The following is a 144179-nucleotide window of genomic DNA, read 5'->3' as shown; positions in this document are numbered from 1 at the left end:
GTGCGAGAATAACAACTTTAGTGTCAACGTGGACAAGACAAAGGAGATGATTGTGGTCTTCAGGAGGACCAGAGATGAACAGCCTCCATTACACATAATAGCTCGGTGGTGGAGAGAATGGAGTGCATCTGTTTTCTCACTTAACCGGTGACATATGTGAGGACCCTTACCACCCTGTACACAGTATCTTCCAGCTACCATCTTCCAGAAAGAAATACAGAAATATTAAAGTCAAATCCACCAGGCTGAGGATCAGCTTCTTTCCAAAGACTGTGAGATTGCTGAACTGCTAAAACAACACCCTGCGACTCTACTATTTATTAATAATATTTATTTTCAATATAAGTATGTAAGACATGTATATAGGTTCTGCATATACGTAACACTTTTCTGTTTTTATGTGTGTTTGTCCTGTTTTTGCACCGTGGACTGGAGAACGTTGTTTCGTTGTGTCGTGCTGTTATAATCAGGTGATAAGTAACCTTGAACCTGAATTCCTCATCTGTCCTCCAAGTCTGCTGCCAAAAATTTCTAACTTTTTCCCCCCAGTTGTTGCCCTTTCAGCTAATGGAAAATCTGTTCTCGATATCAAATGTATCTTAGCTTTCAATAATTCCAGATTCCTTAATTAAATCAACTCTCAGGCTCTCCTTTCAGAAGAAATTAATCTCAACTGAACTAATATTTTCTCATAACAGAAATTTTCTTGATCATGCCGTATCTTCTAAACTTCCTCAACAGCCCATTATGATTTCAGACCCCAATTATGCACCAAACACTTGATATGGCTGGCCAGTGTTTTGCACAATTCTACAATATTTCCTCAGTACTTTTTCTGTATGTCTTGGCCTTAACCATTTCATCCATGTTTCTCATTGTCTTCAGGGAACTCTGGACATTTGCTAAGATCTCTCTGCACCTTTCTACCAATTAATATCTTACAGTTATTTTTTTTCCCTCTCGCCTTCTTAACCATCATCCAGTGTGCTGCTTCACACATCTGTGGACTGAATTCCATTTCTGACAACCCGACATGTCCATTGACAACTTCCTTCAGCTCCAGTGTCCTCACCATCAAATTACTTTCATTTCCTGCATTATCCACATACTTCTCAAACATGCTCTTGACATTTTAGTACAAATCACTAGGATATGATCACACACACACAAAAAAAAATCCCACACTGTATCTGGTCTGAGCTTTGTAGAACTCCTGGGCAAACGGCATTCCAGTAACAAAACTCCGGTTGACAATTCTCTTGTGTTCCCCACCATCGAACCATATCCAACTTGCCATTTTCCCTCAGACCTCACAAGGGTTTAATTTATTGATTACCTTGACAAAACCTTTAATAAGATCCACGTGAGTGAGATTCTATCATCAATTGAATGAATTGATACAATGCAGCAAAATCAGGCTGGATATTTGTCTTCTTCAATGTTGATTACTGTTGTTTCCCTAAATCTTTTCCATTAAATCTTTATACTGCTGCACTGAGTCTGTCTGATCTGTCATCACTCAGTCTAGCCCTTCTATTCTTTTGAATTGAGCATCATATCAAGATTTTACATTGTGAATCAAAACACATCTCTTCCTCCATCAGCAGCTTAGCAAGGCATGGAGTGGACATTTGTTTCATTCTCTCTCGGAAAACCTGTGGCAAATGCCCTAACTGATGCTCATAACTATTATATTTTAATGTAGTTGCTCCTCCTCTTGACAAGTGAACTCTGTCAGTTACAATGTGACATGATGGAGGAAAAATATGTTGGGAAGGGGAACAAAGTATATGTTAAATGTTCTTTGGAGTTCAGAAGGTGATCTTCAGATTCAGATTTCAGATTTATTTGCAGAGTATATACGTGACATTACATACATCCCTGAGGTTCTTTTTTTCCTTTTGGCAAGACAGAATTGCCACTTATTGGCAGTGCAAAAAAAAACTGTACACATGTAAATAAATAAAGAACTGTAAACAGATAACAAACATAAACAAACTGTAATACAGAGAGAATTTAAAAAGTAATAATAATGTGCACGTGTCCTTAAATTATTCCCTGATTGAGTTTGTTGTTGAGGTGTCAGATGGTGGAGGGGTAGCAGCTGTTCCTGAACCTGGTGGTCTTGTTACACCTATACCTCTTCCCTCATGGCAGCAGGGAGTACACAGCGTGTGCTGGGTGATGTGGATCCTTTATGATTGCTGCTGCTCTCCGATGATGGTCCAATTGGCCTACTCCAGCACCTACAGTTTATTGTCTATTGTCATTCCCTGTAGATGTTCTCGATAGTGGGGAGGGTTTTACCTGTGATATCCTGGGCTGTGTCCACTACCTTTTGAAGGGCTTTATGCTTAGGGGTATTGGTGTCCCCATACCAGACTGTGATGCAGCCGGTCAGCACACCTTCCACCACACATCTATAGAAATTTGCTAGGGTTTCTGGTGTCATATCAAATCTCCACAAACACCTGAGGAAGAAAAGGCGGTGACGTGCTTTCTTCACAATGCCATTAGTGTGTTGGGCCCAGGAAAGATCCTCCATGATAGTGACAAGAACTTAAATTTGCTCACCCTCTCCACATCTGATCCACTTCTGACATTACTAAGATGCTGGAAGGATAAAACAAGGAGAGGTTGGATAATTTCACCGGTGGGAGAGTCTCAAATGATGGAACAGGAGCAAAATAAAGGGCTGGTACTTTAAAATGGAGATTTATATAAATGTATTTTCACAAAGGGTAACTCTACCTCAAATGGTTGTGAAGGCTAGGACATTGGAAATATTGAAAGTGCAGGTTAATATATATTTTTAAAAAATCAGGGAAATGGGGGTTATGGGAAACTGGCACAGAAGAGGGGCTGAGGCCAGCATAGATCAGCTATAATCATAATTAATAGTGGGGTAGGCTTGAAGTACCTGGAGACCAAAGAAACCCCCATCCCAACCTGAGGAACAGGCACCCTGCAAAACTGCAGCAGAGGTGAGGAGGATTGCATGCAAGGTGAACTCACACAAAGCAGCAGGACGAGATTATGTACCTGGTCGGGTGATGAGGAACTGTGCAGACCAGATGACTGAGGTCTTAACAGAAATCTTCAATGTCTCACTCCAGCACTCCACTGTCCCCATAGGAATCAAGGCAGCTACCATCAACTCAGTGCCCAAGAGAGCAATGGTAGCTGGACTCAGTGACACTGACCTCCACCATCATTAACTGTTTTGAGCGACTGATAATGGAGTGCATCAAAGCACGTGCAGCAATGGCAATGGACTCATTCCAGTTTTCCCATCAGCCAAATAAATCCAGGGACAGTGCAATAGTCCTGATGCTCCACTCCAGCCTCACCAAGAATGATGCCAGGCTGTTGTGCATTGATGTCAGCTCAGCATTCAAAACAATCGTACCTCAGAAGGTGGTGAATAAATGGTCCTCAGTGGGACTCAGTGCCCTTCTTTTGACTTCTTGGTTGAAAGACCACAGTCTGTTCTGTTTGGCAGCAAAACCTCAAGCCCCATCACACTAGGCACTGGAACACCTCAGGGCTGTGTATTCAGCCCACTACTGTTCATGCTGCTTTCTCACGACTGTACTGCTACATTCAGATCTAACAGAATCATTAAGTTTGCAATTAACACAAGTTCACGTCATTGGCAATAATGATGAGTCAGCTCACAGAGAGGAGGTTTAAAGGTTTGCACAGTGGTACAAGGGCAACAACCTGCCTCAATGTGGACAAGACAAAGGAGATGATTGTGGACTTCAGGAGAATGAAGGACCAATTCCCAGTACATATCAATGGCTCTGTTGTAGAGAAAATGGGGAGCATGAAGTTCCTTAATGTCCATTTAATGGATAACCTATCCTGGACCTACAACACCTCCTCATTATTCAGCAAGGTGCAGCAGCACCTACATGTGATAGAGATTGAGGAGGCCAAGGGTACTGGCCACCATCCTAAGAATGTTCCACAGGAATACAATAGAGAGTGTCCTGGCTAGCTGCATCAAAGTGTGGCATGGTAGCTGTAAGACATCTGACCAGAGATCAGGATGGAAAGTGATTAAAACTGCTGAGAAGATCACTAGGATCTCCCTCCCCCCTATCAAAGATATCTACAGGGAGCAGTTCTCTAAGAGGGCTCAGAGAATAATCGAGGAGCCTTACCATCCAGTCCACAGTATCTTTGATACACTATGTTCAAGGAAGAGTACAGGAACATAAAAACCAGGATTTCCAAACTTGGAAACAGATCTTCCTGCAGATGGTGAGATTGTTGAACAATCCGAGAAACCTGTGAATTATTTATATATATATATTTTTATTTTAGATCGCTATGTGTATATGTTGTTTGTGTGTAAGGTGTACTGTGTGACTGCGTAAGTACACTATGATGTGGAGATATGCTATTTGGTCACAGCTTGGCGGGCAGCAACCTCCTTTGAAGAAGACCGCAGAGCCCACCTCACTGACAAAAGGCAAAGGAGGAAAAACCCAACACCCAACCCCAACCAACCAATTTTCCCCTGCAGCCGCTGCAACCGTGTCTACCTGTCCCGCATCGGACTTGTCAGCCACAAACGAGCCTGCAGCTGACGTGGACTTTTACCCCCTCCATAAATCTTCGTCCGCGAAGCCAAGCTAAAGAAAACATGTATATGTACAATCAGATGACAGTAAATTGACCTACTCCTGCTCATATTTTCTTGTATTCTTGTTTTAAGAAGGGTCAACTTTAATGTTCTGCGGTGGTGAACAATTCATGATAGCAGTTGAACTGCATTAGTGCCTCTGGTTTGGACCACCTTCTGGCTGAAGTCAGTGAAAAGTTGAATTGGATGGAGTTTATTCCAAATGACCAGTTTTCTACTGCAGTTTCCCACAACTGCAGGAGCTCAAGTGATTTCCAATGCATGTTCTTGTTTCAAAATGCTCTTACCACATATTGCAGTTTGTTACCTGACCACAGTTTTTAAATCAGTTTATGCTTAATTTGGCCCCATTTCTAGTGCATCAAAGCTCCATGTTCTAACACTAACCTGTTTCTCTGGCTCTAGTTACTTCAGAATTAAGCAACCATGTCATATTCCTGGGGTATTGCTGTGGTGATATGACCACCAGCCTACTGCAGGGGGCGATCTCTGTACCTGCAGGAAGACCACCTAAGGGCTGACTCCACCTGGCCGGCCCCTCCTGAGCCAGTCACACGAGAGCCACCCAAGCATGAACTGGTGTTCAGACTTTTACCTGAATAAAGCCTGTTGTACAGTCTTCAGAGTTTTGTGCTTGCTTTCTGTTACCTCAGCGCACAACAATTGCATTTTCTCTCCAGTATCCTTCCATAATTCATACATATTTTTACAATAAAAAAAAAACCATGCAAATGCTGGAGAAACTCAGCAGGTCAAACAGTGCCTTTATGTAGCAATGGTAAACATACATCAGCAACGTTTCAGGCTTGAGGCCTTCATCAAGGTTGAATTGGATGGTGTTTATTCCAAATTATAATTTTGATGAAGGGGTCAAGCCTGAAATGTTGGTGATGTATCTTTACCTTTGCTACATAAAGGCTCTGTTTGACCTGCTGAGTTTCTCCAGCATTTGTGTGTTTTTTTTCTCACTTAACTACAGTGTCAACAGAATCCTGTGTTTTACCCACATTTTTATGATTTGTTTGAGTATTGAGTGGGACAGGATATTTTCAGGTAAGGATGTTAATGAAAAATGGAGGATATTCAAAAAAGAAATTTTGAGGGTACAGAGTAGTTATGTCCCAGTCTGGATCAAAGGAAAGGCTGGAAGTCATAGGGAGGCTTGGTTTTCGAGGAATATTGGAAATTTGGTTAGGAGAAAAAGGGAGGTATACAAGAGGTATAAAGAGCAGGGAGCTGAGAAGTTGAAGGAGGACTACAAGGAGTGTAGAAGGAATCTTAAGAAAGAAATTAGAAAGGCCAAAAAAAGGCATGAAGAGGCTTTGGCTGACAGAGTAGAAATAAATCCAAAGGGTTTCTATAAGTACATTAAAAGTAAAAGATTAGTGAGAGATAAAATTGGACCCCTTGTAGATAGCGAGGGTAGGCTGAGTGAGAAGTCTGAGGAAATGGGGGAAATTTTGAATGATTTCTTTGCCTCGGTATTCACTAGGGAAAAAATGTTGAACCAGTTGAAGTAAAGAAAAATAGTGGGGAGGTCATGAAGCATATAAGGATAACCGAGGAGGTAGTGATGGCTGTGTTAAAAAAGATAAAGGTGGATAAATCTCCCGGACCGGACAAAATATTCCCTAGGACACTCAGGGAGGCTAGTGGGGCCATTAACAGAGATATTTAGGATGTCACTGGCCACGGAGGTGGTACCAAAGGATTGGAGGGTGGCGCATGTGGTTCCTCTGTTTAAGAAAGGGTCCAAATGGAAACCTGGGAATTATAGGCCTGTAAGTCTGACATCTGTGGTGGGCAAGTTGATGGAAAGTGTTCTGAGGGATGCTATTTACAAATTTTTGGAGGTACAAGGATTGATAGGGAGTAATCAGCATGGTTTTGTCAGGGGTAGATCATGCTTGACAAACCTGATTGAGTTCCTCGAGGGGGTTACAAAAAAGGTTGATGAAGGGAAAGCTGTGGATGTTGTCTATTTGGACTTTAGTAAAGCTTTTGACAAAGTTCCCCACAGGAGGTTAGGAAAAAAGGTGGAGGCATTAGGTATAAATAAGGAGGTAGTGAAATGGATTCAGCAGTGGTTGGATGGAAGGTGTCAGAGAGTAGTGGTAGAAAATTGTTTGTCCAATTGGAGGCCGGTGACTAGTGGAGTTCCTCAGGGTTCGGTCCTGGGTCCACTATTATTTGTTATATATATTAACGATCTGGATGTAGGGGTAGAAAATTGGATAAGCAAGTTTGCGGATGACACAAAGATTGGTGGTGTTGTGGACAGTGAGGTAGATTACCGTAGATTAAAAGGTGATTTAGGAAGGCTGGAGGTGTGGGCTGAGAAATGGCTGATGGAATTTAATACAGATAAATGTGAGGTGCTGCATTTTGGAAAGGCAAATTTAAATAGGTCATATACATTGAATGGTAGACAATTGAGGAGTGCAGAGCAACAAAGGGATTTAGGAGTTATGGTAAATAGTACCCTCAAGGCTGATACTCAGGTAGATGGTGTGGTGAAGAAGGCATTTAGAATGTTGGCCTTCATAAATCGGAGTACTGAATTCAAGAGTAGGGAGGTTATGATGAAATTGTACAAGGCATTGGTGAGGCCAAATTTGGAGTACTGTGTACAGTTTTGGTCACCAAATTATAGGAAAGATATAAACAAAATAGAGAGAGTGCAGAGAAGGTTCACGAGAATGTTGACAGGATTTCAGGGTCTGAGTTACAGGGAAAGGTTGTGCAGACTGGGGCTTTTTTCACTGGAGCGTAGAAGATTGAGAGGGGACTTGATAGAGGTGTTTAAGATTTTAAAAGGGACAGACAGAGTAAATGTGGATAGGCTTTTTCAATTAAGAAAGGGGGAGATTCAAACTAGAGGACATGGTTTAAGATTGAAGGGGGAAAATTATAAGGGGAACATGAGGGGGAATTTCTTTACGCAGAGGGTGGTGGGGATGTGGAATGAGCTTCCGGCAGACGTGGTCGAGGCGGGATCTTTGGTTACATTTAAGGAAAGACTGGATTGTTACATGGATAGGAGGGGACTAGAGGGGTATGGACCGGGTGCTGGTCAGTTGGACTAGGAGGGTGGGGATTTGCTACGGCATGCACTAGTAGGGCCGAACTGGCCTGTTCTGTGCTGTAAGTAGTTATGTGGTTATATGGTTTTGCAGTCCATTCTTTCTTGATCTCATTGGTCTTTCTCTCTCTACTCTGCATTTTATCAATTTCTTGTAAGATTTCCTGACCAATCAAAATCTGAGTCAATCACCACTGCTCCCTGAATTCATTCAGTCTTATTACAGTGTATCCTCTCTATTGTATCCAACAAAAAAAACAGATAATTTTAGCAATTGTACAGTAACACTGTTTCCAGGATAGACCACTTGCCTGAAGCTAATCTATCCTTTCATGGCGAGAAAACAATTCATTCACCCCATGGGATGTTGTTGCTCGTGATCAGTTATTAAATCATTTTTAGCAAAAATTAGTTTCCAGTAATGTAATTGTATAAATATAAATCTGGACAATTGTATCCTTTTTTATGAAGAAATCTGGTCATTATCTCAATGGTTACACTAAATGTTAATAACAGTGCAATATTTAATTTTTTCCTCATTAAAACCTAAATGCCTTATGCAGACTGCTGATTTCTTGGATTTCCTCAGCATAACAGAGGAATCTCTATTGATACAGAGTACTTGGAAGAGTTTAGTTAAAGAGAGGAAGGCTCTGTGGCTGCCACTGACTGAGAACAAATGATTCAACCAATAAAAACTGTCATCTTCTTTGTTTAAGATATAGTATCCAATAATTTTGGTTTGTAACATTTATGAGATTCCGTATTTGACGTTAATGATTCTGCATGCTCCAGTTTATTGATTTTATTGAAGAAATAGGTAACATCACACCAAAATTGAAATAATGCTGACATTTAAATTTAGACATACGGAATGGTTACAGGCCTTTTGACCCACAAGCCCATTCCACCCAGTTACACCCAATTAACCTACAACCCCTGGAACGTTTTGAAGGGTGGTGGGAAATTGGAGAACCCAGAGGAAACCCATGCAGATGTGGGAAAAATGTACAAGTTACTAACAGAGAGCACTGGATTAGAGCCCGAGTCGCTGGCATTGTAATAGTATTATGTTAACTGCTACACTGACTATGTCCTCCCATATGAATTACTCAGAGAATGCTGGAAATAGCATGTCAAAGAGTACGTATGGAGGGAACAGTAGAGTTACTGTTTCAGACCTGATCAAAGGTTATCAAATAATAAACTCTGAAAAGTTGGAGAGATACAGCAGGTCAGGCAGCATCTATGGAGAGAACTGTTCTCTTTTGGGTCAGGACCCTTTTTTGAGTTTGAACTATCAGAGGTAGTGTGCCTTTCATCGACATCTGCAAGACAGAAGTCCTCTCTAATAACCTGCACCACATGCTCCACATTGCCCTCGACCAACAAAGGATCATGATGAGGTGCTGGATAATGTGAACCATTCCCCATAGCTTATGGACACCTCTCAGCAAAGATAACATTCACCAAAAGAACAGCCTTTGGTCAATTGAGGGAGGTGATCAACTGAACAAATAAGACAGGGCAGCAGTGCTTGACAGAGCCTTTGTTCTGTTAATTTACTCCTATTCATTGTATGGGAAGAGAAATGGCAAATGAAATATAATGTCAGAAAGTGTTAGCATGCACTCATTTAGAAAAAAAATGACCAGACTATTTTTTTAAATGGGGAGAAATTGAAAATACCCAGATGCAAAGGGACTTGGGGAGTCCTTGTGCAGGATAGCCTGAAGGTAAACTTACATGTTGCGATGGTGGTGAGGAAGGCAAATGCAATGCTAGCATTCATTTCAAGAGAAATGGAATATAAGAGCGGGAATGTGATGTTGAGAATTTATAAGGCACTGCTGAGATCTCACCTGGAGTATTGTGAGCAGTTTTGGGCTCCTCATTTAAGAAAAGATGTGCTGACATTGGAAAGGGTTCAAAGGAGGTTCACCGGGACGATTCTGGTAATGAAAGTGTGATGATATGAGGAGTGTTTGACAGCTCTTGGCCTGTATTTATTAGAATTTAGGAGAATGGTGGTGGGGTGGGGGGGAGGGGGGGGGGGTCCTAAATGAAACATCTTAAATGCTGAAAGGCATGAACAGAGTAGATGTAGAAAGGTTCTTTCCCATGGTGGATAGTCTAGGGCAGAGGTGTCAAACTCAAATTCACGGAGGGCCAAAATTAAAAACTTGGACTAAGTCGAGGGCCGAACTAAATATTTATTGAAAATTTTCAACAACATCTTCATGTTTTCTCTTCTTTCAACATATGTAATGTTAAACTTTAGGATATAACTTTAGGAGGATAATGTTACAGGTCAGGACTAGGTAGCTCAAGTTCACCCTTTGCTTGACCTGAGGGAAACATATTTGGTCCCTGTGGAGATGTAGTCAGCATTCACAGGCTGTGTCCATTTTGGCCTGCATCAGGACTCAGCATTTCCTGCTCACTCCTCAGGCTCTAGGCCTCTATTCACCCTTGACCCACCATCCCTCTACCTGACCAGTCCTTTACCCAACCTCTACTCACCCCTCACTCCACTCGCTCTGCCTCTACCCACCCCATCCTATACACACCCCTCTACTGCCTCTCCCCTCAACCTGTTCCTCCCTCTACCCATCTCTCACCCTCTAATCACCCCTCCCCTACTCGCCCTGCCCCTCCCCTTTTACCTCTTCCCTATCCACCCCTCCTTCTACCCATCCCTCCCTCTAACTGCCCCTTGCACCACCATAACTTCCCCTGCCCATTACTCCTCACCTACACCCTCTGCCCACCCCTGCTTACCCACCCACTCAGGCCCAGCGCGCTGCCAATCAGCCTTTGCGGACAGCCACCATCTCTCTCTTCACGTGCAGGGCCGAACCAGCCGTCCCTGGGGTCCGCGCGGGTGCAAGCGCTGAAGGCCGTGGCGACCGGGAGAAGTGCGCTCGCGCTGTGGAAGGGCTGTCCGGTGCCAGTCGCGCGGGGCTCGCACTGCCCAGGAGCCGTGCGTAGCCTGCCATGTCCGTCACGCTGACAGGAAATCACAGGCGCTCGCCCATCCGCCGCACCACTCGACAGGTGGGAGAAGTGACTGGTTGTGCGGGGAGCCTTCCAACTGGCTTGCCAGCTGATGACATCGACAAACTTCTCGTGTTACAATTTCTCGTGTTACAATGGGGAAGGATGTGCAATGAAGGGGGAGGATGGTGAGGGTGACATTACCAAAAAACAGCATCGGCTCTCGCTGCAGGGCGGGCCACCTCTAATACATTTTTGAAATGATCTTGCGGGCCAAATATAATTATATCGCAGGCCAAATTTGGCCTGCGGGCCAGAGTTTGATATGTGTGGTCTAGGGCAAGAGGGCACAACTTCAGGATTGAAGGGGATCTGCTTAGAACAGGGATGCAAAGGAATTTCTTTTGCTAGAGGGTGGTAAATACTTGGAATTTGTTGCCGCAGGCCATTGTGGAGACCAGGCTATTGGGTGTGTTTCAGACAGAGATTGATAGGTTCTTGATCAGTCAGGGCATCCAAAGTTATGGTGAAGAAGGCTTGGCAGTGGGGCTGAGTCGGAAAATGGATCAGCTGATGATTAAATGGTGGGACAGACTTGATGGGCTGAATAGCCTATTTCGCTTCCTACATTTTATGGTTTTAAGGTTTTATTTGAAGATCAAATCCTTTGGCATTGAACAAAATTTGTATGGGGTAATGGAGATCTTTGGTCTCCTGTACATTTCTGAGATTTTTAGCTCCCAGGAGTAAATGCCTCCGGTGATTTGTCCTGCACCAATTGTGTTGACATGTCACCAATGCCTCTGCTTTTCAGAAGCCTGAGAAGTTTTGGGACGTTCTGGGTATCTGTCAACAACTTGAGAGGCATCAACTTCACAGCAAGAGCTGCTCCTTCCAAGACCACGTGAAACTGCAGAAAATTGTGACCACAGTACAGACCATCACAGAAACCTCCCTTCACTCCATCCACTCCATCAATATCTTCCAATGCCTTGGAAAAGAACCAACCTACTGAAGGAGGTATCCTACCTGAGGGAGGTATCCTTCCCGAGGTATACTCTCTTTGCCCTTCTCCAATCAGGGACAGCATATAATGCACCACCAAATTAATGCACCACAAATTCAAGGACCACCTCTTTCCCACTACTATCAGATTATTGATTAAACCTCACATTAGTAAAATAATGTTATTCTTACTTCATTAAAACTGATACTACTGTGTTTTATTCTGCTGTGTTAATAATTGGATAGACTTGCTGGATAGCAAGCAGAATAACCTTTTCATTGTACTTTGAGACATGTGACAATAAACCTGTCCTTGAATTTGAATGGACCATCTACAGTACTTCAAGAAATTGAAAAGCTACTCCCAATATTGTCACTGCAAAATCCTCCAAATTCAATTTAAGGAAAATCAAACAAAAACCCTCTGTATGAACACCTATGTTACATTCAGTCATTTACATGATCACAATGTTCACAGGCCTGATGCCAGCTCCCTAAACTAGCTCTTACACGGTGGCCAGAGGAAAAGGGTTGAAGACTCCTTGGTGAAATGCAACGTCTCCACTGACTCCTGCAAAGCTTTGGCCCAAGTCCATTCAAAATGGAGAAAGAGCATTTGAGAATGTCAAGTTCGTATACCAGGAGCATTCAGAGGCCGAGCATAAGTGACAGAAGGATTGAACTGTTTCACTCATTTGCTGTGTCAGACATGCCTGCCCCATCTGTGAAGAGCCTGAATTTCCCACATCATGCTCATCATTCACCTCAAAATTCCACAAAACCTGTGGAAACAAGTTCCTTCCGACCCCAAAGGAGTACCCAAGAAGGTTATATTGTGCTCACTTTGATATTAGTTATTTTGTAATTGCTGCTTCTGTTGACTGTACTCCAGTTAATGATGTCCTCTGTATAACATCATGCTCTTTGTTATATTGTACTCTGTAACACTGATAACTTGTTCTGTATTGTTTCTGTTCTTTGATATATTGTATTCTTTGTTATACTGTCTTCTATGTTCTGTTGCCATCTTGGTTATGTGGTTATTTTGTGCACTGCTTTACATTGTGTTCATTTTATACTGTTCTCTGTGTTTTATTGAGCTGTCTGTCATATTGTGCTGCCTGTTACATTGTGCTTTGTGTTTTCCTCTTGTGTTGGTACAAGGTGCTCAGCGTTCTAATGTGTTGTATTATATTGTACTGCATTTTAAACTGTTCTCTGTATTACTTTGTGATCTTTGAAATTTGTTCATTGGAATATATTGTTCTCCAAGTTATTGGGCCTGGTAATTACATAATGTCAATGCTGTGTCGTCTGATAGCCTACGGGTCACCCTTGGGCAAGGTGTAGTACCTGTTTAGCCTTCTAATCAGGGTCACGTGAAGCCATAGATTGCAGATGGTGGATGGTTTTTACAAGCAGATTCTAAAAATTGGAATTTACGGTTGTTAAACTAAAAATGCTGGGCAGATGAATCTGCTGATCAATGGCCAGGGTTACCCGTCCAGTATGGACACTGCAACTGAAGGAGGCAACGGGAAACCACTTCAACAGTTTTTCCCTTGTATAATCATGAACTCGACATTGACTACGGTCTCAAGTCAAAGATGAAGGAGAACAGGGGAGGCAACAACTATAATTCGGAGGGTCAGAGATCGTGATAGATGGAGGGACATGATCACCCATGGCGAATGGCAAGGCACTTGAATGAATGATGAATTACATTATGAAACTTTTTTGTTAAGCCGCTTCATTAAATATGTTGTAGCTCTGCTCCTCGACAAATTACGGTAATCTATCTTATTTCTTTTCTACTCTAAATGTACAAGTGGCAATTGGATGGGGGCCTGTTGATCTAATTATTTCAGATCATGCAAGGTCACTTGATGTTACCCTCTGAAATATCAAATTGATCGTGGGGGAAATTAACGAATAAGCTTGGGCAATGGGACAGACACGTGGAAGCAGCTGCAAAAGACCAAGGTTGTGGAGGAGGAGATTATTGACTGCAGATTTATGAGATCTTGTCTCTCAACTAAAGAGGACGGCAATCCAGCCTCTCGGGAAATGGATGTAATAAAGAAGTGTTGCCAGACTGTGGATCTAGTCAGCAGCAGATTGCAAAGGGAGAGTTTTGTAGCACTGAATTCAGAGGGATTAGGAGTTAGGAAAATTCTTAGTGGTTTCTTCAAAGATTACCAGTAATTAAAAAGCCTGAAATCCAAAATAGAAATTAAAAATGTTTATTTAACAGATCAGGCAGAAGCTTTGGGCAGTACAGGTAGCATAACGGATAGCACAACGCAGTTATAGAGCCAGTGACCAGGGTTCGAATCCGGCAGCTGTCTGAAAGGAGTTTGTGCATTCTCCCTGCATCTGCGTGGGCTTCCTCCGGGTGCTCCACCCTTCAAAAATCATGCCGGGGTTGTAATTCAATTGGGTGTACTTGGGTGATGCGAGCTTGTGGGTTGGAAAGGCCTGTTACCATGCTGTGTGTCTTAAAAATCAATAAATAAATAGGAGCAGGCTTAATTTTTCAGATTGACAGCCTTTATCAGAAGTGGCATCCTCGTGACTCAACATTTTTTTGGAAACTGGCCATTACAGTTCAAAATGATATGATGCAAGATTGTCTATCTGCAACAGTGGATCCGTTTTCCTCTCTCTACCTGATCATCTAGGTATTTCCAGCATCCGCTTCCATTTCAGAGTTCCAGCTATTGCTGTGAGTTCAGTCTCACAGACCAGCATATTCTTTCATCATTTCATTGCCTTTCTGATTTAAATTCATTCTGACATATCAGGAATGATTAATTGGCATTCATTCCCCTCTCTTAGTCAGCATCCACAAAGCAACCGTGCCATCTGGGCAAGCTTGGTCTCTGTCACATTCAGACATTCTCTTTGTTCTTTTCCCCCCTTCTCCATCTCTGCAACTGCCAATAAGAAGTCTATACTTCCAAACCTGGCTGTTCACCAGCTTTGGTTGAGGAAAGAAGTGCTAGATTGAAGAAGGTTATTTTTGGCACTCGGGCATGAGGCCTAAGGAAGCACAGGACAATAAGAGTGGCAGAAAGAATTGCTGGACTATCTCCCCATGGACTATCTCCCCATGCCCCACCTCCATTTCATTGTGATCTATCAGGATTAGTTGTCTGAAGAGGGTACACAAAATCATTGAGCACCCCTTCCATCCTTAATGGGTGTGTAAACTGATATTTAGTTTTGTATGACTTGCATGCTTGCTGTTATTGTTTATTGTATTGATAAAAGTATTTGTTAGATTCAAATACATTCTCTGTGTGCTAAACCAATCACTGTTTTTGAGGTAGAAAAGCAACAATAAATTGACCTCACTGGGTGGGCTTGATAAATCTTTCTGTTGAGTTAGTGGGAGACTTCATCTGAATCAGTTTGGAGAAGTACAGAGAGATCTGGGACTGGGTAGATGGGTGTTACAGACGCAGGGTGAAGTACATGGTGAAGTGGCCACTATATGTAGAATTTTCAAGTCAGGTTGGCATTGAAGGGAATACTACTGTGGAAGCGATTGGGAAGCCGCAAGCAATTGTCAAACAGGAAATTTAAAGGAGTACAGAAGCCAAGTTGCATTTTGAATTCAATTCCCCACCAAATCATTTAGGGGTTTCCCCAACCAAAATCTGGCTTAACAATGAAATCTGGAATGTGTCAAGAACCAGATCACAGGAATTTAAGTCAGGTGATTCACAACACAACACAAGGAGCAGGTACAACTTATGAAAAGCCATCTCCTGGGCAAAGTGCAGATTCCAGATAAGAATGGATACCCGAGAGCTGTGGCAGGTCTGAATGACATAACCAAATCTAGTGTAACTTGAGACAGCAAAGCTTCATTCCAGATGAATTAATTGCCTTTTATGCCCAAAGAAGACCCACTGAAAATGATGATGCAGTCAGAGCTGCTGTAAAGGCAGCATTCCTGCTGATGAAGACTAGGGGAGAGCGGGGAGTGAAGACACAGTGCTCCCCGTGGTGTCCAACTGCCCAGTCTGACTGCCATCACCTCTAGACAGGCTTTAAAAGGCCTGTTAAAGGAGCTGACGGTTTATTATAAAATCCTGCTGGGTCTGGGCCCAAGATGACAGTGCCTATGTTTGGCAGCAGCCTTGAGGGGATGCAGACTCTGTGAAAGCAGAGAATTGGCACAGGGCCCCAGAAATCTCAGAGGTCACCCTCCCCCCCCCCCCCCCCCCTGGTTTTGATAAGAAATAGCAGAGGAGACAACCCTTGGCACAGTGACCATGTTGGCAGACCATTGAGGAGCTGTAAAGCTGAAAAACACACAAGTGGCGGGCTATTAACAACTTGAGATGAGGAACCCGTGCAGGCTGTGGGCTGCTGGCAAAGGCATTCAAGGGACTCACACCAGGTTGCAGAATGTTGAAGACCGGCTCGAGACTAGCTGAAGGGCTATCAGGTATCGGAATTGAGATGCAAGAGGGTGTCGAGGGCACTGATGGCTTCCTGAATGTGTCAGAAGTTTGGATCTGGAGCTGGGGCTGCCGATGGTTTGGACTGAAGGCTACGTGGCCAATCCAATGACACTCAGTGATTCTAGGGGACTCTCTTTTGCTTCTCTTTCTCTGACTGTAAGGGCGCTGGGCAAGTTATGCTTTGTGGTGAAACTTTGCTTTACAGTAGATTAAAGGAAATTTCATTAAATATTACATTTTCTCTTTTATTACATGACTATAAAAGAATTTTGAATGTCTTCTGATGATCTGCTATTGTCAAATTCTGAGGATGACGTGTGAGCTGCCTTCAGTAAAGCGAATCTAAGGAAATTATCTAGTCTGGATGGAGTACCCAGCCAAGTTCTGAAATCCTGTGTGATCTTCAAAATATCACTCTGGCAGGGCATAGTGTCCACCTGCTTCAAGTAGCCCTCAATTGTACCTGTGCCCAAGAAGACTGTAATCTGCCAAAATGACTATCGACCATTTGCACTCACATCAACAGTGATGAAGTGTTTTGAGAGGCTGGTGTTGAAGGATATCAACTCCTGCCTGAGCAAAATTCCAATTTGCCTACTCCACCAACAGATTGACGGCAGATGCCTCCTCACTTCCTCTAAACAAAGCCCTGGAACAATTGGACAGCAAAGATGCATACAGTACATCAGGATGCTCTTTATCGACTACAATTCGGCATTCAACACCATCATCCTCTCAAAACTGGTCAGTAAACTACCAGTCCTGGGCCTCAATACTGCACTGTGTAAATGGATCCTGGTTTTCCTCACCTCTAGACCACAATCATTGAGGATTAGTAAGAAAGTCTCTATCAGTACTGGAGCACCAGAGGGCTGCATTCTTAGCCCCCTCCTCCTCTTACTTTACATCTCTAACTGTGTAGCTCAGTTCAACAATAACAACATCTACAAATTTGCTGACAAAACCATGGTAGTGGGTTGTATAGAATGGGGAAATTAGTCAACAGACAGGAGGACCATTGAAAACCTGGCTGAATGACATACTAACAACAACCTCACACTCAATGTCACCAAAACCAGAGGAGCTGATTGTGGACTTTAGGAGGGATGTACAATCCAGAGATCATTGGGGGATGAGAGATGGAGATGATGAGCATATTTAAATTCCTGGCAGTCTATGCTGGACCCAACACATGAATACATCATTGTGAAGAAAGCATGTCAGTGCATTGACTTCCTCAAGAGAAGGCGGAGGTTCGGTATAACATCAAAAACCTTGGCAAACTTCTGACCAGCTGCATCATGGTCTAGTAAGGAGACGCCAATACCTGAGTGTAAAACCCTGCAAAAGGTAGTGGACACAGCCAAGGATATCCAAGGTAAAATCCCTCCCCACTATCAAGAACATCTACAGGGAACATTGCTACTGGAGAGCAGCAGAAATCATCAAGGATCCACATCACCTAACACACGGTCTGTTCTCGCTGCTACCATCAGGAAAGAGATATAGCTGCTACAAGACTCGCACCACCATGTTCAGGAACAGCTGCTACCTCTGCACCACATTCTGAACTCCTGATTGAAAATACAAGGGTTAAACACACAATGCCCATCCACCCACGGGCACAGCAAACCATTGAACAGTAAATTGATTACAACTAACAATTATATCAAATGAACCTGCTTTCCAGCATCAACCATCCTCAGCAACAAACTCAATCAGGGACTCATTGAGGACTCTTACTTTTGCAATTTATTGATGTTTTTTAAAAATTCACTGAATAGTCAGTTTGTTTACATTTTTTATCTGTTTATATTTGTACATTGAATACAGTTTTTTTTTGCACTACCAATAAGTGGTAATTGTGCCTCACCTGCAGGAAAATGAATCTTAGGGTTATATGATGTATATACTCTGACAATATATCTGGAATCTGGCCTGTAAAACTGCGGCTTGCATTCCGCACAGATCGCTGAACACGCACTTCTTTTGGTTATATGTTAGGTTGAGGGCCTTCACAGTGACAAAAAAAACATTCAACACACAGTATATAAAGATCACATAAATAATCAAGAAGTCGAAATGAACTGACCCAGTGTGTAAAAGTAGAAGACACAAATTTCTTGTTTATTTTCATTGTGTGATGACATCGTTTAATGGGTTTAATGTATCATAAATGTTGAATGTTGAGTAGGTGTGGAGGGGGGGTGAAGGAGGGAGGGAAGGGGGAAAGGGGGAGAAAATGACACTGTGTATATTGAAGAGGGAAATGTTTGTGTGTATTTTGGTCAGTATGGTTCATAGTGTGAAAAATTTAAAAAAAATAATCAAAATAAATGTACAAATATTTAAGATGATTATTTGGAATCTGTTTATTAGTCTCACACTCTGTGAGAAGAAGTTATTCCCTAGCCTGGAATTCCAAATGTTGTGGCTTCTGTACCTTCTTGATGGTAGTGAGTTGAAGATACTGTGCACTGAATGGAAAGGGTCTTCTATCATTCCTTGAGTCCTATTTAGTCCTAGTGTCATCTATATAGTAAAAAGAGACCCCAGTGATCCTCTCAGCTGTTTTAATGATTGTATAGACTTCCAGTCTGATACCTTGCACCCAGGCAGGGACTTTTGAAATATTTGAAGCAATGCTTCAAAATTCAAAGTTCAGATGTATTGTTGGAATACATGTGACATCAGACTCAACCCTGAGATGCTTTTTCCTGTGGGCCAGGCACCTTGTGAGTCTTGTGGCACCTTGTGTTCAAGAATAGGATCGATGTGTTCAAAGAGAATCAAAGCTGGACATGTGTTATGAACAAACAGTGTGCTTTATTTATGCAGAGGGCAATTCACAAAAGGACACACACTCACACAGACTAAACTGGAATAATACTCATATAACTACATATCAGGTGCGAATAAATCGTTGCTAAACATTCTGAACTCCTGATTGAAAATACAAGGGTTAAACACACAATGCCCATCCACCCACAGGCACAGCACACCATTGAACAGTAAATTAATTACAACTAACAAGTATATCAAATGAACCTGCTTTCCAGCATCGACCATGGCACAGGATCTGAGATGGGATATTGCATTCAGCCCTCTGCTGCTCGCCTGTGGCCAGCAGCCTGGACTTCAGTGATGGTCTTGAGGCAACAACAAAAAAAGGGATGGAACGGGCTCCACACATGACTTTTTAGTGCAGGGCTTATTAACGTTATCTGTGGGCAATCAATCCTTGATTGACACCCAGAGGACCAATCACATGTCAGCTGCAAGAACCAGTCATACTTCAGCTTCACTGGTGGGCAGATCGAGCCCTTGATTGGTAGATGAGGACATTTCCAATTTTCAGGCTCGCTGGAGAGGTCACATGACCATCTACAATCCACACTACACACCTATACCTATTTCCTGACAGCAGCAATGGTGTGGATTCTTGATGATTGCTGCTGCTCTCTGACAGGAGCAGTTCACATAGATTTTCTCAATGGTGGGGAAAGTTTTGCCGGTGATTTCTGGGCTGTGTCCACTCCTTTTAGTGGGGGAATCACTCAGAGGTATTGATTCCCCCATGCCAGGTTGTGATGCAGCCAGTTAGCACACTTCCCATTACACATCTGTAGAGGTTTGCCAAGGTTTTTGATGTCATATCAAACCTCCGCACACTCCTGAGAAAGTAGTTGTTGCAGTTTTATTAACAATCCTCTCTGGATGATAGGTAAGAGGTATAACAATTACTAAGTCTTTTTGCTAAGTCTTCAGTTCTGTGTGGAAAATCTGCAGCCATTAACATTTTAACACTTCCTCTCATCAGTCTCAAAGTTAAAGCTCCATCTGCAGACACTCATCTCTTGCCTATTTCAGTCAGGTGGCATGTCTGTGGTCCATAATTTCATGATCAATGAGAAGAGAATGCTACATTTTAAATCTCACTCTTTGAATGACAAGCATAAATTGGTATTTTGGTCGCAACATTTTAACTAAATGGTTTAACTTTGTTCGAAGGAGACTTGTCAAAAAAATTTGAGAATGCTTGTAATCACTGACAGCTTAAGTGACAAAAACAACAATGGTAAGGCAAAACAGCCTGTATGAAATTGAAATGAAATGATGTGAAGCTAAAAGCAGCAATGTGAATCGTGACAAATATTATTTCCAAAGTAGTGAAGTACATTTTTTAATATTACAATGAAAACTAATTGTAAAGGAGGCAGTCTAGAGTGTTACAAAGTTGCAGCCCCCCCCCCACCCCCCCCTCCAATGCAGCAGCCTCCTCATTCCTGGGAAAGATTGGAATTTTAAGAAAAGGAGGGTTTGATTTCCTGTGCCCCTACTCCTATGCGGATATAAATCTGATTAATTTATCCCCTAATATTGTTGCAACACTTTAGGTCAAAACCAACACAACTCTACAAACATGGGATATCACACCACTTGAAAAATAATTATCACTGAGATCAGAGCTGCACTTTTTTCCGCTACATTACAGTGCACAAGATGTGATCATCCATGAGCAGTGAAACACCTAAGTCTGCAGATGCTGCAATTATAGAAAAAACTCAAAAATGCTGGAAGATCCCAAGCAGGTCTCAGTGCCCATGAGAGGTAAAGATATGTAACCAGCATTTTGGGCCTGAGCCCTTCTTCAAGGTACCTGAATTGGCATACGCTTGACGTAATTTCTCCCCTTCCCAATGAGAGGGTGCTGGTTAACGTGCAGCTTAGAAATGTGAAGAAGGCTGCCAAGCAAAGCACGGCTATAATCATTAGTTATTTTAATTATCCAGCAAACAAACAAACAGAGCACAGGAAAATGAAGAATTGCAGCTAATAATTTAATAAATAATGTCTTTTACAACAAACTAGCAATCTAAAGTACAGTAACCTGATAGGCCTGGGTGAAACTTACATATTGAAAATGATAACGATATTCAACTTCAAACAAATATAAACAAATTAAAATTATAATAAATGATTAATAATGAATAATAGTATTTCAAGGAAAAGTTTTTCAAGTGCTCATATCTCTTCCATGGTTATTCCAAGAATGAGAATGAGCTCCTCGTCTGGTCGGATATTACGACATATGACATCATAGTAACGGTGGTAACACGACAAAACACCCATCTTTCTTAAAGGGAAAGTCATAAAACAACCACAGATCATTAACACATTAAGGTTTTAACCTCTACGTCAATCTCTGCCTGAAATGCACCCAATGACCTGGCCTCCACAGCCATCTATGGCAGCAAATTCCAGAGGTTTACCATTCTCTGGCTAAAGAAATTCCTCTGCATCTCTGATTTAAATGGATGTTTTTCATGTCTGAAATTGTGTCCTCGTCTCCTACTATGGAAATCAACTTTGCCACACCTACTCTGTCCAGGCCTTCCAACATTCAAAATTCTTCCACGAGGCTTCTTCTATTAAAACTAAAAGTCCAAGCAATTTTTTTAAAATCCTGCATACTAATTAAATTAAAATGGAGTAGAATTTGAATCATACAGCTTTTAACCTCATTTACAGGAATGTAGTTATCAACGTGGAATTACATTAAACCAGCACTCATAACAAAAGCTCGCAGCATGTTCCTTAACACTGGTAAGTGGGTATCATTCATACATGAAATAGTGAGAATTTAGGGACAATGTGTTCTGGGAAAGACGAAAAGTAAAGACCCAAGTCGATGGAATCCTTGCTGTCAAGGGATATCAAGGGTTGCACAAAGGTAAAAAGCCAACAGATGTCAGATATTGAACAAAGGGGAGTGTGATAGGGTATATAAATATGTTTTGGGGACATAAATTGGGAAAGGTTTGTTACTGCAGATCACTTACAAATGCATTAAAATAGATCTTATTTAAAATACTGGAGCTCTGCTAATGCTAGACATGTTGGAGCCTCAGAGACTTTGCAAGAGCTTTGGATTGTGCCCAAGAGACTTCACCAAGGGATTGTTGTTTACAAAAAGGCAATAGTTGAAAGAGCTTGTCAGAGCTGCAGACAGTCTGCAGTGGAACTTGCTGTTTTAAGAGGGTCATGTGGTTTTGCAAGGAGGGAGAGTCAAACAGGCTTTCTCTCAGAGAGAGAGAGAGAGAGATCACTTCTACAGTGTTACAGTCAGCAACAACACTGGGACTGGAGCAGGACAAGCTGGCAAGCTTGTGGAAAACCCCATTTGGAAGGCAGGTTGTGAGTTCTTAATTCAGCCTGGTCAAAGCCCTTGTGGTTCATGCAAGAGGAGAAGACTGGCTGTCTAATGTTTCACTTGGAATAAGAGAAACAAAAAGGAACTCTGTAGTGACCTGAAAGAAAGAGGTTATCATCTGTAGAACCCTGAAGGTGCAAGTTTTGTCATCAAGACACTGAAGTGGCTGATGGAAGTAAATCAGTTGTGAATTTCTAGAACAACAAATCTCTCTGAAAACTGACAAGAATCTTCCTGAGCAGTCACCATTTATCTTTTAAGCACCAAAGCCTGGTGAACTTTAAAAATGTTAAATTCTGTGCACAGTATAAGAATTGCCTGCAACCAGTGAACTTGGTGGAATGAGAAGTGAGATTGGTCTGTGAATCAAAGAACTTTTCTGAACTTACACACACATTACATACACGTGCGCTGAGAATTAGAAGGGGGTTAAGTTAAGTTAGTTAATTCAATGGTGATAAGTTAAAGTGTGATTCTGTTTCCATGTTTAAAGATAATTGAAAGTAACTTTTGTTTAAGTAACCATTTGTCTTGGTGAATATTTATTGCAGCTGGGTTTTGGGGTTTTCTGGGCTTGTAACAAGAGGTCTAACAGAAGTACAACAAGGGGGTCTTTAAAGAAGAAATCTGGATTACAAAGGGGCACAAAATATCAATGTCAGACAAGATTCAGGAAAATACTAAAGAATTTTATTAGAATATTAAGGGCAAGAGGATGATCGACGAAAGAGTAATTAATTCTACTTTTTCTTTATTAGCTTTTTTATTTACTGTATAAGAAATAATTTTCCCCTGAAGATAAGATTTCTGGGTGTCCCATACAACTAAACTATAAGTTTCTAATGTAGTATTAGTTTCAAAGAAAGAAGTTATCTGTTCCTCCATAAATTTCAAAAAATAATGATCTGAGAGCAATGTCAAGTTAAACTGCCAACACCTACTAACTTGAGGGAAGTCAGGATACTCACAAGAACACGTCTGTGAAATCAGTTGGTTATCAATAAGAAAACAATCGATACTTGAAAAAGTATGGTGAACATGTGAACAAAAAGAATACTCTCTCCTATTAGGATGGAAAAAATTCCAAATATCAGAAATACCATAATTTGATTATAAAAAAGAATGACTTGCTAAGGTGAACTTACTCATTATAGCTGGGTTAAGAGAGGAATGATCCAAAACAGGATCTAATCAACAATTAAAATTTCACCAGAGAATATGAGCTCAGGTCCGGTAGGAAGGAAAAAAAATGTTCAAAAAACTCTGTGTCATCTACATTAGGGGCTTAGATATTAACAGGTACTACCATGTTATTATATAATTTCCCAGAGACAATAGCATAATGACCATTTGTATCTTATACAATACTAAGCTGAACAAAGGGAATATTTTGGTTAATAAGTATTGAAACCACCCCCCCCCCCCTGCTTTTAGCTTGAAAAGTAGAATGAAGGTGTTGTCCCCTCCACCGGGACATAAGATGAGAGTTAACACATCCACGAATGTGTGCTTCTTGTTAAAAAAAAACAACTGCAGTTTTAAGCTGCTTGACATGTGAGAACGCTTTCTCTTGATTGAATGGTTCAATCCATTCACATTTGCACTAAAAATTTGATTCAGTTAGCCATTATTAAAAACTAATAGTGTGGATTGATTAAGACATATGTTATTCAAGTTCCATTTGCCAGCCTTGCAGCAGGAACATGAAACCAAAACAATTGTAAATAAGCTGTAGAAAACCAGTGTTTATAAAAGTTCCCAGTGCCATGGCAGCATTAGAAAATCATTCCCCTACCTCCCCCAACCTAGGTCTCATTTCCCACATCCAGAAAGCTGCTGAATAAGTTTGCAACAAGTTCCCCATAAATGAAATGTACCCAAATACCTTCCTGAGAGGCATTTTATCTAATACTCCTAGGCTTCAAATGTAAATATTCTCTGCACTTCTATTTAGAACAAGATTATTTTTAGCCTTCAACCAAGCATACCAAAAAAATTTACAAAGTTTCTCATGCAATGTTTTAAAATGTTCAATAATTAGCATCATTAATTGTTTTGCATCTTTACTAATTATTACTAAATTAAAAAAATATATATATAAAGGAAAGTATACTTCTCAATATTCTTGTCATAAAAATTAAATGAATCAATGAATTGAATACCAAGAGAAACCCTTACATATCTGCATTCCAAATGGATTAATCACTCCATATATTATTAAAGCAAATTAGGAACAGCCAATGGACCTTGTATATTAAGTGATAGAAACCTTAGAAGTAATTAATCAGCTTCAGTCATGAAATAACAGTTCACACAGGGTGTGATGCAGAAGGAAGATCATCAATATACTTCTGAGTTTCATCCACTGAACTCAACCACTGCTTACAACCATTAGAAAGTGTAATGTGAAGTCAAGCAGGGCATATCAATGAAGGTTGAAAATCCCAATGATACAGTTCCAAAATAACTTCTCTGTACTGGGCACATTGAATCAGGGCAATAATCCTCAACAGTTGGCCATGATATTCATGCTTCCCTCTTCGTTAGGCTTCACGGATCCAAAAATCCTTGGTTTAGTAATGATGTAATTTGAGAATGACAGATCGTGGTTTCTAACCCATGGTAGGCTTGGGTACTAAGGAACAGTGAGCTCTATCAATCTCAAGTGGTGATGCAAGAAGATTTCTCAGAAATACCTCGCAGACCAGATCTGAAAAAAAATTTTGTAAGCTTCCCCCTTTCAGTAGACTCAGACAAGCCTTGAATACATATATTTTGCCTTCTGCTCCTGCTTTCCAGATCAATGGGCCTTGTCATAAACTTTGAATTGGTTAGTTAGACTGGAGTGTACATCTTCTAATACATAACACAGTCACTCAATTTGTTTAAGCTGAGCTCAGTAGATGACAACTGCTCTCCGTGTTCTTGACCTGCTGAACATATATGTTAAAGTTTAACTTCAATCGGGCCCAAGCCGTTTTTATATTTTCCATCAACAATTGCTTAAGTTGCTTCATTAGCTTCATGATGGTCTCCATAGTAAAGCTTGTCAGCATTTCTATTTTTTTTCCCTGCTTTAGCACTTCTTGTAGACATTGTAAAACAATTCTTGGTGAGGAAGGCTGATAATGAAATGTACGGAACATTTTGGTTGTCAAAAAAAAAGTTAAAAGTGGAGGAAAATGAAAAGTAAGCAGGAGCAAGAAACACGCACTGTAACTTCATCCCACAGCCAAATGGACGGACCTCCTCACAAAGCTGCAACTAGCTAGTTGTCCTTCAAATGGCCAGGTTCAGGTTACATTGTCCTTTCAAAGGCTGCATGTATCCTCTGCAGGGTTTTAAAAATGCATCAACTGTATACAGTTTCGGCCGCCTCTCAATGAATATAGCAAAGGACATCGGTCGAGCATCTGCTCGGAAGTTGCCAGATGAATTTTGCATGAGTTAAATAAATGCTTCTGACCAACAGCTCAATAGAAGAATTTCTAGTCAATGATATCATAATAAAATTTTATTTTGTGCAAAGGAAAGATTTCTGAATGGAATTACTTTTGTGCTCTAGATTTTTCTTTTTTCACGTCTGGGTGCTGAAGGATTAAGGTATCAAAGAAATCTTCAATGATTACCTGGCAGAAGCATACTGATGTAAAAATCATGGGAAGGCTTGGATATTTTTGAGGAATTTGGACATGATAGACCATAGAAGGGATTAACAGAAAGAAGATACTTACTATTTGCAAAGACACCAGATTCTTCACGGATTGCTGATGCTTTCAGGGATGAATTTGGTGACTGTGCTAGACTAACAAGGCAAATCTCACCAGAGTATTCTTTAACAATTAATCAATTATCAAACATGAAAAGACATTCTCAGGCAGTAAACATTGCTTCAAAAGTACAAGTTCATATTTGAAATGCTCATGCTCATTTGACTTTTCTGAGAAAGGACTCAGTTGTATAATAGTATTTTTTCCAATCTCCATATTGTATTGTAGCCCAAGGAAATGTTCTTCGTGTAAATGTGTATTGAGACTCGAAATAAAGGTTAATTTTGAAAATGGACAGAGTTCTTATTAGAGAACAATGTAATAAATAGATATCAGCAATAAGTGATAGATTTTTCTCACAATCCTTTTCTTATAATTATCCCTAACACTTTATAAGGCACTCAATACCCTGGTAGCATTTAAAAGGATTTAACTCTGTTTAACTTTTGGGCTAAATGCTTCACATTTCATTTGGTGAAATTCAAGATAAATTCAATTGCTGAGAAAAATATCATTATGGATATTGATATGTTCCTGAAAATGGAGAAATAATGAGATATTAATCAACGCAGAACAGTAAAATCCCTGGTATCCACCACCTATGGTGACCAGTAGATGCCGGATAAGTGAATGTTATGGTTGCTTGAAACTGTGTGATCCGTGATTGGCGAACTAACAGTGAGGCGTGTCAATTTTAAACCTGTATTTTTTACCTCTTTGTTTTCCATGATATTTTTGCCAGTTGCTTGAGGCTGCTTGAATTCCAGATAATAGGGGATTTACTGTATTTTACTGCATTAGTCACATCACCCCACGTAATCACATCACTTCACATAATCACATCACTCCATGTAATCACATCTCTCTATCTGTTCACATTATTCCACAAGGTCACATAGTCACAGGAATCCCGCAGACCTCGGGTAACCTGCTTTAAAACAGAACTATCTTATTTTTAATCTTTTTCAAGCAAGCGGATTCAAGAATGATGAAAGTGAAACACATCCTTTATCATTGACACAGAGGGTCCTGGCAGAAAGGCTGTTAACTAATTTCCAGCTTCCCCTCCTAGAGTTGACACTCACTCCCATGTAGCTGAGAGAAAAATAACAAAAGACTGACTTCATAAGATTGCACCTGCCGCTTTAATCTTCTGGGAGATATATTTTTCCTTCATGTGCTGTATGCATGATCTGGCTGATGGCGATGTTCAGTGAACTATTCTGAGCTATACTTATAATTGCCTTTGATTGGTTGAAAAGCTCCCAGGCATTTGCAATGAAAGAGTAAATTTAGAAGAAACTATTTCCAGCGTGTCAAAGTCACACTATAGGCAGTGGAAACTATGATGTAATATTGCTTTCCTGATCAATATTCCAAGTAATCAATAAAAGACGGCACAATTTTCAGTGATTTTTGAAGGGGTGTCAATTATAAAGATACATATTTGCCCCTACAGAAAGCTGCATTCATGAAAACCATTAAATAGAATGACTTAAACTGTTCAATTAGCTGAAAAAGAACCCACAGTTACTATTGAATGAGACTGAAAAGAGAGGGCTGAGAATAATTCTTCTCATCTCCTAGTGCGAATGTCCAAAGTACAAAAGGGTCTGTGAGGCAGATTAATTATCATGTTATCCAGCCTTTGTCTTTTTCACCCACACAATGGTTACTTTAATAAATTACATAGTTAATTTCTTCTAAAATAAGTTCACCTTCATCTGTAAATTCTGATTCTTATGAGAAAAGAAGCTCCAACGAAAGCACAGAATAGGAAAGGAGAAGGCGTTCAGACAGAAACCAACCATTCCCCTCTAGATCAGCATTCCGTGGTCCTTTTATGCTTTCCTTTTGGACTAATGAGGTCAGTGAATGGCTGTACTACCTCCTTGAGGAGAGGGGGAAGAGCTGTTAATTGTTGTTCCATATCATCATTGAGGAGAGAGAGTGATGGGCATCATGAAGGCTGAGGCCCTGCAGAGATATTATGGGAGATAGGGTTAGCATTGGGATTAATGCATGTGCTTTGAGTTAGTGAATGCTGAGACAGAAGGACGGCACAGATTAATGCCTGATCGTGGAAAAAGCATGATCTTCAATAATTGGGGTCCTGGATTTGGACCTATTGGGAGGTGGGGCCTGTGCAAGTTAGAAGAGATGGATCTCCTAGGGTCCTAGGGCTGGGATTAGTATTCTTGTGGAGAAGGTTTGTTAGTGCCATATCTAGACACCAAACCCAGCCACTCTAAAATCTGGCTCTGGTTATACACTAGTGCTCTGTTCTGGATGCACATTTACCCAAGTGCCTAACTCCTGACTCGAGGTTCACACCCACCACCACCCCCCCACCCCACAGTGTCGAACCACTGTCCCTTGTGACCAATTCTAACTATTAACCTAGTCTTGTCTAAAGATCCTGGCTCCAGCTATACAATAAGCTATGCCACCCTGCTGATCTCTGGTATCAATCAGACACCTAACTGCATTTGAAACATGAACCTGCGGATGGTACATGAATAGAAATGTGGGCAAGAAGGAAGTTGGAAGCTGAAGAGAGGCAGTGGCGAGGACTATTTTGCCTTGCCCCATTTGTGAGTAAGTATGGAGATGCTGGGCAGCCTCTGTATGTGTGCTCACTACCATGGGAGCATTAATACCCATTGCTTCATTGAACACAGCATAAAGACAATATGCTAACAGTATGTGTGAAGTTGAGGAAGTTTGATCTTGGAAGAGATAATGTGTTGGATCAGATCTTACAATGTGGTGATATTAGAAAAATATTAACAGAGATATAACAATAGTACTGTAGTAATTTGTACTTATGCAGGAGTCTTAACATAGTTTGATGCCTGAAAGCATTTATCAAACAAAATTTGATGTAAAGTATATAAGCTAATAAAATTTAAGAGAGAAGGCATGTGACCAAAATATTTTACAAAGCTTCTTCAAGGAGGTACACATCATTCTACATATATGCATTTATCTATGTATATGTATATGTCTATGTTTTGTTGTGAAAGTGTTAGGTTTGGTGGGTTCAAAGAGAAATGAGTCTGGATACAAGGGTTTGCAATTAAACATGATTTTATTAACACAACAATTTATAATAGAGTGTGGGAATATATGTGCACTATATATAAGGTAGTGTGGGAACATAAGCACAAAATTTATAAGGGAAGATGGGAAAAATCATAATGGGAATAAAACACGTACACAATTAATAAAGAATGTGGGAAAATTTGTGATGTTAAAGAGTACACAATTATTAATTCACACAGGTGATACAGACATTCACACACTATAAGCGGGGTTCCACACACCCTCCCGGACCCCTGAATAAGAGAAGGTGGATCTGGTACCAATGTACCTGCAGGGGTACATTGTTATGAGCCCAAAGGACCCCAAAACCCAGCAGCAATAGATATTCACCACAACAAATGGTTACTTAAACAAAGGTTGTTTTTAATTTCTTTAAACATGAAAACTGAGTCAAACTTTAACTTAACTCTATTAACTTAACTAACCCAACTTAACCCCCTTCTAATTCTAAGTGCATGTGCATGTAATGCGTGTGTAAATTTAAGAAAAGTTATTTGGTTCACAGTCCAATCTCACTTCTCCTTTTTTCAAGTTCACTGGTGGCAGGCAATTCTTATACTGTTCACGGAATTTAACATATATAAAGTTCACCAGGCTTTGAAAGGTAAATGTTTACTACTCAGGAAGGTTCTTTGTAGGTTTGCAGAGAGAGATTTGTTGTTCCAGGATTTCCACAGCTGAGGTATTGCCATTAGTCACCTTAGTGTCTTGCTAATGAAACTTGCCCCTTCAGGGTTCTCCAGATGATAACCTCTTTCTTTCATGCTACTACAAAATTACTTTCTGTCCTACTTATTCCAAGAGAAACATCAGACGGATAGCACTTCCACCCATCTGCCACTCTGGTATTTCTGTTTCAGTTCCAACAAGCTTCTCCTGCTTGTTTCAGCTGTAACTGTCCTCTCTCTCTCTCTCTCTCTCTCTCTCTCTCTCTCTCTCTCTCTCCATCTGAAATTTCACACTGCCAGCCACATGTTCTTCTCTCTCTCACGTGTCTAAAAAAAACCTCCTTTTCCAGAAAACAATAGGAGTCAGTCATTTTGGTCAATCTGTTGTTTTTAGGTAAACAAGAACCCAGGAGTGACCTTTGAGTGGGTACTTTGCAGGTCAGAAATCTTGTAAAAATGTTCAACACAGACAACCTGTCTCTAGTCCATTCATTTCATGACATCATTTAAATTAGCACCTACTTGTGAAATGTGCATAGCATTCTCCATAGTTTCTGTAAAGTCACTGAATATGAATTCTTCAGTATTTCAAATAATATCTCTTTAAAATGTGTGTTTGTATGTATGTAACCTTCTCTAATTTTACCAATTTATTTCCCAAATATTCCATCACAATATGCATATTCTCAGACCTCTGAACAGTTGAGAGTGGTGGCTCTATTGCCGGTATTGATCTATAGCAATTTGAGCTATAGCAATACCACAGCTCAGCTTCGTGCAGTGTTCACCTTACCTGTGATCCTTCCAAGTGAAGTCTGCAGTGGTGACCTGGCATGCAGCGGTGTCTGGGGCTATCACCACAAGACCACAAGAATGAGGGAATGTTCTCTGTGCTGGTGCTAAATACAGGTCTCTAGCCAATAAGGATGCTAGGTGATTTGAACCATCCATTGGCAAGGTGTGCACTGACCGGTGGTTGGAGCTCAATCTTAACTGCAAACTATAATTTTGTCTACTATTTTGTAACTTTGAGTGAAGTAAAAAGTACACCACGTACTGACAGGTGATGTGACTTCCAAATGAGCTTCAGACCACCAGCAATAGGCAGGGAGGCAACGCCTCCTCCACACACAACAGTAGATGCTTTTATTTCCATAATCAAGTTCACAGATGACACCATGGTGGTTGGCCTGATCAGAGGGAATGATGAGACAGCCTATAGGGATGAGGTCCAGCACCTGGCCATGTGGGGTGCTGACAACAACTTGGCACTTAACACTCAGAAAACCAAAGAGATCATTGTGGACTTCAGGTGTGCTGCAAGCCACACTCATGCCCCTATCTACATCAATAGATTTGTGGTGGAATGTGTATCAAGCTTTAAATTCCTTGGTGTCCATATTTCCGTTGATCTCACTTGATCCCTGAACTCCTCCATCCTGATCAAAGAAGCACAGCAGCATCTTTATTTTCTGTGGTGCACGAAGTGCAACTTTGTCCCAGAATATTGATGAATTTTTCCTACTGTACCATTGAGGGCAAGATCTCAGTGTGGTTTGGCAATTGTCCCGTATTGGACCGAAAAGCATTTCAGCGGGTGGTGAAAACTGCCCAGCAGATTATCGACATTCAATTGCCCACCATTGAGAACATCTATCAGGCATGGTGTCTGGGCAGGGTGAAGAGCATTATCAAGATGCATCGCACCTTCTTTACTCTTCTTCTATCCAGTAGGTGCTACAGGAGCCTTCACTCTCGAACCAGCAGGCTCAAGAAGTCCTTTTTCCCAGGGCTGTGACCCTGCTGCCCCTTAAATCACAGCACTGAGTGGTTCTGCACTCACATTGTACTGTCGGTACTTTTATAATTGTTTGCTTCTTCAATGTGCTTGTTTTTATTTGCACGTAGCTATTTGTATATTTTTTTACTTCTGGTTGGATGCTAATTGGCTTTGTATTTTACTTGGCACAATGACAAAAAAGTTGAATCTAATCTAATCTAATCTAATCTTTAGAGCTAGGTACATGATGGTACACTTGGAGAAGTGAAGGAAATTATCAATTTGGTTGATGCATCCTCCATACAAACCTCTTCCAACCTTTCATCATATCCCCTGTCAATACTTGCACTTGTTCCTTCAGTTATGTGATCATCAAACCCCTAATGCACAACATCGAATGGTGAATGTCACCTGGGTAAAGATGTTTTTCTTGAATTGACTTCTGAATTTATTAACGCCCAACTATTTATGGACCTAATCCAGGATTCATCTAGAAGTGAAAGGCTTTCCACAGCTACTTAATAAAATCTGTTCATAATCTTAAAGATAATTATCAGGTCAGCCCTAAGAAGTAAAAGAATTAATTCCTTGAAACTAATTCCAGTCTTTCCAATAGTTCCTGATCCCTGTGACCTCTCAGTTCTGGTGACATTCTCATCAGTTTATTTTTGCATCCTCTCAGTTGCCCCTTCTTTTTGTGACCTTTTAAATCCATGCCACTGGTTTTTTTTGGAATATGTTGTAATGGAGGATTAAAACCATGTACCCAGATGCTTTTTGCTTATGTGGAACTGACGACACTGAGTCCACACGCAGGTCACCTTACTTTCAGAACTAGCAGATGTAATTAAACTCAGCCATGGGGACTTATCTGAAGATACACTTTGAAATGGAATTCCACTGTGAGGCCCAGGGAAAGCAGTTGTCAAATGCAACACTCTGAAATTGACGAATTGGTCACAACCTGTCTTGCTCGAGAAGTTTTAATAAGTCTTTGTATCTATGAGATAAACCAGGAAATCATAACATCCTGGTTCCTTAATAATTAATCTTCTAAATTGTAGAATATAATGTTCAGTTTTGATTTTGACTGACAAATATTAGAAGGAGTAGGTGCATGATTAATTGTTTTTGGGGTATATAAGCCTGTGGTCCTGCTGCTGAAGTTCAGACTCTCCAAGGGGTGGGAACACCCCTTGTCAAGAAGGAAGAACAGCCAGAGTCCGAGCAACGTCCCGGTCGGGGGAGGTGGAGAAGCTGCTACCAACGCCCTGACAGCCTACTACAAGTGTGCAGTCGTTGCCTCGCTTCGGCAGTTGGGACCAGTCCAAGCATTGATAAGTATAGTTGGGAAGGGCTTGCATATTGTAGTGTGAAATCAGCTTTTGAATTAGTAATAAACATTTGTATAAACTGAACTGCTCTCGGTGTGTGTGTCTATTTTCTTTCGGTAGCTCAAACACTGTGACCAATCTAAAATGAACAAAATGAGAGGTATAAGTTTACCCAAGACATATGTCTGCCTCATCTCTATATTCTTCAACTCTATCTAGATCACTTATATTTCAAGGCAAATATGAGCTTTGTTACATCACCAAAATATATATATCATGCACTTGTCTGTAGTGAAGTTTACTTCTGGCTTAACATGTCCAATTTGCGAGTTTATTTATGTTTTTATGGATTGGTGTGGAGGTGACAGAATGGCAGATAATAGAAACTAGTAAATTCATATGAAAGGCATTCGCTTGAATTATTGCTTTCCAATATTCATAATAGCACAGAAAATGACAGTTATCAATTGATGTTTAAGGTAATTATATAGAATATAACACAATAAATCTTCAAATGGAGATAATGTGTTTGTCATCTAAATGTTATAAACTCTATCTCCTTTCTACAATGGGCACTTTCCCAGCAGGATTGATTTAATATATTCAGTAATGATTTAGGTTGATAACTCATTCATTCTCTTTCCTTTTATTGTTTTTTTTTCATTTCTCAGAGATCCTTGAAAGTTTCCATTTTTCATGAGTGCAAATCTGTGCAGAAACTGGCAATAAAACAGTTCGAAGTAGGCAAAAAAGGAAGTTTGACAGGGATATTCAGAAGGAATTAAAGCTTTCTCATCTGAAATAGTCAACCCCCTTGCACCTGCAGTCAGAATGACTTCCTTTGACAGAGAATCAATGGGTGGAATCTGGAACTTGCTACTATATGGAATATTTGAAAAAATAGCAAACATTTGCTTAAGGGGGTGTTTGATTGCTAGACAAGGCAAAGGGAACAGATGAAAGTATCAGAACAAGCATCAGGCCTTGTTGGCATATTCCTTCTCTTCAACAATAAGGACCAGAGCCTCAGATCCCTTAACCCTTTGAGATAATGAGAATGAAATATATTCCTTGTTTCCAATGGCCTTAACTTTAAGCCATATTTCAAACTACATGTAATGGCTGCAAATGAAAATTTGAAACTCTCTCCCCACCCCCTTCCACCCAACAAAGGCTGCTGATTCAGAGCAAAGTGGTTGTGTCACAGGATATTGTGGAAGGGGTAGCTAAGTTGTATTTAGTAACAGATCTGCCAAGGTTTATTTAAATGCTGATTCAGTCTTGAAGGCTGAACAGCATTTTTCTGTTCCAAGGAAACCTTGTTATTTATCAAACATCTATTAGTACTTTCTCTTTTTGTTCTTCTTTCATCTTCCCTCATGTCCCTTTGTGTACTTTTCTTCCTGCTGAAGACATTTTATGATTTGCAGTTGAAATCTCAGCCAATTAATCAATTCAGCCATGTGAAAGACATAACAGGTAAGTTTAAATCTGTTGGGGCACTGCTTTATAACAGCTTTTTAAAAAAATAAAGAATACATTTACTTGTTTTTTTCCCAGCACACCATGAAGTCAACTTTATTTTATTCCACTAGACATAACAATAAATTCTTCAACTGCCCAACATCACCAAGCCACACCCCCTCTGACCTACTCATTGGATCATTGCCACACAAGTGATCCTGATGTAATCACTCTCCTACTCCTACAACTGCCCCTCCCCTCAGTCTCTGAGCCATGCCACAACTGATTGGAACTGTCCAGCTCCATAACAGTCCGGAGAGCTGACAGTTTGACCCAACCTCATACAATAGTGCAAGATAGGCAGCGCATGGTCTGACTGGCAAGGGTGCAATTGGTCCTCTGTCTTTGGCTCCGTCGATATACGCCGGCTTTAACCTCTCAATTACATAAGCCTTCAGGTGACATCGTAATTCCTGAAAAGGACCGTCATAAATGGACTGAAGAGGTTTGTGAACTGCATCATGTCAAAGGAACATTCAGGTGATGCCTGTTGCGTAGGAGTAGATTAAAGTAATCTCATGTTTTCCCGAAGATGTTCACTATAACTAGCCAGATCATAGAGCACTGTGCTTGGACTTGGCTTCACAAATTCACCTGGCAAGTAGTGCCAAATACTAGCTCTGCTGCCGAACATCCAACATGTGCCTTAACAGCAGTATGCATGACAAGGAGAACCATGGGCAAAAGTTCATTGCACTTAGGTGCATCACCACCCATTGACAATGGTTTATAACAGCTTTCAAACCAAGAAAGAATACACTCTCTCATTTTTTTATAGCTCACCACGAAAGTGATTTTCTTTTATTCCACTTGACACAATGAATTCTTCAACTTTGTAAACACCACCCAACCACACCCCTCTGACCTTCTCATTGGATCACCACCATGAGTGATCCTGACGTAATCACTCTCCTACTCCTGTAAGTCTTTCTCCCTCAACTGACATGTACGTTCACTTCAATAAGCAGCATCAAACAGCTGAATGTCTTTTTCACCTCAATGGCACTGATAGATTTGAGATTTATTGTCAGAGTATGTACATGACATCACATACAACCCTGAGAATTTTTTCTTGCAGGCGAGGCACTTATTGATAGTGCAAAAAAATGTACTCAATTTATACATGTAGACAAATAAAGAAATCTAAATAAACTGACTGTGCAATTCAGAGAGAAAAAAATCAATAATTTGCAAAAGAGTCCTTAAAAATCTCTGATTGAATTTCTTGTTGAGGAGTCTGATTGTGAAGGGGTAGCAGACCTGAACCTGGTGATGTGAGTCTTGTGGCACCTATTGAACTTTCCTGATGGTAGCAGCAAAAACAAAGTATTTGGTGGGTAATGTGGGTCCTTGATGAATCACATCCTTGATGCAAGATCAAATACTTCGCAACCAGGGCTAACTAGAATCCATAGTTGGATGCAGAGGTCCGAGCCTTTCTCAGAGCTCGTGATACTGCAGTCAGGACAGGGGATAGTTTGGCACTAAGATCAGCCAAGGATGAATTCTCCCACACAATCTGGATGGTAAAGTGGAGATACACACTCAAGATCCACAGATAACTGGGTGACACCAGCGACACAAGGCATATGTGGCAAGGGATCAAGACTATAATGGGTCATAAAGTCAACCTTGCAAGTTAAGGACAATGACGCCTCCCTTCTGGACAGATTAAACATCTTGTATGCATGACTTTAATGAGAAGAACAGGATGATGCCAAAGAAAGCTCCATGTCCCCCTGATGAACGAGCTCCTTGCCTACCCATGGTCGAGGTGATGAGAACCCTATGAAAGATGAACTGATGCAAGGCGGCGGGACCAGACAACATACCTGGTTGTGTATTGAATGACTGTGTAGACCAAATGATGGAGGTCTTCATCTTAAACACTTCACTGCAGCTGTCCATTCTACAGGATTCTTCATGAAAGCCACCATCATCCTGGTATGCAAGAGGGCGAAAATAAAAAGCCGCAATGACTACCACCCTATAGCACTGACCTCCACCATTATGAAATGATTCGAGCATCTGGTGATGGATTGTATCAAAGCACAGAGACGCTGGACCCATTTCAATTCATCTCTAGAAGAAACCATTTCACAGACAATGCTATAGCTTTGTCACTTCACTCCATCCTGGCCTACCTGGAGAACAACGCCTCATGCGTCAGGCTGCTGTTCCTTGACTTCAGCTCACATTTAATACGATCATTCCCCAGTGGTTAGTAGACAAGCTGTCCTCGTTGAGACCAAAGATCCCACTCTGTAACTGGATTCTGGATTTCCTAATAGAAAGACCACAGTCTGTCCGGTTCAGTAGCAGAACATAGTGCACAATCAAATTGAGTACTGGCTCTTTCAGGGCTGTGCATTCATCCCACTCCTGTTTACGCTACTGATGCATGAATTGCCAGATACAGCTGCAATAGTGACATCAAGTTTGCAAATGGCACAACAGTAGTTGGCCTCATCAGCAACCATGATGAGTTGCACTACAGAGAAGTGGAAAATCTTATGATATGGTGTGAGAATAACAACCTGAGTCTCAACGTGGACAAGAAAAAGGAAACTATCGTCGACTTCAGGAGGACCAGGAATGACCATTCTCACTACATATCAACAACTCCATGTTGGAAAGAATTGAGACGACCAAGTTCCTTGGAGTTCACTTAACTTCACTTATCGTGAACATTCAACATCAGCATCAGCGACTGCACTTCCTGAGAAGACTGAAGCAGGCAAGGCTAGCGGCCATCATTATGTCATCCATCAGGAGTTTGATCATGTAAATTGCCTTAAAATTTCTTATTACATACATTTTTTTTAGTTATAACTTATTTTTGTGATTTCCTATCATATTTTAAGTTTGCTAATATATTACCCACAAAGCAAGCTGTTTTCATCAGTCCAATCATGCCTGGGCAGGCACACAGTTAAGGTGCTATGCATATGTTGTCTTTGGCATGGCATGCTTAGTCAGGCTATAAAAGCAGCTCACCTATGCAGATGCTGTGCATTACATTGATTATAGACTGAATGCATGCCAATGCACATGCTCTTCCAGCAATAACAATACTTAACAATAGCATTTATTGTCTTCAGAAAGATTCATTGCAGCAGAAATATGTTGTCAAAGTCACAAAAGCCGGGACGTATTCTTTTACATTTGTGGCTATATATGCTTAAGGCTCAAAGATGCCTTATTAAGAAAGCCGATGAGCTCCATTTCAGTTGTAAAAGTGGTGACCAAAACAAACCCTGGCTCCATACAATTGTTGTGCCACATGTGCAGTCAACCTGAGAGCTTGGCTCAGCAACATTAAACATGTTAAAATTAATAAAAGTTTATTTCATGTTCCTCCAACTTCCTACGTGATTCAGCAAATATGAAATTATCTTTGTGTTCAGCTTGACGTTGTCTATCATAATCCCCAATTTTTTTTCAGGAACTAAACTTTTTGACAACATTTGTTTTTTAGTGCAATGATTAATTCATTGACATACACATTGTGCATTGTATATTTGCACATAAATTCTTGCTGCAGCTGCTTGTTCTTGAAATACTTGCAAAGATATACTGGAATGGTAAACTAATAAAGTAAAATAAAATTAAAGTACACAATAAATACATAAGATAGCTAGAAAATAAATATTCGCAGCAATCCCAGTGCAAAAAAAAAGTCTTACAATCGTCAGTCAGTCCTTTTAAAATAAAGGTTAAAAAGGTTCCATTATTGTCACGTAATGCTACATTTAGAATGTAACAATCATGAAATTCTTTAACTTTGTCTACCATAAGGCAGACAGAGAGTTTCCACTTTGTCCTGAATACCTCATAGAAATAAGGCCCCAGCAAGGAATGAACTCACAACCCCTGGCTGACAAGACCTTTTGTGTTGTCAGAGCATATAAATACAATTTCCGATTTTGCATCTTTCACAATCTCTGGAAATTCCAAAGAAACTGCGGTTAGTGAGAGTTTAGATGTGCTTAGATGTGTGAAGAATGCACCGACCAATGGGTACACAGCAGGATTCCTCGAATTTAGTTCTGAGATAAGGACCTGACCTGCTATCAGCTGGTCAGTGGATAAAGTCAGGCAGGATGCTTTAAAGGAGTTGAGACAGAGATTAAAAAGCAAGATCTCAGTGTTAGAAATATTTGAATTACTAACATGCACAATCTGTAAGTTCCCTCCAGGTAGCATGCCATTTAGCATGCCATTCTCAGTGTTGTATTAACATAGTAGCAAAAGTAGCTTATGCTATGGGCTCCGCATTTTCAAGGGCCCCTTGCTAATAAATGCTTGGTCGATTACTATAGTACTGCAACTTCATAACTTATTTCAGTCTCCAATATACAAACTAATGGTGTTCTCATGGATAGTACAAGCATCTCGATGTTCTACTTGTCATGTATCTTGATTATTGGCACACATAAAATTTATTGCCATCGACATTCCATTGCAGGCTTGTCTCAGAAACATGTCTGTTTTTTTTTAATCAATAAAAAGCAGGCAAACCATTTCCTTTAAATATATATCAAAATGGCATTTTGAAAACTGAATTCAATTTGAGATGGGGAGAAACTAAAATGAGGTAACACACTGCCTTTGCCTCTATGGGGCGGATAATATAATGTTTCGGAGAAAAATATCATTGCTGTTCAAATCAGTTAGATACTCATAGAAACTGGTTGTTTCAGAAATATCCATAAAGAGGGTTAGAGGCTTAGAGTGGCATTGAAATGTTATTGGCGTGGTATTGAATTATGGTATGTAACATCTCTGTGCATTGAAGTAGCAAAAATGCATGTTAAAAAGATAAACTTACAAGGTGTGTTTCTGATATCATGTAGTCACCCCACCGCCCTATTTATTTCTCACATCACAATCTACGTGTGTCGTAGATTAAAATTTGTTACCTACAAAATCTCACCCAAAATGTTCTGGGTTTGGTCTGTTATTGAATGGATGGAATGAACCCTTCTTAATCATAAAGGGGTCAGATTGTTTATTTGTGGCCAGTTTAATTCACTGGTCTTTCCCAGTCCTGTAAACTGAACAGAACTTCCTTATTTTGCTCTTGCGGTGTGAAATTCCTCAGGGAAAACATACATTCTATGAGTCACCGATAGGATTGTGTTTAAAAATAAGACAAATTTGATTCAGGCTCTACAATGTAAAATCTCAAGCAACCAGCCGCGTTCTCGTGAAAGTGCTGCGGCAGTGGTTGATAAAGGTGAGAATCATCTGAAAACATTACGTTGCTGATTGAATTGTAAAATGAAAGATCATCCGGGTGAGGATAAGATATTTCAACGAGCCAGTTTCAACATTATCAATCGAAGCGTCAATTTTCAAGGTAGCCATACCACACCAGCTGCATATACAACACATTGGTATATTTTACTTTCATTAAAAACAACCCAAACCTTGTTGTTCGACTGAGTCCAGATGTAGTGCAATTTTTATGTTTAATTTCCTTAAATAAAGCAATAACTTTATTTTTATTAACAGCGAGAAAGGAAGTATTGATTCCTTGCAAAGGTCACGGTTCTGCTGGGTTCCTCTGAATGATAGTATCTTCAGGTAATTTGGGTGAAAATCTAAAGAGACAAAGCAAAGCTTCATATTCGGATTTCAGATTTATTGTCAGAGTACATACAGGACATTTTTTAGGACTTTGTTCCTAAATATTAAAAATAAGGTGTTATATATTCTAAGACTAAGAGAATCCTTAGACTATATTAAATATTATTTCAATATTTTATAATATAACAGAGGCTCATCCAATCAAATAATTACAGTGATTGAAAATTATTATTTTTAAAGAACAATTTATTGGCATCAACTGTAGATTCACTGAGTTTCTCAACTGTACATGTGTACTTTAGGGTTAACAACTCAGCATGCTTCTTAAAAATAACTTCAAACAACCCACTAGTGTTGCTTTAAATTAAGCGACAGACACAATAAAATTAACCCCTGACTTTCGAAGAAACAAACAAACACTGATGCACATGAAGCAGATCAAGTGAGCCTGGTGATATACACAGTGGGTAAAATTAGCTGGCACGTAAAGGTTAATATTTATGTGTATTTTTTAAATGTAGGTCCCCTTTATAACATTTGCTACAGGCCTTGTAGAGGCTTAATCCAACCCTGGCCATTCTAACTTGGAAACCTATCTCCATTTCTTCTAGTTTGCTAGATCTAATCCCTCGAACATCCTGCACATCAATTTTTGTCAAAGTATCTCCAAAAGAACGACCATAAGAGCTCAAAAGAATGGCTTAGTGCTGCCTTCTGCAGAGCAATTAGGATTGGGCAATAAATTCTCACCTTGCCAGCAATAGCTGTACCTCATTAATGAATAGTGCAATTCCTAGTTGCAGATGTTTACTGTTATGGAAGATAAATGGTTTTCTATAGATCCTAGGTCTTTCCTCAAGATCTAAAATATAGGTGCCTTTTACCTTTATCTGATATTCTGTGCAACTCCACACCATGATGAATGTACAGTGGATGCAAGAATGGACCATGTATTTGGCATGGTATTATTGACAATAAGTTGGAGGGTTTACTGTCTTTATTATTATGGGATGTTTATGGTATTTGGGCATAACTCTTGTTTTACAGTAACTGTAAGAAGTCAAAGCCATTCATTACTAAATGGGTTACTTTAATATTTACTGCTGTTTTGGAGATTGTATTCCATGACATATAACATATAACAATTTACAGTACGGACACTACTCCTTATTCTCTGAAAATGCATTGCTTTTGTTCTGTGGTTTTTGCTTTGCCTATCCTTTGAATGTTAACCATTTATTATTTTTACATGAAAAATGTTGGAGGTGCATATCTAGAATCTGTGATAAAATACACATCCAAAGGTAATTGGGGAATTCTACCAAAAGAGTAAACAGATTCTATTTAGAAATGAGCAAAATTCTCAATAAGCTACTTATGTGACCTCAGGAACCATCACTTTCAGGTGGCCAGAATACCCCAACGTAAAGCCGCCTAAAATACCTGAATGCAGCTGTTGGGAGGCCACCTGAAAGCGGAGAACTATGACCGGAGGAGTACTTACCCAACCTTCCTTGGGTAGGTGTACACTCCACTTCTGAGCGCTCCCCCTAGGCATCTGAAAGCGGGCAGGACTACGGCCACAGTTGACTGGAGCCGGTGTTTGCTCCGCAGCACCTCTCCCCGCTGCAGACCTTTTAGGTGCCAGAACAGCGTCTTCAGTGCTGCCACCCAAATGTCGCTTCGCACACACCCGCAGCCGGCTCTGGAGCCGCATTCTCCCAGCTATTCCACCTGAAAGCGGCTATAGATGACTCATTTTTCAACTTCAACAGACTAGAGTTAGTATGCAATGACCAAAAAGACATGGTTTATATCATACTGTGGTATCTGATGATTTAAGAAGGCTTGAGTACTGTTAGCAATTTGATGCCTTGCTGTCCTGGGTAAACTTGTACCTCTCACTTTGTTCGTTTTAGATTGGTCACAGTGTTTGAGCTACCGAAAGAAAACAGAGACACACACCAAGAGCACTTCAATTTATACAAATCTTTATTACTAAATCTAAAGCTGATTTCAAACTACAATATGCAAGCCCTTCCCAATTATACTTATCAACGCCTGGACTGGTCCCAACTGCCGAAGCGAGGCAACGACTGCACACTTGTAGTAGGTTGTCTGGGCGCCGGTAGCAGCTTCTCCACCTCCCCTGACCGGGACATTGGTTGGAGTCTAGAAGTTCTTCTTCTTGCTGAGAGATGTTTCCACCCCTCAGTGAGTCTCAAACTTCAGCAGTGGGACCATGGCTTATATTACCCAAAAATTGTTTACTCATAGCTTATCTCTTTGAATAAATTATTTACTTATCTTCAAGGTTTCCTGACAGTCTGCGACCAACAAAAGACAACTGCATCTCTGGGCCTCATGATGTAAATTAGATTATGTCTTCTGATTCACATGTATATACATTCTTGCATAAGCTGGTCCAAATCCTCCATTACATTATAAGCTGGACTAAATCCTCCATTACACTTGCCATAAGAATAGATTGCCTTCTGAGGAAATGCAGCTTGGATTTACTGCAACAATGCCTGGATATCAAGGGTCAAATGACAAAGTGAATAGCCCACAATGTTTTTTTTTGAGTTGAGAAATAAGTTGTGACTTGTTCAGTGTGTGGTAAACCACTGTAATGTATATTTATCTGGTCAAGCATACCTATTGGCCAGTTGTTCCTGCAGCCCCTCCTCACAGACTCCTGTATAAAGGTCACTGTTCTACAGTCCCGTGCAGCTGAGTGCAGGACAACCGAACAGTAAGGATATGCTATGTTCTCAAGTGAATTAAAGCCTATTGGCTTCTCCACAATAGTTTCCTGAATGATTGATGGTGCATCACAATGTTTCCCAAATATTACATGGAATAGTAAGCAAATTAGAGAAAAATTATTTCCACTCATTGAGGACTCTAGGGCCAAAGTTTATAATATTTTACTGTGAATAACATTTGGAAACATTTCTGCAGGCCAAATGTTACAGAATCTTATACTTTTTTCTGTTGAAAAGATGCTGTACCAATTATTAAGTATAAACCTGAGAGCTTTGAAGTAAAAAGCACCAAGTTCCTTGGAGTCCACTTAACTAATGATCTATCCTGGACACACAACATCTTCTCACGTCAGGAAGGCAAAGTGATTGCACTTCCTGAGAAGACAAAGCAGACACCATAATGTCAACTTTCTACAGGATCTATAGAGAGAGCATCCTGGCTGGATGCATCTCTCCCCTCCCCCTACCCCCAATCGATGTGATCTACCAGGATCATAGTCTGAAGAGGCTGCACAAAATAAATGAGGACCCTTTCCATCCTGAATACAGCAGCTTTCAGAGATACACGAGTATCAGAGCCAACACCACCAAGCATCTTCCCACAGGCAGTGAGGAAGCTGAACGACCAAAGGAATTGTTCACGCTAGCCATCCTGGATTCTCATTTGTACAAACAATATCTATTAATTTATCTGTACATGTGAATACTTGTCCTGCATAAGAATGTTTGTCTCTATGGGTGTTATGTCTAGTTATGTGCCTCTCTGTTTTTGCACCAAGATCTGGAGAACGCTGTTTCGGTGGGCTGTACTTGATCAATCAGATGGCAATAAACTTGACGACTTGAGAATTAACTGCTGCCAAAATTATTTCAAAGCCGGTAAGATTAATTAATTAATGTTTAAGGTCAAGTTTATAGATTATTAATTGAAAGAATTCAATTTCACCTTGATCTTACAAGTATTTAATATTTCATATTAAAACAGACGGCAACATCCACCTGTGAAAACTTTTAAGTTTTCAGAAATGTTCTTTGAGATTTTTATTTTATTCCAACATGTACTTTGAATAGTATTATAGGTTGGTACGTGTTGTATGATAAACCTTTTATAATTTCTACAATAGATGTTCAGCATAAAGCAATGCAACCTGTGCGTTTACGTCACAGAACAGCCACAATTATGACACAGTACCACCTTGACACAGTACTGCCTTAATTTCACTCTTATTCTTATCATGAAATCTTCAATTGCTTGGCTTCCATAAAATTTATTGATTTTTTAATGATTTATCTCACTATGTAGAAAGCTGGCAGAATTTTTCTCATGGCAATGATTAAACATTAAAAGTACAATATCTGAAGTTTGCTGAAGAAACATTGAATTCACACTCACACTAGGTAAGAGTTTTATGACGGGACCACTATTATTATTGCTGGTGCTGCTTGTTGTAAGAAATTGAACATAATTCGTTGGGGAAATTTGAAAAAATGCATATTCTTCATATTAGGTTAATATGCATTGATTTTTTTGAACGAATCTCTTCTCACAGGTAAACTACCAGGTTTCACATGCAGTGCCTGCATTCATTCTATTTTGCGACTTAATATGGGAGACGAGGAGCGTGATGTATTTACCCTCTGCAAGGCATTTCGGAATACTTTCCAAATCAAGTTCAGAATGTAACTAGCTAGAAAACATGGGAGATATTTTACACACCATTTCTTTTCATTATCATATCTCCAAGATTAACTCTTGCTGACGATAGTTTAATGAAATACATTGGCTTTAGATGGAAGGTAAGTTCAGTGAATTCATGTTACTCTGGCAACTTGTTCATCAATAAACAAGCTGTTCAAATGAAACATTGAATGGAACTCAAGTCACTTCACAGAACATGTAATTCTTACAGGGCAAGAAAGAGACCAGTAATTGTGCTGCAGAAGTCTGTAAGGCCTATTAAATTTTGGATTGATCAGTGACTTATTATGATGCTGGACATGAAGGTCAACCATAGTACAGGAAAAAGAATGTACTGAAGTGTGACACAATAATGCAATCCTTTCCTTAGAAAACAAAATCTTTAACAAGTTGCCAAGGTCCCATAACACGGCCAGGCAGAAGGTGTAATTTACATTCTTGTTTTACATTCATTGAATTAGTGACAAGTACAATTTTATAGTTCCTTCATAAATTATAAGTAGACACAAATGGCATCAATGGATATGGGAAGATCATGGGAATATGGTACTAAGGTGGAGGATTGTACTGAATGGCTGGATAGGATTCATCTGACTGGCCTATTTTTCTGTTCAATGTTTCATTACTCTTTTTAATTTTTTTAATTGAATTTAACATATAAGCATACATAATAAATGACAATTACATAATGAATCAATTGTATACAAGTAAATACAAACAGAAGGGAGAAAAAAATAATGGGTAAACAAGAAAATATGCATAACTAGATTAATAGTTACTTATTAACTCAATCTAGTAATAAACATAATGCAAGCAATCATGTCACACCCATTTATTAGACTTTAACATAATAAAGAAAAGAAAGAGAGAAATAAGAACTAAAAACTAATGGACTAAACTAATCTAATTTATCCCCTCCCTCTAATCAAGGTTACCTTTTTTATATATAATGAAAAGGAAATAAAAATCAATAACGATGTGGAATATCTGGCGACACCCAGAGAACAAGCAAAGAATTCTCGGAAAATATAATAATTATTGATTCTTCCAATTATAAAAAAAATCTAAAAATGGGTTCCATCATTTCATAAATTGAAACTTTCTATCTTTAATATTCTATCTGATTTTATCTAAACTTAAATAGGACATTATATCATATAACCACTGCATATGATTAGGGGATAAATCTTCATTCCATTTCAATAAGATAGCACATCTGGCTATCAATGCTAAGACTTTTTCCTGAGATGCAAATAGAGGTTCATCTGATTTGCGAGAAAAACCAAACAGAGCAATTAATGGACAAGGTTCCAAGTTAATCTTGAAAATCATTGATAGAGTTTGAAAACTCTCTTTCCAAAATCTCTAAATTTTGACATTCCCAGAATCTATGAATCAGAGAGGTTTTAAAAATTTAACATTTCTCACAAAAAGAATCAATATCTGCATAGAAATGGGATAATTTAAGGTTAGACAAGGAGTATGTCTTCATAATGTGGTCACTTTTCAGAATACCTTATTGTGGATGAGTAAATGACACAGATACTGATATAGAGATTTTCATCTACTAATTTTGAAAAAGAATGTGCAGACGTAAGCTAATGTAGGGGCTCAGTCATTGGAGATGGAGACCAAAGTGTTTTAATATACAAGGGGTTTGTGGCTGCAATCAAAATGAAGTTCAGAGTTGTAGCTCTTGATTTGATTTGATTTTCTACATTTTGGCAGTGGAAATAAACAGGCAGAGAACTATTTGGATGGGGAGAAAATTCAAGCCTCAGAGGTGTAAAGAGACCTGGGCGTCCTGTGCAGAGAAATCTAAAAGTTAATGCTCAGGTGGGATTACTAGTGAAGAAGGCGAATGCTATGCTAGGATTCATTTCAAGAAGTATAGTGTATAAGAGTAGAGAGGTGTTAATGCAACTCTATAGGGCACTGGTGAGTCCCCATCTAGGGAAATGTGTATAGTTTTGGACCCCCTATCTTAGAAAAGATGTGATGTTGTTGGAGAGGATGCAGAGGAGATTTACTAGGATCATTCCTGGAATGCAAGGCTGGTGTCTGGGGAGCATTTGACAGCTCTTGAGTTGCATTCATTGAAGTATAGGAGAATGAGGGGGGATCTCATAGAGACATTTCAAATACTGAAAGGTTTTGACAGAGTGAATATGGATAAGATGCTTCCCTTGATGGGTGAATTGGGGTCACAGTCTTAAAATTAGAAGTTATCCAATTAAAACAGAGAGGAGGAAGAACTTCTTTAGTCAGAGGGTCGTGGATCTGTGGAAGTCACTGCAGCACAAAGCAGTAGAGGCCAGATCACTGGGATAAACAAGAAATGGATAAGTATCTCATTAACAAGGGTATCAAGGGATATGGGGAAAAGGCTGAAAATTGGAACTAGGTGTGAGCATAGTTCAGCATAGTGTAGAGTCATGGAACAGACTCAATGGGCCTAGTGACTTGCTTCTGGTCCTTTATCATGTGATCTTGTGAAAAGATCAATCTGGCAAAAGGTCTAATGAAAGCATTTTAAGAAATAAAAGACAATCTAATCAGTCCATATTATGTGCAAGAGTTAATAGTTTAGTGTTGCATTTTAGAAAATAAATTATTGTTTGTTTTAAAAGAAACCATAGATTATCAGAGTAATTTATGGTATCATAAAATCATAGAAAATGCATAACACAAAAGAAGGTCAATCAACACATTATTTGGGCTCTGAATGAGAATGAACTGTTCATCATAATTCATGTTAGAGGACTGATCCCATATCTCTGCAGGTTACTGCTCAACACATATACAGATATATAAGTTCTATTACAATGTGATAGCAAATCCAACCTCTTCCTCTATTCAAATGTAAGTGCTGGCTCCGACCATCTTCTGAGTGAAAGAATTTTGGACATCTTGTGTATAAATAGTATACGTATAGAAGCTAGTCCAATTGTTGAAGTTATTGCAGTATTGTACTCTCTCTTGATCACTATGTTACTAAAGCAAAGGGAGTGGATGCAAAACAGATGAAAAAAAAAGCAAAACCAAGGACACACTAACAAATCTAGAGTTCATTTTTCTGGTAAGGAAAATGATGGGTAATTGACAGAAAACTTCAAGCCTAATAAAGAATTTGACAACTTAGATATAGTTAAAAACACACCAAAAAGCTGGAGGAACTCAGCCGGTCTTTTCAGTGTCACTAAAAAACAAAGGTATATGGCTGATATTTCAGGCCTGAGCCCTTCTTCAAGGAATAATCAGAATGATCCAGAAGCAGGAAATCTCAGAAACTCTCAAAATTCAGACAATGTTGGATGGGGGAGGAATTCAGACTAACAAAAAGCGTGAATGATAAGAGGAGAGGGAGGAATTTATCATGTCTGTGCGAAAGGAGACAGGGAGACAAAGCTGGGGAAAGGCGACAGGGGATGAAGTGAAGGGCGGGGGATATTTAACAAAAGCCAGAGAAATCTATATTAATGTCATCCGGTTGGAGGGTGCCCAGATGGAAGATGAGGTGTTGTTCCTCCAATTTTTGGGTGGTCTCAGTCTGGCAAGGAGAGACATGTCAGCAAGGGATTGAGATGGGGAATTGAAATGAGTGGCCACTGGGAGATTCACACTATTGCAGTCGACAGGGCCAAGGTTCTCAATTAAGTGATCTCCCAGTCTGCGTCCAGTCTCTCTGATGTAGAGGAGACCACAATGGGACCACTGGATACAGTAGATGACCGCTGCAGATTCACAAGTGAAATGTTGCTACACTTGGAAGAACTGTTTGGGGCCCCAAATGGTGGTGAGGGAGGAAGTGTGGACACAAGTGGAGCATCTCTTGCAGTCTCAGAGGTAGGTACCAAGAATACACTTGGTGGAGTGGGACGTGGACAAGGAAGTCGCGAAGGGAGCAGTCCCTGCAGAGGTGGAAAGGGGAAGAAAGGGGAATATGTATCTAGTGGTGAGATCTCAGAGGAGGATGCGTTGGATGCTGGTGGGGTGGTAGATGAGGACAAGAGGAACCCTGTCCTTGTTGTATGTGGGGATGGAGGGGGATAGGGCAGATATATGGTTATTGGAGAATTTGCAGGTGAGTGCCAAGTTGAGTGTGGTAGAGGGAAAGTTTGAAGAAGGAGGACATAACTGATGATCTGACATGGAAATCCTATCCTGGGTACAGATGGGATGGAGACATTGAGAGAATGGAATGGAATCCTTACAGGAACAGGGTGGGAAGAGGTGTAGTTGAGGTAGCTGTTGGAGTTGGTGGGTTTGTCTCCAGAGATGGAGAGAGAGAGATTGAGGAAAGGGAGAGTATTGTTCAAGATTTTTCCACAGTTGAGGGTTCAAAACTCTATGACATATTTATTTAATAACTGTTGGGCACTATCAGTTTCCCCAATAATTGCAATGACAAAAACTTAAGGGGAACTATAGGCTTTATTGCACAAAAGACTTGAGCTGGCCTGGATCCAAACTAGGGAAGTGCAGGGAAGGGAAAGGTGGCCTGACCTTTATGGCCTGGTTCCCAAGGGAAGAGTCCAGGTAAGAGTGTCATCAGGGGGTGGGCCAGCCTGAGCCAATTATCATAGACAATCCATGCCATAATAATGACTATTAAAAGTTTAATCCTTTTCTGTGTTTCTTTATAATCTAAAATCCTGGATCTCTGGATTGCCATTGTTTGTGGCTTAGTTTCCCATTACCCTTTGGCTATCAAAGGCACCTGGTATTCTTGCAATTGCCACAGTCCTTCTCAATCTATCCTCTCCCCTGAACATATCCCACAAGCTACTTGAGGATTTATTAGCCCAGAAATGCTTTCATTTTTTGAAGTTGTAGGTAGAAGGTGGAGATGATACAGCACTATTTGTGTCAGTAATACATTTAAATAGAATGAGAAACAGAGAGAGAGAGAGAGAGAGAGAGAGAGAGAGAGAGAGAGAGAGAGAGAGAGAAACAGAGTCAGAGACAGTGACAGAGAGACAGTGACAGAGAGACAGAGACAGAGAGAGAGAGACAGAGAGACAAGAACTGTGTTGGAGAGGAAAGTACTCAAAGGATACAGGAGTGAAAAGGTAGAGATGTAAGGACAGGGAGCAATCCTTTTGGAGTGTTGAAATGAGATGGGAGGAGAAGATATATGTGGTAGTGATAGCTTGTTAAAGTGGTGAAAATTATGGTGGCTGATTCAATCAATATCAAGGCTTGAAGAAGATGAGGGCAAGGTGAATCCTTTCCTTGTTCTGGTGGGAGCAGAATGTAAGAGAGGAGAAATGCTAGAAATGGATCAGACACAGATAAAGGTCCAGCAATTATAGTGGACAGAAACCCACATTTGGGAGAAAGGAATAAATCTAAGGAAAAGGCATGAAAGCAGCGAACATAAAGCCCCCCAAAAGGTAATGGACACAGCCCAGGTCATCACAGGCAAAATCCTCCCCACCATTGAGTACATCTACAGGGAACACTGCCGTCAGAGGGTAGGAGCAATCATCAAAAATCCACACCACCCAGCAGTCGCTCTGTACTTGCTGCTGCCATCAGGAAAGAGGCATAGCTGCCACAAGACTTTGCACCACCAGGTTCAGGAACAGCTGCTACCCCTCAGAATCCTCAATGACAAAGTCAATCAGAGACTCATTTAAGGACTCTTCCTTATGCATTTTATTTATTTTCTTTGTTCTCTCTGTATTGCAGTCAGTTTGTTTACATTTGTTATCTGTTTACGGTTCACGCTGCGTACAGTTTAGTTTTTGCACTACCAATTAGTGCTAATTTTGCCGCTCTCACAGGTAAAAAGAAATCTCAGTGTTGTATGTGATGCCATATTTTTGAAATTTAAATTTAGACCTCCAGCATGGTTACAGGCCATTTTGGCCCACAAGTCCAGGTCACCCAATTTACACCCAATTAATCTACATCCCAATATGTTTCAAATGGTTGGAGGAAACTTAAGCCCCAAGGGAAAACCCATGTAAACATGTGGAGAATGTACAAACACCTTACAGCGCGAGATTTGAACCCAAGTCCTGATCACTGGTGCTGTAAAGGCGTTGTGCTAACTGCTATGCCAACTGTGCTCTTTTTAAAATATTTTTAATAATTTGATAGAGAGAAATATTACAATTATATGTTGTTTAGATATTAATAATTATATCATTTTTATATAATGCAATACAGAATATTAATCACATATAAATTATACATCGTCTTATATAATTTTCCAAAAAGTGAAAAATCCTTATGTAAATTTAACCACATATTCTAATACTGAGATATACATTGTGATTATCTAAATAGATCAATCTCTAGTTGTAGAAAAAAAATAAGAAAAAAGTAAGAAAACTACCCCGCACCCCCTCCCCCAACATTAATATAACCCCTCCCACTAAACATGGTCACCAGCAAATAAATCGTAAAGAATCGGGATTCGGCTATGTATGTACTCTGACAATAAATCTGAAATCTAAATCTAAAAGAAGGTGCCTTTGACAGAACAGATAGAGAGAACTAAAGAAACTGGGGCAATGTCAGGAAGCGAGCTAAGGTAGACGTCAGTGGGCTTGAAATTAATATTGGTGACTAACCTATGTCTGAAGAAAGGTTTCAATGTAAAACATTGATTGTCCATTTCCCTCTTGGATGCTGCTTGACCTGAAAAACTCCTCCAGCTGTTTGCTTGTATTTTGCTCTAGATTCCAGAATCTGATGTCTCTTGTGCCTCCAAATTGAGAAATGCAATTGAATTTATTTGTTACTATAGGAACATATACATTGCCTTCCCTCATTTCCAGCAGGCCAGCATTGCTGTCCTTTCTTAAATGCCCATTATTTGCATGGAAACTAATCATCAGCTCAGTCTCATTTATGCCAAATCAGTCAAGGATTCTCGAAATGACGTTAGTTAGCTCGATATGCTTTCGCAACAATTAAAATGTTTCACAGGCACCATGCATTTAATTAATTTGGGTACAACCTCTATAGTGCGACTGAGAGCACTCAAGACCAGAGAGAGTACAACACGCTTTTATTCAGTAAGAATAACACACAATAGTCTTTGGACTGAACTGGGGTTTTGGCGGGGATCCAGGGTTTAGATTGGGATCTGCAGGGGCGGAATTGGGGGATGAGCCAGTTCTTAGGACATCACATCAGTAGTGAATTCCCAGATGACTACATTCACCCCTTCCTTTAGAATGAAGCCTGCAGGTGAAATAGACAACATAGTATATTCATAGAAAAAAAATTACAATATTTACAAATTCAACCAGTCAGGAGGTCTGGAAATGTGAGCAGAGTGCCATAGTGCAGGCAGGGTCTGGGCTTCCTGATCCTCCTGTGGTTCTGGGACCTTGGGGTGTGGGTGATCCGGCTCTGGTTGAGGGATGGCTAGAATCACTTCCTGAGTCATCTCACCTGAGTCCCTTGGTGTTCCTGAGGGAACCCTGGGTAAGTCCTGGCTCCCTTGATGTGATGCACCCTCAGTTCTGGTGGATGCCAGGTTCTTGATAGTGACAGTGTCCTCTCTGCCATCCGGGTATTGCACGTAGGCGTAAGTGTGGTTTGCATGGAGTAGGTGCACTCTCTTGACCAGGGGGTCACTTTTGCTCCTCCTCACATGCTTTCAAAGCAGCACTACATCTGGTGCTGTAAGTCAAGCCAGGAAAGAAAACATCAGCTCACATTGATCACAGTGCAATGTAGCGACCTAATGGAGTGGAGCGCCATTGGTAGGACATCCTGCCAGCGTGAGTCTGGAAGCCCTTTGGCACAGAGAACCAATTTTATGGCCATAGTGTTTTCCTTCTCAACCTGTCCATTCTCCTGGGGGTTGTAGCTGGTTGTCCTGCTGGAACTGATGTAGCTCCTCGCTCTTAAATGATGAGCCCCGGTCGCTATGGATATAGCCGAGATACCCAAACAGGGCAAAAATAGAGTCTAGGGCCTGAATGATGGATGGCTTGGATGTGTCCAGGCAGGGAATGGCGAACGGGAAGTGTGAGTACTCATCGATGATTGTGAGGAAGTACACGTTCACGTTAGTGGAGGGGAGGGGTCCCTTGAAATCAACACTGAGTCATTCGAAGGGCCAGGAAGCCTTTATCAGGTGCGCTTTGCTAGGGCGGTAGAAGTCTGGCTTGCACTCGGCGCAGACCTGGCAGGACCTGATCATTTCCATGACATCCTCAATTGAGAAGGGTAAATTGCATGCCTTGACTAAGTGAGCCATTCACATGATGCCTGGGTGGCAGAGCTCTGTGCAGTGACCACAACTGGCTGATATGTGCAGAGGAACAGCTTCCTCTGGTCAGGGCATCTGAAGGTTTATTGAGGGATCAAGGTCAGTAGACTCTATCATAGTTGAAGGTGGAGAGTTCGATCCTCCACTGAATGATTTTTATCATTTTTAATTTTTCCCTGTTTTGTATTATTGAACATGAAAGCCACCGATTGCTGGTCTGTGAGGATTGTGAATTTTCTGCCCACTAGGTAGTGCCTCCAGTGCCTGATGGCCTCCACAATGGTTTGAGGATCTTTCTCCACTGATGGATTCCGAAGCTCGTGACCTTGTAGGGTCCTGGAAAAAAAACTGCAACCAGCCTACCTGCCTGATTAAGAGTCGCAGCCAGGGAAAGGTACATTCTCGTCCACCGCATGCATAGTGGCCTTCATAATGTGGCTTCTGATGTAGTTGAAAGCATTTTGAGCTTTAGCTGTCAATGGGAAGGAAGTGGTTTTTAAGAGGGTACAAATTTATTGGGGGACCCATTGGGAAAAATATGAGAAGATGCCTAGGCATTTCCTCTGAGCTTTCATGGTCTTAAGGATTGGGAGTTCCAACAGGGGGTGCAACCTGTCGGAGTCGGGACCAATGATGCCATTCTCCACCACGTAGCCCAGGATGGCTAGGTGTTTAACTCTGAACATGCACTTACTGGTGCTGTATGTAAAGTTCTGGGCCTCAGCTGTGCGGAGAAAATTCTGGAGATTGGCAACATTGTCCTCCAGAGAATGGCCACAAATGGAAATATTATCGAGGTAGGAGAAGTTGGCCTTCAACTTAAATTCATCCACCATTCGATCCAATTGTCTCTGGAAGATTGAGACCCCATTTGTGATACCAAATGGGACCCTCTGGAACTGATAGAGTCTTCCGTTAGCCTCAAAAATGGTGTAGGGACGTTCCTCAGAATGGATTGGCAACTGGTGGTAAGCAACTTTAAGGTTGATGGTCGAATAAACCTCATTCTGTGCAATTTCATTCACCATGTCAGAAATACGAGAGAGGGGGTTTGCTTCCAGGTGTGTAAAATGATTAATGGTTTGGCTATAGTCAATTACAAGCCTGGACCTTTCTTCCCCCTTTATGACAACTAACTGAGCGCTCCATGGGCTGGTACTGTGCTTGATAATGTTCTCATCAATCAGTTGCTGTGTCTCAGCCTTGATGAATGCCCGATCCTCTGCACTGAAGCACTGGCTTTCTGTAGCAATTGGCACTCAGATTGGGGAACAGATGGGGTAGATCTATATTCAGTGTGGAGATACAACAATAGGCATCAGAGTTTTTGGACCTTCTGTTCGGAACCATAATGGGAGGAAGAGGACCAGAATACACCAGGTTCACATTTTAAAAGTGACTCAAGAAGTCAAGACCCCACAAAATTGGAGCACATAAATTCTTAAGTACATATAGTTTGAATTTATTGAATTATCCCTCCTGCAGAGATAACTGAACCATACAATGTTCTAGAATAGTTTACAGTGCGTAAATATAATAATTTGAAGGATACGCTTTAAAATTGTGTTTTTGGACTGTCTCTGTGTCTATGAAGCTCTCAGTCGAGCCAAAGTCAATTAAACATTTCAGTTTATGTCCATTAATTCCCACCTTGATCGTGAAATTGTTCAGTTGGTGTGGTATCTCCTGGTCCAACACAATCGCTGCCAAGACTTCAGAGATGCAGTCTTTCCCCTCGCTGGGGTCACTCCCCCCTTGCAGAGTGTCAGGCAAGCAAGATGGCGGGGGCCACAAGGTGCAGCAAGATGGCCACCCTCCTTCTTCTTCTGTTGGCGCCAATTTTGAAAACCGGCAAGATAGTGGAGACCATACAGTGCAGCAATATGGCCACTCCCCTTCCTCGTCTGATGAAGATTCAAAATATGGAAGATGGCCACTGGGGTTTCCCATGTCACTGCTCTCGCTGTGGAGCCTACAGAAAGGCCATAGTGCATAACACTGGCATTGGGAGGTTGTGGGATTGGGCTTTGGCCTCACCTCAGGCAGCCCAGCGGGGGGGTCATGCATGCGTGGCACCCCTCAGCACACCCCCTCGCCCTACAGGCCTTCACCCAATGACCCTTCTTACCGCAACCGGAGCAGATGGAGTCTTTAGCAGGTCATCAAGTTCTTGAGTGTTGCAGCCAACCACAGAAAAAGCATCCCTTGGTGCCAGAGGCCACTGTCGTCAGGGCCGATGTCGCATGTGGTGTCACTCCAGTAACCAGATCATCCTGGAGGGTGGCTTCCAGGTTATCAGCTCCCAGTTGGGCCATCTCCTGCGACTTAGCCAGCCGCACGTTGTCAGACAGCACTGCGCTGCCTTGGTCCAGCAATCGCTGCCTGATGTACTTGGACATCATGCCACCAACAAGAGCATCCAAGATTGCTCGTCTTCCCATTCTCAGGCTGTGTCATCTTCATACCTGCAGGTCCTCGTGAGTGCTCATAGGATGAAGACAAAATCTTCAATAGACTCACCAAGCTGCTGCTTCCATCGCAAGAGCTGGGGCCTCGCTAGGATTGGGGAACAGAGGAGGTGGATCTATATTCAGTGTGGAGATACAACAATAGGGATCAGAATTTTTGGACCTTCTGTTCGGAACCATAATGGGAAGAAGAGGACCAGAATACACCAGGGTCACGTTTTAAAAGTGACTCAAGAAGTTAAGACCCTACAAAACTGGAGCACATGTTTGTGCTAGGATGACATTTTGGAAACTTCAGCCTTTTGATGGCTGACTCATAAGTAGTGCAATCCCTGATGATCGTGAATTCTGATGAGAGGACCGCTGACCTCTTGAGTTCATCCGTGAAGTAGACCATTTATGTGGCCACCAGGTACATTTGGAAGCACCCCAGCTAGTATCTGAATTCCTCCAGGGCCTCTGGGGACAGAGGATCAATTAGCTTCAACAAACCTTGCATCTTCTTCTTACTGAATTAAATTGTAGCGCGACTGAGAGCACTCAAGACCAGAGAGAGTACAGCACGCTTTTATTCAGTAAGAATAACACACAATAGTCTTTGGACTGAACTGGGGTTTTGGTGCGGATCCAGGGTTTATATCAGGATCTGCGGGGAAGGAATCAGGGGAGGAGCCAACCCTTAGGACATCACATCAGTATGAATTCCCAGTTCACTACAACCCCATATCTTTGAACCATTATAGCTCACCTCTCCTTCCCAGCTACTATCTTTAAGCTTGATATAAGAACAAAGACACGTATCACCTTATTATTCAATGCCCAACTCATGCTTTGTAAGGGAATAGTTCCTTGAGAATTACAGCTACTCCTTTGGGATAATTTCTTCATTGCTCCACAATTAGGAGACAATTCATTCAATATGAGCTATTGATTTCCTTTTTCAAATGTTGCTGGTCTTTTCAGGTACATCTTTGTAAGGTTATGTTCAGATAAGATTGTGGAAGGGGCAACATTCATTGATTTGGAATATATAATGTGTTTTTTGTGGAATAATTTTTATATGCAGTCCAACAAGTAATTGGGATGGAGAGTATAACAAATTTCAATGCACATTCAATAACAACTGAAAGGAAAAACTGAGCAGCCAAGTGTGTCCTACCAACTGGAAATTCCACAGGAATTTCACAGGAACACAACTGGAAATTCCACAGGAATTCCATCCTCTCAATGTCTCTGCCTTCCTGAAGTCATGTGCTCCCAGAGAAATCCCAGTATCAGGGGAAAATATTAATCTCCTGAATATGTGACATGCTTCATTGATGTCAACACTGTTGAATGGAAATAGCTTTATGTAACCACAAATGAGGTTTGCAGACTCCAGTCATCCTGAGGCAGGACTTCCACACCTTGCCCTTAAGCCAAAGACCTTTAAATGTTATTCTTGTTCAGGTGCATTCAAAAAGCTGAGTCATATCAGGCATCATGGTGATGAAGGAAATGGCGCTGTTGCTTCACCGCTCCAATGACCTGCTTTTGATCCTGACCTTGGATTCTAGGTGAAGGGTGGCTGCACTTTTTGGGCTTCATTCCCCTGAAAGTCATAAGCAGCTTTTGTAATCCAGCCTGGTGTTTGAAGGAGGTACTGGAGACAGTGGATATCCTTGGCCTGCAACTTTTCCACTGGGTCCTTCATGGTGAAGAGATCCAAAAGGGTTGTTGTAAATACCTGGTTCTCTTCACAGTGGCCCCTCTCATGGAGTTGGTCAGAGCAGGTTTGATGCTGGTATGAGGTGTTAGAATACTCCCCAATCAGTATGGGCCCACTCTGAATCAGCAGATGAGCTCAGTAACTTAATTGCAAAGAGTCTTTATTACTTTAAATATTCTGTGTTCCCTTCTTTTAGAAGTGTGTCCACAGAGAATCACTGCAAGTCATTTCAAGTATGCACACTCGATCTTAGCCAAAAGGCTTAGAGAATGCATGTATTACCACAGGAAAATGGAAAGATGTCTATCATCATTATCATAGATGAGATATGATATGAAGGGATAAAGCCCTAGGGGGTGGAAATCAGCTTCATCTTGTTCTGTTTCTTGAATGGCAAAAGGCTGCGCGTGTGTAAAAAAAGACTGCAAAGATATCTCTCTGCTCCGCATAAGAATGGGTTCAGTGACGTGCAAATTCTTGCTTCATCTGCAGTTTGAGCCTAACTGGCCCAAGGCCAGTTCTCCCACCAGAAGGGTGAACACAACAAAAATCATTATTTTAGCCTCAATAATATGTGGGGAGTCAGCATTTAATTTAAAATACTCTCCCCCAGATTATCTGATTGTCGTCTCCTTTGCTATTTGCAGGAACTTACATTACAGCAGGATCTCATTAGCTCAAAAGCTCTTTGGCCAGAAAATAAGTTACATAAAAGCAAATTATTTTATTCTTAACGTTTATGAAAATGAAATTAAAGAGCGGACAGCGGCAGACTTCTGAGTATTGAAAATGTTACCTGAAAACATTTACTGCTAAATATGTGCTATTCTTACTAACATTGAAATAATCAGGAAGTTTCAGTGAGCTTGTGTTTTTGCGCAGTCAGGTCTAGTGTGTTTGAGTGGGGCAAAAAAAAGTGCAAGGCCTGAAATTATAACGCTGTTCTTTATCCTCTATTGAATGTTGTACTCTTCCAATAGTAATTAGCAGTGTGAATAAAGCATAAATAAGGGAACAAATATTTCCCTGGTGTTCTAATTATCGAGATAGATTATTGAATTGAAGGTTACAACACAACTCATGGATTGTTTCCTGTAAAATAGAACATTAATTGCATTCTTGGCAACAGACAGAACATTGGCAAAGGTTTATTCACATCAACATTTTTAATTTTATCACCCTCTCACATTTGTCTTTTATTTTGACTGTACCACCCAAAAATACACAAAACATGAGGACATAACATTTGGTAGAAATCTGTTTGATTCTGTTCAATTATATGATAAATCATACAGCAAGTGGCAAATGAAAATTACAAAAATTATGAAAAGATGCAAATTCTCAGCTCATGATTGATAACAAATTAGTAATAGCATAATTGTAAGTGTCTTGGAAAGCTGGCTGTACTGAATTATAGACTAGAGCATACAGTGGTCTTTGAATATATAAATTACTCTGCCAATAAATTCTATGTTCCTACAACCACATGAACCTAAAACACAGTTCAGAAGCACAGAATTATTACAGCCCATGAAGAGGCCCCTATGGTTCATTGAATCAATGCTGACTTTGAGTAGAGCAATTCCTTCACTTCCTTCCCCCAATCTCTCCCCTTAGCTCCATAAATAATTCTCTCTCAAGTGCCTAACCAATTCCACAAATTTAGATTTAAAATATATATCAAAAATTATGACTTGCTTTTATATATCTCTCTTATGGTTTATGATTTTTACTTTATACTATTCATTCACAAAAATTGTAACATTACTAATAAATTATATTTAGAATCCTGAAAAGCATTAACAAATTGAAATTGTAATATCTTTTTTCCTTCTTTGGCTTGGCTTCGCGGACGAAGATTTATGGAGGGGGTAAAAAGTCCACGTCAGCTGCAGGCTCGTTTGTGGCTGACAAGTCCGATGCGGGACAGGCAGACACGATTGCAGCGGTTGCAAGGGAAAATTGGTTGGTTGGGGTTGGGTGTTGGGTTTTTCCTCCTTTGCCTTTTGTCAGTGAGGTGGGCTCTGCGGTCTTCTTCAAAGGAGGTTGCTGCCCGCCAAACTGTGAGGCGCCAAGATGCACGGTTTGAGGCGTTATCAGCCCACTGGCGGTGGTCAATGTGGCAGACACCAAGAGATTTCTTTAGGCAGTCCTTGTACCTTTTCTTTGGTGCACCTCTGTCACGGTGGCCAGTGGAGAGCTCGCCATATAATACGATCTTGGGAAGGCGATGGTCCTCCATTCTGGAGACGTGACCCATCCAGCGCAGCTGGATCTTCAGCAGCGTGGACTCGATGCTGTCGACCTCTGCCATCTCGAGTACCTCGACGATAGGGGTGTAAGCGCTCCAATGGATGTTGAGGATGGAGCGGAGACAACGCTGGTGGAAGCGTTCTAGGAGCCGTAGGTGGTGCCGGTAGAGGACCCATGATTCGGAGCCGAACAGGAGTGTGGGTATGACAACGGCTCTGTATACGCTTATCTTTGTGAGGTTTTTCAGTTGGTTGTTTTTCCAGACTCTTTTGTGTAGTCTTCCAAAGGCGCTATTTGCCTTGGCGAGTCTGTTGTCTATCTCATTGTCGATCCTTGCATCTGATGAAATGGTGCAGCCGAGATAGGTAAACTGGTTGACCGTTTTGAGTTTTGTGTGCCCGATGGAGATGTGGGGGGGCTGGTAGTCATGGTGGGGAGCTGGCTGATGGAGGACCTCAGTTTTCTTCAGGCTGACTTCCAGGCCAAACATTTTGGCAGTTTCCGCAAAGCAGGACGTCAAGCGCTGAAGAGCTGGCTCTGAATGGGCAACTAAAGCGGCATCATCTGCAAAGAGTAGTTCACGGACAAGTTTCTCTTGTGTCTTGGTGTGAGCTTGCAGGCGCCTCAGATTGAAGAGACTGCCATCCGTGCGGTACCGGATGTAAACAGCGTCTTCATTGTTGGGGTCTTTCATGGCTTGGTTCAGCATCATGCTGAAGAAGATTGAAAAGAGGGTTGGTAAATTGTAATATATAGAAATAATAACTGGTAAAAATAAAAACTAGAATCTAAGAGAGAAAAGTAATGGATGTCTCCTCAAGCAGTGTACAAAAAAAAACCAAACTCATAAGCAACATACCATCACATTCCAATAGAATATAATTTAGCCATTACATTAAAATAAATGTTCCCCAAACACTAAAATAAATTACTGGTTTGTCAGAGAAGCTGATAAGCATTAAATAATAGGGAATAATATTAAACATATTCACTGATGGAATGTGCACTGGTTGACAGTGTGGTCTGGTGTTGGGCAGACAAGACCAGATGGAGCCACCACACTTTTGAGATATGGGGTTTTTGAGAGATGGGGTTTTTGAGATACAGGGATTTCTGGGATAAGCAACGCCTGCTCTGCGAGCTTTATAAAGGCTTGGATCATACTATTGCTTTTGTCATCTTCTGTTGAATTCATTGGAATCCTCTGTACGTCTTCCCTTTGGTTGTACAGTCTCCCCAGCTCAGAGATTTCATAAGGATATAAGAGCAGAAATATCCTATTTAGCCCATTGAATCTGCCCCGCCATTTAATCATGAACTGATCCATTTTCCCACACAGTCCCACAGCCCAGCTTTCTCTCCATAACCTTTGATGCCCTGGCCTCCACAACTTACTGTGGCAAAAAAATTCCACAGATTTACCACCCATCTGGCTGTTCTTGACCAGGGTGGGCAACCTTTTTTTTAAATGCACATTCCACTTTAAGTATTCCCTATGCCATAAGTGCTCTGTGATTAGTAAGGGATTGCTTAAGGTGGTATGTGGGTAGAAAGAAAAAGCTTGAAAACCATTATTTTAATTGTACCTACTTGATTCGTTATGTACACGGTTTCTTAACTCCAAAGGAAATGGGCCAATGACAATTTTTCTCAAGCAAAATATTTCATTAACAATTGGGTCTAGAGCTGTGGCTCTCAACCTTCCCTTCCCACTCACATTCTTAAAGTGGAATGTGAGTTTTAAAGAAAAGGTTGCCCACCCCTGTCCTAGACTCTCCTATCATGGGGAAATAAAACCTATTTTAGTGGTACTAACTGCAGAGCTCAGGGAACACAGCTTACCAGAGAAGAGTCAACTGCCAACTGTTTTTTTTATTTTAAACAATCGTGCGCTTCATAAAGGGGAGTGACGTCAGCATGCTGCAGAGTCATTGTCTCTCTGGCAACATGCCAACAGGAGGCAATGAGCTCCGTCAACCCATGCAGGTCTGAAAACGTGGGCTCCTCCTGGGCAAAGAAGAGGAGCCCGCACCATTCTGTGCCAGCCACTCGGTGTGGTGATTCTGCCTGTCCAGCTGTGCGGTCACTCGGTCTGCCGCATCTTCTATATTTACTGTGAACTGGAATTCATTGTCTGTGTGTTGTTCAGATGGCTGGCTCCTCCCTTGGCTCCACCCTTACCTACCCCAATATAAAACTTAGTTTTCCCGCCATACCTCAGATTCACCTGAGGACTATTGATTGTAAGCTACTGGCTGGAGTGCTTCCAGTCCTACCTGATGGCCACACAAGACATCTTCAACTCCGACAGTCTCTGGAGATCTGCACTTCTCTCTTGAGTCAGCCCTAAGGGGTTTGCTGTCATCAGAGACTGTGCTACTTATGAGTCTACCATAGAAGGCTTGAGGGTCCATTACATGAGGCCTCAGAACAACGTGCTGGCGAGGCCAAAGGAGAGCAGGGGGAAGGATGAGAGGGTCCAAGAGGTGGTGGCATAGAGATCCTGGGCTATGTGATGGAGAATGGGATCATTGGTCCTGACCCTGATTGAATGCGCCCCCTGTTAGACCTCCCGATCCTGGACCATGAAGGCCTTAAGGAGGTGTTTGAGCTTCTTCTCTTACTGATCTCAGTGGGTCCCTCACTACGTGCATAAAGTCTGCCCCCTCTTAAAATCCACTTTTTTTCCCATTACAGGCCGAAGCCCAGGTGGCTTCAATTACGTTTGGAGCTATATCGCGAAGGCCACCATGCGTGTGGTGGACAAGAAAGCACCCTTCCAGGTGGAAAGCAATACCTCTAACATAGTTCTGGTTGCTACTCTTAACCAGGTGGACAGGCTGCTTGCCTTTTTCTCCCACAGCCTACAACGCCATGAGCTTTGGAACCCATCTGTGGAGAAAGAGGGTCAAGCCATTGTAGAGGCCATCAGGCACTGGTGGCATTACCTGGCCAGCAGAAAATTTATACTGCTCACAGACCAGCAATCGGTGGCATTTTTGTTTAATAATGCAAAAAGGGGAAAAATAAAGAATGATAAGATCACTAGGTGGAGGATGAAACTCTCCAACTATAATTATGACATAGTATGCAGGCAAGGTTCTCTCCATGAACATCCAGATGCCCTGTCAAGAGGAAGCTGTGCCTCTGCACTCACCAGCCAGTTGAGGTCACTGCGTGATGAGCTTTGGCACCCAGGCATCAATCAAATGGGTCATTTTGTCAAGCCACGCAACCTGTCCTACTCCGTTGAGGACATCATGGAAATTATCACGTCCTGTCAGGTCTATGCAGAGTGCAAACTTTCCTTCTACTGTCCCAACAAATCACACCTGATAAAGGCATCCTGCCTCTTTCAACAACTCTGTGTCGATTTCAAGGGTCTTCACCCTTCCATCAACGGAAATGTTTACTTTCTCAACGTCATTGACGAGTACTCACATTTTCCGTTCGCCATTCCCTGTCCAGACCACCACCACAGCCATCAGGGCCTTGCACTCTTTTTCACTCTGTTAGGGTATCTCATCTATATTCATCGTGACTGGGGCTCATCATTTATGAGCGAAGAGCTATGCCAGTACCTGCTCATACGAGGCATTTCCTCAAAGCAGGACGACTAGCAAAGATCCCCGGGAGAACGGAAAGTTGAAAAAGAGAATGCCACTGTATGGAAGGCCGTGAAACTGGCTCTCCAGTCCAAAGACCTTCCAGACTCATGCTGGCAAGAAGTCCTAACCACAGTGTTCCACTCCATAAGGTCACTCCTTTGCACTGCAACGCAACTCCTCATGAGCTTATGTTCATGTTCCAGAGGAAATCCATGTCCGGGACTACTCTCCTGGCTTGGCAAATGGCATTGGGGCCAGTCCTGCTAAGAAAGTATGTGAGAAGGAGCAAGACAGACCTCTGATCGATAAGGTGCACGTGCTGCACGCCAGCCCAATGTATGCCTACATGGCATACTCTGTTGCAGAGAGGACACCGTCTCGATCAGAGACCTGGCACCTGCCAGAACTGAGGATCCAATGCCTCAAACGAGCCAGGAACTACCGAGTACACCACTCAGGGTCCTGCTCGGGAAGTGGTCCAATCCACCCCGCGACCAGAGCCCGAGCCCTTGAGACCCACTGACCCTGTACCACAAGGGGTCCAGGAAGTTCAGGAAGCCCAAAGTCTTCCAATACTGAGGCACTTAACCAGAATAACTAGACCCCCTGACAGACTTAACTTGTAAATATTTGTAAACTATTAGTTTTTATCTAATGTATAGTCTCTGTTTTTCACTTACAGGCTCTATTCTGAAGGAAGGGGTGAATGCAGTGAACTGGAATTCACTGTCTATGTATTGTTCTGATGGCTGGCTCCTCCCTTGGCTCCATTCTCACCTACCCCAATATAAATGCTGGTTTTCCCGCCTTACCTCAGATTCACCTGAGGACTATTGTATCTACTGGTCATTGATCGTAAGCTATTAAAAGCATGTTTGAACTCTTCACCTGTCTCTGAGTGCAGTCATGTTACACACACCATTCAACATTTGAAATGTTTCAGTGAGATCTCGATTCATTCTCCTAAAATCCAAAAGCTGTCAAACTCTTCATAAGATAATCCCTTAATTGCCAGAATCATCCTTGTGAACCTCCTTTGAACCCTCTCTGCTGTTAACACATCCTTTCTTAAATGAGCCCAAAACTGCCCACAATATTCCAAGTATCAGCAGTGCCTTTTAAACCCTCAGCATCACATTCCTGCTCTTATATTCTATTCCACTTGAAATGAATGAGAGTATTCCATTTGCCTTCTTCACCACCATAAGTTTACATTCTGGCCGTCTTGGATGATGACTCCAAGGTCTATTTGCATCTGAACATTTTAAATTTTCTCCCCAATTTAAAATAGTTTGCTTTTTTTATTTTTTCTAAAGTGCATGTGTACATTTGCTGACATTATATTTCATTTGCCACTACTCTCCCCATTCTCTTAATCTGTGTAAGTCTTTCTGCAACCTCCCTGTTTCCTCACACAACCTGCTCCTCCACCAACCTACAAATCATCTGAAAGCTTCGAATCACCTGGAAACAGGGGCAGCACAGTTAGCATAGTGGTTGCACAACGTCGTTCCAGCGCCCAACATCGGGACCCGGGTTCGAATCCCGTGCTATCTGTAAGGAGTTTGTACGTTCTCTGTGTGTCTGCATGGGTTTTCTATGGGAGTTCTGGTTTCCTCCCACCATTTGAAATGTACCGGGGGTTATAGGTTAGTTGGGTGTAATTGGACAGCATGGGCTCATTGGCCAAAATCTCGTACTGTATGTCTAAACTTAAAAATTTTAAATTAAAAAAAAAATTACATTTAAAACTTGGCCACAAAGTCATTCATTCAATAATCCAAATTATTAATATACAATGTAAAAGAAGTGACCCCAACACCAACCACTGTGGAACATCACTAACAACTGACAGCCAATCAGAATATGATCCTTCTATTCCAACTCTCTGCTTCTTACCAATCAACCAATGCTCTTCCCACTCTCCACACTCATATGTTTCCTGTTATACCATGGGCTCTTATCTTTTAAATAGCCTCACCTGTGGTACCTTGTCAAAGGCCTTCTGAAAATCCAAATACACATCTACTGGATCTCCCTTATCCAACCCCTTGTCATTTCTTCAAAGCAAGATTTGTCAAGCAAGATTTTCCCTTAAGGAAACCATGCTGGCTTTGGTCTATCTTGTCATGTGCCCCCAATTATTCCATAACCTCATCCTTGATGATCCAACATCTTCCCAACCACTGACATCAGGCTAATTTCCTTTCTGATGCTTCTCTTCCTACTTGAATAGTGGGTGGCATTTGCAATTTTCAATCCTCTAGGACTATACCCAAATTTATTGATTTCTGAAAGATTATTACCAGTGGCTCCACAATCTTAACCACTACTTCTTTCAGAAACCGAGAGTGCAATCCATCTGGTCCTGGAGACTTATCCACCTTTAGACCATTCAGCTTTCTGGGCATCTTCATCCTTGAAATAGTAACTGCACTCACTTTCTTCCCAATATTATTGACATCTGGCACACTGCTAATAACTTCCACTAATGGTTCAAAATACTCATTTATTTCCTTTGTTATTTCCTTGTCTCCCATTATTATTTCTCCAGCATCATTTTCTTATGGTCCTACATCTAATCTCACCTCTCTTTTAATCTTTCTATCCTTGTAGAAGCTTTTTGCAAATATCCTCTTTGATATTATTTGCTCACCTACTTTCATATTTCATCTTTTCCCTCCTCACATTTGTTTTAGTTGCCTTCTGCATTTAAAAAAAAATCCCAATCCTCTCTCTTCCTACTAATTTTTGCTTCCTTTATGCCCTCCCTTTTGATTTTACATTGGCTTTGACTTCCCTTGTCAGACATAGTTGTGACAATTTTCTATTTGAATATTTCCTCTTTATTGGCGTGTCTTTATCCTGCACCTTCCCCTCACTTCTTGCAGAAACTCCATCCACTGTTGCACTGCTTCCAATTCTACTTTGGCTAGTTCCTTTCTCATTGGTGTGTAATTCCTTTAATTCCACTGAAATGCCGACACATCTGACTTTAGTTTCTCATTGTTAAATCTCAAATTGAACTCAATCATACCGTGATCACTGCCCTGAATGGTTCATTTACTCTCAGCTCTCTAATCACTTCTGGTGCATTAAACAACACTTAATCCAGTACAGCCAAAGTTCCTCAACATGATTATCCAACTGCACGAAAACCAACAAGGTCGGGTCAGATACAGCAATGAGCTCTCTGAACCCTTCTCCATTAACAATGGCGTGAAGCAAGGCTGTGTTCTCGCACCAACCCTCTTTTCAATCTTCTTCAGCATGATGCTGAACCAAGTCATGAAAGACCCCAACAATGAAGATGCTGTTTACATCCGGTACCGCACGGATGGCAGTCTCTTCAATCTGAGGCGCCTGCAAGCTCACACCAAGACACAAGAGAAACTTGTCCATGAACTACTCTTTGCAGATGATGCCGCTTTAGTTGCCCATTCAGAGCCAGCTCTTCAGCGCTTGACGTCCTGCTTTGCGGAAACTGCCAAAATGTTTGGCCTGGAAGTCAGCCTGAAGAAAACTGAGGTCCTCCATCAGCCAGCTCCCCACCATGACTACCAGCCCCCCCACATCTCCATCGGGCACACAAAACTCAAAACGGTCAACCAGTTTACCTATCTCGGCTGCACCATTTCATCAGATGCAAGGATCGACAATGAGATAGACAACAGACTCGCCAAGGCAAATAGCGCCTTTGGAAGACTACACAAAAGAGTCTGGAAAAACAACCAACTGAAAAACCTCACAAAGATAAGCGTATACAGAGCCGTTGTCATACCCACACTCCTGTTCGGCTCCGAATCATGGGTCCTCTACCGGCACCACCTACGGCTCCTAGAACGCTTCCACCAGCGTTGTCTCCGCTCCATCCTCAACATCCATTGGAGCGCTTACACCCCTATCGTCGAGGTACTCGAGATGGCAGAGGTCGACAGCATCGAGTCCACGCTGCTGAAGATCCAGCTGCGCTGGATGGGTCACGTCTCCAGAATGGAGGACCATCGCCTTCCCAAGATCGTATTATATGGCGAGCTCTCCACTGGCCACCGTGACAGAGGTGCACCAAAGAAAAGGTACAAGGACTGCCTAAAGAAATCTCTTGGTGCCTGCCACATTGACCACCGCCAGTGGGCTGATAACGCCTCAAACCGTGCATCTTGGCGCCTCACAGTTTGGCGGGCAGCAGCCTCCTTTGAAGAAGACCGCAGAGCCCACCTCACTGACAAAAGGCAAAGGAGGAAAAACCCAACACCCAACCCCAACCAACCAATTTTCCCTTGCAACCGCTGCAATCGTGTCTGCCTGTCCCGCATCGGACTTGTCAGCCACAAACGAGCCTGCAGCTGACGTGGACTTTTTACCCCCTCCATAAATCTTCGTCCGCGAAGCCAAGCCAAAGAAAGAAAGAAAAGAAATCCAGTACAGCCAATCCTAAGTGGGCTCATCAACAAGCTGCTCTAAAAAGCCATCTTGTCGGCTTTCTACAACTTCTTTCTCTTGAGATCCAGTCACAATCTGGTTTTCCCAATTTTGTTTTGCTTCCGTCGGTCATGGTTGACCATGGGTGCTGTGCCTCTGGTAGTCACTGTGGAGCGGCCTCTCCAGGGCACCAGCCAGGGCAGAGATCCATCTGTTAAACCTACGTGCATGGAAACAAGCCTAATAGTACTACTTAAGGCTAGCAACACTCTCTATAATGCTTAGAATATTCTGGTACAGCAAGAAGGCAGTTTTGCAGATAAGTGAGGCAGTGAGTGATTAATTGGGGAGTACTGAGTGAACTAATATGGAAACAGTACATGGAGTTTGAGAATGTATCTTTAATTGATCAAGAATATCCATTTCTCATTGAGTACAATTAAAGTAGGTGTTTCTCTTGGGAAATTATTGTATTGTGTCACAACACCATATGTACACTGAGTGCAATATCTCTTCCAGTAGTTCAACATGTGATTCTGTGTGCAAAGCCAATTTTTTTAATGATGTTATCTGAATCCTGGATAGATTTGATAAAAATAATTGAATTTCTTTACAAAGCTTTGTTTCTTCAACGAGGATTAGCCATTGAATGCAAATGAAATGCAATCTCTACAGCAGAGTATAACTAACATCCGTATTGATAGATTCAATCCATCTGGTAGTTGTTTTGCACCCACTCTGCACTTGAAAGCCACCTGTACTTCGTATCATCTCTTGCCAAGAAATACCCATCGGTTTCAGGAGTTGGTGAGGAAATGCCTGATTCCAGAAACCCCCTAACTGGTTAATTTCATGATTGCAATTACAATGTCCTCTGTGGCCTAAATGAAACTGGTCCAGTGCAGTCAATAATGCAACTCAATAACCAGCCTTTTTTGGTGAATTGTGCAAATGCAACACCATTCATTTCAAAATTGTAATCATCTTTACACTTATGCTTTATTGGTTTGGAACTCTTGGCTTCAACAAATCAAAAATTCCACCATGCCTTCCCATTCCATTAAACCATAATGCTGAGTAGAAAGGGTCTTGCTCGCCCGCTTATCTCCATTCTTACCAACCAGTGGATTGCTTTCATTCTCTGCACGAGTAACTGAAGAACCCCATTTGCAAAGAAGAGATATAATTGAACTGGATTCCAGAGCATTTTTTTCGGAAGATTGTACATTTGTCAACAAGGTGTGGATCACTTTAAGACAAAAATTTAATATACACCCTTCGTTCCCTATGCACTCATGAGACAGCTAACAAAAATTTTGGTTTGAAAGCACAGTTCAGTTCAAATTTATTTCATCTGACTAAACATTTACAACCTAATGAAACAGTGTTTCTCCGGACCATAGTGCACTCAAATACACAGCACATCTCCTTTGGCTTGGCTTCGCGGACGAAGATTTATGGAGGGGGTAAAAGTCCACGTCAGCTGCAGGCTCGATTGTGGCTGACAAGTCGGATGCGGGACAGGCAGACACGGTTGCAGCGGTTGCAGGGGAAAATTGGTCGGTTGGGGTTGGGTGTTGGGTTTTTCCTCCTTTGTCTTTTGTCAGTGAGGTGGGCTCTGCGGTCTTCTTCAAAGGAGGTTGCTGCCCGCCGAATTGTGAGGCGCCAAGATGCACGGTTTGAGGCGATATCAGCCCACTGGCGGTGGTCAATGTGACAGGCACCAAGAGATTTCCTTAGGCAGTCCTTGTACCTCTTCTTTGGTGCACCTCTGTCACGGTGACCAGTGGAGAGCTCGCCATATAACACGATCTTGGGAAGGCGATGGTCCTCCATTCTGGAGACGTGACCCACCCAGAGCAGCTGGATCTTCAGCAGCGTGGACTCGATGCTGTTGGCTTCTGCCATCTCAAGTACTTCGATGTTAGGGATGAAAATAATCACCTATATACATATTCCAGGATACTGTTCAGCAATCTCACAGCCTGCAGCAAGAAGCTATTTCCCAGTCTGGCAGTCCTGATTTTGATGCCCTTGACCTCTTTCTTCATGGTAGTGGGCCAAAGATACTGGGTTGGATGGAAAGAGTCCTCTGTAATTCTCTGAGCACCATTTAAGCGGTTATTGTCATTAATAGAGGAAAGGGAGAGGCACAGTGATCCTCTTGGCCTTTTTGATGATCCTCAGTATTGACTTCTGATCCAATGCTTTGCAGTACCATATCACACAATGACACAGCCTGACAGGACACTCTCAACTGTGCTCCTGTAAAATATTGTCAAGATGGGGGCCGGCAACCTTTCTCGCCTCAACCTCCTAAGGAAGTGTAGACTTTGCTGTGCCTTGATGACTATAATGAGGAGGTGTTGTGGGTCCAGGATTGGTCATCCTTCATAAGCATACCAAAGAACTTTGTGCTATCCATTCTCTCCAGTGTGAGAAAGGAAGGATAGGGTCAGGGTAAGTAATAAAGCATATGTCTGAAGGACGTCCATGAACAGGATGGTTTTCTAAATTACTATCCCATAAGCTTCATGAATACCATTACTGATGGCAGCCCTTTAAATTCTGGATTTAATTAATTTAATTACCCATTGTCATGGTTGAAGTGAACACATGTTGAACGGCCTTAGTCTTCAGGCTACTAATACAGCAACTCAGCACCGTTATACCCTATTCTCAGGGCAGTTGTTGTGAGAACACATTTAAAATCCTTTACTATGTTAGTGTTTTGTGTTAAAACTAGGTTAACTTGACTTCGCTTCTCCTGACCCCATTCTGGTCACCTTGGAGACTCTTTAGTGCTTGAACTACTGCATGGAAAATAATCCCTCTCACATTCTGAAAATAAGAGGCAAAAAGTTGCAGAGGAACTTAACAGTGTGATAAATTGTTCAGTTCTTGATTATAAGTCACCTTGCAGTTTACAATTGAATTATGCATATTGGAAGAGATAAATATAATTATATTTCATTTGTGGATTTCCCATTGTTCTTAAACCCATGAAAAACCATCAGACATCACTCACATCAGTGAACTTATGATTTGTAGAAATTTGCACACTGGGGCAAATAATGGTAATTCATTGCCTGGGTAGATAACTTGTCTGTGTTTCTTCTTATTTTAATTCCCTAGCTGTGGGGAGTTCAGAATTCAATACTGAAAAAGCTCATGTTTCTGTACGTACACAGTATGTCCCTCTGGTACTGAACACTGTTGTTTACCACACTTCACTACTTATTGCTTGCTGCCATGATGAGCTCTGTGTTCTCAGCCATCTGCAGTCAAACAGCAGTGGAAATAAGTTACTATTTCTCTTTTTCCCCCCTCCCACATGAACAGATGAAGAGGGTGATGCAATGCCAGGTGTTGAATCCTGAGGTTAAAAAAAGTCAACACTCTTAGGTTGAGTTCAAATATGCTCAGTTTTTATTCCACCAATTCTGTTTTTTACTCCCTCGTGGTCCTGTGCAACAAGCCAGCCATTACAGTCGATAACCCATCTATATTATCCTGCAAGGCATTATAGTCGATAACCAAAATATATTATTTATCACTATGACATCCCTCCCTTATCAAATAAAAGGATCATCAAATAAATGAATAATGCTTAAACTACTTTTAAAACAGTCAACTTTTGATACTGATATTTTTCAATACCAATATCAACTTCAATTTCCAAATCACATATTTTCCTGGATGATTTACAAAACACAGATTTCCAAACCATAAAATACAAAGTTCTCTCGGGTATTACATCATGAAGTCTTGAAATCTCCTAGGTGGTTGTCACAGACATTCTTTCCTCACCAGTACCTCATCCCCTGGTATTACATCTGAAGGTCTGGCATTCCTTTTCATGTCTGTATACAATTTGGTAGCCCCTTTTCTTTCAGCATTGTGGTCTTCCACTTCCTGGTCATTCACTATGTCAACAATCATTGGTATTTTGGTTCTGATCTTTGTTCCGAACAAGAATTCTGATGGCCATTATGTGGTGTCGCTCTGAATGCTGCTATGTAGGTGAAAAGAGCTTCTTTCCAGTCCTTGCCTTCTGCTTGAGAGATTCTCATTCGTTTCTCCGGTGAGTGATTCTGACGTTCAACTTCTCCATTAGCCTGTAGCCATTTTGGTGTAACCTTGTGGTGGTGTACACCAATGGTTCTCATGAATTCTCAGAATATCTCTGATATGAATTGAGGTCCATTGTCTGAATGCACAGTCACTGGTAAGCCACATCTGGCAAAGATCTCTATTAGTTCTGCGATAGTTTTTTCTGCTATTATTGATTTCATTACGACATACTCATAATTTATATCTGCTGTAATAGTCGACAACAACCATAATCGACTCTCCAGTTGGGAACGGGCCCAAGAAGTCGATTGCAATATCCTCCCATGGTCCTGCTGGTAGCAGTGTGCTTCAGGTGGGTTAGGTCTGCTTGTCACCTGACACCAATGACATGATCTCACATATTTTTCCACATTTTTTTCCATTCCTAGCCACCAAACTTTCGTATGGACGTTTTGTTTTGTCCCAACAACTCCCAAATGTCCCCCGTGAGCCAGTGCTACCATCCTCCCTCTCAATTTCTGTGGAATAACAAATCTATTTCCCTTGAGTACACATCTTCCAATTGTGCGCAGTCATCTCTGATGGCCACATAGGTTTTGTTTTGACAGCTGTTCCAGTCATCGCTGTTGATCTGATCCTTAATGCCCCATCCTCCCTCTCAATTTCTGTGGAATAACAAATCGATTTCCCTTGAGTACACATCTTCCAATTGTGCGCAGGCATCTCTGATGGCCACATAGGTTTTGTTTTGACAGCTGTTCCAGTCACCGCTGTTGATCCGATCCTTAATGCCCATCAGTTCTGGATCCATGCACGATTCCTCCTCAATCTCCTTGATTTGTACTGCCCATAATGTAGCATTCACCACAACGAATCTCACGAACAATTCAGCCTTCACACCTCCAATCACTACTGGCACCTTTGCATTTGCATATTTATTGTTAATGGCAAAAGCATATCTTGTCTCAGATTGTTTTTTCTGATCACATCACATGTACATTCACATTCACATGAGCCCTTTTCAACATGACGTACATTTTGTTTGCCCCTCAGCCTACGTCTGCCTCTCATCCTCCTTCTTCCTCCACAATTATTTGTACGTCTGGGTTTACCTCTTGCCTGGGGTGGGCTTCTGCATGTCTTTCTACCACAGCTTCTGCACACTTGAACCCTGGCTGGACAGCACAAATCCTTGCCAAAATGTCTGATATTGCCACATCGATAACATTCACGACCACATTCCGAATAACTATTGTGCTTACCATGTTCTTGTCCTTTGCTTGCGGCAATAAATATCTTATGAACTTGACCAGAAACTGCGCCATCACATCCAGCTGAGGGTCCATCCAATTTCATAGTCTGAAACTGTGTTTTTACTGTTTCAAATGATGCTGCTATCATCAATGTTTCTGCCAGTGTGAGTGTTGCACCTTTCTCCAACAACTTACGTCTAAAGTGGTTTGATGTACAACCTGATATCGAATCTAGTTTTCCAAATCTGCTCCATAATTGTAATCTACAGCCACCTTCCTGAGTCCATGTCTCTCTGTTTGATCTGTCGAAAGATATGACGTTGGAATGTGGCATTTGATTCCACAACAAAATGCCTTTTCAAGGTGTCAACAGCCCTGTTATAATCAGCTTTGTTCCCATGTCGGCCAGCATCTTGAAAATCTCCCACACTGCAGCCCCAGTCGTATACAAGAGTAGAGCCCTCCTCCATATGAGCTCCGCCGGCATCGCCCCATCGACAAATAGTCCCAAGCTATCAGCATGTGAATCAAACTCCTCGAGTGAACAGTATCTATGCTTGCTTCTCTAGTTGGGTCAAATGGAGACAACCCTTTAATTCTTGTGGCTTCAATTCCTGCAAATGCCATATTTTCTCCTGTGTAGTTAAGAATCTCAGTTCATCTTCATCGCCAATGTTGAATCCTGAGGTCAAATAAAGTCAACACTCTTAAGTTGAGTTCAAATATGCTCAGTTTTTATTCCACCATTACTGTTTTTTACTTCCTCATGGTCCTGTGCAGCATGCCAGCAATTACAGACGATAACCAATCTATATTATCCTGCAAGGCATTATAGTCGATAACCAAACTATATTATTTATCGCTACGACACCAGGGACTAATTTTAAAGTGGCACTTGGTCATTTCAGGTTTTATTGAAGAGGGCAGCTGGCTTGTTGTGCAAATCTAATCAGACTTCTCGTGGCACTTCAGTGACGGGTAGAATCATACAGAACAGAAGGAAAAGTCACTTGACCCATCATGCCTCTGGAGGTTTCCAGTCATAGGGCTGTACGGCACAGAACTGGTCCCTTTGGCCCACCACATCTATGTTATTCCCTTTCCCTATCAATGCTAATGTAATGTGGACTGTATGCAATGTATACGTATCTCAGCTTTCGCATAATCTTGCAAATCAGTCCTCTTGACCTATATGGTTAAGTGCCTTCAAATCTTCCAAAGAAATCTGATATCAGTCATCTCCAGAATTTAACAACTCAAACTGCGAGAATGGCAGATTTCTTTTCCTCACATGGATGAGTAAAAAAAGATGTATTTTGAAACAATTCTGCAATTTGGTGAACTCCAGTACTGGATTTTTATCCTACATTTATTTAACACACTAACCTTATATTCTACAGCTGCTCAAAGTTCAAAGTTTAAATTTATTGAATGTGTACATACATGACATCATATACAACCCTGAGTGAATCACAAAAGTCTGCAGATGCTGTGAAGGTGACTTGAAGAAGAACTCAGACCCAAAACATTGGTCATGTATCTTTACCTCCGATATGGCCTACTGAGTTCCTCCAGCATTTTGTATTTTTAACATACAAACCTGAGATTCATTTTTCCGACTTTGCAAATCTATACCAGTAATTGTAAACTGTAAAGATCAGGAACTGTAAATGAACTATTAATATAAATATACAGTAATAAATAACAAACATATGAGTCCTTAAATGAGTCTTTAAAGAAGTATAGTTATCTCTTCTTGTTCAAGAGTCTGATACTGATAGTTGTGAGGTAGTAACTATTCTTCAACCTGGTATTCTTGTACCAAGTCCCGAGGCACCTGTACCTCCATTCTGAAGGCAGCAGCGAGAACAGAGCATGTCCTGGGTGGTGAGAATCCTTGATAATTAATGCTGCTCTTCAATGACAATGTTCCATACAGATATGCTTAAAGGTTGGGAGAGTTTGGCCTTTTTGGTTGAGTCCACTACCTTTTGCAAGATGTTTTGCTCACAAGTATTGGTCCCCCCCATACCAGGCCAGGATGCAACTGGTAAGCACACTTTCCATCACACATCTGGAGAAGGTTGCCAAGGTTTTTGATGACCACGGGGACATTGCTGGGCAACTTTCATGCATCATTGCTGCTGGTGTGGACCCAGGAGAGTGGGGAATAAAGTCTGAATGCTGCTGGTCCTACTGCCTGGTCCTGGAGCTGGCAGCTCACTTAAGGTAATCTTTACAACAATGTCAACTCATCAACACTGACTCAAACAATAAGGTTTCAATAGATACGGTGTGGGAGGATTATATCAAAAGCACTCTGCCTAACATGGAGTGGACAAGGCACTAAATGGATCTTAATGGATATATCTTTGCTTCAAAATTATGAGATGACATGTACTGTTTCATTAGAAACCATTACATTGCCAAATTATTAATTTCTAACAGAAACCAAAAAAATTAGGATGGAGCTTTTGTTGTAAGATTTTCAAATTTCATCCTGGAATTGCTATTAATTGTTCACAAATACCAGTAAGATTTCCAGAGACTGCAGTGGCAACATGCATTCTCCACAGGGAAGGCAAGGTGGTACATTCAGATTCCTCAGTCCCATCCCACACACCCAACCAGGCCAGTAATGCTTCAGACTGCGCTCATGCCACACACAGGCATAGATTAGGGTTTCCGGTAGCCATGCCAAGTTCAAGTTGATGAGGTTGGGCACACACCCAGATAATTTGGCACAAATTTGGAAATAATGGGAAGGAAATTTGGCCATTTCCTATTTCCCTCTCCCAATTCAACCCTTAAACAGACTTCTAACCCCACAAAATATGGAACTAAGTGATGAAAATAACTGCTCAAAGCCTGCTCATTTTGATTATGTTTTTCCCCTCAAAATCATAAGATGTAAAATACATCTAAAACAAAATCTGAAATTAGTGACTCCTCTTCCCACTTTTACCATCCAATAATTGTCAATTGGATAAGCCTTTGGTGCCTGAATGTTAAGTAACTACTGCAATCAGTAGCTGACTTGTTCAATGTCAAAGTCTGAGGCAATTGCTGAGGAACATTGGGGGAAAGATCAGAGACAATGAGGTAAAGAACAAGTAATAACTGGGTGATCTTGCACTTAAGTTGAAACCTGTGGATTTAAAGAGGAGAGGAGTAATGAGAAGGAACAAGCTCTGCAGTGTTTGATACCTGTGGAGAATGTAGTTATATATGGACATCAGTATCAAGACAATAATTCTTGTCTTTGGTGGGCGTGAAACTGAAAGCAAAGTGTTTTTTTTTTATCCTTGTCAGAAAAGCTGAGTCATCTGCTGTGGTGTAATCTTGAACTTTCCACTAGTTGTGTTTTTAAACAAATAGCGTGACATTCAGTGTTGGACTTCTTTGGAATTATACATGAAGATACTATTGCACAAATTAAGAGGAGCTGGAGAGACAACAGGTCAAGCACAGCCCTCAAGAAAAATGGACAGTCAATGTGTTGGGTCAGGTCTTTTTTGCATATCCTAGAATGAGGCTATTGAAAGGGGTGATGACTCCCCACATCTAGTGACTGAAGAAGTTACCCATGGTACATACTACCTATACCTTCAAATATATGTGGATAGAAGTTCAAAAAGAGAGTCCTGACTTGAAGCGTTGACTGTCCATTTCTCACCATGGATGGTACCCGACCTACTGAGTCCTTCCAGCTCCTATATGTTTGCTCAAGATTCCAGCATCTGCAGTTCTTGTGTTTCTCCAAGATGTTGTTTTGGATCAAAATAGAACCATGCCTTTGTGCATAGCTTCAACAATCCTTTGATAACAATCCCAGGAGATTCCCAATTGAACATGTTTCAATCATTATATAATGGGTATTAAGTTCCAACAGGATCCAGTGTTATTATTACTGAGTGATGGTAAGGATGATTAACCTAAGTTGAAATTGAATATGCATCAAAAGAAGTTTGTTCAAATTGCTTTAGCAAGAGCAAGAAAATGTATTGCCATAACTTGGAAGTCTTAAACAGATGTAGCAATGGCATGCTGAAGTTTGGAGTTGTATACCACTTGAGAAAATTACATAATTTAAGAGCCAAATACTATATATTTTGAAAGAAATGGAGCCCATATTTACAAAATATGGGTGTAAATATTTAAATGAAGCTCTGATGTTCCCTTTCTCCTTCAAGTCTCAGCATACTGAGAAAATTTAAAATAATAGGTACCTTTTACTCTCATCTCTTGTCACCCTTCTTTTACTTTTTCTTTCTTTTTTTAATAGGGGATAGAGGGGGCAGGGGTGGTAGATATAGTTTTTTTTTCTTTTTACTTTTTATATTGCCACATATTTGTATTGATTTGTATGATTTTTTTAATTAGGTGTATTGTTTATGTGGTTCTAAATTTATAAATAAAATATTTTTTTTAATGTACAAAGATAATGGTTGATATCTGCTACACAGATATTATCTTTTGGGGGAGTTTAGACAGACATTTAAATAGGCAAGGCATAGAATAGCATGGTCCTAACTGGGCAAATGAGTTGAGTATGGATGGGGAAAAAAAGGACCTATTTCTGTGTTGCACAACTTTTTGGGTCATTGTAAATTTTCCTTCTCACAGCATTCAGTTTTCTTTCTTTCTTTGCGAGAGGTTTTCACCTTCCAGTGACATTAGGGCCATTCCAGTTTGCCTGTCATCCAAATTGGTCCACTGATAATGCTATAGTCTTGACCCTCCACTCTGTCCTGGTCCACCGAGAGAATGATGCCATATATACCAGGCTGTTGCTCATTTATTTCACCTCGGGATCATATCTCAGAGACGGGAGGATAAACAGTCCTTTCTGGGACTCAACTGGATACTGGACTTTTATCAGAATATTTTATTTTAATTTTCGTAGACTCATAAAATTCAAACAAACCATATAATTATTTTTAACATTCATATATTATACCAAATCTGTATTTATCCCACTCCCCACCCTCGTACAACTGAAAGTACAGTCAATTAAATTACATGATTCTGGACTTCTTGACTGAAGGACCACAGTCAGTTCGGGTTGATAGCAAAACCTCGAGTCCCAGCACGGTGAACACTGGTGCACCTCAGGAATTTGTGCTTAGCCAGATTCAGCTCAAATAGAATCATTAAGTTTGCAGATGATACAACAGTAGTTGGCCTCATCAGTAACAATAATGGGTCAGCTTAAAGAGAACAAATACCTCAGACTCAATTTGGTGCTATGAGCCCAGAGGACCCCAAAACCCAGCAGCAACAGAAATTCACCAAGACAAATGGTTACTTATACAAAAGTTACTTTTAATTATCTTTAAACATGAAAACAGGAACAAACTTTAACTTATTACTCTTAACGTAACCTAGCTTAACCCTCTTCTAATTTTAAGCACACGTGTATGTAATGTGTATGTAAGTTCAGCAAAGTTCTTTGATTCACAATCCAATCTCACTTCTCATTCCTCCAAGTTCACTGGTCGTAGGCAATTCTTATACTATGCACAAAATTTATGAAGTTCACCAAGCTTTGATGCTTGAAAGGTAAATGGTTATGCTCAGGAAGGTTCTTGTCAGTTTTCAGAGATAGAGAGATAGATTTGTTGCTCATTGGACACCCACAACTGATTCCTTCTGGACAGCCACTTAAGTGTCTTGCCGAAGAAACTTGCCCCATCAGGGTTTTCCAGATGATAACCTCTTTCTTTCAGGTCACCACAGTGTTCCTTTTTTCATTTCCATTATTTCAAGTAAAACATTATGCAACCAGTCATCTCCTCTTGTATGGGCTACAAAGGCTTTGACCAGGCTGAATTAAGAACTCGCAACCCATCTTCACCCAGAGCCTAGACAGTTTGGGTTGAGCAGAGCTCTCGCATTTTAAATGAGATCTTTTTTTAACTGTTTGTGACCGACACTAAAAAACCTGCCACAATTTATCTCCTTTAAAACATATCTATATACAATATAAAACATAACATAATCTGTCACGGTGGACAAGACAAAGGAGATGATTGTGGAATTCAGGAGGATGAAATTCCATTCTCCATTACACATTAATGCATTCTCTAATACATACCAAAGGCTCCATCATGGAGAGAATGGAGAGTACAAAATTCTTTGGAAAGCATATAAAGGACAAACTATCCTGGACCCACAATACCTCATTAGTCAGGAAGGCACAGCAGTGCCTACACTTCCTAAAGAGGTTGGAGAAGGCAATGTTACTGGCCTTTACCTTGATAATTGGCCTTTACCTTGATAATATTTTACAGGAGTACAATTGAGAGTATCCTATCTGGCTGCATCAATGCTTGGTATGGTAGCGGGACAGAAGTTTAATCAAAGGACCATCAAAACAGCTGAGAAGTTCACTAGGATATTCCTTTCCTCTTCTGGACACATTCACTGGGAACATTGCTTCAATAGAACCCTTTCCATCCAGCATGCAGAAAGAGGCCTATTTACTACTATAAAGAAGGAGGTACAAGAGTATCAAAATCAGGACTCTCAGACTGGGGAATAACTTCCTCCTGTAGGCTGTGAGATTGATGAACAGTATCCTGCAACTGAGTAAACCATCCCAATCATCTGGAATTCAAGCAACCAGCAACCTCAAGCAAAAAATAGATAGATAAAATTACTAAAGTTTAAAATTGGTGTCACCAGCAATTAATTCGCCAATCATACAATATTTAATCTCAAGAAACCGGCAAATTCATTTATCTGGGATCTACCAATCCCCATAGAAGCCAGATACTGGGGTGGGGAGTGGGGAGAGGGTTCACTGTATCTATTTTAAATTATGCCTTTATGTATGTCACACCTCACTGACAAAAGGCAAAGGAGGAAAAACCCAACACCCAACCCCAACCAACCAATTTTCCCTTGCAACCGCTGCAATCGTGTCTGCCTGTCCCGCATCGGACTGGTCAGCCACAAACGAGCCTGCAGCTGACGTGGACTTTTTACCCCCTCCATAAATCTTCGTCCGCGAAGCCAAGCCAAAGAAGAAGAAGAAAAGAAGAAAGATTATGTACTGTGTATCGTGCATGCATGTGTGTGCACCATGGACCAGGCAAAAGCTGTTTCGTCAAGTTGTGTATGTACAGGTAGATCATTAACTTGAACTTGAGGTTGGTCACTTGATGCCAATGTTTTATTCATTTTGAGTCACACCTGTTTGAAATACACTGAAACTGATTCTACATGGAGCTACTGTGCTTGCACTTCAGCAGACAGCGGCAACATTAAATCTGCTTCCATACACAAAAGAAGCAGTGTTTTTAACCAATTATCACTAGGAATTCTGTGCAGATTATTGACATCAAGTGGATTTTCCTTCTCCTTCCAGTCTGTATTTTGAATTGAATTGAATCAAATTAAGTTATTCATTTTCGCATGATACAGAGAAAAACTTTGTTTTACATGTTATCCAGGAAAGTCATAGTCATATGTACATTGCCCAGAATAAAACCAAAAGTCCAGGTATAGTGTTACAATGAAACAAAAGTGCAAGGGATAGCGTACCCTGATAGTTTTGGAGTGGAGATATACTGTGAGAGAGTAGAGTGATTATAATGAATGTCAGGAGGGTTTCTGCTTGGAGCAGCTCTCCAAAAGTCACCATGCTCCAGCAGCTTTTTGTTCTGTAACTTACTGGGGTACTAAAAAGAATGGAATAAACCAGTGGATTCCTCCTCAAATCTATGCAGAAGAAATTTTGGAAATTAAATGAGTAACACCAGATATATTTCCTTTTAATATCTGAGATAGTGACATTCATGAAATAATATCCATTTATTTATTTGTGTGTGTGTGTGTGTGTGTGTGTGTGTGTGTGTGTGTGTGTGTGTGTGTGTGTGTGCGTGCGCGTGTGTGTGTGTGTGTGTGTGTGTGTGTGTGTGTGTGTTTGTGAATATGAATACTTGTCCTGCATATGTATTGTTTGTCTGTATCTGTGTTATGTCTGGAGGTGAGTCTGTATGTTTTGCACAGAGGACCGGAGAATGTTGTTTTTTCTGGTTGTACTTGTCCAATCAGGATGACAATAAGCTTGTCCTGACTCGATAACTTTAAAAATTGTGATTCGATAGTAACCTGCTGGACTGAGAATGAGTTTTGCTTGATGTTTGCATGCTGGAAACTGTGGCATGATAATAATTGACAGTGAAGGATGCAATAAGACGAATGCCTGTGATTAAGGAGCATCATTACTTGCTGCTGGTGAGATTTTGTATCTTATTCCCCTGGAACTGGGGAAGAACTGGTTTACTGCAGCTGTACTGAATTTCATTGAGAGCCTTTTGTGCTTGCACCAGCTGAATCATGGAACTGCATTAGTTTTTGATCCAGCTGAAGAAAATTATGATTCAGACCAAAAAACTTTCTGGTTCACTGGAGTGCGATGTATAACAGTGATAGTCTTGATGAGGCTTCGTCTCATGAGCATCACCCAGACAAACCTGAGATAAAACTGATCCAATCATAATTAGATCTGATGCTACTTCCTGGCGCAATGTCTTATGCAGGTACAGAGTCCTGCATCAAAACAGCGATTATAAATTTTGGCCTTGCTAGTTTGCAGTAAGCTCTGGCTCCACCATATTCAAGACCGTTCTGATAGATCTTCTCATTGGTAATTCATCAAACATTTGGTTGGACATGATGTCTTCCAATAGTCAAACTCTGTCTCACCTCCACCAAATTCCACCCTTATCATTTCTTCTTTCACAGTCTGAACGACCTTTGCTCCCTCATTATTTGAGATCACATGATAATAACTTGTGCGCATGTATGCAGCTTTGTGGTAATTTCAACATGATTAAATTTGCTTTTTTTTTAACCATCTCCATTAATGAGTCTGACTTGCTGGACAGATCTCATTATGATTTACAACATTTTGCACTCCTTTATCTGGACCATCACCCTTTGACTGATCCCATTAACTCATGACCATTACTTATGCCCACAGCACCCTGGCCTCGCACTATCACAGATAGTACAATGGCTGTTGTACCCATCTCTCCCTTATGCTTTCTGCAATTTTCAGCTTCTTTGACCTCCATTTCCTTTCATTGTCTCCCATGCATAAATCTGGAAAATTATCAGCTGTGAAGATCATTCTCAAGTGTGACATTGTCATTTGAAATGTACTTTGATACTGCTCTTTCCACTCATCCATGTCAACTACTGTAATCATGATAAATTTTCCAATGAATGGGCTCGCAAAATCCACGCATAACTTGCACCAAAGATTGTTCAACTAGGATCAGAGGTTAGGAGGATGTACTAGTGGATTCCTTTGATGGTCTGTGATACTCAGGAAGCTCAACCTGTTCATGGCTCTCATTTCCATGCTCCATTAAGTTTAATATTTTAGGACAGAGAGATACAGTACCAATGGAAATAGGCACGAGCAAAGATTTACTAGTTGAAATGTTGAAGCAGACAGTTATATATCAAAATTCAATGAACATAAAGGTCACAGAGGCAATGCATACCATAACCTCTTTTATGCGCATCATCCACTAACTCATTAAATTCTGGTCAATGCTGAAACCTACCTTGTGAAAGAGCCAGAGCTTTTATGCAATTTAATATCCTTGCTCCCTCTTTATTTGGAAAAGACATTTCCATCAGATTATAAGATAATGAGGAAGCATTGCATCACTCTCCTGAGGGATCGAATCTGACCTGCCTCCCTTTCTTCAGAAATACAATTGGCTTATCAGATGCTAAATATTACTTTCAGAAGCACTGGTGCCTAAACCAGAAGGCTGAAAGCCAAAGATGAATTGTAATAAGAAATCTTCAGCCTGTCTTTATTCTGGCAAAATTTGAAAATGGAGGTTGCATTCTTTCTTAAAAAAGGAGAAAAGTTTTTTAAAACTTCAGACCAAAGGCTCAACTCCAAACCTAACCACAAGTACACTGTGAAGGCTTAATTCCAGTAAATACCCAAAATTTCTGGAGAAACCCAGAAGGTCCCACAGCGTCCATAGGAGGCAAAGATATTATAGTAAACCACTGTTATCCCGTGATTGGCTGCTGCCGACTGGACACGCCTCCTGAGACTGATCCTACCCATAGCCCCTTATGTGCCACCCTTTTATTTTTGCTCTGATCAGTCAAGAAAATGGATGATTGTTTGATAGTGTTGCAGTCTTTAGCTATTAAAAACCTGATTGTTTCACTACTCAGCCTTTTGTGAATTATTGATGATGTATCAGATATATAACCAACAATTCAGGTCTGAGCCATTTATCAAGGTGTAAGCAAAAAGCCGACAGATACCTGAATAAAAAGATAGGGGGAGGGGCAAAGAAGGGGCAGGGAAAGAGCAGAGGCCAACAGGCAGGAGGCCAACAGCCAGGAGGCAATAGCTAGACATAGATAGGACATCAGGAGAGAAAAGCTGAGAATTGATCAGGGGAGGGGCTAGCACAGTGAATGTAAAACTGGAAGAAAGGAAACAGAGGGATAGGAAAAGAGAGAGATGGGGATGGGGGGTGGCAGCTAATGAAAACCAGAGAAGTGAATGTTAATGCCATTTGGTTGGAGGGTGCCCAGATGGAAAAGAAGGTGTTGTTTTCCATTTAGCGGGTGGACTCTGTTGGACAGTGCATGAGACCATGAACATACATGTCAGCATGGGAATGGAGCAGAGAACAGGTTGCCACTGGAAGATCCCTATCAAATCAGCTTACTTCCAACAATTTTCTGTTATCCCTTTTATAAAAGTTGAATCAAAATCTTTAATCTCTTGTCATATGTTTACATATTTTCTATGAGTGATTTCCTGTACTAAGCTTTAGCCCCTCAATGGATACAATACTAAAAATTAAGCATTTTTAAAAAGGGGGAAAAAAATCAACAATTGCAAATTAAATCCGAAACTTCTTTAAATTTCAAAATAAGTTTTTAATTTTAAAATATCCCTTTCTTCATGACCAGAGTGGATCTGTTTAAGACGAGTAGAGGAATATTTAGGGGAGAGTTCAGAGGTACGTTTTTTACCCAGAGACTGGTGGTTGCTTGGAATGCATTGCTGTGGTTGTGGTGGAGGCTGGTCCAATGGGGACATGCAAAAGACTCTTAGATCAGCAAATGGATGCAAGAAAAATAGAGGACAATGGGTTTGTGGTTGGGAATGGTAAGATTGTTGTGGAGTTGTTTTACGTAGGTCGGCACAACATGATGGGCCAAAGGTCCTGTTCTGAGTTGTAATGTTCTGAGTTGTATGTTCCGTGAATAGCTTCCAGTTCAGTACCATTCCCAAAAATCTGATAAGTCATTTCGAAAAGAAATTGGCATCAATTAGAGGGAATGCAAATATAAACTAGAAAATGTACAAATGTCCGATTGAGCTAAATTCATCGTTAAATTTAAATTGATAATTAGGGTCGATACGAAAAGTTAGGCACAATCCTCTGAGGGATTTTAAAAAAAACAATTCTGCAGTGGGATCACTCTGAACACATTAAACCAATAGTAGTCCCTTATAGCAAGAAGAGATTTATAGTATTACTGTTACAAGAACATGTAGTTTGTGGCTAACCCAGCATCAAATGTCTTTGGAAAGAACAAGCTGTGACAAGAAAAAACTTTACATGCAACAGCATTCTGCACTCTACCTTTTGCTTGCACATGGCATACATTCCTCCAGCTCTAATTCTATTAATATGTCAATAAATACTTCTTTCAAAATATTTGCAGATTCAGAGGGTGTGAGGAAGGTAAAATGTTAAAGGGAGGATCGATAGGGTCGGGGTTTGTTAAAAGGGTTGGGGATTGGAAAGAAATTATTGGGGAAATTGGCATGGTTAGACAAAGTTGACCACGCTAAGGGAGGTTGGTAGGACTGACTAAAGTTTGGCAACATTGGGGAACATTGAAAGAGTAAGAGGAAGATAATTGTTCAGAAAAATTGGCAGAATTGAGACTAGATTGGAATATTACAGGAATATTGGCATGATTGAAGAAGCGAGGGGAAGGTTGGTGTTATTGGAGGATGGTAGAAAGATTTGGAAGAAAGTTGGAAGGTTAGCAGAAGAAAGGAAGAAGAATATAATGGTTGTGGGTTGATAGAAATTTGTTGGGAAGGTTGGAAGAGTTTGCCAAAAGTTGAAATTGTAACCAGAAGTTCACATAAGTTTAGCTGGGTAACAAGAAGGTTGGGAGAGTTCTAGAATATTCACTTGTGCAGGCATGCCCTGCGGATGAAGCTAGATCATGTCCATGCTGCAGGAAGATACCCTTCAAGTTCAGATTGCCTTTATGTGCAACTTTCCTTTGGAAACAACCCTGCTGCTTTGATTGTAACAAACCTATTCCTCATCCCTTGAACACAATAGATATTCAACTTTACTGCCTCCATAATTTCCTCCTCAAGCAGCTGATTAGAAGTATAGCAGCTTTCCCATCAGCTCTAACCAATTACCAATGTGTCCAGGGGTGATAGTGTGCTCCCTTTACTCCTTTGGTTTCTCTCTCTCTCCCTCTCTCTCTCTCTCTCTCCTGCAACCCACCCACTATATCCACAATGTATGTGTTCTCCTCTGCTCACTCAACACTGGCTTCCAGGACATTACTAGTGTAAGGGTTTGGCAACAGAATTTTGCAGTGTCGGGCTATTATAACGGACTAATGTTGTTGGTCCACCAACCGTAGCTCACTTAGTTAACACACCTTTTCAGGCATTTGGATTGTTAGGTCTAGATCAGAGCACGTGATTTGTCCAATTAGAAATTTTGAACTGTTATCCCAAAGGGTTGGTTCATGTTATTTACTACCTGGCATTCTGAAAATCAAATGAAACAATTTATCAATAACAACTCATGTATGGCATGACAAAATGTCGATTGGTTAAAACCTTTAGGAGCCATGTCAGAAAAGTCTTCTGTCCTTTGTGGACATGCTACTTATTGTAGGTCCAAATTTTCTTGGATTACAGCTGATTGTTTAAATCTCATGGGTATGAATGTTAACTTCATCTTCTTTTCCCTCAGTATTGTCACAGCATTTTCTATAATATTCAGACTTTATCCATTTATCAGTTATATCATCAGGCTGGCACGGTCAGCCTCGTTATTAGCACAATACTGCTGCAGCGCCAGTGACTGAGGTTCGAATCCGATGCTATCTGTAAAGGGTTTGGACATTCTCCTCATACCTGTGTGGGTTTCCTCTGCGTGCTCCAGTTTACTTCCACCATTCAAAATGCACTGGGGGTTATATTAATTGGGTGCAATTGGGTGGCATGGGCTCGTGGGGTGAAAGGGCCTGTTACAGGGCTGTGTCTAAATTTAACATTTAAATGTAACAAAAGCCTCTGTTAAAAGTTTGAAGGTCAGATTTATTGTCAGAGTACATACAGTACATGACACCAGATACAATCCTGAGATTCTTTTCCCTGCAGCCCAAGCTGAATTTCTAATAATCAATAGTGCAAAAAAACTGTACTCAAGAAAAGATAGGTATACAAAGAGAGAAGTGTAAACAAACTGTCTGCAATTCAGAAAATAAATGTTCAATTATAAATAATGTGCAAAGCAAGAGTTCTTAAATGAGTCTCTGATGGAGTTTATTGTTTAGAAATCTGATGGTGTTGGGATAGCAACTGTTCCTGAACCTGGTGGGGTGAGTCTTGTGGCACCTACACCTGATGGCAGCAGCGAGAACAGAACATGTTCTTGGTGGTATGGATCCTTGATGACTGCTGCTGCTCTCTGTTGGCGATCTTCCATGTGGATTTTCTCAAAGTTGGGAGAGTTTTGATTGTAATGTACTGGACTATGTCCACTATCTTTTGCAGGGCTTTCCACTTCGAGGTATTGGTACCCCCATGTCAGACCATGATGCAACTAGTCAGCACACTTTACATTACGCAGCTGGAGGAAGATTACCAAGGTTTCCAATATCATCCCGAATTTCCAAACTCCTGAGGAAATAGAGATGCTGACAGGCCTTCTTCCTGATGATTTTTGTGTGTTAGTCCTGGAAAGTGGACTCCCAGGAATTTAAACTTACTCACTCTTTCCACCTCTGATTCCCCAATGATCACTGGATTGTACCAGTTTTCAGGTTTTCCCCTCTAAAGTCCACGGTCAGCTCCTTGGTTTTGGTGACATTGAGTGCGAGGTTGCTATTGATGCACCATTCAGCCAGGTTTTCCATCTCTCTTCTGTGTGCTGACTCATCGTTCTTTTTTATAGAACCCCACTATTATGGAATCGTCAGCAAATTTGTAAATGGTGTTGTTTTTGTATTGAGCCACATAGTTGTAGGTGTAAAGTGAGTAGAGTACAGAACACTTTGTTAGCTTAAAGTTTTTCATGGTCCGTATAAATGTGGTTGCTTTTGGGCTGGAGAAGGAAGGAGGAAAAGTTTTCTCAAGAAAGAAATGTTCAGGTTAACTGAATTGAAATCTCTATTCATATTTTCTTTGGTATAGAACAATGGTTCTCAACCTTTTTCTTTCCACTCACATACCACTTTAAGTATTCCCTATCCCATAGGTGCTCTGTGATTAGTAAGGGATTGCTTAAGGTGGTATGTGGGTGGAAAGAAAAAGTTTGAAAACCACTGTTTTAATCATACCTAATTGACTAGTTAAATGCAGGGTTTCAGTAACCATTTTGGGTCTAGAGCAGTGGTTCTCAACTTTCCCTTCCCACTCACATACCACCTTAAGCTATCCCTTACTAATCGCAGAGAACTGATGGCATAGAGATTACTTAAAGTGGGATGTGAGTGGAAAGAAAAAGGTTGAGAACTACTGGTATAGAAGGTGGCCAGTTTAACTTATCAACACTTTGCCAGCTCTCAAAACATTTCCATCAATCCCATTTCCCTCACTTATGAACTTGTAACCTCTGCCCCACAGTCACCAAATCCCCAACCACCCTTCTACATTTGGAGTGATCTACACTTGCAATTGAAACTGAGGGCATGAGCTTGGATGTGGGAAGAAAATGGAACACTCAGAGGAAACCCACAAAGTCATAGAAAGAAGATGCAAGCTTCAAACAGACAACACAGGAGGACAGGAAAGAACTGGGTCACTGGATCTTTGACACAACAGCACTTTCTGTTGTGGTCCTGCATGAACCTATCTAAGGCTGGATAAAACGGTGAGTTTATGGCTTTCATAAATCATAAATATCAGCACTCTTATTTTTTCATCATGCCTTTAGGGGTGGCATGGTTGGCATAGAGATAAGTGCAACACATTTACAGTACCATCATTCAGGACCGGGGTTTGAATCTCACAGTCTGTAAGGAGTTTGTATGTTCTCCCCGTGTCTGTGGGGCTCCGGTTTCCTCCCACCATTTGAAGCATACCAGGGGTGTGGGTTAATTGAGTGTAAACTGGGTGGCATTGACTAGTGGGTCAAAATGACCTGTTACCATGCTGTATGTCTAAATTTAATATCTAGAGAAACATGATGGCTCAGACTATTACACCACTGAGAATAGAGTTACATATTTTGCCATGTTTTCAGAATAATTGCAGTGCTATTGGATAATGGTTTTGTAACAATTTAAGTTGCTGGACCCACTCAGCACAAAGCAACCTAATTGTGAAGCTGACAATGGAATTGCACGCTCTGAGATATACTTTTGACAATACCAGGAGAATTTTAAAAATCTGTACTTTACTCATACTTTTTCATAAATTATTTATCATGGGGCCGTAACTCAATTCCTGTCAGTCAATATGTGAACACAGATGAGAGTTCAACTCCACTTTGGACCAAATTTGCAATCTTGAGAAAATTATATCCAAACTTGTGCTACTTCCCAGTGTGAAGTTAAGGATCAAGTTTTGACTCAGTCTGAACTTCATAATTGTAAGTTTCAAGTTTTCTCCAGACCTACACAATATGGCAGTTTCATGATGAGGCAATTGTTCACCTTCTTCTTCTGAAGAAATAATTTTTGATTTAGTTAAGCAAGGAACTGGTAGTTTTATCACGGAGCTGAAAATTGCGACATGACAAGAAAATAACCATTTTTAACCAGGGTGCTCAGTTCATCATCTGTGAGTAAATAACTGAAACACATTTATAAATAATTTGGAGTTACTTACACTTAGGATTTTTAAATATTATTTAAAATGTGCTTATTAATAGGTTTGCAGCTTAAAAGCAGTTTATTTTAAAAGTCATCCTTGAGGGCACTGAACAGATGCGATAGATGGTAACTTATCATTTCAATTAAGACAGCCAAGTGGTGTGACCAAATTCTTTCTCCAAGTTCGTATGCAAGCACTGAGAAGTTCAAGGAACTCAGCAGGTGAGGCAGCATCCAGAAATTAAATTGGATGGTCAACATTTTGAGCCAAAGTTCAAAGTTCACATTTATTGTCAGAGTACAAACATGAGATCACAAACAACCCTGAGATTCTTTCTCCTGCAGCCCAGGCGGAATTACCACTTTCTGGTAATGCTGAAAAACTGTACTCAAGAAGATAGATACAGATGTAAACAAATAAAGAAATGTAAACAAACTGACTGTGCAATATAGAGAGAAATAAAATTAATAACGTGTGAGAGAGTCCTTAACTGAGTATCTGAGGGGTAGCAGCTGTTCCTGAACACGGTAGTTTGAGAATCCTGGAACCTACACCTCTTTCCTAATGGTAGCAGTGAGAACAGAGTGCATGGTGGGTGGTGTGAATCCTTGCTGCTCTCCGACATTACCATTTTCTGTAGATATTCTCAATAATGGGGAGGGTTTTGCTTGAGATGTCCTGGGCCATCCACTACCTTTACGCTCATGGGTATTGGTGTGGCCCTAGCAGACAGTAATGCAACCAGCAAACATCCTTTTTCAAATTAACTGAAATTGCATTTTTATAGGACACTGTCAGAAGAATGAAAGATGCCCATTTGAACATGGCTCCTGACACGAAATGTTGACAACCATTTCTCTCTAATCTGTTGAGTCCCTCCTGCTTCTCTTTGTTGTCTCAAGATTTCAGCTTCTGCACTATCTGTGCTTCTCTGAAAAAATAATATACTCTGGAACTGTGCTTGAAATTTTGTGACTGTTTCTTTTGATATTGTTGACCTGGGGCAAATTGTACTGAGGAATGCAAGGTGTCCAAAATGCAATTATTCTGTCTCCTTCCTCCTCAGCTGTAGTGGTCACAGCAAAAAGATCCTCTTTGTAGGAACAACTCCCAATCACCCACCAATATTTTGAAGAGTATATCAAAAGCCAAATATGCGTCTCATTACCAGCAAAGCCATAAGAAAGATTATACAGCTTGAGACTGAGCAGGTTAGGGATATTCAGTTGAAAGTGAAAATGAACAATTTTTGATTTGCTCTATTGAACCTTGTCCTTAAACTCAGCAATCATTTAACATTGATACAATATAATTGCTTGACTCATTTAAAGCAGATATGTAGCAATGATCATCGAACATAATTCACATGGACAATAAAAGTGAGGTTGGCAAGGCTTTTATTTTAGCATTTTGAGCACCAATCAATAGGACTGGACAATGAAGATTTTGGTTTCTGAACATTTTTAAGTGTATTTTATTGATTTTTGGCTGCAAATTACAAAATTCCTCTTAACATTTTCCTATTACATACCTTTTTTTGTTATAACATATTTTGTGATTTCCCATCACATTTTAAATCTAGTAGTATATTGCCCACAAAGCAAGCTGTTTTGGTCAGACCAAACGCCTGGGCATGCACAGTGCAGGTGCTACGCAAATGTTGACTTAGGCCTCAGCATGCTTGGTTAAGATAGATGCAGACAGGCTATAAAAGCAGTTCACATATACAGATGCATTCTCCCTGTGTCTGCATGGGTTTCCTCTGGCTGTTCCAGTTACCCACCAATTTCAAAAAATGTACAGGATTGTATACAAATTGAGGGTAATTTGGTGGCACAAGCCCATGGGACAGAATTTTTTAAATTAAATATGCAAGAAAAAATCTGTGTTGTGATAATATACTCCACAAATCTGATTGAATACTCTTGAGGCAAAAGAACTGTATGATAGCACCCAGTCATCACCATAAACATTTAGATAACAAACATAAGATAGAGATGAATTTCTATGAGAACTAAAATTGAGGTTATTCCACAGACCTTTCTGATTGATAGAGTCAAAGACTTTAGGTGGGATTTTAAAAAAGGGCTAAATAATGATGGGTTGGAAAATGGCCAGAATAATGACAGATGGAATTTAATCCAGATAAATGTGAGTAAATTTTTCGGCAACTATGAAAACAGAAGTAATATTCAGTGTATTGCACTGAAATTACAGTGTCTGTAGACTTGCCCTGTTCAACTATATAGACTGGGTTTGTTTTTGTATTGAGAGGAGACCTGATAGAGGTATACAAAATTATGTGAGGCATGGATGGTAAAAATGATTTCCTCAATGTAGAGATGCATAAAACCAAAAGCCATACATTTTAGGTAAGAGTTAGGAATTATAGAAGGGATCAGTAAATAAATCTTTACACCTAACATTTCTGGAATCTGAGTGGTAGAAGTAGAGACTCTCAACATTTAAGAAGTAGCCAGATGAACATTTGAATCGCCAAGGCAGGGAAGGTTATGATCCAAGAGCAGAAAATGGGATGTGTATTCAAGGGTAAGCATGAGATCAAAGTGCCTTTTTTTGTACTGGTATGAATGTGGAACACTATGATTCCAATAATCCTAGTCACTTATTATAAATGATGCAGATTCTTTAAAGCATGGAAGGTTTTTTTTGTAATCAGGCTTCACTAACTTCTTCCACAAAGTAGAATCTGTATATGATATAAAGGAACTGATCACACTAACCATCAAAGACTCTCATAGTCATGAAACAATATTTATTTGTGTATATGAATACTTGTCCTGCATATGTATTGTTTGTCTGTATGTGTGCTGTCTGGTTGTGTGTCTATGTGTTTTGCATGAGGCCTGAAGAAAATTTTTGTTAGGTTGTACTTGTACAATCAGATGAAAATAAAATTAACTTGTCTTGACTTGAAATCTCCTGCAATACTGTAGTGCAAATCAAATGTCATTTAATGCATTTGATTAGCCCAATCAGACCTTTACTTGGTCTTAAGTGCATCCCCCCCCCCCCCTCCCCCATTGATGGCTTGATTGTTCTTTCATCTCAAACAGGACATAATATTGACCTCAAAATGTCATTGAAAGTTGAGAGCTTGAAACCATGTCTGTAGGGTCTTACTAGTTTTCAATTTGTTATAATTTTGGGATTTTAACAAGTGTTTCTTGTTACTTGGAAGGCATTTGTCTGGAAAATGTGTCTATAAAAGCAACCACTCAAACACTATTAAGCAAGCAGTTAAACTCATTCAGCCAAGGAGAAAGGCAGCCAGGTATAATAGGAAGAGAAGAACACAAACACTTTCCAATATTAAGAAGTATACCACTAAATCCAAATGATTTTCTATCTAAAATACATTACATTTGTGAAAACAATGACATAAGACCTTCCTTCATCTGCTACTGGATTCTCACATGTTGAATTTTGCCACATAAATCTCATTTATTGACTCATATCGAGCATGCCATTGAATTTGAATAGTACCCAATTGGACGTAACATGCAAAGGATCTCCACAAACACAAGGAAAAACTCCATTCTCTTTTTCACAGCATTGTGGCTACAATGTGTCCATCTACAATGTGCCTTCTTCAAGGTTTCTATGATCGTTCCTCCAAACATGAGCCTTCATTACTGATAAAGATTTAAAAAGCTGTAAAATGAGAACTTCACCTGTATTTTCCAATCCAAGTCAAACACTGACCCTGACCTAACATTTCCCTTTCATTCCTTCTCTTTCTTAATGCCATTCCATCAGCATCGGTAGAGAGTGGAAATCTTAAAAGTCATTAACCACCTGCACTCAAGTAATATTTTTGGCAAAAGGACTGGAGCAGTTTGAAAAGTCAGTTTTCTTCCACCTGCACCCCAACTCTTCTTGTCAAGGGCATTTAGAGATAGGCAATAAATGCATTGCACCCAATTCTTTGACTGTTTATGACTAAAAAATACTGCAGTATTATTCATAACATTTACCCATGTCCAATGGGTGATTTCAAGTGGTAAGTGACATAAAATAAGCCAGGAAAATGTTCATTTTAGGGGATTTTGTTCTGTGTTTTGCCTACATAATGAAAAGTGAATAAAAATTAGTAATTGTCTTCATCATGTGTTTGGTATCTAGATGAGTGAATTATATCAAACTCTATTTGTTTTGCATAGCCTTTCTAGTTTTCAGTAGATTATAAATGATGCAGATCTAAGCCCCTTCATTAATTCATTGTCTGGCCAGTAAAGACATACATTTACTGCTCTGTTTGGACAATACTGATCCCAAAGGAGTGTCACCTTGTCATGCAAGAGGAGGGGAGTATTTGAGTGAGTGAATTATAATGTTTGGATATGACTCTGCTGTCAGGTGTGAAGTTGAGTCACATGAAGCGGGGTTGCTATTTCAGCTCAGTTTTCTGACCAAGTTCACATGAAGGTTGATGTAGAAACTATTAAATACGCAGAAATTATTAAGTATGCAGAGGGCTGCCTCTGGAGCTTGGCTGAATCAAACCATACAGTTCACTGTTATAAAGCAGGACAAGACTTGCACAAGTAGATCTGCTGAATACATATGTAGCTGCAACAGAGGCTCTGAGAAGCTCAGAGCAGAAAATCTGGTGGGCTGCAGATGGCATTTGTACCAGATAGCTGTCTTTTCAGAAGAGAGAAAAGCGAAAGGAGGAGAAACCAAAGTAAATTATGATGGATTTTGTGGGAGAGATTAAATAATGAAAGAGACCACAGTGCAAGTCAAAGGAAGATGATAATGAGACAAGTCTGGCTTGAAGTCTAGGATCCTGCGTGGAGATTGTGCGGACCCATACCACAAAGCATCATCTGATCCATACTGTCAGACTTCTTAAACTTAACCCCTGGTGTGACCCAACACATTATTATACCCATTCTTAAAACCAATTCCATATAAGGAGAATTTAATTGGACCTGCACAATATCAATTATCCTTGTTATTCAGCTGACTTTCTTCCCAACAAGCTCTTTTTCCAATGGACTAATGAGATCAGAATCCTCTTCTATTTCACCACACTTAGTTAAAAGCTTGGTCCCTGATGCACATGTAAATGGCATTGTGAAATCTTCAATTGTACGTCCTTTGATTTGCCATGATTCACCACCAAACTATTTCTTCAAATCAGATTATTCATAATTAAAAAGTTAAGATTTCTCCAGATATAGCCCTCCTGCAGAACTTACTAATTTTTAATTTAATTTAGGCATGCAGCCCTTCCAGCCATGAGCCTGTGTTGCTTTAAATACTCCAATTAACCTACAACCCCCTTACCTTTTTGAAGGGTGGAAGGAAACCGGAGCACCTGGAGGAAGCCCACGCAGACATGGGGAGAACATTAAAAACTCCTTGCGGACAGCGCCTGATTCAAACCCAGGTCACTGGTGCTATAATAGCGTTGTGTTTAGCTAACTGTGCCACTAAATTGCCGAAACCTGAGATTGAACCAGGGACTGTTACATCTTCAGTCTAACACTCTCCCAATTGAGCGGCTTTACCTCTTGGTTTCTTTGCATTCCTGTATATCATGGCTGCGGTCTTTGGAAACTTAGCAAGCAGTGATAAATGGATAATTATCTTCCTTTATTAAGGATAAAGTTATTTCACATGAAAATCATACTGGCACGTTAATGGTCAGCCTCAGCTCGGCAGTTCATTAGTTGCTTTGATTTGCGGCACCCATGTAACTACTTCAAAGTATATACTTGATGGAATAAACTTTACTGTCAAGGTAAGATTGAATGAGTAGAGATTAAATGGTGGGTAGGACACACACAGTACAAGACAAAGGAGGATGGTAACAGACCCAGGAAAGGAACAAAATGATGGTCTAGAGGAGATATAATAGGAACAAGTAGAACAGTGAAATTACAAAATTAAAGTGGAATGTCTGAAGATCTGGAATTAAAAGCACAAAGTGCTGTATATTTGTTACCTAAAGGGTAAATTAAACATTTAGAAGGCTGTGATGCACAATCTATTTTGGTATTACATTGTATAATTCAGACCTTTCCTTAACAATATATACAAGCTTAATCCTTTAAAACATTTTTTCTTCATTTGTCCCAAACCGTACTTGGATTTGCATCAATATATGTTGCAGCAGAGAAGTGGACTGTTTTATCCCATCATATCCATACAAGCTAAAAAGGGAGCTGTCCCTCTCAATTCCACTTTGAAATGTTGAATCAAAGTCAGGTTTATTGTCATGAACCTATGTCGTGAAATTTGTTGTTCTTCAGCAGCAGTGGGTGTGCACAAAATTACTCTAAATTACAATTCTGTATGTACAAGATTTAAAATATAAATGTGCAAAAAGGAGAAAAAGTGAGGTCGTTCATCGTCTGTTCAGAGGAGGGGAATAAGCTGTTTTTGTAAGTGTGTGTGCGTCTCTCTCTCTCTCTCTCTCTCTCTTTCTCTCTCTCTCCTCCTCTCTCTCTCTCTCCCTCTCCCTCTCTCAGGCTCCTGTGCATCCTTCCTGATGGTAGCAGCAAGAAAAGGGCATTGCCTGGGTGGTGAGGGTCCTTGATGTTAGTAGCTGCTTTCTTGAGGCACCACCTCTTGCTAGTGTCCTTAATGGACAGACTGTGGGCTTAGTGTTTCAACAATGATTCCCCAGCATTATTCTGTTTGAAATATTTTTTTCTTTAACTCCCTCTAACTTTCCTACTAATGACCTTAAAACAATGTCCCTGAGATATTCACATCACTGCTAAAGGAAATACTGTAGATTCTCTCAATCCACTCTGATTGGCATCACCCACTTATATACATTTCAATTAGGTCTCCTCTCACCATCCACTTGTGAGGAAAACTTTCCCAGCCAAGACAATATTCCCCAAAATCAAAATAATTCAGCCCTGGCAAAATTCTTATTTTCACATATGGTGCTTCTTGTCACATTCATTGCAGTGAGAAGATTCTTATCTCAATAACTGAGTGAAAGGTTATTTCCATCATTTGAGCTCCAAGAGACTGGGACACGAAGGGTTTGAGAGACATTTAGCAATAATTTGAACACAATTGACTCCAGAGCTCTGAAATTTGAAGTGAAGGAACTCCAGATACATAGAGAGACATGGTTCATTCATTCAGTGTTAAGAATGTCACATAATTTGAACTGTTATGAGAACAGGCGTGCACCTCCCAAAGACACTGGACCTATTTCAATTCAGCTACGGATGGAACCATTCCACTGATGATGCTACAGTCTTGTCCCTCCACTCCATCCTAATCCACCTGGAGAACAATGCCTCATACACCAGACAGCTGTTCATTGACTTCAGCTTGGCATTTAATACGATTATTCTCCAGAGGTTGGTGGAGAAGCTGTCCTTGCTGGGACTCAACACCTCTCTCTGTAACTGGATTCTGGACTTCCTAACTTAAAGACCATTATCTGTCTGGGACAGTAGCAGAATGTTGAGCACATTTACGCTGAGCACTGGTGCACCTCAGGGACATGTGCTCAGCTTGCTCCTGTTCTTACTACTGACCCACGACTGCTTCATCAAATCCAGCTCCAAAAGTGTCATCAAGTTTGCAGATGACACAACAGTAATTGGCTTCATCAGCAACAATGATCAATCGCACTACAGAGAAGAGATAGAATATCTCATGTTACAGTGTGGTAATAACAACCTGAGTCTCAATGTGATCAAGACAAAAGAGATGATTGTGGCCTTCAGGAGGGCTCCACTACACATCAATAACCCTGCAGAGGAGAGAGTTGAGAGCTCCAAGTTCCTTGGAGTCCACTTAAGTGGTGACCTACCCTGGACACACATCTCCTCTCTTGTCAGGAAAGCACAACAACAACTGCACTTCCTGACAAGGATGAGGTGGGCAAGGCTACTGGTCACCATCCTGTCAACTTCATACAGGAGCTCCATTGAGAGTGTACTGGCTGGCAGCGTCACAGTGTCGTATGGTTGCTGTAGAGCTTGGATCAGAATTCAATCCACAGGACTATAAGAGCAGCAGAGAGGATCATTGGGGTCTCCATTCCCCCCTCCCCCTCATCAAAGTGATCATTGTCTGAAAAGGGCTTGTAAAATCTTTAAGTAACTCTACCACACCACATACAGCATCTTCCAGCTACTCCTGTCCGGAAAGAGATTCAGAACCACCAGGCTGAGAAACAGTTTCTTCCCACAGGTAGTGAGACTACTGAATGAGTGATGAACTGTTCATACAATCCCTCTGAGATTCTACTATTTATTTAATGCAGGTAATATGTATTTATATTTATATATGTACAGCATATAAATCGCTTATAAATACTAATGTGTGCTATATCTATCCATGTGTTTACATCAAGTACTGAAAAATGCTGTGTGGTGCCGCAGAGTTAGAGGGTAGCTAATGTTGTTTTGACATTTTAAAAAAGGCTCCAAAAGTAACCCTGGAAATCATAGGTCAGTGACCTTTACACCAGTAGTAGGTAACTTATTGGAAAGTGTTTCAAGAGATCGGATATATAATTATTTGAATAGCCAGAAACTGATTAGAGATAGTCAACATGGCTTTGTGGTAGGTCATGTTTAACCAATGGAATAGAGTTAATTGATGAGGTAATCAGGAAAGTTGATGAAGGAAGGGCTGGTTAGTCAGGAAGGCTCAGATGCTAGGTATTTATGATGAAGTAGTGAACTGGATTCAACAATGGCTGGATGGGAGGGATGATTGGTTCTCAGTTTAGAGGCCTATAACTAGTGGAGTGCCTCAGGGATTGGTGCTGGGACCATTATTGTTTGTAATCAATATCAATGATCTGGATGACAATGTGGTAAATTGGAGCAGCAAATTTGCAGATGTCACTAAGATTGAAGGCATAATGGACAGTGAAGAAGATTTGCAAAGGTTACAGAGGGATCTGGACGAGCTGGAAAAATGGGCTGAAAAATGGCTGATGGAATTTAATGCAGACAAGTGTGAGGAATTGCAATTTGGAAGGACAAACCAAGAAAGGACATACACGGGAAATGGTAGGGCACTGAGGAGTGCAGTAGAACAGAAGGATCTGGGAATACGTATATATAATTCCCTGAAAGTGGTGTCACAGGTGAATAGGGTTGTAAAGAGAGCTTTGGGCATATTGACTTTCATAAATCTAAGAATTGAATATAGGAGTTGGGATGTTATGGTAAAGTTGTATAAGACATTGATGAGGTCAAATTTGGAGTATTGTGTGCAGTTTTGGTCACAGAAAAGATATCAACAAGATAGAAAGAGTGCAGAGAAGATTTACTAGGATGTTGCCTGGACTTCAGGAACTGAAATACAGGGAAAAGTTAAACAGGTTAGGACTTTAATCCTTGAACTGTAGAAGAATGAAGGGAGATTTGATAGAGGCATTTAAAATTATGATGGGTATAGAGAGAGTAAATGCTTTTTCCACTGAGGGTAAGTAGAATGCAAACCAGAGGACATGGGTTAAGAGTGAAAGGGGAAAAGTTTAGGGGGAACATCTTCACACAGAGAGTGGTGGTGGGGGAGTGGAATAAGATGCCCGCTGAGGTGGTGAATGTTGACTCAATTTTAACTTTTAAGAAGAATTTGGACACGTACATGGATGGGAGAGGTATGGAGGGTTATGGACCGAGAACAGGTTAGGGGGACTAGGCAAAAAAAATGGTTTGGCACAGACTAGAAGGGTTGAAGGGGCCTGTTTCTGTGCGGTGGTGTTCTGTGGTTCTATGGTCCAGTTGTATGATATTTATAAACTTGAACTCAAACATGAATGTGACTTGAACAGAAATGCTTAGCAGAAAAGCCCATGCATGTTAAAGTGTTGTTGCCTTACAAAGGTAAATTTTGGAACAGTTGTTCTCTTTTACTCATACCTGCAGCTCATCAGATGTTAGATGTTAGCAACCATGTCTACTAATTGCCCATTGTTAATAATATCACTGAGGAGCTAATTAATCTGCACTTCTGAAATGTTAAGTTCTTGACATTTAACCATCTTAGACTTTTATACAAAGATATATAATAATTTAATACGCCTCAGTTTTGTGTGGGATTGACAGTTTGTTTCTCAATTAATTTAGATGAAAGCCAAGAAAGGAAGTAAAAGACACAATCATTAAACATAAGCTTGTGCCCCAGTGGGCACAAACAATTCACTTGCTTTATCAATTAAGAAAAGTAACTTCATGCCTTGTACATTGTCAACTTCATCCTAGCTTTTCAACATGCATGCTAGTCAGCTGGGAGAATCTCACCACCGGATGTTCTTCACTCACCACCAGATGAGTCCAGCAATGGAGTAGAATGTTCCTGAAATTCCCCCAGCATTTATCCTGGGGAAATCAATGCTCACTCCAGTTTAAGTGAGGCACAGGATCCACAAACACATTTATTTGAGATGGGGTAATTGAACAGCAGAGAAGAAAAGAAAGGGGAGAGTAAATAATCTTTTCTCTTTATCTGTATTTTATCTGGAGCTTTTAGTTAAACAATGTTTTCATTGATCTATATTTTTCAATTCAAAATTAATGCATTACTTTATTTTTTTCATGAGTTTATTTCAAAGATATTCAGAAACATGGAAAAAGTTGACAGATTTGACAAGCATCAAAGCTGGAGTCAGACTTCACCAGCTGTCAAAGGTCCTCATAAGATTTGCATGGATGGCATTTGTTCTTATCATCAACATCGCTCAATGGTATCATTGTAGAACCTGCTTTCCTTCAACATGTTGCCACTCAGCATCAAGACAGCCTCAAATTATACTTCTAAATCTACTAATGTTATGCTCAGGGAATGGAGTACTTAGAAAACACAGAGAAAAGTGTCATACTTTCCATTTTACACAGCAGAACTACCACAGCCTAATCCATTCCTCCAGAACCTTGAATTTATGAGCAGAGCCCTCGTCATTTATTCAGTTTTGTGTGGCATTCCTTGTTTGGAAGGCAGTCTTTCAGCCAAGTTAACAACACACTGCTAACCAGACAAATCACTGGAAGCCAAAGTGTTACATCTTTTCATTATTTAATGCACACAGAGCAAATCTATTAACTGTGACTGGGTGTTGGATTTTCTTGCCACTGAGTCCTAAGCTTGAGAATTCAAGCCACAGTCTGCGCAGTAATGAAGGAATGCTGGATCAATGAAGATGCCATTTTTTTAAGAATGATATGAAACCAACTCCAGCTACAGACACAATAGGAGCATTTAACAGACTTTTAGATCGACATATGAATTATGCAGATAATGGAGGGATATGCAGACTGAAGGATTTAGTTTAAACACAAAAATGCTAGAGGTTCTCAAGAGGTTTCACCGTGTCCATAGGAGGTGAAGATATATAAAGAATGTTTCAAACCTGAGCCAAATGCTTGAAGAAGGGTTCAGGCCCAAAACGTTTATATATATCTTTACCTCCTATCAACACTGCAAGACCTACTGAGATCCTCTAGCATTATTACGTTTTTATTTAATCACAGTGTGGTGGAACACAGTACTGCGGGCATGTCCTCACTGGGCTGGGCAGGCTGGTTCTGTACCTGCAGCTCCTCCCCATAAGATCCCCTAATAAAGGTGGAGAGCCCTAGTCTCCTCCCTCATACCTGATTTGCACATGAGCCAGCAGCATGTAGAGGCATGTCTGGTCTTCTGATCAATAAAGCCTTTGACTCTTGCTTTGTGTCTGCAAGTGGTCATTGATCATGCCACAATTTATTGATTAGAAGTTTTAAAGTGCCTTGGACAAGGAAATCCGACTGGAAAAGCTGAAGATTGATCCAAAGGATCTATAGGCCTCCGTAAAGTTTGATACGTGGCTACACCGTGTGATAGTACAGATTTTTTTTTGTTAATAAAATTGTAGAGCGCGTCGAAAGAACCAAAGGCTTGTTGATCCAAACCAAGGCTTTTATTAACTAAAAGACTGGAGCATATCACATGTAGGTCGACCAGTCCAGAATGACCTGGTCTGGCTGGGAGCAATCCTTTAAGACCTGCCTGTAGGTGTGGCTACGCTCTCAGCCAATCACAGTCATCCTACACTACAATCTGTACATATACACATTGGTGATAGAATCTGTACTATCACACATCGTTTGAAAGCTTACCTGAGGTGCCTCAAAATCGCAGCCGATGGTGATTGGTATGACATGCTCTTCGCAGCTGTGGGCCACCGAGCGTACCAAATAATTCGCAACTCCACTGAATACGAAGAGGCAATGGCCCTACTCCGACAGCAGTACGGAGCCCCAAGGAACGTGATCTTCCAGCTTGGCTCCTGACGCTTGGGTCCAGGTGAATCAGTCGACAATTCGCATCCTGCTGTGGGCGAGGTCGATGGCATTTAATACCGATGATCTAGATCTCTTCAAAAAGTCCAGGTATGACCTGCAGAAGTTTATCACAGTGGCAAAAATGCAATTCCAACGGAAGACAGAGACAAAATTAGGTATTAACCAGCTTTGGCATGGGTTGCAGGCCATTACATCATATAAGGCGAGGCTGAAAACTCTAAATGGCTGCGATGCTTCCCTGATGAAGCTAAACTCCTTTTAGAAGGAGAAATCAGCAGCACTAATGGGGGTTTCATTGCAGAAGCTGATGACTCTATCATATCTGCCTCTGAGGCCAACATCAGAAGATCCTTCAAGAGGGTGAACCCTTGCAACCCATCAGGCACTGATGGTGAACCTGGCAGGGTAATGAAAATCTGTGCTAACCAACTAGCCAGAGTTTTCACGGACATCTTGGGAGTGTAGCGACTACTATTTATAAAAAGCCACTCAGAGGTTAAGTAGGCTCTTAACAGTGTTTCTTTGGAACAAAGTCCAGATGAATTTTAAACTGTTTATTAAGGAACACAAAAAGACTCGTAATGGCCATGGTAGCCTGGTAACACCCATCGTATATGATAATGACTGTGGTAACATAAAGAAGGCATGAGGGTGCTTTGACAGATAATGTGAAGTTAAATCCAAAGGGTTTCTATAAGTATATTAAGAGTAAAAGGATAACAAGGGACAAAATTGGTTCCCTAGAGTATCAGAGTGGTCAACTATGTGTGGAGCCTCATAAAATGGGGGAGATCTTAAACAGTTTTTTTTTGTATCATTATTTACTTAGGAAACTGGCATGGTGCGTACAGATGGAAAGGAAACAAATAGAAGTGACATGAAACATATGGAGATTAAGGAGGAGGAGGTGATTACTGCCTTGCAATGAATAAAGGTAGACAAATCCCCTGGGGTGGATATAATATTCCCTCAGGCCTTGAGGGAGCCAAGTGTTGAAATTGCAGGGGCCCTGATGAATACATTCAAAATGTCCTTAGCCAGGGGAGAGGTGCCAAAGGATTGGAGAGTAGTTCATGTTGTCCCGCTGTTTAAGAAAGGCTCCAAAATTAAACCAGGTGAGTGAGCCTGACGTCTGTAGTAGGCAAATTATTGGAAGGAGTTCTGAGAGAAAGGATATATAGGTATTTGGTCAGCTATGGGCAGATTAAGGACAGTCAGCATGGCTTTGTGCATGGTAGGTTGTGTTTAACAAATCTTGTAAAGTTTTTTGAGGAAGTTACCAACAAGGTACATGAAAGAAAGGCTGTGGATGTTGTCTAGTAAGGCCTTTCACAAGGTCCCACATAAGAGGTTAGTTCAGAAGGTCAAGACACAGGTATATATCGAGGGGTTATAAACTGGATTCAAAATTGGCTGTGTGGGAGAAAACAGTGTGGTAGTTGATGACTGCTTCTCAGACTGGAGGCCTGTGACTCGTGGTGTGCCTCAGGGATCCGTGTTGGGACCATTGTTTTTGTTGTCTATATCAATGATCTGGATGATAACGTGGTAAATTGGATCAGCAAGTTTTCTGATGACACAAAATAAGAAGCATAGTGGACAGTGAGAAAATTTTTCAAAGCTTGCAGAGAGATCTGGATTAACTGGAAGAATGACCTAGAAAATAGATGATGGAGTTTAACACAGACAAGTGTGAGGTATTGCATTTTGGAAAAACAAATCAAGCAAGGACGTACACTGTAAATGGAAGGGCACTGAGGAGTGTGGAGAAGCAAAGAGATATAGGTACATTGTACCTTGCAAGTGGCATCGCAGGTGGACAGGGTTATAAAAGAAAGCTTTTGGCATCTTGGCCTTTATAAATCAAAGTATTGAGTATGGGAGTTGGGATGTTATGTTCAAGTTATATAAGACATTGGTGAGGCCAAATTTGGAATATTGTGTGCAGTTCTAGTTGCCAAGCTACAGGAAGGATATCAATAAGATTGAAAGAGTGCAGAGAAGATTATGTTGCCGGGTTTCATGAGTTGTGTTACAGGGTAAGATTAAACAGGTTAGGATTTTATTCCTTGGAGTGAAGAAGAATAAAGGGAGATTTAAAAGGGGTTTACATAATTATGAGGGATGCAGACAGTAAATGAGAATATGCTCTTTCCACTGAGATTAGGAGAGATTAGGAGAGATTACAAGAGTCATGGCTTTAGGGTGAATGGTGAAAGGATTACGGGAACAATAGGGTGAACTTCTTCACTCAGAGACTGGTGAGAGTGTGGAATGAGCTGACATCTGACGTGGCGGGTGCAGACTCAATTTTGAGTTTTAAGAATAAATTGGATAGATACATGGATGGAAGAGGTCTGGAGGGTTATGAAATAGGAGCAGGTTATTGGGACTAGCTGAACAATGGTGAACCCCATGCACATGTACCAACAACCCACATGCACACCAGAAGAAACAGAACTTGAGCAGCCTTTGGATCCCGGGACACTGCCAAAGCCCGCAGCTGTACCAATAATAATGAACAACACACCTTTGGCTCTTACACTGTCCTCTACTTTTATATCTCAAATAATAATTACACAATTATAAATAACAATCAAATACAGTAAATACCAATATTATGTAGATCTTCTTTCTTCATTCTTCATAAGACCAGAGGTTACTAGCACATAGCCCTTGAAAAAGAGTGATATTTACCACCACTCTGGACTAGTAAAGTCTATAGTCTGTGTAGTGGGAAAGGGGCAAGGACCAAAAAAACAAGATAAAATCTGCTTTTGGCTTGTCAATGTTCCTCTGTCTCGTGTAGAAGGCAGACTTTGTTGATCTCTCTGATGGATATTAACTAGATGAAGCTGAACAAGAACACCATTTTTTGGTTTCCTCTTTCTGCTACGATACAGAAGCAGTCCTTTAAGTCTGAGCATCAATGCTACTGCCCTTTTCAAATGAGTCCAGAATGAGAAATAATGGACTAAATGGGTTACTAGATCCAATTCTTTAGACATTATCTTAACAGCATTTACATTTATGTTCCTGATTTCAGAGTCCTTTGGTGAGATTTCTTCCAATCCATCAGGAGTGTGAGGTCACTCTTCCTGAGACCGAAGAAGAAACTGAAGCCCCTTACACCCATATTTCTTTCTTCAGAAAAGATTTGATTTTCAAACCTCAGGAAGCCGCGTCTGCTGGATTGTTAACTGGGTTAAAATATCTCCACTGTAGTGCATGTGACAGAGTTGGCCACGAAAGTTCAGAACCTTGTGGTCTTACTGTTGATGTACTTGAGCACAGAGGTGCTGTTGGTCCAAAATATGGAGTCTTTTAGTTCCATCTGCAGCTTTTTTTCTCCACACTGTGTTATTCTGCTCGCCATTGTGGCAGCAGTCAACTCCATTTGAGGGATAATGGCTGGCTTTAATGGAGCTACTCTCATTTTTCCCATCATAACCAACAATGTGCATGACCATTATGCAGTAACAGGTATTGAACAGTTCTGTATCCATCCTCACACACATCAGCAAATGACACAGTTGAGCAGATGTCACCATTCCAAAGTTTGCCTGCAGCTGACGTGGACATTTACCCCCTCCATAAATCTTCGTCCGCGAAGCCAAGCCAAAGAAGAAGAAGAAACCTTAAAGACTTCCAACTTATGAAGATCCTGAATCCAACATATCCATTCCTGTACAATGGAGACTGGTATTGTATCATCCCATCTAATCCTTTTCCTACACAAATAGTGCAGGATCTTCTTGGTAGTCAGGACTACTGGTGCCAATATCCATTGGGGATCATATATTGAACTGACTGTTAAAAGAATCCTTCTTCTTGTGAGGGGTTGGTCTTTCAAGATGATTTTCAACCTAAACACATCAGAATGAACACACCATTGTACACCTAACATGCACTCCACAGGAAGGTTGTCATGGTCCAACTCCAGATTCTTCATTTCTTTTGCTCTTTCTGTTTCATGTTTGGTAGCTAACACAGGACAACTGTTACTTATCCACTTGGTATGTAAAAAACCTCCCTTGAAATAAATCGATCTTAGTTCATGATACAGAGCTATTGCATCTTCTTCTGACGCTGCTGAAGTGAAGCAGTCATCCACATAGAAGTTGTTCATGATGCCTGAGTGCTAAACTGTTTCCTATTGTCCTCAGCACACCTCCTGAAGTCAAAGTTTGCACAATTTGCAGATGAAGTTGCTCCAAATAGATGCACTGCCATTCTGTACTCCACCATATTCTCCACCAAGCATTCATTCAATCCTTTATTGAAAGCACCCTACCATCACCCTACCAGAGGAACCATAACAAATCACAGACTTCATTTGGTACTTTCACATGGTGGAACATTGTTTCAACATCTGCAGTGATGACAACAGGTTCTCTACAGAATCTATCCAAGACTCCCATCAATGTACTGGTCAGGTCTGGCCCCTGTAAGAGCTGGCCATTTAGTGAAACTCCCGAAATGTCGCTCCACAGTTAAACGCCACTCAAAGTTTTTTTTCTTTTGTGGACGCAAAACCCCATGGTGTGGTAAATACCATTTTCTGCCATCACTATGTTCCAAGGCACCATCTGGTACTTTCTCTGTATATCCTTTGGACATCATGTCAGACATGAAGTTGATGTCGTCTGAATGACGGCATGAATGAGGGATTCTTGAATCCCTCTTGAATCTTCTCTTTAGGTTCAGTGTACACTGTTCGGCAACACTTCTATTGTCAGGCATGCATATTTCCCTTTCCTCTAAAAGTAATCCAATTCAATAATGGTCATTAATCAGCTTGGCAGATTTTAAAACTAAATCCAAGAACTGCTTGCCTTCTCTTTAAGGATCTTGGTCATCACTGAGGCACTTAGGAAAGTCAGATCTGAACTGCTGTTCTCACAGCTCATCAAGTTTCACAACTGATATCCTGTTGACACTTGTCACTGACTTCTCCTGAGCATTATCTTGTTTCTTCCTCCTAATGGTCCATTAATCACCCAACCTAACATGGTTTTGATAGTGTAAGGTCCGTCTCCAACTCCCCATATTACATCTAGTGGTTCCAAAGCCTTTGGTACATCTGAGCCAATCAGCAACTCTATCTGAAAGCCATTTTCAGGTAGATGAACTTAGATGAGACCACCAATCGATATCATTTTGATGTGGATGTTTCCTCTGCGCACAAGAATAGACTTCCTTTTCCATTTCCTTCTTTCTTTGATGGATATGCAGCATTCTGGGGTGCTTTAATCTGTACATGTTGCAGCTTCTTGCAGTTTTTTCTGATGTGCCCTTTACACAGACGGCCAAAACGTGCCCCATTTTCTTTTAGGAAAGCAACTTTCTCACTATGTGTCCTCTTTTCCAATTGTGGACACATCTCCAAAGTATGTCCACCTCCACAGAACAAAAGTTCTTCACAGCAGGCAAACTCTCCTTTCCCTTTATAATTTTCCTTATCTGCATCTGTCACAGCTGTGGCAAAAAAAATTATTCTTGGGTGAGGCACTTATTCTTGGATGAGGCAGTGACTTGGACCTCCTTACATCTTTGCTCACTGTTTTTGTCTTTGATGTATCCGAATACTCGCTCTGTGGCAATCTGCACTTGCCTTTAAAGGAAAGCCACCAAATCCTTAAAGGTAGCTCTTTGATTGTGTTGTTCCCAGAAATCACAGGCCACAGTTCTCCATGTATCCCTCAGCCAGTAGGGCAACTTCCTTACGATGACTAGCATATTAGCAGGCATGTGGTTGGTTTCTTCCATGGCATCATAGCATCCTCTTAGAAAGAGGGTGTATGCCTGTAGAGCTTTTGTGTCACTCGGTTTTATTGACATTATGAAAGAGCCTTCTCCATATCAGCTGGAGCAATTTTATGCTCGTTGCCAAAATGCTCCTCTAGTAAAGACTTAGCCTTCCCGAGTTCTCTGTCAGAAGCCATATGTAGGCAACACCTTATAAGTTCCCTTGGCTATCCTCCTGTGTTTTTTCTTTTCTTTGGCTTGGCTTCGCGGACGAAGATTTATGGAGGGGGTAAAAAGTCCACGTCAGCTGCAGGCTCCTGTGTACTGTTCCAGATAATGGAGACAATCTCTGGGATTTTTGTTCTTGCTTTCAATACTGTGTTCAAAGGATTTAATGAATGCTTGGTTCTGAAGTAAGTCACCTTCAATAACTCAAATCTCCTTCTTGGGCATGGATGAGAGACACTGCAGCTGGACCAATATGCAGTGCTTTCATTTTGTCTTTCTATGGCTGTAAATGCATTACTCTGTTCACCATTGCTGGTAGCAGGTAATGTCGCTGGAGATGTCACGTGTGCACGTTCACCTGGATTTCTGATGCTTGACTGGAGTGTCAAGGAGGCTATGGTGAAAGATTAGATTTGAGCTACAACTCTGTCTGTGGTTGTTGTTGGTGGTGCTTGTGGATTGGTAACATCGTGCTTTGGGATGATTTGTCCATGTGTACGCAGGTCTTGTAGCTGTGTTTCCTTTTCCTGTTGTCCTTTCTCAAAATATGACTCCATACCATCAGACACTTCAAATAAGTTACTTCAAACACCGAATCCCTTTGAGAATCCTAGTACTTTCATTGTGGCCATAGTAACAGCAACGTTTGCTTCCAGCTCCAGCTTCCCCTGCTGCTCTCCCAAGGCATATTTATCCTTAAGCAATTTTTGTCGATTTTTGTACAATTCTTGTCATACAACAAGAGCACCCACTTCAGCCTCCACCTTTATACATACTGGAAACTCTGGAGCTTGATCTAGAAGAACTTCATTTGCTTCTCCTGCTTCCAACATTTGGCACACTGTCACCTGGTTGTATTTCATCCTTGCACATCAGATGTCACCTTAATACTTGACTCTTTCTCCAGTTTGAATTGCTCATCCTTTGCAGTTTCATTCTCTTCACCATCATTTTGTGACCCACCTTCACCCAATTCCAAGTTGCTGACTTTAAATTCAGTCAATGTCTTCTGCAGTGGTTTTACAGGGTCTTCGTTCCCATCAACCAAAGACACCTCTTCTTCTGTTACCTGTTTCAACCTCACAATGAGAATACTTTTGACATTACTTATATCTAGGTTCCACCGCTTCAGTTCTGATTTGAGATCTTTGATCCTCAAGTCTGTGATACGTCACATCACAGCGGGAACATCGGCAGCAGCAGCAGCCATTTTACTTCTCCCTCCATCCGATTGTCGAACTTGAACACTAAACACACCCAAACACAAGCCCAAAATCAACAGTTCCTAATGGACAAGTGGCAGCACATCCAAACTGTGTTCAAACTTGCAACAAATACACAGAAGGAATCCATAAATGTAAGCCTACCACTTCTGATGGCTGTGATATGCTGCAGTCAATAATTTTGCAGTGATTCTCGCCAAATGACTCTACCAGCTTGTATATAAGACATTCTGCTGTAGGGTTAGAAGCTCTGGAACCCTTTGTGGCTGCTGCTTAGACCGATGGAGGCTGATTGCTGTCAGCAGCCTGCGCTCAGCATTTCCAACATGGCCACCATATTGTTTTCAGTATGCTCCAAACAGAAGAGGGGAAACAGTCCAAATGTTCCAACAATATCCATGCAGTTCTATTTTCTGTTAACTAAAACGTAATGACTACTGTACATAAAAAAGCCAGTTGGAGGCTAAGTAGGCTCTTAACTGGAACATGTTAGAACAAATTCATAGCAAAGTTCAGATGCATTTTAAAATTTTTATTAATTAACCCAAAAAGACTTGTAACATCCATGGTAATGTGGTAACTTTTATCGTATGCGATAACGATTGCAGTTATGAGCTAACGGTAATGGTCAACAGAAAATATTGGAGCCTTACTCGCCCTCCCCATCTCTATCCCACCATACCAGTCAACGTGGGCAAACTATTTCCCCCACCGCGTGAAAGACCTGCACATATAACCATGCCAATCACCGAAGTGAACAGTGTGTGCGCACCGGAAGAAATATAACGCGCGCAGCCTCCGGAACCTAGGACACTGCCGACCCCCGCAGCCAAACCAACAACAATAAACAATACACCTTTGGCTCTTACAGGGAGGTTCCCACCTACTTCAAAAGGGCATCAATCATACTGGTGCACAGGAACAGCAGAATGATTGGCTTGTAGATGACACTTTCTATTTTCTGTTATTTCCCAATTTCAACACATCATCCTCAAAGAAATGGAAGCATTGATATTCCAAATTACTATCTTAATATTCCAATAAATCAAACTTCATAATTGCAGCTGTAAGTAGCTTTAATTCGTTGATATAAATGTATAATATTTTGCATAACTTCGCATCAAGATTTTCATAACAATGAATTAACAAAACATTCGATTATATTTAAAGACATAATGATATCAGATGAATAAGAAATGATTAACACAAAATAAGATGAAATAGGATGATTAAAATAAATTCAGAGGAAAGTATTTCGATCTCACATATCTTCCATGGCTCTCCGAAGAATGAGAAACAAAACTCTCGGTTAGCTCAGATATTACAACATATGACATTATAGTAACTATGGTAACACAACAAAACCAATTTATCCTTAACAAAAATCAAAAAACACAAGGTTTTAACCTTTACACTGCCTCAATTACTGGTGTCAAGTAGCACTCATATCCACTGTGATGAAATGCTTTGAGAGGTTGGTCATGGCCAGAATGAATTCATACCGAAGTAAATATCTGGGCCATAGCAGATGCAATATTACTGGTTCTCCACACAGCTCTGGATCACCTCAAAATAAAGCAACTCTTCATCGACTACAGCTCAGCTTTCAAAACCATCAACCCCTCAGTACTGGTCAATAAGCTCCAAAACCTGGACTTCCCTCTGCAACTGGATCCTGACTTCCTCACTGGAAGAACACAGTCAGTAGAATTGGAAACAATGACTCCACTTCACTGACGATCAACACAGGCGTATCTCAAGGATGTGTGCTCTACTCACTCCACACCCATGACTGTGTGGGTAGGCCCAATTCAAACGCCATCCACAAATTGCTGATGACACCATGGCTGTTGGCAGAATCACAGAAGGCAATGAAGAAGTGAACAGGAGTGAGATAACAACAACATTGCACTCAACATAACAAAATTAAAGAGCTGATTGTGGACTTCGGAGGGGAAACCAGTCCTCATTGAAGAGTCAGCAGTGGAAAGGGTTAAGAACTTCAAATTCATGGGTGTCCACCTCACCAAAAATCTGTTGTGAAGCCTCCATGTCAATGCAATTTTGAAGAAGACTCACCAGCAGCAGTACATCTGAGGAATTTGAGGAGATGTGGTATTTCACCAAAGACTCTTGCAAATTTCTACAGATGTATCGCGGCGAGTACTCTGACTGGCCTTTTCAAACTGCGGCACCCAGGTGGCCCTCATAGGACCCAGGTGAGATTACTAGGTAGTTGGTACCTCCTACTCCTTTTAAACTGCAGGATAACTTACCTGCTAAATCGATAACCCGGCAATTTATGGAGGATTCTGCCCCTGCGATGCTGTGGTGTGTAACATGCCACGTAGTCACAGGCAGCCCCACAGGGAAACCCCTGTCCCGTGTTCTTTCTGTCCCCTCTCTGTTTAAAGTTCTCTTTCTGTTTAAAGTAAAATTCTCCTAAATGTTCCCCCACCCAATCCATTACCCCGCCCCCCGCTCTGGCCATCAGTCACCCCTTCGGTCCCGGCAGTCATTTGCAACCCCCCCCCCCCCCAAACTAACTCTGACCCAGAAGCAGAAGTGCATTGCTGCAAAGCAGTGTTGCCAGATGCCTAAATAATTTAAACCCCAATCAGGCACGAAAACCACCTCAAAACCAGACCAAAAATAATGAGGGGTGCTGCCGCAATCAGAAGGGGGGGTGCTGTTGCGATGGTGGGGGTGCTACCGCAGTTGGGGAGGGTGCTGTCGTAACTTGTCGCTCCATTTGGCAGTGATAGCTCAATGCAGGAACAATAGCCATCTTCATTACCTATAATCCCTGCGTCACTGGAACCTGTCTGCCATCATCAGAGTGGTTCCAATGTCATGGGAGATTATGGGTAATGAAGATGGCCATTAATCGTGCATTGAGCCAGTCAGGAATTCCCTGTGACACATGCATGCAAGTGCTGATGTCACGAGATTTACCGGGTAAGCCATTTTGTCTTTTCAAATCAGTGGAGGAGTTTTCCTGGGTTCCCAGACCACCTCCAAGGTTGGTCTGGGACCCAAGTCAATTTTGACTGGGCTTGCCCAGATAGGGCCTTTCAAATAGTCCAATCCCAGGGTTTTTAACCGAGTAAATTGCCTAGTTAATTCTGTTTTACTGGGCGTTTGAAAGGGTCGACTGTCTGTTATGGATATTTCAATGCACAGGACAGGAAAAAATTCCAGGGAGTTGTGAACTTGGCCAGTGACATTGCAAGCACCCAGTCTTCACTTCATTAAGGACATCTACAAGAGGCAGTGTCTTACAAAAGCAGCCTCTATCCTCAAGTACTTTCACCACCCACCCTCTTCACCCTGCTACCATCAGGAAGGAGGTTCAGGATCCTGAAGACAAACGCCCAATGGCACAAAGTCAGCTTCTTCCCCTTGGCCAGCCAATTTCTGAATGGACAATGAACCACAGATACTACCTCATTTTCTCTTCTTTTTGCACTAATGTAATTTATAGCAATATTTTCAGCTGCGACGTGAATTTATATGATCATGATAATGAATTCTGATTCTGAGGAGAGGAAGAGGAGAAGGAGGAGAAGGGAGAGGGAGAGAGAGAGAGAGAGAGAGAGAGAGAGAGAGAGCAAGTTGTGTGTGTTTATGTACGTGTATATACACATACACACATAAAATATCTATCTATCTTCTTCTTCTGGATATCCATCCCATAAGATGATGATGGTTCCTTTCAGTCAGTTTATGGGATTTGGAATGAGGATATCCCACTCCTCAAAAGAAACAGTGTGTGCATGATGGATTTAGATGAGTATAGGTTGCACAGTCCAGACCCATTCTCTAGACATCCCCCCCCTCCCCCCCCCCCCACAACCCCCAGATCCACCAGCATGGTGAGGTCCAAGACGGCTGAGAGAAGTTCTGTTGTAGTGAATGACCAGACTAAGCTTCAATGCAAGGGATGCCCTTTCTGCACTTCACGGCACCTGTTTGCAAGATGGCCATTGACCCTACGAGAGGGTTCATCTGCCCTTAGACAGGTCTTGTTTTTCATCCTGCGTGGTGTCCAGCCACAACCTTGGATTAACAGAGATTTCAGAGATAGGCAGAGGTGAAGCACAAGGAAGAATTTGAAAATAAGAATGAGGATATTAATATATTAATATCAAGGTATAATTTAAATGAAGGTCAGGAAGGAATGATGGAACAGTGAGCTAACCTTCAGTCAGCAGAAAGGGACAGTATTAAAACATGGCTGACAGCCCCCCAGTGCACTGGTCCAGTAATTTCAAACCAGCTGAACTTTCCAGGTGAACGCAGTCTGGATGTAATCACAGTGGTGGAAGAAGAAGACTCCAAAGAAAATGACATCTTATCGTGTGTATCTGGAAATATTAAACAAGATTTAAAGCATTATGATGAAAAAGAGAAGAAAGAGTACAGGAAATTTAGCCAAAAATGCATGTGGGAATAAATGCTAGATTCAGAATTAATACCCAAAATATGATGAAAGCTTTCACTCTCCTCTGCATCTTAGCATTACAGATGACAGAATCAGAAGGATTTCAATATCATTAATCAAAGTTCCAGGGCACTAGAGTATAACATATGAGATTAATCAAGGAAAGCAAAAGGAAGGAAACAATTAGATAATTGATTGGGCAAATCTGGATAATATTGGTGGTGTGCAGGAAGAAAAGGTTTATAGTACTTATCCATTTCTCTGTCAATTATATAAATTAAATTGCTTGTATGATTTCATTATCAGACCAGCTTTGAGTTACAAATGATTAAAAACAGTTTCTTTCAATATCTATCATGCTCTGATCCAGAGCAGCAAGAACTGATCACTATATCCCAATTTATGACCTTTCCAATGGTACAAAGTTATTGATTATGAACTATCAGACAACAGGACAAAGGAACATGGTGTCAGACGTTAAGACAGAAATAGAAGGCTTCTAATAATAGAATTTTTTTATTGAAATGACAACCAGCAGCTATCATAATTACATTTGGAAAATGCCTAAATAATATTGTGGTGTTTGTTTGAAAACATATCCATGCAGTTGGATATGGTGTTGGGCTTGAGTTTTTGGAAGGTACTGGTTTAAGTTTGGGAAGCCCAAACAAACACTGTAGGACCAGATAATGAGTTCTCAATCCAGTTTTGACAGATCTCAAGACTGAATGTTTGGTGGTCTTGGGTGATTGGAATTGGAGAAAAAGTGAGGGGGGGGGTGAGGGCATACCAAGGGAGCAGAAAGGTTGGTGCATGGAACCATGCAATGATATGATGTGATGTGAGAGATTATTGTCATATGCATGTACAACATACAGGTGCATCATAATTTATATTTGTTGCAGCCTAACAGATACATAAGATACACCCACAAAAGTAGTACAGTAAAACCCTCTGGTATCCAGCACCAATGAAGATTGGTTGATGCCAGATAGGTATATTTTTAAGTTGCTTGAGACTTAATTATACAATACATAACTAATACACCTGCATTAAGAATAAACAGTTTAAAAGGCAAAAATACTATATTTTACTTACACTGAAAAAATGTCACATGCATGAATATTTAAACCTTAAAGTATTTTACTTTATTTTCAGTCACATTCTTTGAAAACATCAGGTTCCACCCCCTCTGTGGAGCCACCCAAAAGACAAACAGTAGCATAATAGATAATTACTCCCCCCCCCCCCACCCCCTAATGTTTACAGATAAAGCTTCTGATTGGGGTAACTCTTACAAAGCAGGGATAAGGAGACACTTTAAGGGAGTCACTCCAATGGCAAGCTCTTCATCCTGGGCGGCGCCATTGCTGTTTCACACAACTTTATTCAAAGCATGACCAAGGCTCTCTCCTGTCTGAATATTTGCTCCCATCTTCATCAAAGGTTTATGTGTTACTTCAGAGAACATTTACTTTTTCAATTTTTAAAACCCTTATTTTTTCCCTGTTATTTTATTCTTACTTATTTTCATTTTTTTAAATTGATTTTTCCCCCCCAGTTGCTTGAGGCTGCTGGTTGCTTGATTCCAGATACTAGATACTAAATTGAATTCCCACAATGAACCACAAGACAAAAAAAACAAGATATAAATTAAAAAACTGATAAATAAATATTCCCCAAATGCAGTTAGTGGGAAAAAATTATAATTTTAGTAATAGTAAGACCTTGGTAATTAAATTGATAATTTAAATGAAGAATTTTTTTACTTCATTGAATAATGTTAAGAAGTCTTTAGCTCAGTGGTCTCTTCTCTCGGTGTCCTTAATTGGATGAATTAAAGCTGCTAAGATGAATATCTTACCTAAGTTTTTATCTATTTTCCAAGCTGTTCCTGTTTCTGCTCCCAATTTTTTTTTGATTCACCTGACTCAATTATTTCCTCGTATATTTGGAAAAATAAGCATCCTCCTCTTAGTAAAGTTTTCTTTCAAAACCTAAAAAGGAAGATGGTTTGGCATTACCTAATTTTAAAATTTCTTTCCTAACAAGAGGAGAAGTTGAATTATATAGGCAAAGGAAGATATGAAACTCAAAGCAAGATTGGACGCCAGACGGTGGGTGAGAAGGATCTGATGGAGGATGCTTCATTGCATAGCAGAGGAACTGCAGGAAACTGCAGAGGTTCAGGCCATCACCCACACCCTCCTCCCCTCCCTCAACCCCATTATAGTTTCAACTATCTTTTAAAAGCAACTAAATTATTAAACATTTCACTCTGGACACCCTCTATTCACCCCTCTCCTATTAGGAAGATGATTCACAAATAAGAGATCACACACGACCAGATGCAAGAACATTTTCTTTCCAGGTACCCGAATGAATTTCAGAACAGTAAAATTATGCTGCATTTGCTCCGTACCAACTGTAATTTGCTCTCTGTAACTCTGCACTTTGTATCTTACATATTGTACTATGTATGAGATGCCTACTGCTCTGCCCGCAAAACAACCTACACATATTAAAAAAAGCTTGAAGCTGAACTTGAACTAGCCTAGCCAAGTCTTTCAACAAAGGGCACTTGGTATTAAATTCAATGGAGAGATTTGGATTTTTTGTCCTTGACAACAAGACCAAAATTCTGACTGGTCAGAATTATATTTAAAATAGGTTTAAATACAAGGCAAAGACCCCTATTATAATATTTCAATTGCCAAAATAAATTTCCAGCCTTTGTTAACAGTTAAACGGTGGGTTACATCAGGTTTACCATCAGGATTCTGACTTTTAATAATTTTACAGCCACCTGTGGCCAAATTTGCAGTTTAGCTATTTATAACTCTGTCCAGCAAAGTAGGGAAATAGAGAGGGATACACACAGATGAAGAGATAATGCTAAATTGAAAACAAAATTAATCAAAAACAAAATTACCAAGCCACAGAGGGGGAATATCAAATGGAGATTTTACGTAAACTCTGCACTTAAAACTTTATTACAAGAAATCCCATTCATATTTTCACATATTTTAGATCTAATTTTGATAACATTGATAATTTTGTGAACACAGAACTACTGCCAACTATTTTTTTTAAATAATTCTTGTAGAAAATAGTGTTAACTTTGGATTCCACAAGACTAGAAGAACAACTGATGCTAGAAATATGAAATTAAACCGAAAAATATCAGGAATGCCTCTCCACTTGAATGATCATTTGTGGAGAAAGAAAGGGTGTTTCAGATTGGTACACCTTATCAGAATTGGTGTTAAGGGTCATTGAATTGGATCATTAACATTTGTTTATGCCCTCAGATGCTGCCCGACCTGTGGAGTATCCTAGCACATACCCTTTTTTATTTCAATTTGAAATCACACTGGAGCTTTGCTCTGTGGAAATGGTGCACATGTGACATCACAAGAACTGGAATTCTATTCATTTTGGAAAAATAGCAATCTGGGTTGCATTGGAGTGAATTATTTTGTTTCACAAAAACTACTTTAAACAATATCAATTGCCTGAAGCTTCCCATCTCCTTCACATGGTCATTATTCAACAGTGTTAGATTGCTTTCTATTTCATCTCCAGGGCAAATGTTCAATGCGAAGACAATTGGAATGTTGAGAATCCAATATTCATTAATTCTGTTGGAAGCGTGTAACTGTTTTAAAATGAATCAGAGCATCAGCGAGATGCAAAGCTAACAGGTTTGACATTTATCACTGAACAATGCTCCCCATATGATTAACAGTGCTGTTATAATCCATAAAAAAAGATTAATTTCAAATCTCACTTCATTGCTAGGCAACTGATAGAAGTAAATTATTCCACTGCACAACACTTGTTGGAATAATGTGACTTCAAGTTTGCTGGGCTCTTAGCAGGCTGTGAGTTTCTGGTATTTATGGAGAACATTCTCTCTGTCATTATAAAAAAAATAAATCTATTCTCATTTTAAAAAAAGTCTTATTCTATGGGATACACAAACATTTCTGAATTTAGAGGAAAAGATAGCTCATCTTAAATTCTACTCAAATTCTAGAAACAATACTAAATCCAAAGGCTCTGTCCCTTGCTATCTATAAGTAAAGTGGTGTGGCATCTCCCAGCTGGCTAGGTTTTTATCATTTTTTCAGTCCACCTGTTGAAGTGCATTGGATGAAAAAAAAATGTTCCACAAAACAATGTGATGAAGAAACTGGAGGTCATGACAATTATAAACTGCAAGGACAGAGGTAACAATCTTCTTCTCAATCAATGAGACCAAGGAGTTTATGGTGGATGTTCGGATGGGGAGTCCAAGGGACCACGCACCTATTCACATTGATGTGCTGGCGGTGGACAGAGTTAATTCCTTCAAGTTCCTGGGAATCTACGAATTGGAGAATCTTGCATGGTCACAGGACATCAAAGTAACCATGAAGAATCCACACACATCCTTTCTGAGGAGATATGGCATGAATACTCTATTAAACATTTGCAGGTCTATGGTGGAAAGTATGCTGATGTGTAGCAGCACAGCCTGGTTTGGTCATTTAAGTGTGGAGGAATGCAGCAGGTTGCAGAAAGTAGCAAACTTGCAATGTCCATCACGGGCTCCAATTTCCCTTGAAAGCCAACATCATAAAGGACCTCTACCACCCTCATCACAACCTCTTCTCATTGTTACCTTTAGGAATAAGGTACAAAAGCCTGAAATCCAGCACCTCAACTTCAATAAAAGATCTTTTCCAACAGCTAACAGGTTCATGAACCTTTCCTTACTACCTTAATCATAAATTATTCCTGGTCCACAAAAAAGCAATCAGCACTACTGAAATGCTACATTTTATTCTTGAAGTAAACAGGACTATGCCTATTTATTGTCCATCTATCTTTTATATTTATTATCTCTTTACATACTAAAATAATTTAATGTGCATGATTGTCTTTTTATTTAAATTGTCTGGCTGCAGCAAGTAAGAATTTTAGTGCATATGTGCATTGTAGTGGTGTGCATGACAATAATTATCTTTCATTCATTTCAAAGCTGCCATTTGAGGCAGAAATCCCACCAATGCCAGAGGTTCACTCAGTGCAGAGAAATGTTATGTAGCTGAGGAAAAGGGAAAAATACTGAAAATGTGAAGTTAGTGGGAACTGGCTGCAGATAAGGGACCTGTGAGGTTGCAGTAGTTGGCGATATATAATTGCAGAAGTAAATGAAAAATGGATCTTGTAATGTATTCTGTTTTTCTCAGACTTTCTCAAAGATAAAGGAAGCCATTCAATCCATTGTTCATGTCAATTATAAGTGAAATTCTGTTACAAGCCCAGAGGACCCCAAAACCCAGTAGCAACAGATATTTGCCAAGACAAATAGTTTCTTAAACAAAAGTTGCTTTTAATAATCTTTAAACATGAAAACAGGATCAAACTTTAACTTATCACTATTAATCTAACTAACCTAACAACCCCCTTCTAATTCTAAGCGTACATGTATGTAATGTGTGTGTAAATTTTTAAAAAATTATTTGATTCACAGTCAATCTCACTTCTCATTCCTCCAAGTTTACTGGTTGCAGGCAATTCTTATATTGTGCACAGAATTTAACATTTATAAAGTTCACCAGGCTTTGGTGCTTGAAAGGTAAATGGTTACCACTCAGGAAGGTTCTTGTTGGTTTTCAGAGAGAGATTTATTGTTCGCTGGACACCCACAACTGATTCCTTGTAACCAACCACTTCAGTGTCTTGCCGAAGAAACGTGCCCCATCAGGGTTCTCCCGATGAAACTTGTGTCTTTCAGGTCACTACAGAGTTCATTTTTCTTTCCCTTATTTCAAGAGAAACATTAGACAGACAGTCCTCTCTTTTTGCATGAAACACAAGGGCTTTGTCCAGGCTTAACTAACCAATCTTCCAAATGGGGTTTCCACAAGCTTGCCAGCTTGTCCTATTCCAGTCCCAGCTGCTGCTGCTGACTGCAAAACTGCAGAACTGAATTCTCTCTCTCTCAGAGCGAAAGCCTATTTTACTCTCTCTGCTTGCAAAACCACATGACCCTCTTAGAACAGCAAGTCCCACTCCAGTTAGCCTACGGCTCCAATTAGTTCTTTCACCTGTTGCCTTTTTATAAACAACAATCCATTAGTGAAATCTCTTGGACACTCTCCAAAGCTCTTGCAAAGGCTCTCGGCACTGCACCGTCTAGTATGGGCAGAGCTCCGGCATTTTAAATAAGATCTGTTTTAAAGTGTTTGCACATGACCTAAACTAAAACCCTGCCCCAATTTATCTCCCAAAATCATATCTATAATGTGTCACAATTTCATTAATCTAATTGTCCCACTTATTTCCCTGTAATCTGCTCTCTCTCTCTCACATGTCTCTGTGGTCCATTTCACCACCCCACTTCCCCATTTTCCTGCAATCCACCAATACTCAGAGTTAGTTGCAGCAGCAAACTAACCCATCAACCCGCATCTCTTTAAAAGGAGTCTGGACCACGTGGGAGAGATCCACATGGTCACATTGAGAAAGTGCACACTCCATACAGACATCATTGGAGCATAGCAACAAGCTCAGCATACTGGTGTTGTGTGCTGTGCCTGTATGCTTCAACTGGTGGGGTCAATGGTGAACAAGTTTTTTCAAGACCATAAACATGTGGGCCATCTATAATGCATAATGCAAAATCAGAGAGGACAACATGAATGAAGGCAATTGCAACTAAATAGATAAGTTCTAGGTCCTAGCAGAGGAACATTATCATATGTGCAATTGTCTCAAAAAGATTAGTCATTGTTCTATTCATAGCAGTTTGCATCTCTCTAGGTTTCTCCAGAATTATTGATATTTGCCGCAGAGGTTAATTATGCTTTTTTTTTATTTGTTTGTTTAAGGAGAATTGCCCTCCTTCCTTTGTGTTCTATTTGCTTTTTGAGAGATTAGTTGGACATTAAGGACAGCAGCCTAAGATTTGAATCACATAAGTATATAGACTAAACTGCTTTTAAGATGTGAAGTGCTAAGAAACATCTCTTCTACCGAAATTCTAAACAACTTTGCCTGTGTCTTGTGTCTACTTTTCAACGGTAGTTGCCCTGAAGCAACTGCTGGGAAGTTTTCAAAAGCAGATTTTCACTCCAGCCCAGCCTGAACTGTATTTGTCTCTTTCCTGAGATGAGACTGGGAGTTTATTGCTTGGAAAGTTTCAGTCGCCAATGTGCTTTCATATCGCTGCAACACTCATATTAGTCCATCAGTGCAGGAGTCCCTGATGTCAAACACATGTGCCTGCTAAATGAGCAGCATTGCTATGACAACAGTTTATCTTGCTGAAAGCAAACCAGTACCAACCCCATCCACAACAAAATATGTTTGTTGTGTGAAACACATCTGTGTTCTGTCACTGTTTCATGTCGAATTATGGGGTACAAGCCAACATCAGGGGCAACAGATCTTGATCTGAGAGCTGTATCCATTCCTGTCTCGGTCAGCGATAACCTCATCCAAGAACTGGATAAAGAGCATCATTAATTACAGTAATGGCAATTTCCTGGGCTTGTCTTATTACCTTAACAAGAATGGAGGTAATTTCCCAATATCTTTCACATGTTTTAACATCCCTCTCAAGTGAGCAGCAACTAACTCTGTTGTGGTGTTTTATGTGTTAGTGTTATGTTTGATAAGACATAGGAGACATAAAGAGACAAGTAATTCTTCTCCACTATTTATATGATAAATTTCTATGGTTAACTCAACTATCATATACTCATTCTTAACCCAAGATTTCAATAATGTTTCCATTATCTCATAGTTCTTGGAGAAAGCTCAAAGCTTTTGGAGAAATCCCAAATGATGCAAACATCATCATTCATTTGATTACAGGCAACCTTGGCTCTTGCCTCTCAAAGCCTGCCCACGTACAGGTTTTCTTAGGAACATGATTGAAGATGTTCCTAAGAAAACCTGTACGTGGGTAGGTTTTGAAAGACAAGAGCGAAGGTTGCCTATAATCAAATGAATGATGATGCTTGCATCATTTGGGATATTTTTTCCATTGAGATCACAGTTTCCAGTCACTCAAAGCCTGGTTTTAAATAAGAAGGAAACATTTATTTGATTCACTTCGCCTTTACATATACATTCCCAAAGAAGTGAGTTACCAACTGGAGACAAAGAGCACAGGGGCAAGAATGTTTCTGCAGAACCCTACAGCACAAATGTGTTAATGTGATAGATACATCATTATTAAAAAACACTAAAATAATTTTTTACTATATATTTTTTGGTAAGTTTACAGAGAAATTGGGTTGTGTACCTTTCTTAAGCACCGACCAATTTGAAAATCTATTCAACCTATAGTAAATTGTCTGTCTTTTCAAACTTTTCTGGGTCAAATCACTCCAGCAGCAAAACATCTAAATCTATGAGTCATCCATGAGGCAACAGCATGATCTCAGCAACCGGCTGCATTGGATCAGTGATTGGATAGGCTCTACACCTCACAAACTATTGCAGGGGAAATCGTTCACACTGCCCTGGAGCACTTGTTATTGGATGACATGGTCTTATTCCTGACCTGAGTAGGTCTTACCTCTGTGGTGCGCTGTTAGCCAGAATCAGACATACACAAAGATAAAGACTGTACAACAGGCTTTAATCCACAAAGACTTCCACAGAGCCAGGCTGGCTGTGGCTGCAGCTGCAGTAACTCTGAATGAGGCCTTGGGAGGCCAGCGCAGGCTTATATCCTGGAAGGTGATTGACACCCGACCGGGTGGGGCTTGATCCATTCAGGCCAACTGATTGACAGCCGGCCAGGTGTTGTCCTGTCCCCTTACACACCTGCAGGTACAGAGGTTGCCCCCTGCAGTAGGCCAGTGGTGTACCACCACAACCTTGGTTATATTGAGTGTGATGCACTGCTGCAGCAGTAAGCAGACACAAAACTCGAGGAAGACTGTACAACAGACTTTATTCAGTTAAAAGTCTCTGCTACAGTGGTAGCTGTTCTGGTAACTCCAGAGTGACTGCTCAGGAGGGGCCAGCTCAGGATTATATCCCGGGCGGTTGATTGACAGCCGGCCAGGTGGAGTTAGGTCTATTCAGGACATCTGATTAACAGCCGGACAGGTGTGGTCTCTCCTCTGGTTATCTTCCCGCAGGTACAGAGATCACCCCCTGCAGTATGTTCGTGGTGTATCACCACACTGAGATCGTACTGTAACTGCATCCCAACATCACTCCAATACACCTCATCCCACCAATCTGAATCACATAATTCTCGTGAAGCCCCCAATCTGAACTCCAGCCCTTTCATAGTCCATGATCAGAATTGCACCCTACTTATTACCCCTTAGCCTGAATCCACAACTCTCTTGAACCCCAGATCTGAATCCCACCATCTTCTGATTCCTCAATTTTCACCCCACTGACTACCCCCCATCAACCTGAATCCCACCGCACTCTCAATCTATTCTTTGATTCTCTTCAGCACCAATACCTAAGCAGAACAATATTTCCTTCCACCACTGGCCCATGATAACTGCCTTATCCAACCATCCTTCATTCTTGTCAACTACAATGAACCCTGTAGTGCACGTCAAAAGAACCAAAGACTTGTTGATCCAAACCAAGGTTTTTATTAACTAAAAGACTGAAGCACATCACAAGTAGGTTGACCAGTCCAGAATGACCTGGTCTGGCTAGAAGCAATCCTTTAAGACCTGCCAGTAGGTGTGGTTACACTCTCAGCCAATCACAGTCATCCTACACTTCAATCTGTACATATGCACATTGATGATAGAATCTGTACTATCAGATTCACCCCTTCTTTGAGAACTGACCCCGGGGTGGATGGAGATTAGGGGCTGTACTGGTCAGGGGTCTGACCATCTGGCGTGACCACCGTGGTGCCGGGATTGGGGTCGCCGGAGTCGTGTCGCCGGCAGGCCCGTAGGGTGCGGCCACTGCTTCGCTCAATTCCCCAATGGCGTTGTCGACAGTCTGGCCTGAGCTGGTGGGGTGGTGCTGGTCCCTCTGTTCAAGCACATGACCTGAGGGAGAAGGAATAGGGGGAGGTTGGGTAAAGGCACTGCCTGCACCTCATCCGGTTTGGGCGAGGTCCCTTACCGAGAATGTGTCCTCCCGTCCGTCCGGGTACTCAACATAGGCATAATGCGGGTTCACATGGAGCAGAGTCACTCGGTCAACCAAGGGGTCATTCTTACAGTATTGGATGTAGCGTCGTAGAAGGACTGGACCGGGAACCGTGATCCATGCCGGATGGTCGTACCCAACTCAGATTTCCTCAGGAAAGAGAGCATCCTTTCGTGGGGGGTGGCATTGGTCGCGGTGCATAGGAGGGAGCGGATGGAGTGTAGGGCACTAGTGAGCACATCCTGGCAGCGAGAGGTGGGGAGACCTTTGGACCGGAGGTCAAGCGTAACTGCTTTCCAGATGGTGGCATTCTCTCTTTCGACTTGCCCATTACCACATGGGTTATAGCTGGTGGTCCTGCTTGAAGCAATACCATGCTCCACAAGGTACTGTCGCAGCTCTGCGCTCATAAACGAGGGCCTCCTGTCACTGTGGATATAATTGGGGTCAGTTGACCCCAAGTCAAATAAGCAAGTGGTATAGTGTCCATGCACTTTAATCAGTTCCACTGCTTTTGTGAGGGGTTGGGGGAAGTCCTGGTGAAGGGTTATTGATGCAGAGACTTGTAATGTAGACAGTGGAGTCCTGCATGATGACATCACACAACATGTGCATGATGACATCATGCAAACAGTGGGGCCTGAAAAAACAGTGTCGGGGAGTTGGTGTTGCTGCCTGCAGCCAAAGGTAAGTGTTGGGGGTCGCTGCTTGCCGTTGTCGGTGGGGCGGTAAGCGGTGGCGGGTCCCCGGTCATCAGCGTCGGCGGGTACCGGGTCGGCTGTGGTGGTGTGTCACCAGTCGGCAGCGGCAGCAGCGGCGGGTCCATGGTCGGCGGCAGCGGCGGCCATTGAGGTCAGGGCTGGGGCCTGGTCAGATGTTGCTTCATGAGGGAGGGTGAACGTCATTGCAGCGAGGGTGAGTTGTACCTTCCGCGCTCGGCATCTGCCCCGTGACGTCAGGCGCTGCCATACAGTGAAGTCCTCGCTCTCATTGGACGAGAGCTCTGAGGAAGAAGTGTTTGAAATGGAGAGTGGCGATTTCGTTTCACACGAGGGACTGTGTTTGATGGAGCGACAGACTACAGCAAAGTGGCCGTTTTTAAGGCACTTCTGGCACCTAACTTTTCTCGCCAGGCTGTGCTTGTTCTTCCCGCAGAAATAACACTTTGGGGTTGCATCGGGCAGCATAGCGGCAGTAGTAGGGTAGAGGGAGGGCATTCTACTCACATCAGAGTGTGGGGTCCAGCCCCGAGGGTACATGTCTATACTTAAAACCACAGCCTCCATCGTCTCTGCGATCTGGATCTCTGTGGTCTGTGGTCTCTGCAGCAGTTCTGTCTGTGCAGGCACAGTCCCTGCCCATTGCCCTTAGTGCCTGAATATAAGCTCTACACAACTCACCGGGCTGTTGCCTCCTTGTAACAAGTTTGTACCGAGCACAGACCCAGTTCACCAGTCGCTCATAGAGCCCTTTCAGCACCTTCATGACTGGAGTGTAAGTAGTCGTATCCTGGACATTCTGGTAGACTCTTGGGGACACCATAGTCATCAATATTAGTAGTCGATGGCTGTCCTCTATCACGGCAGGATCAGAGAGCTGTAAGTATATTTTGAAGCATCTCACCCAGTGCTTAAAATCATTCGAGGCTGTAGCTGACTGTGGGTCGATGTCGAGGCGTTCCAGCTGTAGCATACGCTCCATTCCTTCAAAATTTTTTTAGTTAATAAAATTGTAGTGCGCGTCGAAAGAACCAAAGACTGGTTGATCCAAACCAAGGCTTTTATTAACTAAAAGACTGGAGCATATCACAAGTAGGTCGACCAGTCCAGAATGACCTGGTCTGGCTAGGAGCAATCCTTTAAGACCTGCCAGTAGGTGTGGCTACGCTCTCAGCCAATCACAGTCATCCTACACTACCATCATTACATATGTACATATACACATTGGTGATAGAATCTGTACAAACCCTCAGCCACTCAAAGCCATAGGCCAATGAGGCTTGAGGCCAGTTGCACTGGTATGTATGCACTTCACCCAGTGGTTCTCAACTTTTTTCTTTCCATTCACATGCCACTTTATGTATTCTCTATGCCATCGGTGCTCTGTGATTAATTACTAAGGGGTTGCTTAAGGTGGTATGTAGGTGGAAAGAAGAAGTTTGAAAACCACTGTTTTAATCGTACCTAATTGACTTGTTATGTGCAACAAGTGCAACTGAAATAACTCCAAAGGAAATGGACCAATTATTTTTTTCCAAGCAAAATATTTCAGTAACAATTGGATCAAGAACAATGATTCTCAACCTTCCCTTCCCACTCATGTACCACCTTAAGCAATCCCTTACTAATCCCAGTTTATGCACTTATGGCATAGGGATTACTTAAAGTGGTATGCGAGTGGAAAGAAAAAGGTTGAGAACCAATGCTCTAAGCTAAAGACATACAAGACCTGGAGTCTCGGTGCCAACTGAATTTTTATTCAGTGGGTCAAAAACCAAAACAGCTGCTATTCTACATTATCTGCGCAATTCCAGCACACTCTTTTTGGTGCACTGGAATTTCTCAGCTAATGTTTGACACCTCATTTAAATGGAAAAGCTGTTTTCTCAAAATCGCACCCTCAATTGAAGCATGTTTTAGTTTTAGTGTCAGTTCTGAGAACACTATGTTTAGTAGCACCAACTTCTCTGCATGATCATTTTGTGTGTATTTTTCAACAAGAGCTTTTAGGACTTTTAGTGCATAAGGGAATTAGATTGCAAATTTTTCACATGCTGCTGTATTAATAAATTTGATTATGAATTGAATTGTATTGACTTTTTTAATATATATATATATATATATATATATATATATGTTGGGCCCCAAGCAGTTTTATGAGAATAAATGGAGCTCTGGAAGTTAGTTTATCACTAAATTATATTTTTTTAAAGAAATTATCTAAATTTAAATGTAGACATACAACACGGCAACAGGCCCTTTCAGCCATCTAGCCCGTGCCATCCAATTACACCCAATTAACCTATAATCCCCATAATTTTTGGAGGGTGCAAGGAAATCGGAGCACCTGGAGGAAAACCACACAGGCATGGGGAGAGTGTGCAAACTCCTTACAGAGACCACCAGATTTGAACCTGGGTTACTGGTGCTATAACAGCGTTGCACTAACCACTGCACTAACCATGCCTCCCTATGTAATTAGCATTACATAGAAATTTGAAATAAGTACCTTCACTATTTTTTTAATCACACATAGTATGATTGTTTTGTGGAAACAGCACTGCAGGCCTTTGTGAACAGTGTAGGGAAGCTGTAAGGCCTATTTGAAACATAGCAATGAAATTATTGCAAAGCCAACAAAACATTTAAAAAACATATTTTTTCATTGACAGGATAGTGGTAGAGATGGTTAGTAGCTTTAAATTCTTGGGAGTCTACATAGCAGAGAAACTCTTCTGAGGCTAACATGTTGAGTCAACCATGAAGAAGTTTGAGGAGATTTGGCATGCCATTCATTACTCTATCGAGTGGTGGACTGTGAAAAGTATACAGACTGGTTGCATCACAGCCTGGTTTGGAAAACTTGACTGTAAGGGATGCAGCATGCTGGGGAAAGTGGCAGATATAACCAAGTCCATTATGGGCACTGACTTGAAGACATCTATGTGAGGCACTGTTTCAAGAGAGCAGTCGACATTATAAAAGAATTTAATCACCCTGACCATGCTCTCTTCTCGCTGCTACCTTGAGATAGTAGGTACATAAACCTGGGGACTTGCACCTTTAACTTAAAGAACTATTTTTGTCCAATAGCTATCAGGCTTTTAAACCTTTCCATCCTACCCTAACCATAGTACAATTCAAGTCCACTGAAGGAATGTCTGCACTACTGACGCAGCACATTTTTGTAATATGGCCAACTGTTAATATTTATTTATTTATCAACTCATCCATTTATTTATCTTCCTTTTTTACCTATTTTTTCTCTTTTTGTGCACTCTTTGTTTTATTTACAAGGGAAGTTGCAGCAAATTAGATTTTCATTACATTTGTACATCTTTTCTTTCTTTCTTCTTTGGCTTGGCTTCGCGGACGAAGATTTATGGAGGGGGTAAAAAAGTCCACGTCAGCTGCAGGCTCGTTTGTGGCTGACAAGTCCGATGCGGGACAGGCAGACACGATTGCAGCGGTTGCAAGGGAAAATTGGTTGGTTGGGGTTGGGTGTTGGGTTTTTCCTCCTTTGCCTTTTGTCAGTGAGGTGGGCTCTGCGGTCTTCTTCAAAGGAGGTTGCTGCCCGCCAAACTGTGAGGCGCCAAGATGCACAGTTTGAGGCGTTATCAGCCCACTGGCGGTGGTCAATGTGGCAGGCACCAAGAGATTTCTTTAGGCAGTCCTTTGTACATTGTACTTATGGATATGACAATAGTCTTTACAGATTCATTACCCCTAATGATGATTTAAAACCTCAGTCAGGGATGCATTTTTTTAGTGTTTCTCATCATTTATACGAAAGAATTTCCTCTTAAGTGCAACAGGTGTAACCTTAAAATGTTCTTTTTAACAAATAGCCTTTGTACTTAAAACTCTTAACTGCAACATGAATGGCGATTCTCCAGAGAATAGTGACTGAATAACTGTGAAATCATCCTGCATGACAGGCTTATAAATCCTTAAGCAGCTGCAATCTTAATTTTCATATAAAGGACTGTTGGTGTTCGTTTGCAATGCAAATATTGTACTATAACAATAAGGATATATGGTTTGGACATTCTATCCCACAACATTAGTTAATTCAGTTCTTTACAAATGAAATTGATTTCATCCAGAGTAATTCTCATTCTGAAGCACTTCCTATCTCCACTTCCTATCTCCACTCATCTCCACTTCCTATCTCCACTCATCTCCACTTTCTATCTCCACTCATCTCCATTTCTTATCTCCACTCATCTTCACTTTCCATCTCCACTCATCTCCACTTCCCATCTCCACTCATCTCCACTTCCCATCTCCACTCATCTCTGCCTCATCCCCACTTCCTACTCCACTGATCTCTGCCTCATCCCACTTTCTATCTTCACTTCCTATCTCCACTCATCTCTGCCTCATCTCCACTTCCTATCTCCACTCATCTCCACTCATCCCCAGGCTTTAGTCACAAGAGAATTTTGATGCAGTGAAACAACCGAAGAAGTCTCTGTTCTAACACAATGATGTTTCAGTGCATCCTTAATTCCTGCACAATATTGCTCATTCAGCATCACTTGTTTTGAGGTCATGTTTCATCTAATTTATACCACAGAACAACAAGAAGTTTATAAGGAGAGCAGCAAGAAAAGTAGTCATCAGGATCAATCATGGCTTGAAATATTCTCATCTTTTGCTGGCAGTTCTGGAGAACCATTATATTCACATATTCGTGTAATATCCATTAGTATTCCATAATCTCATGTCAGAGAAAACCTTTCAGCTCATCAAGTCACAGAGCAACCTATTCCTCCACCACTTTATCTATTCTCATCAACTACCCCCAGATTCTACCACTCTCCTGCACTTACCGGGGTAATTGAAAGTAGCCAATTAATCTGACAATAAGCTTGATCTTGGGATGTGGGAAGAAACAAGAGCATCCAAAGGAAGCCCACATGATCACAGGGAGAATGCGCAAACTCCACACAGTCAGAGGTCAGAATGGAAACCAAGACAATGGCGCTGTTAGAGACATGCACTACTTGTGGTGCCACTGAGAATACAATCTCTTGCTCTGTTGCTGGGCATGATGAAGACCCCAAGTGGTTCTGGATGGTACTGAGCTGAGAGGTGAATGCATTTTATGTCTGGCCTTTGGGCTTTGCATCCCACATCAGCACATTTGTTTCACTGGATGTCACTCATCTGCTGGGGAAATATAAGTGAAACTAAATACCTTGTATTTGTTTTTTCATTTCAATTAATATTTAATTAATTTACATCAAATAACTGTCGTTCTAATTTAAAAAATGGAAAAATATATTTAAGTATATTTCTATTAATGAATACCTCTGTTTGTCAGAAAAATAAACATGCCTTCAACAAGGATCTGCTGGCTGGAACCTACTTGCAACTCAAGAATTATTTTGCCTCAGTATTGAGATGATTGTGGAGGAGGTGCTGTCATCAGTCCTCACTGATTGAGGTCAATCGAATAGAAAGTCATGGATCCATTGCAGCAAAGTTTCAGGTTATTGGGAACTGCACACTCCTAAAACAGCAGAGTGGTGCAGCGGGTGAATCTACTGCCTCACAGCAGCAGGAACTGTGTGGAATTAGAAATTCCCTCTGTGACCACATGAACTTCCTCTGGATGCTCCAGTTTCCTCCCGCATCCAAAAGCGTGGATCGGTAGGCTAATTGGCCACTAAAAATCGCCCTGAGTTGGGTGGTAGAATTTTGGGGAGTTGATGAGAATATGGGGAAAATTAGAATTGGATTTAATGTCGGATTAGTGCAAGTATGTGGTTGATGGTTAGTATGATTCAATGGGCCAAAGGGCTGATTTTCATGCTTTACATTCCAAAACTCTCTACAACTTTGAAAGGTAGCTGAATCTGCAAGAACAGCAGGAGAGGAGGTAGTAAAGACTTGAGGAGAGGAATAGATTAATTTTGATCTGTCTCAGTGCAGTGCTACAAAGTCCCTTATGATTTATTCGTGAGATATCTATTGTCATAAGTTTTATAACAATGTAATTAACCCATCTGGAGTAATTATTGACTGCTATTTTAGTGCAGTGCATCTGCCTGCTATTTCCATCAATCAGAATGAAATATAAATGCTTATATTATGATTTTCAGAAGGTCAGAAAACTTACGTACTTTTGCAGCTTTCATCTCCAGTTGCTGTTGTAATGTGGCAGTCAATTACATAGAGCAAGTTCTACAACTTGATGAAAGCCAGACAGCTGTTTTTCTTGAGAACGAGGGATTTATATTGAACATGACATTCCTGTTAGTTCCTTTGCTCTCCTTTGAAGATGTGCAAATGCCACTTTTTATCTGGCATATCTACCTGATGGAGAAGTTAGAGAAACTAAAAGACAAAATGCAGATATGAAATACTGAAATAAGATTTTCTTATAAGAAATAAGTAAACTGAATATGTTGGAACCTTTCATCATCTGTGGAAAGGAAGACAATTAATTTTTCCACCCTGGGGTATCTCAGTAATGGGCAAGAGAGATAATGAAGATCATTTTAAATTGGAGAGAAGATGGCAGGAAGAGTGGAAGAGGGGATTACACAAATGGGACATCTGGAGTGACTGGTTCAAATTGGTTCATGATGCAGCCAGGGGAAGTAAAGGCTATAAATTCAATACAAAATGCCCTCTCATTTGCTGGGTCCTCTCATTTGCACACTGGTCAATCCCGTACGTTGTGCTAAAACTCCGAGGGTGAAATTTCAAACCATATCAACAACTAATGTGATACCAACTGAGACCTAATGAAATGATGACACGGACTACAGTGGAACTGCTTTGTAGGTGGACAAGGAGCAAGCCCTAAATGCGCAGCTGTTGTGTCTAACATTCAGGAACCTGATCTCTACAAATGACAGACTAAAGTCAAAAGGAAATGCTCATCATTTTACAGATTATCGTCCGCTCTTTATATAGTTTGTGGTCTCAAAGGAATTTAAAACATTTTTTCCAAATGTTTTTCATGATCAAAAGCATTTAAAATATATTTTTTTTAATCAATACAATTTTAAAAGAGATTATAAATATAATTAAACCCACATTTTTCTAGTTTAAATTAATTTTTGAATATATGAATTTAAATAAAGAGAGCCAAAAAGCTGGACATTTTATGTATGCAGCTACCAAGGCATAAAAGCAGATCAAGCATTGAAAACGCTCCCTATCAATGTTTTGAGATGTGTCAACTGCTTATAACAAATGGAGTCAACTTCTCCACCAAAGCAATAGAGAATTCTCTTCACTTGAGCATGTTTATCAAAAGTATGCTGCCATTTCACAGGCTAATTGACAAAGCTCCAATAGGGATAGAATGTAAGCTCCCTGAGATTGATTATTCTGATGACGATGAATGTCTGCACTTAATTCATGAGAAATGGCAACTTGCCACCCGGAGAAACTCAGCATATCTCAGCCTCAAGAAGGGAAGGGTTGGAGGAGAAAATTAATTGAGCAGAAGGAAAACTGTTAACCAATTTGGCCTAGTCTCACCCAACCGCAGGCATTCCCTTTGTCCAATCCAGTCCGCCTGTCATTTTCTCTGCATTAGCTTTTATCTCTTTATTTCCCATTAATGAAGAAGGGTCCTGGACCTGAGAACATGAGGATGCACTGTTAATATTTGGCCTTTGTTTATAAGGTTAGTTTGAATAATATTGGGCAGTGGAACAACATTTGACTCCACGGCATATGTAAATTTTCTGCCTGGGAATTAGAGTAATTAGCAGACCAGGTAACATAATGGAAGGGGCTGCTGTAAATGGGATACTTGGAGGATAGTTTTTTCATCACTAACTGACAATGAAGAAAGACAGATTGCCAAATTATCATAAAAAAACTTTACATTATCAAACCTAACTATCATTATCTTTCCTCAACTAATCTGGATGGTGATGAGTTGAACATGCATAGCTATTGGCTTCGAGATGTTTAATATTTTAACACTCTTCCTATGTTTGATGGGTTACACTTTAACCTAACTTACAATCATCAATGATATTGTTTGAACTATTGTCCATGAAACTCTTGGGACTTTGCTTATGGTTAAAATTTTATCAGGGTTGAGATATTCTTCTTCAAAAGCAGATTTCATTTTAAAAGGGTGTAATATCAATAGGGTTACAACTTCCGCCCACTGCCCACACCCCCCCCCCCCAACCCATAGTCCAGAAAGACACCTCCATGAGAGTTTTTTTTGACCAGGAAATCTTCAAATTAATTCTTTTTTGATAAAGTGGATAAAAAGTTCTGGTGCATATTCTCTGTTTTGTTCTAAAGAAAAATTAATTTTAAAATATGCCTCACCAGTCACACAATAGAATTATGTAACATTACAATAAGGGCATTCAAGTCAATCGAAAAAAAATCCCTGTTCCTATTGAAAGTAAGTGGAAATTGCTGGAATAGAAATCTGTTCCTGTTTCCATTTGTTAAGTATGCATTAAACTAGATCCTGCACGTTTAGAGCCCGCGACTGAAAATCATTTCCACTGACTTCAGCTAAATATTATAGCCACATGATACCTCATAAAAGTCTTTCATTCCACTCTAGTCTTTCTCCATTTGAAAAGGACCAACTGTTCATTTTTTTAAAATTCAGATTGTTATTTTAATTAACTCTACATAAGTTTGATGCTGATATGAACTCTTGCTTCTCAACAGCAACAGATTGGTTAATTAACCTCAAACTGGATTTCTAATTGTTGCTGCAAATCAGCCATACCAAAGAAAATGAGAAGAACCTGCTGGAGGTGAAGGTGATTCTATAGTGGCTACTGGCAAAACAGACACCGCCTTAAATGTTGTGAATAAAATTATTCAAGAGGAATTGATCAACAGAGACAAGGCAGTCAATTGTGTAATACTGTTTGCCATTACAACGCAAATGGAGGCAGAGCAAAATATGTTTCCTATCATTTCAATTTGCAGTGGACAGAAAGATGTTAGAACACTTCTTGGTTCACACTGACGTTTCGCAACTGACACAATTTCCACATCAGATGTGTATCAAATCACACCATCCCCATTTTTGGCTGCCACACTCCACTTTCTATCACAAACCTTTCCACCGAACTCATCCCCAGTCCTTCCACTTGAACCTAGCCCTAAAATCTTCCAATCTCTAATCAGCAACCCCCTCAAACCTTGATCCCTTGTCATTCCGATCTCAATTCCTTCATCTTTAGTCCTTCAACTTTCAAATTACCCAATCTAAACAGTGAACTTTGAAGCCCAAACATTTACGTCCTTGGATGTTGTAGAGCTTTCAACCAGCAGTCACTCCTTGCCCTAGCCTCAGCATCCATCCTTGGTCCTGGATACATTAAGATTGCTGTGCTGAAGCATTGGCCCTGGTCTTTGTCCTTATCAGGGATTGCAACGATGAGCCTATATAAAATGATTGTTGTACACTACACAATGAGAATACAACAAACAACATAAATCAGGTTCAACACCTACATTTGTTTCGGTGTACTATTCATTTTTCCTTCCAGTTTGCTGTAAACTGTAGGTGGCGTGGTTAGTGTAGTGGTTCACGTAACGCTATAACTGATCCAGTGACCCAGATACAAATCTGGCACTGTCTGAAAGAAGTTTGTGCATTTTCTTCATATCTGCATGGGTTTCCTCGGGATGCTTTGTTTTTCTCCCACCTTCCAAAGACATATAGGGGTTGTTAATTGAGGTATTTGGGCAGGACAGGCTCATGGGTTGGAAGGACCATACTACTGTGCTGTATGCCTAAATTTAAAATAAAGTAACGGAAAAATGGACATGGTCTACAGAATAACAAAACCTTAATTGCTTTACTGTAAGTGTACAAGGAAACATCTACACTGACATTTTTTTCCATGAACGTGATCAAAATATGTGTCAGATGTGTAAACAAACTTCTTCCTACCCCTAATCTTGCACAATATATTTAAATCCAACTGTTGCTGAGCAAAAGGTAATGTTCGATGATGCACCTTTTGTTGTTTCACCGGGATGATAAACAATTTTACCTTTCTTAATTCCACTTTGTTTCCTATCCCCACAGGTAATCCATCTATTCTCGCAAGGAGAACATATGAGTTTGGAGCAGGAGTTGGTCTTCAAGCCTCGTCACTTATTGATCTCATGGCTGATCTTCTTCCTCAGCCCCCTTACCTCTGATGTCCAGGAAACTATTTCTCTCTTGCTCAAAATAAACTGAACGAATTGATATTTAACATGGTCCTGCTGATTATTTATTTTCTGAAGATTGCAGATAAAATTTGGAATATCAGATCACGGAGTCAGAGTCACACTACAAAGAACAGGCCTTTAGGCCTAACTTGTCCATGCCAACCAAGTTTGTATTCTGAGCTAGTCCCGTTTGTCCGCATAGCCCTATATCCTTCCTGTCCACATATTGTATATTGGGGTGGCACGGTTAGCATAGCGGTTAGTGCAATGCTGTTAAAGCATCTGTGACAAGGGTTCAAATCCAGCTCTATCCGTAAGGAGTTTGTATGTTCTCCCTGTGTCTGCGTGGGTTCTCCAGTTCCCTCCCGCCATTCAAAAAATATTCCCGGGTTGTAGGTCAATTGGGTGTAATTGGGTGGCACAAGCTCACCATGGGCCTATATGGGCTGTTACCTCGCTGTATGTTTACATATAAAAACAAGTAATCTGTCCGAATGTTTTTTGAATTGTACCCGTTTCTATAGTTTCCACTGGCAGCTTGCTCCAAACATGGACTACACTCTTAGTTAAAAAGTTCTTTAGGTCCCTCTTCCCCCCTGTGATAGTACAGATGGTAGTGTAGGATGACTGTGATTGGCTGAGAGTGTAGCCACACCTACTGGCAGATCTTAAAGGATTGCTCCTAGCCAGACCAGGTCATTCTGGACTGGTCGACCTACTTGTGATATGCTCCAGTCTTTTAGTTAATAAAAGCCTTGGTTTGGATCAACACTTCTTTGGTTCTTTGGACGCGCATTACACCCACTCACATTAAACTTATGCCCTCTGGTTCTGGAATTGTCTATGCTGGAAAATAGAATGAGTATTCACTTCATCCATTCCTTTAATTATTTTATAAACCTCTATCAGCTCACTCCTCCGCTTCCTGTGCTCTTGGGAATAAAGACCCAGCCGATACACATCTCACTAAAACTCAAGTCCTCTTGCCCCAGTAACAGTATGATGAATTTCAATGCAGTCTCTTACTTTAGATATGAATATAAAAATAAGCTTTTAAGAACTGTTACAGGACATGTCCAAATGCTTAGTCAAACAATTTAATGTTTAAGTAGCACTGGTCAGTGAGGTGAGGGTGGTAGAGCTGGGAAGAAGAGGTTGACCAGGAAGTTTCCTGGTTTACAGATGTGTTATAGGGAGAGATTGGACAAACTTAAGGTTGTGTTCCCTAGAGTGTAGGCGGGTGAGGGGTTACCTGATGGAGGTACATAAAATCATGTCAGAATATTATTCCCAGAGCAAAATCATCACACATTGGAGGATGTGCGTTTATGGTGAGGGGTAAGATGTTTAAGGGAGATGTACAGAGCAAACATTTTACACAGAGATTGGTGGGTGCCTGGAACAGGCTGCCAAGAGTAGTGGTGGAAGCAAATATAATAGCAGCATCAAAGAGGCTCCTATACAAACACATGAATATGAAGGGAATGGAGGGATATCTTTCTAGAGCAAGCAGTTTCAGTTTGATTCGGACAACATGTTCAGCATAGACAGTTGAAGGGCCTGTCCCTGTGCTGAACTCTTCTATGTTCTAATATTAAGGAGGAAATTCCAGAATGTAGGAGAAAGTAAATAAACCCAGGGGCTGGAGTTAAACTGGGTGAATATGGGAGGCATTTTTCCCCTGAATGAGGAGTCTAGAACATGGGATCACAGGGTAAGCCATTTAGGACTGAGGTAAATTGAAATTGCTTCACTCAGTGAATAGGAAATGTATGGATTTCTTGAACCTTGGAGAACTGTGGGGCCTTAGTTATTCAAGACTGATCCTAAACTATGAAACTAAAGCCACAGAATGTGAATCACCAAATAGCTGAAATAACAATAAAAAGGTCTGGGAATGCAGAGGAGCAGGGATGATATCTATGAGCGCAAATAATGTTTCACATGGGTGGCCATTCATCCAATCAAAGATCCTGGCCATTTTTAGAGTTATGGATCATAGAATTGTCCAACATGGAAATGGGCTGTGCAGCCCAACTTGCCAACATAGACCAGTGGGCAATTGTCTGCATTTCATCCATCTCTCAGCTCTTAATCCAGAGACTTCCTTGCCAAAGTTTTTCAGGTGCTTATCTCAAAATTAATTACATGCTGTCAGTAATCCAGTCTGTAACAGGTACATAACACTCTCTGGTGAGGAAGGTCCTCCTGCATTACTTCAAGATTTGATATTCAAGATTCCTTTATTGTCATGTAATAGTACAGAAGTTGTAATATTACATGAAATCTGCCAGCCATAAGACATACAAAGAATCACCATTAGTGTCACTTGGTCCACTTACAGTAATAAAGTGAAGCAAAAGAGTCCCCTCAGAGTCACTGAGTGTCCATTGATTCACCTCCAGTGCTCCCACAGCCTCTGGAGCCACACAGAGCGCTGTTCGATTAATTGAGGAAGAGATATGTTAATTTTGTCCTAGAAGACCATTTTTTTCCTACCTCAGCAGTATCTGTTGTATTGTAAGGCTCAGTATCAGTGGAGGTAACAACTTAACTTGGGGTTAAAACTAATGTGCAACCTGATCTTTACATCCACATCTGAAAAATTACACGGTGCCAATTTACTTTAAGTGAACTGACTGGACAGAGCTAAAAATTGTCTGAGCTCACCTTCCCAGGCTAACTTGGGCCTTTCAGTCCAATTTGGAGCTTACATATAATAATTAGTTTTCACTCCTGAAACTACAGGTCCACATCTTCCCACTGATGAAAGGAGATGGAATAAATGAATGAGCAGACGGTGGTTATGTAACTGTAATTATCAAGGGGTCATTTTGCGGTCAAGTCATCTGAAGTCTAGTTTTCAGGGATGGGTGCCTCTGTTATTCTAATCTGGATGGACCTCTTATTAAAAACAACTCAACACACGGAACAGGAATTGCAGAAGGCATGAAAGATTAAAACCCCTGATGATGTCGCTGAACTTTGACATCCTAATCCCACTGAATAGATTTCAGCATGGTGATTGTTAATGAATCCACAGGGAGTACTTTAGTACATTCTGTTTCATGAGACAACATTTGGGAAGCCCCAACTGTTGTGGACCACATGAAGAGAGCTCAGGGACTTAAATCTTGTGCAATCAATCAACTTGTTTAAAATGGAATCTAAGTCACATGACTTGCTATTCCCACTCCATAACAGGAGAACATCCCGGTGTAGAAGACACAACTATTTGTCTCTGAGATATTTATTGACAGCCTTGCATGTAAGGCACGTAATGTAATAACGTAATGTAAGACACAGGAAATTAAAGCACAAAAGCTCAGTTCAAGTGGAACTGATAAGGATTTGGCAGCATCAGAAATTCACAGGTTACAAGAAGTCACCCCCCCCCCCCCCACCCCCCGCCACCGCCAGTAACAACCCATAAAACCTACCTTGTATCAGCTTTGAGACTCCAGGCTCACCAAGGCCTGAGTGGCTGTTGCAAGACATCACTTCTCACAAGTTCAAATTCTTGACACGGTCAAATCCTAAGAATTTCTGATTCCTGCTCCACAAATGACCATGGGGATAGACTGGTCTGCTCCAAATGGGAAGTTGCAAGGACAGGTTGGAAGGGAATTTTGGCTCTCAGGGTTGAGTTTAGAACACAAGAGGCCTCTTGAACCGGTTACAACTTCGCAGAAGAGATGGAGGTCATGGTTGATGGATATCTGTAGGCAGGCTGCAAAATAGAGTTTCAAAAAATAAGGTGACACTAATCAGGGAAAGGACCTCAAGTCAGGAGGAGAATACTAATATCAACATCAATGTTGTTGTTGATTCATTCTGGATTTAACCCAAATTCAGAACATGTTCTGTTTAAGAAAAGGTGAAACAACTTATCATGGACAAAATTATCATAGCTCTAAAGTCCAGTGAAATTGAATTTTAGAAGCAAATCATAACATGCCCCATAGATATAATGTATGCAGAACCCTGGTGAGTGAGCCTCGATTTCACAATCGATATTCTTAATTTGGTGACTCCAACAAGATATAAACTGATAGAAGTTCTCCATTCTTAGAACCATAGAACACTACAGCACAGAAACAAGCCCTTATGGCCCTTCTAGTCTAGGCCGAACCATTTTTTTAAGCTCTGTCCCACTGACCTGTATTCAGTCCATAGCCCTCCATACCTCCCCCAAATTCTTTTTAAATGTTAAAATTGAACCTGTATTCAGCACTTCATCTGGTAGATCGTTCCATACTCCCACTCTGTGAGAAGTTCCCCCTCACATTCCCCCTAAACTATTCCCCTTTTACTTTTAACCCATGCCCTCTGGTTTGCATTCTACTTACCCTCAGTGGAAAAAGCATTTACTCTGTCCATACCCGTCATAATTTTAAATACCTCTATCAAATCTCCCCTCATTCTTCTACTGTCCAGGGAATAAAGTCCTAACCTGTTTAACCTTTCCGTGTATCTCAGTTCCTGAAGCCAAGGAAGCATCCTAGTAAATCTTCTCTGCACTCATTCTATCTTGTTGATATCTTTCCTGTAATTAGGTGAACAAAACTGCACACAATGCTCTAAATTTTGCCTCATTAATGTCTTATACAGCTTTACCATAACATCCCAGCTCTTATGCTTAGTACTTTGATTTATGAAGACAAAAACTCCAAAAAGCTCTCTTTACAACCCTATCCACCTGTGAGGCCACTTTCAGGGAATTATGTATCTGTATTCCAAGATCACTCTGTTCTACTGCACTCCTTAGTGCCCTACTATTCACCATGTATGACCTTTCTTGGTTTGTCCTTCTAAAATGCAACACTTTAAACTTGTCTGCATTAAATTCTATCTGCCATTTTCAGCCCATATTTCCAGCTGGTCCAGATCCCTTTGCAAGCTTTGAAAACTTTCTTAGCAGTTCACATACCTCCAATCTTAAGGTCATCTTCAAACTTGCTGATCCAATTTACCACATTATCATACAGATCATTGATATAAATGACAAACAGCAATGGTCCCAGAACCAATCCCTAAGGCACATCACTAGTCACAGGCCTCCAGTCTGTAGCAACCATTGCTACTCTCTGGCTTCTTCCATCCAGCCATTGTCGAATCCAATTCATTACTTCACCATGAATACCTAGCATCTGAACCTTCCTGACTAACCTCCTCTGTGGGTCCTCATCAAAGACTTTTCTAAATTCCATGTAGACACAACCACAGCTTTTTCTTCATCATATTTCCTCGTACCTCCTCGAAAATCTCTACAAGATTGGTTAAACATGACCTACCATGCACAAAACCATGTTGACTATCCCTAATCAGTTTGTGGCTATCCAAATAATTGTATATCCAATTTCTTAGAACACCTTCCAATAATTTACCTACTACAGATGTCAGGCACACCAGCCTATAATTTCCAGGGTTACATTTGGAGCCTTTTTTTAAACAATGTGAGTTACCCTCCAATCCTCTGGCCCCACACCCATGGCTAAGGACATTATAAATATTTCTTCCAGTGCCTCTGCAATTTCTACATGCGCATCCCTCAAGGTCCAAGTGTAGTGCTATCAATTAGACCCAACAGACCAGAAGTCAAGATTAATAGGCCTTAATCACTATAAACTTACAATCATATCTTATTTGCTGTTGGCCCGATTCCAAGGCAGCACTGAGGGAGGGGATTGGTAGTACCGCCTTTATTAGGAATCCTGAAGGGGGAGGAGTTACAATGACTGCATACAATGTTTCATCACACAGAGGGAATATTTTTTCAAGCCCTGGGGATTTATCCACCCTTATTTACTTTGAGACAGCAAGCACTTTCTCCTCTTTAATCTGTACAGGTTCCATGAACTCACTGCTTGTTTTTCTTACTTCCCACAACTCTGTGCCTGTTTCCTGATTGAATACTGATGAAAAAAAATATTTACGATCTCCCCCATCTCTTTTGGCTCCATTCAAAGCCGACCACTCATAGAAACTCTTAGGATTTTCCTTCACATTGTCTGCCAAAGCAACCTCGTCTTTTTTTTTGCCTTCCTGATTTTTGAGGTTTTTCTTGTATTTTTTATACTCCTCAAGTACCTCATTTGCTCTATAACATAACAATTACAGCACGGAAACAGGCCATTAGGCCCTTCTAGTCCGCACCGAACCAAACACCCCTTTCTAGTCCCACCTCCCTGCACAATGCCCATAACCCTCCATCTTCTTCTCATCCATATACCTGTCCAACCTTTTCTTAAATAATACAATTGACTCCGCCGCCACTATTTCTGCCGGAAGCTCATTCCACACGGCTACCACTCTCTGAGTAAAGAAGTTCCCCCTCATGTTACCTCTAAACCTCTGCCCCTTAATTCTTAACTCATGTCCTCTTGTTTTAATCTTTCCTCCTCTTAACAGAAATAGTCTATCCACATCCACTCTGTCTATCCCTTTCATAATCTTAAATACTTCTATCAAATCCCCTCTCAACCTTCTACACTCCAAAGAATAAAGACCTAATCTGTCCAATCTCTCCCTATACTCTAGATGCTTAAACCCAGGTAACATTCTGGTAAACCTTCTCTGCACTCTCTCCACTCTGTTTATATCCTTCCTATAATTAGGCGACCAGAACTGCACACAGAACTCCAAATTAGGCCTATACCTGATATACACCTCTCTCTTCTTCTGAACCAGATCCCAAATATCCCTCAAAAACCAAGGTACTCTATGCTTGCTAACCTTGTCTTTAATCCTAACAGGAACATACAAATTCTGTACTCTCAAAATTTCATCTTGAAGCTCTTCCATTTACCTCACACATCTTTGCTTGAAAACAACTTATTCCAAACCACACATTCTAGATCCTTTCTCATTTCCTTAAAATTGACCTTTCTCCAAATTAGAATCTCAACAGAAGGCCCAGACCTATCCTTCTCCTTAATTAACTTGACACTAATGGCATTATGATTGCTGGACCCAAAATATTCCTCTACACACACTTCTGTCACCTGTCCTGTCTCATTTTCTAATAGGAGATCCAGTATTGCACTCTCTCTAATTGGTACCTCAAAATATTGATTTAGAAAACTTTCCTGAAAATATTTAACAAACTTCAAGTCATCCAGCCATTTTACAGTGTGGGAATCCTAGTCAACATGTGGAAAATTAAAATCCCTTATTATCACAATGTAATGTTTCCTGCAGCTGTCTGCTATCTCTTTACAGATTTGCTCCTCCAATTCTCGTTGACTATTAGAAGGTCTATAATACAACTCCATGAATGTGGTCATACCCATTCCTCAGTAGACAAACTTGTGGCTTACTGTCATTCACTGCTTCCAAATACTGGAGTTAGGAGATTAGTAATCCAAGGACACTATTTATTCTTGCAGGCATTTTATCGATAATATTATTAAGTTTTATTAAGAATTGTTTGCTTTGCATTTACTTTTGACTTGTGCGTCCATTTTGAATGATGAATTAAGTGGTTTATGCAATAAAAGCAAATAAATATTCTGCAAGTCAGGCAGCACCTTTGGAAAGAGAAAACAGTGATGTTGCTTGTCCTGTCAGAATTTTCAACGTCATCTGTTTTTATTTCAGGTTTCCAGCTACTGCAGATTTTGCTGACTATTTCTGTGCTTTGTTTTACCCCAACAGATTAATGTTCAGAGTGCTGTAAAGGGGAATTCCTCCACACTGGAGTGGTGATAGGTGAGAAGTGTTGATAGGTAAGGAATTTTTTGAATGTTCTTGCTACACAATGTTTCCAAACTGACAGTTGGAAGTAAACATAAGTGACAAATACAGTGGATGATTCGTTCGACATCTTTCCCACCCAACAAGGAGTTATTTTTAGATTTAATGCCTTTACTGACAGGGTTCTCTTATAGAACCATAGATTCTAGAACTAGACCATCCAGTCCAACTTTAACATGCAGACCAGGTTGTCTCAAAATCATTCCATAGTGTACATCAGCAAAAAAATGTGCATTTTACCGATGTTCCTTTAAAAATGTTGTGCATTTCAAATAAAACATAATGAACGGTATCTTTGAGAGGTGGCAATAGGGTCCTCAAAAGCACATCAGCTTAAGATAATGAACAAACACATTTATAGTAATAGTATGAACCTTTTAGTGATGGTGAAATATTTAAGAGAGTAACCAAGGGGAACAGTGACCCTTCCGCTCTTTCTCCAAAGCTGACAAGACAAGCTCAATTAAAAATAATCATAAATGGATTGTTGTTGGAGGAAGAGAATACAGGAAGATGGTTTTCAGGTAGGCAGCTATGACCAAACTGAATGATGGAGCAAACCTGAGGGGATGTGTGGCCCACTCCTTCCAATCTCGATCATAGAACCAAATTCATCAGTGTATACATATATTTTCTTGAGTAGTTTTTTGCACTACAGCTAAGTAGAAATTCTGCCTGGCCCACAGGAAAAAGAATCTCAGAGCTGTACAGGATGTCATGCATGTACTCTTACAATAAATCTGAACTTTTTAATGGGATATGGTCTGCATTTTTGCTCACTCTGCCAGTGCTACCAACGGAACACAATCATCTGTCTGAAGAGTCACAGATTCATAACCTGAGTGTTTTTACTATCTTTGGCATTTTGTTAAAAAAAGTTTTATTTTTCAGAGCTTAAAGAACTTGTGAGTGGCAGAAAGCAAAAATAAATCTATTTTCTCCAGCAGTTAGAGGAAGAAAAATGGTGAACTGATAGTTATTGACCCGTGATCAAAATCTTTTAATTGACAGACACACTTAGGGTTTGCCAGTAATTTTTAGTTTAAGTTCAGAAGGCAAACTGTTTTCATGTCACAAAATGTGTTCTTCTTGGTCCCCTGAGAGGGAAATGGCAAAGTAATTACAAAGTAAATACATTTAATGCTTCTCACCATAAAGTAGGATTTGAAAATGCATTAGATTTATAGATCAGTGCTTTAACTGAAGAGACATTTCAAAGCTGTGTGACCTTATGATTCATAACCATTAATGTGATGTGTCTGTTTTATATTGACCTTCTGGAAATGGGGGTGGGATCACCACAAAATGTATGACCCTTTCAAAGGATGTAAAATGATAATAATCAATCATGTTTGACTTGATGGCTGATGGTATCTCTTCTGGCCAGAGATAATAAAGTTTTCATTGGTCACATGGATAGCTGATTATGAAGGTGAAAGGTTAGATTTTGATCTGGACATAGAAACCAGACTCCAGGTTACAGACTTTGAGTCTCAGATCAATGAAAATAAATATTTCAGTCTATTGAACATACTCCCTCTCATCGGTTGGTTCACCCATGAGAGTCCATCAATCATTGGAAGTTGGGGGGAGGGGTCGAGGAGACTGAAGGTCAAGTTGAACAAAGGTAGTTGATTGCATTCACTTTGTTCTTCCCAAGGTTGAAGGGTTCAGATATAAAATGTCAGTTGTATTTTTTTATGTCAATGATGCTGCTCAACGCACTGAGTTCATAAAGCATAGAACCCTCAATATTGTGCTGACCTATATATTCCTATTTCAAAAAAAACTAAGCACTTCCTACCTCAGAACCCTCTATTTATCTTTCATCCATGTGCCTGGCTAAGAGTCTCTTAAATGCCTCTAATGTTTCAGCCTCCCCACCACTCTTGGCAAAGGCATTTCAGGCACCCACAATTCTCCATGTAAAAAAATTTTCCTCCCTTTACTTTGCACAGAAGTTCTCTGGGGCTGCTACTCCCACCCTGGGGAAAAAAAAAGTGTTTGCTGTCCCATTTTATCCATGGGTCTCAGAATTTTGTAGACCTTTATTAAGTCACCCCTCATCCTTCCTCACTCCAAAGAGTGTGAACTCTGCTAACCTTGCCTCAGAAGGCATTTTCCAATACAGGCAACTTCCTGGTAAATCTCCTCTGCACAATAACTTTCACATCCTTCCAATAATGAGGTGATTAGAACTGAACACAATACTCTAAGTGTGGTATTATCAGAAATTTGTAGAGTTGCAACATGACCACTCAATCCCCAGACTAATGAAGTCCAGCATCCCATATCCTATCAACCTGCGCATATATTTGGATGCCCAGATCCCTGTTCTTCCACATTGTTGAGTATCTGACCATTAACCCTGTACTCAGCCTTCTGGTTTGACTTTCCAAAATCCATCACCTCACACTTATCTGGATTGAACTCCATCTGCCACTTTTCTGCCCAACTCTGCATCCTGTCTATATTCTTTTGTAATATATGAGAACCTTCAACACTTCCCACAACTCCTCCAACCTTCATCTCATCTGTCAACGAACTAACCGATCCTTCCCCTTCTTGATCTAGGCCATGTATTTTTATAAAATCACAAGTAGTAGGGTTCCCAGAACAGTTCCTCCAGCAGCCTGTTTTATGC

The 144179-nt window shown here is 40.8% G+C and overlaps 2 long non-coding RNA genes across 3 annotated transcripts; both read left to right on the top strand.

The window, feature by feature from the left end:
- The first annotated feature begins 61283 nt into the window (after positions 1–61283).
- Positions 61284–63828, top strand: LOC138762644 (uncharacterized). Of its 2 annotated transcripts, none has more exons than XR_011357011.1 (2): positions 61284–61425; positions 63626–63828. It is a non-coding gene; the product is annotated as an uncharacterized lncRNA (long non-coding RNA). The 2 variants fall into 2 exon arrangements; XR_011357010.1 differs by having other exon boundaries at positions 61284–62118.
- A 7537-nt stretch (positions 63829–71365) lies between these two features.
- Positions 71366–133824, top strand: LOC138762643 (uncharacterized). The gene is made up of 3 exons (XR_011357009.1): positions 71366–71449; positions 87598–87844; positions 133653–133824. It is a non-coding gene; the product is annotated as an uncharacterized lncRNA (long non-coding RNA).
- The last annotated feature ends 10355 nt before the right edge of the window (positions 133825–144179 follow it).

This window comes from Narcine bancroftii, chromosome 5 (genome assembly GCF_036971445.1).
Source record: "Narcine bancroftii isolate sNarBan1 chromosome 5, sNarBan1.hap1, whole genome shotgun sequence".
Lineage (NCBI taxonomy): Eukaryota > Metazoa > Chordata > Chondrichthyes > Torpediniformes > Narcinidae > Narcine > Narcine bancroftii.
This window is presented reverse-complemented; position numbering and strand designations above follow the sequence as displayed.